Source organism: Postia placenta (genome assembly GCF_002117355.1).
Source record: "Postia placenta MAD-698-R-SB12 unplaced genomic scaffold POSPLAscaffold_1, whole genome shotgun sequence".
NCBI lineage: Eukaryota > Fungi > Basidiomycota > Agaricomycetes > Polyporales > Adustoporiaceae > Rhodonia > Rhodonia placenta.
In genome coordinates this window covers 704,413-833,893 of record NW_020169832.1, presented here as the reverse complement: position 1 = coordinate 833,893, position 129,481 = coordinate 704,413, and the positions used below count along the sequence as shown (strand labels likewise).

Here is a 129,481-nt window from a genome sequence, read left to right as displayed (position 1 = left end):
TACCCACTCGCGTTCACAATGTGAGTCGTCACACGCTATCATGTCCCCGAAGCTCTGGCGATTGCAGAAACAGTACGTTCTCCCATCATCATTCTCTGCGTCGCCCTCAATAGGAGGGTTACCCGCTCCTTCCTCGCCGTTCTCGGCAGGCGCATGCGCGAAGTCGCGAACCGGTGGGATCCCCGGACCTGGAAGGAGGCCAGCGGCCCATTCACCTCCACTGTCCATGATATGCGCTCCATTCACAAAGGGAGCAGGAAGCGAAGGATGTGTAGCTGATGAGGGTGGATGTACATCGAAAATATGTGGTGAAGGATCCATGGTGTTATGGCCAGGAGTATTAGCGTTGTGTGCTGCGCGCGAGCGCTTGATGCTGGCGCGAGAGTTAGGAGGATTGCCCGTTGCTTGCGGTGCAGGGGGCATATGAGAAGCAACTGATACTAAGGACTCGGCCGGTGAGGTAGCGCGCTCAGGTCTGGGATATGCGAAAGTCACGATTAGAACGAGTGTAACAGGATGTATGCGACAAAACGGACCTTCTGTTCCTTGCAGTAACGCGCTGCCTAGACGGTTCACCTTGTCTATCCTTCCGGGGTGTTTTGGCGACGACCTCCGCCTCGTCATCTCTGCCTGTAACCCTCTTCCTCTTGTTCGGACTGGCATCGACTGCTGAGCTGGTCAACAAGCTGCTGTGTGCCGCTCGTCGTTGCCGCCGTCCACCTTCGCCTGAGCCTCCTAGCGGCATGTACGAGCGCGTCGCCACATGTGGGAATATGGTCCTCCTGCCAAGGGGTTCGATGTTGTCGAAGTCCCTGTCTGGAATCGCGTTCATGAGCTCCTTCATATGCGAGTTGTGTGCGCGGAGGGTATCTGCCGCGTGGCATGCCACCCGAATCTTGTCGTCCCCGCCGACCTTCAGGCGGGTAGCCTCCTCGGCAATCTGGGCGAGCAGCCATAGGCATTTCTCTTTGGATTCGGTCTTGTTCTCTAGCATGACGGTTAATTCGGTGATCTTGGCGGCGAGCAGAGTCATGGAGGATGAGAGGACGGCGTCGAGCTCTCGCAGGTCGGCAAAGCTACGGGAGAGATCGAGGGGCACAGAGTCGAGGGTGTGGGTATGCTCCCCAAGGATGGCGAGTGAGTGTGCAGTGACTTGGGTGGACTGGCCGACATTGTGTGCGCGTCGAGACATGGTGGGCGAGTGGGGGAAGAGAGACAAAGGTTACGCTAGCCTCCAGGGCCTCCGGCGGGGGATGCATAGGCGCTCAACTATCATATTAAAGTTTCAAGCACGTGCGTAATGGCTTGGCTTGTGTTCGGCGTTACCCGTGTTCCAGGAATAGTAGATACCATACCTAATTAGGACGGAGGGCCTGCGGTCGACGTCTGCCCCACCCAGTATCTGAATGTTTCCTCTTCTCGACCATCGCTTTATCGTGTCCAAGATGCCATAGTGTGCGCCTAGTTCATAGACTAGACAGCATTGCACAAAGTACCGGATATCCCTTTAGTCTATAAGCTATCATTTAAAATGGACTCCGCACTTATCAGAGCTGCTCATTCATATCTTGGTGCCAAGGTAGCATACTCTACCGCAGGTGATTGAGTTCAACTTTTATGACACTTGCAGCAAGCCAAGTGCTACTGGCACTGCGCTTCCGGCGCCCCGTATGGGCACGTGCGCTGCCCGTGAAATCGCCATGAGCGCTTCGGCATTCATCGAGCATCGAGCCTCAAGACTTAGAGTCCCCGACGGTCGTGTTTGCGGTCGCTCGCGACAACAATTGCATCTGTATCCCGTGCGCAACGGTAGAGCACAGATTGTGTGAGATCGAGGGGGTAACAATTGATTGTGTTTGCGCTGTAGCGAGCACCGCCTGGCCGACCCGCGCTAAACCCCGCTCTCGAAGAGCCATTTCAGGTCATTTCACACTCTCATACTTTGTCCTCCTTTTTCTCCCTTCACGCTCTTTATGGACCCTCCGTCGCTTCTCGTGATTCCCGTCGACACCCACCCCTCCATCTCACCGCAATCGTCGGCCGCAACGACACCCACCAACACGCCCGAACTCACCGCCGACGAACGCGAACGCAGCTCGTCGGAGACTACGATAGTATCTATCTATTCGATGTACGAAGAAGATGCAGGCAGCTGGTCTGCCCCGCAGTCAGTAGCAGGACACCGACATCGTCCATCAAAGGATGCAGACGTCGATGTCACCGTCATGGGTGTCGACCACCGGGTCTCATCTTCCAAGTGGAGCTCTAGGCAGGTCGAGGATAGCGCCTACTTTGAAACGGCCGAATGGTCGCGTACGAGTATTCTGGAGAAGACAAGGGAGTCTGTTGCATCGAATGGTTCTGCGCAGCTTGCGTACGCAGATAGTCGTCCGCCGTCTAGTCAAGCCCGGACGTCCGCCACCTCGCGCTCTGACAGTCAGGGCTACCTAACGCCCCGGGTTCTCTCCAATGGCTCATCGCTATCTGTGCTACCGGAGGGTCAGGCGTCGTCGAGCTTTGTGCGTGCGTCGCACAGCAGTCGCGCCGACTCCATTCCGCGTGCTATATCCAATGGTTCTCTCCTCTCAGCTGCGCCGACCAGCCGGCCATCGTCCAGCCATGCCCGGGACTCCAGCGGAGGCTCTGGAAATGCACCTGTGGGGGTACCGAAATCACCGCGTCCACAGGACCGCGACAGCACAGCCGAGCGCGACACGAAAGCACTGCTCACATCACCACCCGTCATACCTCCTTCCGAGTCCACGTCCACAAGTCATGATCCACAAAGCTCTTCACAATCGCAGCTGCAGCCCGTGTTGACGCCGCCATCCTCCCCGCCGCGCGTGTCATCCGTGGTCGGTTCACCTCCGAGCGTGCTCTCACTGGCACCATCCCCCGACGAGGACCCGGACGGGTTCCACGTAAGGTCGACGTATGCGCAGCTGGAGATGTGTGGGGTGCGGGGCGACGGAATCGAAGAGGGTGTGGAGCGGACACGGGCGCGTGTGGGTGGGAGCCGGGCAAGCGAATTGCGCGCGCAAGAGGCACTTGGCGATGGCTACGAGAAGACGCGCGACCTCACGCCACAGGAGCTGAGCATGCTGTCGAGTCTAGACAGGTGAGTGCACGCGTCATGGATGCGCAGGAGATGGTGGCTCATCGTGGCGTTTGCGTTTGATAGGTATGGTTTCTACGTGATGCCCTCACATGATCGTATCATTATGCTGCCCGTGGGTCCACTCTTGAAGCCCCTTGCGCACATCACGACAGCTCCGACGAATGCGCCCGCGAGCGCGCCCCTGCTGCCCTCGTTACCGGCCCCACCGCCACCCTCGAAGGAAACGTCACGTGTTGCGAAGTGGGGGAGGATGCTGGAGCCGCGTGCGCGGGACGAGGGGCAGAATATCGACTCGTGGGGGATCAAGTCGTCAAAGGAGCGCAAGTTGCGCGAGCGCACCTTCAAAGGCATACCAGACCGATGGCGCCGTGCAGCATGGGATACGCTGATGTGCCGGTTCTCGAAGCATGGCCAGGCAGAGACGCGTCGTCTCGCGCACGCATATCGGGAAGCACTCGATCGCTCGTCGACGTACGACGTGCAAATCGACCTCGATGTCCCTAGGACGATAAGTGGGCATGTCACGTTCCGGACGCGGTACGGCCAAGGGTGAGTTCTCTCGGGTGTTCTCGTGTGACCACCCAGTGATCGGACTACTTTCAAGGCAACGGTCGCTCTTTCATGTTCTCCATTGCCTTTCACTGCACTGTGAGTCGTGTGGGTACTGCCAGGGCATGGGCCCCATTGCGGCAACATTCCTGTGCTACTTCGAGCCGGAGCGCGCATACGCCTCGCTCGTCCGGTTGCACGACTCATATCAGATGCATACGATCTTCAGTCCAGGTTTCCCAGGGCTGCTGGAAGCGATCTACGTTCAGGAGCGGATCACGGAGCAGATGATGCCGGCGGTATACGCTGCCTTCAAGAAACACATGATTTCAACGACCTCGTATGCCACGAAATGGTATATCACGCTGTTCGCCAATTCAGTACCGTTCCAGACCCAGCTGCGGCTCTGGGACGGGTTCCTGCTCGAGGGGCACGATATATTCGTCGTGGTCGCCGTAGCAATCGTGTGGGTCTACAGAGGTGCGTCTCGTTAGCCGGTGTCATGTCCGCGCCAATTTAATTGTATCCCTTGCAGACCACATCACATCGAGCGCAGCGAGCTTCGAGACAGTGCTGTCCCTGCTGTCATCATTTTTCGTCCCGGAGGATGAGAATGCGCTGCTCGCCTGGATCGAGAAAGTGATCTCCGACCAGAAGCTGCGCACGAGCATGCGCCAGTGGCGGGCGGACTGGCAGCGGCTTGTGGCAGCAGGACAGCACAACCAGGCCCTTCTCTGAGCGATTGCATGATGCGGTGTGTCCAGTCCGAGTTGTCACATATCTTTATATCGTCGGATTCTTGAGGATGGGTGTGTTTTCTGGGATGAGTTTATTTGTTCTTTGTGCATACTCACTGCATTGCATCGCGTACCTGTAGTCTGGTGCTAATCATGGACCCCGCGTCACCTAGTATAGATCATCTTATTTTGCATCGTCATCGCAATCCATGTATTCCATGACAATGGTTATGCCATGTTCCAGTCTCACCATGCAGTCGACATGCGTGCGATCGCTTAGATGGAAGTGGACTACAGCGCCCCACAGCATAAAGGTATGTCTACATTCCGAATCACGCGGCGCTGACCCCGTTTAGATTGCTCCCGCGAACAGGCCTTGTGCAGGTTCGAATGATTATTCCGTCAAATTGAAATACTTACAGCGGTCGCCGTGATGGTCGTGTTCTGCAGCCGACATCCTCGTATTTGGCGGTGTCGGACGCGCTGACACATTGCGCGTTATCGGCATCAACAGCATGTGCACGTGTGGACCCTCGACTTCGCGTTGTTCTTCGGGACCTTCGTCGCGGGAACTATAACGCGGTTACGAGATCTCGAGGCTGTGATTTCCCCGCCGGCCATTCCATTTTGCTTCTTGCCTTTGATCCCAGAAAGGCAAGTGTGCGAGAGTAGTGCCGCGGAGTTGGCCGCTGCTTTCCGGATTGGGACGTGTCCTTGTACTCTGGGCTCATGCGTATGGCAGGTCTGCCTTCCTTGCTGGCGCTCGTAGCAAGGACGGCAACGCATAAAGCCAGCGCAGTGTGGGCCATCTTTCTCCAAGCCACTACGGTCTTCACCCTCAGCCGCGCCAGCCCATCCACCAGGCCCATCGCCACTGACCTGACCATCCACGCCGCCTCTCCCCTTACGTCGCAAGGCCACACATAACCATGTCCTCGTACAACTACACGTCGCCTCCGTCATCGCCCATCACCAGCTTCTTCCCCAGTGGACCGGCGTCGCCGAACGCATTCTCATCCTTCCACCAATCCCCGCGCGACGGGCACGCCATGTACGCATCATTCGCGCCATCATCCCAGGGCAGCATGCAGCATGGTGGTCAAAGCCAGGGCGGCACCTTGAAGAAGCTTCCGGCAAGGAAGTGATGCACGCGCACACGCGCACTGCGTCTCGGGGCATCGCGCGCAGGCGCTGCGATGGTCCATGGAGGCGCACCGGGGATGTCCCCACGAGCGACGAAGGCATCCCTGCCGGACGCCTGAAACAATAGAGGAGAGCAAAGGCGGGAAGAGGCGCACTCTAGCTGCAGGGCGGCAAGATCCTCGTTCCGCGATCGATGACGACGATCTCATGCATTCATCCATAACCACCCCGCATCCATCATACACACAAACATTTCACACTCACGACTCCAATTCCCATCCCCACTATCACCTCTCGGCATCCTATTCCCCACTGTAGCGATATTCATGTTATTGTGTTCCTGACATTCAGCCGTGACCTCGATACCGGCGTTATTGTGTTCGACATTATATACCCCTTCTCGGACTGTGTTTATAATGGGCATTTGATTTTCATGGGTTCTCCCGCTGTCAATTTGTCAACGATGAACCGGTTGTCATTCGACCCTGCTTGAGTCCTGCTTCTTACGACCACACATCACTAACAACACTAACAATAAGAGAGTATGTCACAAATCGCAATGCAGGCGGCATGAGACAGCAAGGATTCGACAGCGGCACGCAAGTGTGACGAGACGTCATCATATCGAAGTTCTCAATGCCGCTCGGTACCTGGAGACTAGAGATCGATGACAATTGGCCTGTCCTTCGTACCGAGCAGCATGCCGTGCTCGTCGCGCAGTAGATGCAAAACGGCGGGATCGGGATTGGTGTCGCGCCGCGGTACGGAAAGAGGCTGCGATAACCCAAGCGGGGGCAACGGGCTCAGCAAACGATGAGACTGAGTGGGTACGTGGCTGGGTGCCGGCAGGTCTATATCCATGCCAGGCTCACTATCCGGATACTGCAGTGACGGCACAGGAGACGGGCAGCTACTGGGCTCGTCAATGGCCTCATCGTCCGAGGATGGGTACAGGAGAACAAGTGTATCAAAGGGCTCGCTCATGTGGTTGGGGAATCCCGACTCAGATGGCATTGAGATCGTCTCCCCAGCTGCTGCTGCGATGTCAAACGGATGCTGTGAGGAGGAACTCGCTTAAGCACATACATCGATGATAGACTCCGAGTTGCTTGTCGTCGGAAGTAGCATTACCAGGGTCTGCATGATTGAACTGGCGTGCAGAGGCAGTCTGCGAGAGCACACCGTTTGCCAATGACACGGGGGCATATGCGGAGATGTAGCTCGCAGAATCCCAGCCTACGCCCATTGCAGGCCAGTCTCCGGGAGCGCCGTATTGGCAAGCCCCAAGGGAGGGCTGAAGCATATTTGCCCTCGCTTGCAGCACATTGGCAGAAGTGTAATAGCCGACAACGGGGTAGCCAGCGGTGTTCTCCATGTGGTGCACGACGCTCCTGAGTATCAGTCAGATAGATCCACACATACAACTCCCTAACCGGAGATGCCGCAATATGCAAGGTCTAGTACGTACTGAGGTGCAATCATGCCCAGGGCTGGGAAGTCCGCGAGAGACGAATCGACTGCACTGGTCCCTGCGTTATGAGCACCATGGATGTCACGCAGGTGACAGCAAGTCTTCTGCTGCTGGGTCTCGGCAGCTCGCTGGTAACTCGCATAGTGGCGGTCGTGCGGAGGTATGAGCGTTCCGTACATTGGCGCAACGGGCGGCGTGTCGCCTCGCTTCTCGTTTCGCGGGGGCAGCTACATATGTAGACTTGTGGTCGCCATAAATGGCGGGTTTGTGACTCCATCGAACCCTGAGGCCTGAGGACGGATCAGAGAATAGAGGACAGAGCAAATGAGGGGCTTCGCGGACATAATAAGCGGTGAGTTCGACAAGATCAAGAACACATCATGAGCTGCATGTGAAAATATTGATGTTCAGTCGTCGATACGCTTTTCTGTGATTTTATGGAGAATTAAACATTGGTCGGTCGGTGAGGGGTAGTACAAACCGGAGGGCGCGCTGGAGGCGCTCACGCGTGTGAGCGGCAAATGAGCGTACACAAGCGCCTACACGGACTTGTTCCGAGTTGCGATGAGCGCGCCCCGCTACTAGCTTTCGAATTATCGCTCATGATTATCTAGTGTCGCATACCGCAGCTCTATCGATGGAGAGAACGCGTATCTTTTTACTCAGGGGAAGCCGTGCACTCTGAGGGTCACTTCCTTCAGGGTACCGGCGCGCTGGCAGCACCGTATCAAGTTATTCCGGACGTCGTGATAGGTAGGATATCGGTCGTATCGAAAGGTACGCTGACATTTTGTAATAATGATGATCACGATGGTTGTGTCTCAAATGCCACTGCATGAGGACTAAATTTCTGAATGGGCGACACTATTCGGGGAGAGGGTCTGACCTTGACGGCGAGAACTGTCACCGGTGCCATCTGACCTAGTCTTTTGATCATCCACATGTTGGCTTGCCGAGATGAAGAGTCAAAGTACCTTGTGTGCAGCTCTGCAGCTAACTTATGTTTGTCTCACTATCATCTGCTTTCATTGTGACGGAGGTATTAACCGTGTTGAATCATGCTCGTTGAACTAATCACTGCACATCACCGTCTAGGATATGGCCAAGCATACGCCATCTCGAAAGTGGCAAGCGATTGCTGAGGAAACATGCTATCGTTCACGGATCGTGGGACTGACGTGGGGCGCGACTCGAGTTTCCAGCCTCACAGCTTAGTCACTTCGTGATACGAAACTGGCGCGATTGAAGCCATCACATCATTACGGTTCGGCCATGTCCGTGCGAATGCAAGCAAACCCGAACTATGTACTAATGTCGATCCGTCCATTGACATACCATAACAGGCTTTGGTGACTGTTCTGTCGTATTGCCCGACCGGCGGTTCAACGTCCAGCTCAATCCTTCTCGTCTCTCGAGTATGATGAGTAAGTGCTTTTGTCGATTTCCCCAGGGTTTGACAGCTTCATGATCGAAGTCGACAAATGTCTCACCTAGCGATCAGTGGTAGGACCTGTGCAAATGGCTATAAGGAAACCTCTTGTCGCGTAGCCCCATTCTGTTCATCTTCATCCTGTCTTTACCCTTTCGATCCCTTCTTCCGCGACGCAGTTGGACGATTTCCTTTCGGTGGTATACAGCTGTTTCTGCGAGGGCATCTCCATTGATCGTGATCGCACCTTAACCCTCGTATTGCGACACAGGGCCGGTATAACTGATGTCTGCTCTTTCCAGAAAGCTGGCCCTTGTACTTTCTCACGTCGCGTTCTATTTGTTCTGGCACACTTCCGCATTCGGACCAACTACCCGCGCATATCCCATACCTTCATTCTTTCCCATCAGTTCGATCGCCTCGTCTCGAGCCCTGGCAGAATCATCTTCCACACGCACATTCATTTCAGAGGCAACCGATGCTTTCACTAGCACCACAATAATCTCTGATCCCTCTGTCAGCTCAGCGACACTCCCACGTTCAGCAAGCAAAACTTGGCTGTACGCCTCCTCGACTTCCAGTGCCAAGATTTACGATACCACTGTCTCAACGGTGTCAAATACATTCCAGCTCCTTCAGTTACAGTCAGCGACTTCTTCGTCCATCGCGAGAAGTTCAAGCACACAATACTCATTTATAACGTCCTCAGCACTACCGACTACTCATTCAGCCCAGATTCATACTTCTTACTCCACCCAAGCCATCAACAGTTCATCGTCCTCACACGGCCTTAAGCCTGCCACTTCCACTGCAACAGATGCTCAGACAATGACGCAAGTCGAGCTCTCGATGCCATCAATGGTAGCGCTAGTCGTGGGCAGCAGCGTTGGTAGTGCTATACTTGTATGCTTGATCGTACTCTGCTTCATTATGAAGTATCGCCGAGGAAGTTATAAGAAGGTTTCCCACGGAGATGACTCCTTGCCTACCAATGCCGATGGTGAGCCGTGCCTGATTGGTATCAGAGTTGTTCTGATTCCACGAGTTTAGATTCTACTGGCTTGCACCCGCTGTCTAGATTCTCCACATTTGCCATCAGACCATGGAACTTAAGTCGAGAGGGCAGGAATACAAATCGAAACTCGGGTTATCACCCAATAGTAGAATCCGGTACCAGAGGTGAGTACGCGTCGGACATCGAAAGACTATTTGTCCAAACCCTACACACAGAAAGCGATGCGGCTTTGGTCACCATGAAACCATCCTCCTTCGAGTTCCCAGCAGCGAACTCGTCACCTGTGATCACTCTGCACGCCGCGGGTGCATATCCGTGGAACACGGTGCCTCCTCCCCGAGAGGTTGATTCTGGTGTCATTCTTACATCCACTCCAACCGTGCTGCCCCCTGCGTACAACGACCTCTACACTCCGCCAAGCACAATCTCCCAACACCGTGTTAAAGAGGCCCTCTGACAGGCGCTCAGATTCAACTATTCCACAGCATACTTCCAAGTTGCCTTGGATAGGGATGAATTTGACGCTTTGGTTGACATGGGAAGATCAAGTACTATTTATGTGCCACATATGTACGTTATTGCCTTGACATGTCCGCGAGCTTCGCGAGTCCGTACTTATACGCAAGCGCATACTGTGACATCGTATCCCCTGGTTCTACCTTGAAAGAAACTAAGTATCTGCACGAAGCGGGTGGCCAATCCTTTTGCTACCCTCCGGTGTCGTGTTCCTCTGATGTGTCTCCTTTCATAGCCATGGTGGCTACTCTAATAAAAGTTCACAGATGGATTGATATCGATCCTATCATGCACGTTGACAGCAAGTGCTATTTTCAGGTCCTATATGAACTCCTCTCTTGCCCAGTTCAGGTTTTACCGCTCCCTACGACGCATTAATGTGCCCCTATAACACAACGAAGAGACAGGTACGTTGTGCTCAGCTCTTCAGGTGGCCGTTACAGATACTACACTAGGTTGCTTGGTGAACTGAGATACCGCTGAGAAAACGCCCCAGTCACACAATAAATCGCCATGACGTTTCACCAGGAATCGGCATGCTTTGATTCTAGTATAGATCAGGTTGTCCCCTGTTCCACCACCAACGAAACCCCTTCTCCTGCCTCGTCGTAGCGACTGCTGGTGCCAACGCCTCCCCTGTCTTCGTCCGCGATCCCACCCTCTGCAACAGCGTCCCAAGACGGCACGCCTCCTTCGTCCTCACAGTCTTCTACACCGATATCATACACTCCGCCGCCTGTGCAGCCATCTGCGTCTCCATCAGTCTCGACAACGCCAAGTGATTCGCCGGACAGTATCCCCCACAGTAGCCGCAGCTCACCAAGCTCGTCCGAAATCACTCACTTAGTCGCCTTGACTGTCATCTCTAATGGCGGAACTCATACTGTCTATACTATTGATTACTCAACGGAGACGAACACTCTGTCGCCCATAGCTACACCTACCACCATGTCGACATCCTTTGTAAGTTCCTCGAAGGCCACAGTGGACGATCTCCCCTCGGCTGCCCCGAATCCTGAGACTGTGACAAGGTCAGCTAGGCGTCCAGCCCTAATCATCGGTCCAATTGCTGGGTCGATATTCATATTACTGGCTGTCTCAGCCATCGTCTACTGTCTCCGGCGTGCCCGGCGCAGACGCTCACGGCGACCCTTGTCAGAAAGTAGCAGTGGTAAGCAAATCAGTATAGCTGCGGACGTTGCCGTTAGATACCTATATTCCACAGGAGCGCCAGTGCTGTTTCCATGGCCGACAGAAGCATTGCAAAACCCACTGACTGTGAAATCGCAGCAAACACACACGGCAAACGAGGTCGTACCTCAAGTACCTCAAGCTGACGAACAGCCGGAACATCCGTCTCAAGGCGCTGAGCCGTTGCAGCCGTTGCAGCCCCCATCCCGTGAAACACGTACCTTCCTCGACGTGGAGGAAAATAGCATACCGGACACACTACCTCCGCCGTATGAGGAATGATGAAATGCTTGGGCTGTATACCATTCTCGAGCCTTATCCTGTGCGTAGTGTTGTGCCGTGCTGTGCCGTGACACGCTTGTGATTTCTCATATACCTCAAAAGCGTACCTCGCAGAAAGTTCTTATTATTTACCGATACCATGAGCATATACAAAGCCACGCAGTGGTTGCGTGAAAATCCGGAGGACGAGAAAATGATCGGACTCGCAGACGCTCCATGTGGCCGGGCCCAGACTGGAGGAAGGTATTTCCAATGCACCCCTCGCGCTAGAGGTTCCCTGGGCATGGCATGAGAAAATCTTGATCCTGACATTGGCATGGGCTGTTCAAACACTGCCACTAGATGCATATCGACGCATCGCACAGACGGAAGCTACGTAGAAAGGACAGATATCCTAATTCTGCGCCACTTGAGGATCTGCGCTCGACATGATGCGTGTCGCATCCTCAATGACTTTGACACTGCAGATTTGAGGGGGCACGTTCTCGCCTATAACTGTCATGGACCGCCGTTCAATCCACGCCGTCAAACATACTGTTATACATCTCGATGGCGACGTCAAAATCACCACGCCATGGACAGCCACATGCACCAGCTCGAGGTGTCGTGCCTTAATAAACCTGGGATGACCAGAGAGCTTCATTTTTTACCCAGTGCTCGCAGCTCCCTAGGCTTACCAAAGGTCTGTGTTCTGCTGAGATGGACTACTCGTGGTTAACATTGTAATCGGACTACTTGCCAGGCGTTGACGCCTCCATTACATGGCAGGCAGAGCGTTGTACTCAACTTCTCGTAAACCTGGGCGTTTTGGCTGGCTTTACGTTCTGTTTGTTTCCCATGTTCACGCTTCCTTCACAATTTCGCCCGAAGGCGCGACCTTACAGCAATGTTTAGCGACGAATCTCACCTGGACAGAGGAGGTGCGTGGAAGACCACCACTGCGTGTATTAGTGCACGACATATTCAGCATCCAGCCTCCAATTGTATGTAAGACTTCTCTCGTCCCAAGGCTGCAGCATGCTATGCTTGTTATACCAACTCAAAGACCCCATAGCATCTCTGGGCAGCGCCCAATGCTGACGACGAACCGGGTGATGCGACTCTGCATGATTTCGGGATAATCAACAACACTTTTACACTTTGGACAGTGGACCTGCCGGTCGGTACGTAGTGCAAGTCCGTCTCTGCGTGACTCGTCATTAATTGCATCTGCAGGTCAAAACGTCAGTTTCACATACGTGCGGACAGCCAACCCATATAATCTTCTTTCATCTTGTATGTGCAGTTCGCATGGGGGTTCAAATTCCCGTTTGCGTCTTCGTGAGCTGAGATGCTTACAGCTCAGTACATAGTGGTAGCCGGGCACACCGATTCTTGCCTCCCAGGGCATAGCTCATCTGGGACACCGTCCGCTTCCTCCACTGCAGTGTCATCTTCAAGCAGCACCACATTACGCAGCACCAGTTCAGGTTCTTCCGCGTCGGCAACATCTAAGGCTGACGGAAATATATCAACCAAGAACCTGACATGGGTTGCAGGACTGGTAACGGGACTCGCAATTGTGATCATAGGGGCCATTGCTGCCTTTGTCATTGTGCGCTGCAGGCGGCGTCGATTGGGGAAGAGATCCCGTCTGCTTGTAGGCACGTTGTTACATAACGGTATGTTAGCATTCTCGAGCAGCAATACTGTCATTTGATAGCTGTCCGTCATAGAAATAAGCCAATCCAGCGGAGAGGGATTAGCGGAGCTAGAGTCGGCAGAACCCTTGTCCTCGAACGCACAGGCATCAGGAGAACGATTCATCATCACACCCTTTGCGCCGGGCCTCGATAGGGACTTGTCAACCTCTCATGATCGATCCCGTGATATTGCACTGCAGGATCGAGCATTCGAGAGGTATAGACCCAACGGTGAGCCTGTTCTTTTCATTTTGAGCCGTTCTAGGGCGGCTGACAAGTAACGCAACAGAAACGTCCGAGATCAACACGTCCATGGCATTGACCTACTGTGACACCGATGCCGGGATCACATTTGCTGACGATGGAGTTCCAGACATTCTTCCACCTGAATACGAAGATAGAAGACAAACAACATACATATGAGATAGTCAGCAGCGGATTAACTGTCAGTCAGTGCAGTCACTCACAAGGCATGTACGCATAAGTTACCCATCCGATTGACATGTGAGGCACATAAATAGGAAATCCGTCCGTGAGAATCGATCAGAGCAAGGAAATCACCACGGTGCGTTGGCCGGTCAGCACGTTTGTGCAGAGATCCGCATCATGTTCTCTGAGGTGATGTTCGCAGCGTGCGGGATACTCCCGCCCGTTCCCTCTACCATTTCGTTTTTGAAGGCAGACGACGCCTTCAGCGCGTGCCGATATCTCACTAACGAAGCAAGCTCTATCTCCTTGACTTCATCGTACATGTATCGTCGCATCCGCCGAAATGCCACCTTGGAGATTTACAGTGTGTTAGACAGCCTCGTCGTGAACACACAGAACACCTCCGTGAGTAGTGTCTTAGGCGTCAGTCCATCAAGATCGAACTACAGCACTCAGTGGGTAGGTGGACTAATGATGTGCTCGGAGGACAGACCAGGTGTGCGAGGTGGTATACCGAGCGACAGGAGGGAGGCAGTGGACGGTGCGGAATTCCTCTATAGCCCTATCGGGCGAAAAATACATCTTGACCCTTTGAGTTCACAGATGACAGCGGTGCAAAGTCGGTGAATCCCATATATAGGTAATGCACTGCCAGCGTCTCCCAACTGTAGACGACCTGTCAGACGATCGCCAGTGAGGAATATGTGGACTCACAGGCGAGCTGCGCACCGAGGAGGACAATTGTCGTTCCCTCGATTTCAACACGATTATCCGGTCAAACCGATAATAAATGAACAAACAAGAGCGGCACAAACCTGAAGGAGAATACAGATCTACGCCTTCTCTCGAATGGATGATGTCAAAAGAGCCGGTTGACGGTTGCATGGAAGCTAATCTCACGGTCTCAGCAACGGAGGCCGACGCCTCACACGTTGACGGCAGCTGTCGCTTTGGACAACGACAATATCGTCGCTCTCGTCCTCCCCCGGGTCGCATATAAGGCTATAGTCAATCAAGCTGAACCCAACGGATCCACTGAGTCTCATCTTTCCTCCTCGAAAAGCGACAAGTAAGTAAAAACCGCTTCTTTCCAAAGCACACACCTAATCCATCTAACTCTCTATGACATCCCGTCGGTGCATAATAATTGTTCAAACACTAGCTGTGGGCTGTCAGGCTCATCAACCCCTGTATGATGAGTTGCGGAACAGTCGAAGCTATACTTCGGCATAGCTACATATTCAGCCACCAGGAGTATCAGCCGGCGCGCGACTATGCGCAGGCACAGCCGCCCAACGGGCACTGCTAATTGGCTCCACGATCCAAGGGTGCGATAGTTGATCAAGGGACCTGCGCGCGTCATTATCAACATGCAAGGCGGCGTTGAATGTTTCTTGGAATGGAAACTCGGGCCGAGCTCGAACATCAGAGAAGAGACATGCTAACAAATCATCTCAGATGTCAATGTCTTCCTGTTGCATAGCCACGACAACCGTGTGTATGTCCCAATGATTCTAGCAAGAACATAAAGTGTCATGAAGGCTTACTTCTTGCTAATCTCTCTGCTCCTCCCCCCTCAAAGAGGCTTACAACATGTCTGCGAACCAGGTGTGTAGCACCGCTTCGCATGCTTCCTCTCCTCTGACCCAATATAATGATCACTTTCTAGGCATGTGGTAGCAGCAGCAATGCTACCCTATTCCTTCGCGCCTACAGCGTAAACGGGACGGATCATTTCTATACCACTGATCATGTTGAAATGGAGGCTGCAGTCAGCTCAGAAGGCTATACATCCCAGGGCAACGCCGGCTGGGTCTTCACGACCCAGGTGGGAGCGACGATTCCACTATACCGCCTGTTCAACTCGGCGATCACCGACCACTTCTACACAACGAACGAGACGGAGAGGGACAGTGCCATTTCCCAAGACGGATATGTCTTCGAGGAGATCGCTGCATATGTCTATGCCACGCAGGTCTGCAACGGCATCCCCCTGTACCGCCTCTACAGTTCGTCGCTCTCGGACCACTTCTATACCATTAATGCGACCGAGATGAACGTTGCGGCGACCACGGAGGATTATGTGGAGGAGGGAATCCAGTGCTTTGTGTTGCCCAACGCATTGGCCGAGTCCACGCAATCATCCACACAATCACCCACGCAGTCATCCGCGCAATCATCCCTGCAAACATCTACACAAACACCCACGCAGACCCCCACACAGACGTCCACGCAGACTCCGACTCCGACTCCTGTTTCTGCGCCAAAATCAACGGGGCATGTGGCGGCCATCGTCGCTCCGATTGTTGCAGTAGTCTTTGTATCGCTGGTCATTGTCATTTACCTCTGGTTCCAACGGCGCAAACGGGCATTGCGCGCGAAGTCGGAGGCTCGCGGAGGTGGGCGCGTCAATATAGCTACAAATGTAGTTGAATAAGATTTTCTTTTGAAGATGGCGAAGTGCCGTCGGCGTCGCTACTGCCTACGAGCAATTCAGTCGATGCGGTACCTCAAGTGGGGATACCGGTAGTAGACGCAGAAGTGTCCGGGGAGGACGCTCTGGATCTGGACGTCGAACCGAAGCCAGAAGGCGAGAGATACCTATCATTTGCAAATATTTCGTATGCTCATTCGCCCCCGCAGCGCTTTCAGCAGAGACTGAATCGTTCCAGCTAATGTCAGAGGGTGATGATGACATGTATCAGAATTATAGCATGTCGGATCTACAGCCCCCGCCGTATAGTCAGTCGGATGAAGAGGACAACGTACTAGATGGATAAGGCACTTCTAGATCCGTGTTATGTGTCTCGGTAGTAAGGACCTAGTGCGACGTCGAATAGGGACTATATGAAACATCGCTGAGGCAGACCGTGCACCTTGGGCTCATGATCGAAGGAACGCGCCTTTCATGATCGTTTTCGTGTTAGTGAAGTCGTTATCGCGGTATATACACGGAGTCCGGGGAGGCGGAGGATTGCATACATCATGCGTATACCTTTGACTTTGAGCACGGGCGTCGAACGTGAGGTCGAGACCGATTGTTCCGGGGAAAACCCCTTAAATTTTGAACTGAGAGGTGTTATTGACTGGGTCGAGAATTGTGGGTGTTGATAACATGCAACGAAGTCGAAAACTCTCCGGGGCTGTAAGCGGCCTTCCGGGCCTTGTACGATTTCCAGGCCTCGGATTGGATGATGTGGCCGCTATTTGGAGGCTTATGTCAGTTACGTCAAAACTGCTTGATAGCTGTCAATAACTGATAATAACATACCCCGGTGCCTCATGTTCATAACCCTTGAAGAGTTTTCCCGGAAGAGTGTCGAGAACGCTGCGCCCATCGGGTTAAGCAAGCCTCGAACGCGGTCGCTTGAAAGTAAACAATGAATTCAATTACGCCTTTACAGCCAGTAGCAGTTCCGAGACGCGTGGAATGTAGTTGATCCGACTATTGACGCGCTACGTGATCTCCACGGAGAAACATGGAGAAACCGACAAACGATTGGGAGCTGTGGGTGTGCCAGGCACAGCCGGGCCTCGAGAAGCAAGGAGCCGGACAGGTGAAGCATGGCGTATAGGGTTTTGTGCATCGTCATCCCGACTCCGTATCGTCCTACCCCGCAGGGAGATAAAGTTAGATGCCACCCTTGGAGATGCTAGAGCATATGACCCGCATCGCGCGACACGCCTGGATGGGACTGGTCGGGATCAATTCACGCCCTCTGTCCAGATTCCGAGAACGAAACGGCAGATTTGTGAACGATGAAGCGGCCGTTGTCGCAGACTGGCCGCCGCGCCCTGGGGGCCAGTGACGTCCGATCTGCGGGGGAAAAGAGAGCTGATGTTCGCGGAGATTGTAACAGGCAGCTGAGTTATAAATGTGGCCTGGCGGAGAGCAAAGAGGGCCGTGGGAATGACGTCAGGACTGATGCATGGGGGTGGCTGTATAAACGCGATAGGCCCACTCGAACAAGCCTCGCTCTCGACGCCTTTCTGCGTCGCCCGCTGCATGGCTGTTCTCACCCAGTCGCCCCTTCCTATCTCCCCTCATGCTCTTCCCTGTCCGTCTCTAGCTTCCTCGCAACCAGGCGCGACGGCGGCGATAAGCATGCGCAGCTACTTCGACGACAAGCCTCGCGTCGCCGAGACAGCACATATCGAGTAAGTCGCGCTCCCGAATAGCCTATCAGTTTCTCAATATAAGCAGGTGTACGCCGCGTAGGCAGCGTCTTCTCCCAGAGATCCCGCCACCACTCGATCCCTCGGGCTCGTCGTCGTCGGTGTACTCCAACGAGAGCGCAGACTGCCATTCCGTGCTCGAGACCGAGGACGCGCCGACGTCGTTTCTCGACACGGCTCAATACGCAGGCTACGCGCACGCCGAACCTCGTACGTGTCCCGAACCCTCCATGTGTGACGTGTGCCAATCTCGCTGCAGAGATCCTCGCGCCGTCTGCACGGGCTGCTCCCGCTCACTCATCAGGCGACCGCCCACGTTCAAAATACGATGAGCTCGTTGACGCGCTCATGCACGATCCTCCCGTACTGAGCACGCCCCCGCCCGTCCCGCCAAAGTCGGACGTCCGCAAGGCGAAATCTGTGTCCATCGTCGCGCCATCTGACGAGCCGCAGGAAGACGTCTATCCGTACTGCGACCACACTGTGTCCGAACCGGGGCACGACTTGACGTTCACCATCCCGGAGGCATCTTCCTCGGGCCGTGCTCCGCATGGAAGGACGCTGGCGAGCCAGTCGCTGTCTGAGCATACCAATCCGACACACGGCTACACCTCGCGCCTGAGCTGGGCAGATAAGGCCAGTATCCCCACCTACCGAAACTCGTTTCCGTTGGCCGGCCATCAATTGCCCTCGACGCTTACGAGCTTCCCAGCGACTCCTCAACATGGGAGGAGGAAGCTCAAGAAGTCGATCACGCGTCCGAACTCTTTGATGAATCCGTTGCCTAGCCCGTCTTCCAGCTGCACCGGAACTGGCTCGCGCATATGGCGCGCTCTGAGCCTGCATGTCCCATCTGGTCACAAGGACGAGTCTCCGCGGTCACTGAAAGCCAGCAAGTTCTTCCGCACGCGTAGTGCGGTGAGTGAAAGTGGGCACGCCGATCCTTCACGAGCCCCTAGACCCATCCCGCAGTCCCATGGTAGTGGCGGCAGCAGTTCGGGATCACAATCGCATTCCAGTTCCACTTCTCACTCGGCATGCTTGTCTTCATCTCATTTCTCGTCCGACACGACCCCGCTAACGACGCCTGACGACACTTCCCCTATCGTGTCTCCCATCGAGCCCACTATCTCCACGTGCGTTGTAGAAGAAGAGGAAGAGGACCCAAGGGCACTGACGCGTGCGACGAGCAACAGCCGCGCTCATGCGCCCCGTAAACTTAAGAAACGGCGCCCATCGCAGACGTCCGCAAGCGCCCCGGCGAGTCCAGTTGCAGCATGGGGGCTGCGACGATCCAAGACCCAGGCACGCACGCGATGTGATGCTGGTGTCAGCGGAGCAGTCCTGCCACCGATCAACCCCGAGGCGCCCTTCGGTCTCGATATCGTACGTGTGCACGGCTGTCCTTGTGGAGATCCTCGAAACTGACTCTGCTTCCGTGCTTCTATTTACGTGACCTTCTATCTGCTTACGTCAATCAGCCTGATTCCCTTACGCAGTCACCGCGTTCGCCGTCCGCGCCCAACACCCTCTCTGGACGGAAAAAGAGCTCGGCGAACGCACTCGCGCAGCTGGCCTGGACTGGGCTGTCTTCCCCCGAGCTTGCTGCACTCACATCCCGTTTGAACATCCAGAAACGTTCCCCTGAACGCGCTGCACAGCTTGCGAAACAGGAACTAGCCGTCCAGCCTGGGAGCTTCGACCCATACGGCGAGAGCCTGTATGCCAGCGGGGGGAACCCCAACTCGACCCATCTTGACAAGGTGGGAGACTTCCCTGATGGCGACGACGACGGGCACGGGGGCAGCGCGCTCGGTCACGCCATGAGCAGCACCTTTTCCTCGATGCGGAAGAAGATGACGCCAACGCGCGAGAGCATTCCTGTGCCTGCGCCAGCACCCACGCCGGAAGCTCCGGCAACGTTGTTCACATCACAAATGACAAGAGAGCTCCCTTCACATCGAGCATCCCTCGACACTCACGGACACGCCTCGCTCCCGTTTCCACGCCATACGCAACGGCCGCCGCAGACTCACACGAGCTTCCTCGACAGCGATCCCATGGCCATGCGGCGGTGGACGCTCGCGATGGCAGATGTCCCGGACGAAGTGCTCGTGCAGGAGCTTGACAAGCTCTGGAAGGAGGGGCGGTCGCGCGTTAGCACGAGCCGCACGCCCACGAGCAGTCAACAAGGACATGGGAGCGACTGTGATAGCCGTGATTGGCGCCCGTCATTCGTTTATGGCAACTCCTCGGGGTCGCCGTGGAGGGCAAGCACGCGGTTCCAGCTGGGTGGAGAGAGCGACTCGGAGGACGAGGAGGGCCTGGAAGGGACCGTGGAGGAAGCTGAGGAGGATGCGGAGGATGCGGAGGAGTGGCGCACGGCAAGACGCGCGCTGCTATGCTGCCGAGAGCTCGTGCGGACGGAGCGGAACTACCAGGCTCGACTGCGGCAGCTGCTCAACGCCCAGTCGTCGCATCCGATGTTCTCCTTGCTGCTCTCGTACGTACCTGCCCTCCTAGAGGCCTCGGACGCGTTGTTGGTGCGGCTTGTCGACGACCCGTCGGCGTGGGGCGTGAGCGCGGCCTTCATTGGCTGTGAGGAGGACCTCGAGGCCGCATTCGTTGCGTGGTGCGGAACCGTCGGCGAGTTCTTCGCAGACCCCGAGGAGAAGGACAAGCGCGGCCGCAAGCTCGCGCGCAAGGTCAACGACGTGTCGGCGAGCGCACACGGTCATGACGAGTTCGGAGTCCGGCAGAAGGGCGGGAAGGGCGCAGCGCCTGCACCTGCACCTGCACCTGCGCCGCCGCTCTCGACACGGAGTCTGAGCCAGGGCGGGCTCGGGCTCCCGAAGCCCAAGGTGCCGGAGGCACGCCGGATGTCGCTGTTCGGCATGGGCGAGAGCGGCGGTATGTTCACCGCTGCGCTGGGCACTGGGCTTGCGTTTGGTCTGTCGCCTGTGTCGCAGCCGCACGGATACGTCAAACACGGGAGCACGGCGAGCGTCGGGAAGGTGACGGGTCCCGCTGGGTCGCTCTCGCGGACGTTGAGTGCGTGGAAGCGCAAGAGCATGCCGTCGTCGCTGTACCACTTACCGTCCTCGGCTGGCACGCTGCCGTCGCCTGTCGCACCGACCGCGGAGGAGAAGAAGTTGACTGTCAGGGATCTTGCTATCCAGCCGACGCAGCGGGTGATGCGATATGTCTTGCAGTACAAGGGTGGGTTTTACAATGACTTCCCCGCAGAACTGCCATCTAATTCCCGATATCTCCTCAGATCTATTAGCGCACACACCTGTGTCCAGTCCGTCGAGAGGCCTGGTTGAACGTGCTCTCGAAAGCGCCCTTCGCATCGCGAAGAAATGCGACCGCGCCCAAGGAAACTCTGCTTTCCTGCGCCGGCCATGATCATGATTCCCTCATATGTTTAGATCGCTCGTTTTGCATATTTTGCATATCTGCCCTCCTCCCCTCCTTCACATCGTTGTGTTCTCACACTATTAACCCCTCATCCCTCAGCCGCGTTCTGTGCACATCAAAAGCAGACGGCTGAAGTGTACCAATAGGTGTACGATTATTTTGCCTACTTGCATATAAATTAAACTTCATATGGCATGGGACCCCAGATGGTCGTCATCGTCCACAATGCTTTCTTGTACGCATAGTGTTGTAACGCTCACGACCTTTCATGCGCTCTCTGTGTATTCTTATCATTAGAGTAAAATAATAGCATTCTGCATCTTCCAGCGCAGCTTCAGGGGAGCAGTTAGTTTTCGACGAGCACCTACATACTAGTACACAGTGGGTGATACTTGATACAGGTACAATCATACGAGGCAGCAAGAAGATACCTAGACATACAAGGGTGAATACGAAGCGGGTATGGTAGTACAGGTCCCAGGGGCTGACGACAAAATCTGCATCACTGAAGATTGAAGAATGCGGGCAGGCTCCGCCACAGCTCTCGCCGCTTCTTTTCTGCCATGGTTGCGATGTCTGCGACGCATGCCGCGCACGGAATATCGGTGAAGAGGGTATCAAGCCGGGAGCAGTCGTATAGGATGTCGAGGGGGTCGTCCATGGAATTTGGAGCATCCTCCTGGAAGTACTTCCAGCAATCGCCCCGGGCCTTCGCGCACGTTTTTATGCCCCGCTGACAGCGCTTGCCGAAGATGATGGTCCCGATCTCCCGCGTATACGACGCGAGCAGGCGCTGGCCGTGGACGAGGCGCATGAGGTCGCGCTTGTCGAGCAGCCGCCAGCGCGCGGTGCGCGCGCCGAAGCGCAGGTGCTTGCCGGGGTTCGCGCGGTAGGTGTCCCAGTCGGCGTCGGTGCTGAGGAGCGCGAGCTGGTAGAACGCGGCGGGGAGGATGCTGGGGATGTGGTAGTCGGACGCGATGCGGATGGCGGAGGCGGGCTCGGGGAGGCGGTCGTCGAGGTAGAGGCCGTTCACCTTGCCGGTGAACTGCTGGGAGTGCTCGGAGCGCGCGAGGATGCCCTCGGCGCGGCGCGCGTCCCACTGCGCGAGGGTCTGCGGCCAGTCGGCCTCGAGGTTCTCGACGATGCGCGTGCGGAGGGCGTCGCACTCGTACTTTGTTGCGAGCTTGAGGGTGCCCTGCACGAGCACGGGGGTGTCGGGGTTGAACCGCTTGTAGGCGGTCCCCCTGCGTGCTGCATGTGTCAGTGCCGGTGTGTCAGTGGGATGCGCGGGGGGCATGTGACGTACAGGGGGTCGTAGAGGACATGAAGGAAGCTGGCGAGATCTTCTGCGCTGTCCGGCATCTGGACATGCGGCACACCGTCATATACCTCCGCGAGCGTGTCGCGTGAGGCGGATACCCTGAGAGGTGGGATTGAGAACATGTCGGCGAGGATCGGCGAGTGCCTGCATAGGATGGATTGGTGCACGCGAAAGTAGTGGAGTTCGCGGTCCTGCGTCTGGGCGGAGAGCACGACGTTCCCGTCCTCATAATACAGCGTTGGATGATGGACCTCTCGGTGACTACCGCTGCCCATTGTGGCGGAAGGAAGGGGTGGCTGTAGCACTAGCGCAGGGGAGGTGAAGGCAGATATGCACTGAGCTAGTCTCACGACCGTTCTCCAAGGTTAGATGCAGTGGGGAAAGAAGCCTGAGTTGAACGAGATGGAGCTAGCATGGAGTAAGATGCGCGCCCACGAAGAGGCGATGGCCACCCGGTCATGGGGTGGGAGCGTTCCAATTGCAGCGCGGACCGAGTGATTGAGGCGTATGCATAGAGGTGTGAAACTTGCAGCACGGCGTACACGTTGCCATGAATTGCCAAAGTCCTCTACCAACATAGAAAACGACCGCAAGCTCAGAATCTTGAGCCGCGGATTTCAGTCGCGCATTGGTCCTCATCTCCGCTTCTCTCCAAGAGGTGTGCGGCGAGACGCGTACCACGTGACTGATTTATATGTCCCGCGCGCGTCTTGCAGTGCTTAACTGGTGTGGACGTTTCAAAAGTGTACCAAGCCTGACAGTGTTGCTCAGCCATAAGGCGTGAAGATTGTTTTATCCTCATACAAAAGCCTAAAGATGTGGATCAATCCGGTCACGATATGATTTACGGGCCTGGACAATGAGCTCGGAGTATTAGGTTTGTAGGCATGTTCGCACAACCGGTAATCCCTTGTCCCATGATACATACCATGACAGATGCATCGGTGTTAATTGCCAAAGGATACGGAGGTGACACCTGTTCTCTCTTATCTTGACGTTGACTGCAGCAATGTATGATCTTAGGACGGCGGAGACTCATTAAGGAGATACCACAACAGCACAGCACCCGATAGGTCAAAAGCAAAACGAGGGCTATAGGTTCTAGACCATCTTTCAGGTCGATGTCAATACAATCCGACCCCAGCGGCAACCTTCGACCCCATTGAATGTCAGAACGACTTCTTCATCAACCAGATCGCGCTTCGAGAGTTCTCCTTCGCTTGCTTCAACAATGCGTCCCTGTTCGAGCAACCAACGGCGCATTACTCCTGGAAGGCAACCGGTCTCCTTCCTCGGGGTGACCCAACAAGGAGGATTTCGGCGAAGGAAGGCTATATTGCGTATTGAGGTCTCCATGAGCTCATCGTCGAATGTATATAACAGAACGTCCGAATTTGATGGCGCAGGCAGAGGCGGAATTCCCATACGATCGCGAGCCATAGTGTAGTCTGGCCGATGAGTTGTCTTTGTGCGGGTAAAGAGGGACGCGTTAGACGGACAAACGTCGACGCGGATAGTCAATGGTGTCCCAACGGAATAGGAGAGAGACTGCAGTGAGGATAAAGATTCCAGAGACGTCGGGATATGCTGAGATGGTGCAGCAGGGTCAAGGAATAGCAGCGGGCCCGTAGAGGATGCGGTGACCGTAAGTACACCCCGGCGGTCCAGGAGAATGCGAAGCTAGCGGAGAGCTGAGCACTTCTCGTGAAGATAGAACAGCCTGCCTACCTTGAGGGAAGCACCACCAGGTTGACCTGAACATGCTCTGTGAACTGCCTCATCACACTTTGCCTCCAGTTCGTCGTATGTTAGACATTGCGCCTCCGGCCAGCCATGTTCTTGCACGGCCTGCGATAGCCTGTCCCGGTTGTACCTCAGCAATAAATACGGAGATATAATGCCATCATTAGCGTCCGTGTTCCATGTAACGTTACGGAGACCTGGGTCAAATCTTGTCGAGGAGAGCAGCTGGTAGTCGAGAGCCAGGTCCATACACGTGATATATGTCCCGCAGCGCCCAATGACAGCTTGAGCGCTTAGGTACTATAAGTAGATGACGACGCGGCCGCAGACCTCGGCCTCCCCTCTGCTCTGTACTCCCAGTACCCCGAGCAATATGTTCACAGTCAAGGCAACCTACCACAACGAGACGAGGAGGTTCACTTTCGGAGATACGTTTCCTACATACGAGCAGTTGTATAATCAGGTGAATACTTGGAGACATCCTCTTTCCCGCCGACATCAGTCTCACCGACCCGGCGCCTGTACAGTTGTACAAAGTCTTCCCAGTGTCCCATTCCTTTTATCTGTCCAAGTTATTATTCTCGCCTAATTCTTCAGCGGCCGCACGCCGCATCTTGATTGGCATGGAAGCCCACTCCGCGGAGGAATACAATGAGCATATAGCCCCCTATCAAGGTCGTACCTGGCCCGGGGCGATTCTCAAGTTCTCTGTGGTGGACGAGACCCCCCACAAGTCACCCCGCGCAAGCTCGAGCAATCGTACTAGCATGATCTCCACCTCCAGCCTCGACAGTGCCTGCACGGGTACCGAGGGCGCTAGTCAGAGTTCGGCGACCGTCGTCGACTGGACTGCGGCCAGCATCCGCAGAAGGAAAGGCGACGAGCGTCGGTTGATCATTGACCGCCTGCGCGAACGGACGACGACACGTTCTACCGTCGGTCCCCTCTCACCGTCTTCTCCTTCGGGGCCGCCCTCCCCCGGTGCCTCCCCCACAATAACAATATTGCCACCCAGTCCACCTCAATCTCAGCCGACGCCAAGACCATTACCTCCGAGGCCCGACAGGACCGACTCGCCTGCGACCGGGAGTAGCGTCAGGACTGTCAGGCCTTCTCTGTTCGATCTGTTATCTGAGGAGCCCTCGACCGTCGCTAGTGCGTCCACGGACAAGCCGCCGACGCGGTCTATCTTCGACGTATTCCAGACGGAAATGAATGCTACTGATGCCTCGAATTCTTCGACTCTGCCAAACACACAACGCAGTCAGTCCACTCGTGTTCAAGACTTCACAGCGGCACAATCTGGAAATGACAATGAGCCGTTGTTTGTCATTCCCCCTCCGCCTGTGATGTGCCCCGTACACTGGTCCAACGTGCAGTCCGCACGGTCCTCTCTTGTGATTCCGCCGCCGCCTGTGCTTTACCCGACTGCATCAAGCAACACATCTGCTGTGACCCCACTGGTGCCTACGAACAACAGAGACGATATCGTGATGGACTCTCCCTCGAGCGAGTTGGGCCCAGGCACCCTTCAAGCATCTCGGTCTGATGGGGCGCAGCACCCCGAGTCATCGCGGCAGTCCGCGCAGCATCAAGCTTCGGGCCCCGGGGGCACACGCAATCCCGTCGCTACGCTGCAGGCAACTCCTGCCAACGTTTCTTCGCAAGGTCATTCGGTCAATTGCTGTTCGGTGTCGCGGACCAAGGCTGAGATCGAAACGATTATCGATAACGTCATGGTCAATATTGAGCGTACAATGAAGAGGTCCTTTGGAGATGGGTGGGAGTATCGCAGGCCGTCCGCGCACGGACCTGGCTGCGGCCGAGCAAATTCGAGCTCTTGCGGCCCACGGCGCAGCCAGGGAAATGATACGTCTGTTCTGCATGCTCGTACTTCAATAGCCCCCGGCTACCATCGGCATAATGACCTCTCTATGCCCCCCTCACCTGGTAAGACGTGGGCAAGTGGGCAGTCCGACTTTGGTTGGGGCTCACCACAAGTGAGGTCGCCTTTCCCTCAGCCCCCGTGCTCTCTCTTTGTACCTCCGCCGCCTCAATTCCAGATTCCTCCAGAGGGCTTTATGCCCTATATGCCACCTCCGCATTTCGCAGTCCCACCACCGCCTCCCCTGCCGTCGTTTGTGTCTCCCGCGCCCGGTTGGACTACCTCGTGGACTCCCCAGCGTGGTCAGTCGATGGAGAATCACGCCTTTGTGTCTTCTCCCGCAATCATCCACAGGGGTATTACATGTGATGGATGCGAGAAACTTGATTTGACAGGGGTCAGGTTCAAATGTTTGGACTGTCGCGGTTGGTTCTTTCCTATTTGAATATCTGTATACGATCGTCTGACGGGTTTCAACCAGATTTTGATCTGTGCAGCGCTTGCATTGCTCGCCCTGGGGTTTTGGAACAACATTCGACAAATCATTCCTTCCTCCCGATTCTCAGTGGCAATGATTATAAGCAGATGACGCATATGGGTATCACTTGCGACGGTTGTAACAAACGTCGTTTCCCAGGAGTAAGATTCAAGTGTCTTGAGTGTGATGGTACGTGATTGTCATCGCGACGGACGTGGTGGACCTATTCTCAACCTTGGTGTGACAGATTTTGACTACTGTTCGTCATGCATCTGCAAGTCTCGTGCATACGAGGTGCATGATCCTACGCATCACTTCTTCCCTATTTCCAGACCAGGGTCTATCGACGCCTACTACCGTGCCCGCCAGCGCCTGGTGAATGCTCGCTTGTCCGAAACGCAGGCTCAATCCACATCTGCAAGTCCTCCGCGAGAACCTATGTCTCCCATACGCGTTCCCACCGGACAGACAAGCGGGGATCTTCCAGTTCATCGCAACGTATTCTGCGATAACTGTCATGACCAGGTTGTCGGGATTAGACACAAGTGTCTGGATTGTCCCGACTATGACCTGTGCAGTTCGTGCATCGCACAGCCCGGTCTGCTCGCTACGCATGGTCCTCGACACCAATTCTTCGAGATCGACCGCCCGGGTGAAGTGATTGTGCACACCGTCTTTTCTGATAACGACGAGGTCGGCGCCCCTCGTTCCCCGTCTCCTGTAGAGTCTATGGAGCCTGTGGTTATACGGGCTCCCTCGCCAATCATTCACCAAGCCAAATGCAACCTTTGCGACTCGAGGATCCAGGGAGACCGCTACGTATGGCTGAATTAACCAACTACTACCTGCCGTTACTAATCCAACCCTGTCTACAGAAATGCATGAACTGCCCTGACTTCGACACGTGCTCCTCGTGTTTCCAGTGAGTATACATAGCGTATGTGAAGCGTATCTCACATTTTAGTAGAATTACTGCAGAGCAACACCCTGACCACGGCTTTGTGAAGATCGAAAGACCTGACAATCTCATAGTTAGTGTTTATGATGCCTCATATGATCCTGATCTGAGGCCGGTCCCTTTATCATTCCAGGTCCGCAACGCACTGGGTTCGAATGTAATTCATGGCGCTGTTTGCAATGTTTGCCGGAATCAGATCGTTGGCATCCGTTACAAGGTATGTCATCGTCCGACTCCCACAGAACTAAATTATAGTGATCGTTTACGTTATACAGTGCATGCATTCTTCTTGTCTGGACTTCGACCTCTGTCAATCCTGTGAGGCCCTTCCATTCCCCGTGCATCCGCCTGCACATCCGTTCCTGAAGATGAGAAAGCCGGACGCTACAATCCCCGCTGTCCGGAGACCGGAAGCTGCGCAGCCGGCTATGCATGACCTGTTGGACCAGCTCGAGCGTACGATGCCATCCGAGTCGGGGCGAGAATGTAGTTTGGTGGAAGAACTCATGGCGACTGAGGAATGCCGCAGGAATCCCGTAACCATCCAAGCTTACTCGAGCAACAAGCCTGATGTCGCGGATAGTACATGGATGAACACCTCAACCTCACTCATTCCGGAGGACGTCGAAAGCCATGAACGTTCGGAGGGTGTGTCGGACGAGTCGATAACACGTACTTCAAGCCTGGCCCCCACCGCGATAGACTTTCCTACCAGTTTCCCAGATCTCACTCCGTTGGAATCATTGAACAACAACCACTGGGACGAAGGGGTACGGCCTACATCTCTGCTGGGAAATGTGGCCATTGCGGATTCCACGCTTCTTGGACGATTGGTGAACGACGTTATCTCTACTCCTACCGCAGAACCGGAGGTTGTGGCATCATCACCTCTGACCGTTCCTATGGCGCTGGAACAATCGGTGTCTCCCGTCGGGCAGCCGCACGTCACAGAGGCTGAGGAGCGTCTAATTGATTACGGCGAGACGAATACTGAGAAGGATCAACGCATCGAGGGGGAGTCCACGCTTGGAGGACTAACGACACCATCTACTACCTCCTCCACTTCCATTCCCCGGCTTGGACCTGTGAATAACGAATGGCGCGAACTCTGGCCAGAGCTGACGTCTATGCTGAAACATCTCCTCCAGCCGACCACGCCTACTGGAACACCGAATGCCGCTATGACTGTGGAGGAGGAAATGATGCCGGGTGCGATGATTGTTGAGCAGCCCAAGGCCGCCGAGGAGCAAGATATTTCCAAGGCCGTCGAGGAGTCGCCTCTGGTTGGCGAGCCGCTCTTGTGTAGGCCCCTCGGGGCCCGCGTCGGGGAAAGGCCTCTGCACGCTGTGTTCGACGAAACGGTCTATCGTAGCTCGTCCAACACTGTCCCGGTCAGCGAACAGTCCAGGAACTCGATTTTCAGCGTGGTCTCGAGCACGACGCTGCCAGCAAGGGAGCCCTCTCCTGAGCCAGTTCCGCAGCCGCTGCTCGCTAGTTTTGTGTCAGACAACAACATTCCCGACGGCCAGATTTTTCCGCCTGGAGCCGAGTTCGTCAAGGCGTGGAAGATGCTCAACAATGGCAGGACGGAGTGGCCGGAGTCCACGGAACTGGTGTACGTAGCTGGCGATCGGCTGGCGCCGTATGAGGCCGCATCGCGTCGGGCTCATGTGGGCACTGTGAAAGCTGGTGTGGAGGTCGAGATCGTGGCTGGCGAAATGAAGGTATGCGTGCTTAGCCAATGATGAACATAAGTTTGTTGATTGCTTTCCCCAGGCTCCTGAGATTCCGGGACGATATGTGAGCTACTGGCGGCTCAGTGATGGTGAAGGCAACCAGTTTGGACATAGCATTTGGGTTGAGTAAGTCATCTTTATTATTGAGCATTCGTTGTGTTTGCTGATTCTCGGACAGCATAACCGTCGCTGAGATGACGAGGGCAATGTCTGCGCTGTCGAATGACGATCACTCACTGGCGTCCTCGTCTATCATCATGCCGCAGCCTGCGGAGGGTGCGAGCGCCGGACTACCCACCGTAGTTGACGAGCACTTCGCCACTGCTGATTCTGCGCCTACTGTGTCAGCTACCCTGCCCTCCAGCCCGCCGTCGGAGGATGGCTCGTTTGACTCGTCAATCTCTCTAGTGGACGCACCGGATTCACCCTTGTCTGACGACGAGGAGGAAATGTATGAAGACAGCAGATCGCACATGGTGGCCGCGCCCAATGCCCGTGTCCAGGATCCTGATTACGTGCTCCTGTACGACAGCGCCTCGTCCGAAGACGATTGAAGTGAAACGGAATAGCATTCATTGGTGACACTGTATATCATCGAACCTCTCGCTCCTTCACTATTTCTTATCTTGGTCGCAGTAAACGCGCATGCCTGATGTATATTAGAATTGGATGCTCAAATGGATGTGCGTACATTTGTCGGTTACCATATACGGCGTGACGACCTGGTGTAACGCGCGGCCTGGTATATGGCGCGTGACTGCACGCGTCTGCTTGCGATCATGACGCGTCCCAATCCCCACGCGCGCTACCGTTTCCCAGTCGTCTTTCTCTAGTTCTCTTTCCTCCTGTCCTCGTTTTTGTTCAGAAACGTCCCGAGAGGACCTTTTTACTACCGTTTGCTGCAATAGCACGTTCTGATCTACCCATCGAAGGGACGAGGGTTCGGCTCTTTACGTATATCGTGCTGTGTGCACGCCTTGCATGACATAACTTGGACATAACCTTCCGCCTGCTGGACTACTGCTCGCCTCAGATATACCGACGTTCCCTCGCTCGACTACTCCGTAAATCTTCCCCAGAAAACATCTTGCAGGATGGCTTCCATGACAGTCCAGCAAGACGCAGCCGACTTCGACCTCTCCGTGCGGTTCAGAATTGACAACCTGCGGGAACTCTTGACTGACTCTGCCGAGACTGAGGGAGTCGAAGTTGAGCCTCGCATGAGCAACGCCTTCTGGCCAGGCTTCATGTTCAAGGTTTCGCGGGCAATCGAAGGCAAGCAAAGAAAATGTAGACTGTCCTTGTATATGCTCCCTGGAGACTATTCCACACCAACCATCGCAGTCTATGCCTCTGTCTCTGTTCAGTCCCTCTTAGGAAATCACACGTACTCAACAAAAGCACTAAAACGTCAGGCCACATTTGACCACGGTCGGACGACCATCGGCACACTGTTGTCGCAAAAGATGTACGAAGCATCATACACCATGCAGCGTGAGAACGCAGCCATCGTCCTCGTCACCCTACGCTCTTCTAATGCGCCGACTCCCCGCTCGAGCCCAACTCTCAACCTCATACATCGCGTCCTCACGGCACGTCCCATATCCAATACCCGATTCATAGTCTTCCGTAGACGTGATTCTACCGGTCGCTTAAGCTGCCCACGTGCGTTCTATGCGAACATGAAAGACCTCGCGTCCCATTACGAGCGATGTGAGGACCGTGAGTGCACCCACGCGATTCTTTTTTTTTTGTCAGCCGCTAATTACCTCGAGAATAGTACTCAACATAGAAAATAGCATTGAGGGATTTGAACTACCCGTTGGAGCTAGCTTGGATGATTATAGCCTTACATGCGACCAACACGATTATGACAGCGACTTTGAGCGAGACGAGGAGGAAGATGACGAGGACGACGATATTGTCGTTGTCCAAAGCGAGAACTGCCGCCAACGTGCGAGGCGTCCGCTTCCAGGAGGCACTCCTGCCGACTCGATGATAGCAGATGACAGTGTCACCCTCGAGAGCATACAGGCTGAGGTTGAAGGTACTAATCTTCTTTTAGCTGGACTTCCGCTGCTGAGACCGTAAGAATAGCTTCCATGCAATCATCAACCGACTCTTTCGATATCATCAATCCGAGAGAAGGCGTAGATTTGTATTCTCCTTCAGGTTTGTGCTGCCCTCTTTTTTCGTTCATCGGCCTAACCGGACAATGTAGAATTCGAGGGAACGACGATTGTCCTCCTCGGTGCTGCAGCTCGCACGTAAGTCCATACGTTGCTTATTGGTGTTCGTCTGACAGGGTAGCCCATAGCTGGGAGGCGTTGCTGTATTACCTATATACGGGATTCATCGACTTTGCACCGCTGACATCACTGAATCCAAAGGGTCAAGATGAATTCCTTGCCCGATACCGTAGCGGCAATCCTCACCGTCCACTGCCACCCTCGTGCCGCTCGATATACCGCCTCGCACACATGGTCTGTTTTCTAAGTACTTCACTAGTCCGCCTACTCACTGAGTGCTGTAGCTCGAGCTCGACGGATTGAGGAAGCTTGCGCTGGAGTATCTAGAGTCGCAGCTGACGCCTGAGACACTACTCACGGAGGTGTTCAGCGAGTTCACCACGAGGTAGGCAATCTACATGTACATTCCCAAAATGACGTTTTGACGGATGCGACGATACAGGTACGACGAAGTCAAGGAGATGGAGCTCGCTCTGGTAGTTAGATATTGGCACGCGCTGAAGGCGTCGTCTGCCTTCAAGAACAAAATGGTGGAGGTGACAAGCGGGAGTGTCCCGCACGCTGCCGACATCATCTCAGAGATCATGATGCGGGTCTCTGCACAAAAGGCCTGACCGGCCAACGCCCTGCGACATTTTTTCTTGTTCTGCTTGATTCTTACGGATGGATTTCATGTTTATGTGCCTCGCATGTCGTGCTTGCTTTCGATCGGATGAATAACTTATTTGATGCGTGACTACGCCGACAGGCAGTTGATCCGCTGCTGGCTATCTCACTTGGATTGTCGCTGGTCTTCTATCTTCGTAATCAGGTGGAAGAATGTCTGGAACTCCATCGTCAGAGAATGCAATCCCTCCATCAACGTCACGAGAGGTAGATGGGGACGTGGATATGTTGATCTCGGACGCTGCTGTTGCATTGCTCGTCAGCCCCACGAGACCCTTTAAAAAGGACGACAAAGTCTCACCGCTGAGTCCCTCCTTCTCACTTGTTCCGCCGTGCAGTAGAGAATCATGCGACTGATCATGAGAGGTGAATGGGCCCCTGTCAAAGCTCAGCGGAGGGGGTGTGATGGCAGAATGTCCTTCTGGAATCTGCGGGCTGGCCCCAAGCAAATGCGCTGCTACTTCCAATCCTCCTGCTCCCTCTCTTCTGGGTTGGCTCATTTCTATGACGGATAGCTATGAGTTGGCAGTACCCCTGCCACACAAGGCTTACATACCGTTATTCGGCAGCGTGCCCGCATGCAGAAAAGGTCGCGTCTGCAGTCGACGTCGCCGGCAGCGTACGATAAAGAAGGCGGCAATGACACCTATGATCACAGCCGCGAGTCCCACTACGAGTCCCGCAACCCATGCCAAATTCCGGGCTGGTTTGTTTCCGTCAGCATTGGCGACTGCGGGCGTCTTCGATGCAGAAGGATCCGAGCTAGCGCTTGCGCTGCTTGAGATGGCGCTCGCACTGCTTGAGATGGTGTTCGTGCTGCCTGAGGTGATGCTTGTGCTGCTTGGGATGAGGCTCGTGCTACTTGATATAATACTCGCCGAAGATGACACTGAAATGGGCAAGACAGACGAGGTCCCAGTCGAGCTGCTCCCTGTGAGGCAAGAATCATCCTGCCCAGGTACCACCATGTACTCAGCTATAAACACGTCAGCCTACGCAGAAGCATCGATCTGTAAGGCGACCACACGTACCAGATGAATAAATATAATATAGGTTGGCAGTCTGCACGTATGTGAAACTGACGTTTTGACCTGTAGACGCAATTGATATGAGTCACGCAGAGACGAACTTGCGCTACGTACCAACTGGCAGGTTCACTGTCCAAAGTATAAAACTGCTGTTGATTATCCCGAAGTCGTGCAAAGTCGGATCACCCGGTGAGTCCTCAGCATTGGGCGCCGCCCAGAGATGCTACAAGGCCTATTAGTTGGGATAACAAGCATAGCATGCTGCAGCCTTGGGACGAGGGAAGTCGTACATACAATTGGAGGCTACATGCCGGATGTGTCATGCACCAATATATGCAGTGGTGATTTGCCACATACCTCTTCTGTCCAGATGAGGTCCGTCGGCAAACATTGCTGTAGAGTCGTGCCCCCGGGCGAAATTGTGAAGGAAGCGCGAACACGGGGAACGAGCAGAATGGGAAGCCAACCAAGACACAAAAGTCTAGCAGAGGGCGGATGCATGATCATCCTTGGGATGTATTGCAGTCGCCAGCCGAGAGAGAAGACCTGGCAAGTCGTTCAGTGAAATGTAAAGACAGAGGTTCACTTGAGCAGGTCACATACGGTCAATGAAGGAGAGAGCTGCAAGTATTTAATGAGCAACGGTAATCACGGATTGCGATGTGAGAAGTGCCCGTTGCTATCCCATATCTATCATGACACGAGGCATGGGAGGCGAGTAGTGTGATTGATTCGTTAAGAAGAATCAAAATTGGGAATTGAACAGTCCATGTCAATGCCAAACTGAGTTTTGTCTGTCATCCTGAGCGCTCAATTGAGCTTCACCCCGCGGATTCTTCAGCCCGCGGCGGAATCATGAGCGATCCTCTAGCGCGATGCATACGTAATGAACTTGGACATTTGCCTCTGTCTGCGGTCTTATGTCTATTAAAAGCTTCCAGTATTCCTGAACTTGGATGAAGTGCTCTGATGTAAGGAGAATCAGTACGTACAGAGCTGTGAATTTGAGATCATTGTCGTCCTTGCATGTGCCTGTGTATTATTGAGACGGAAATATCACCTTACGTTAAGAATTTGCAATTGAATGACAGCGAATGGAAAACCGATAGGCGCGTCTACACAAAAGTAACCCTTCTTGTGTGGTCATGTTACAACGTGCAGAGACTGGTGCTGTGCGCACGGATTACTCAGGCTAAATATACGACCTAAGGATTTCATTCATCGTACGGCGGAGGTGGTACGTCTGGTATGCTGTACTCCTCTATATGGATAAAAGTGCGTGTTGCCTGCGATGCGTGAGATAGACACTCGAGCTCGTCGGCGGCGGACGTGTCTCCGTCTGCAGTATGTGTTTCCTGCGGTCTGAGGGTGGCCGTGCTATGCGATATCTCCATTGGCTGTCGCGGCGACACTGGTGCTCCTATGGCATACAGGTCACTAACAGTTATGTCTGCAGCTATAGCGGATCGCTTACCATTATAACTCTCTCGATAGGCTTGCCGTGAGCGTCTACGCCAGATGCAGCAGACGACAGCAAAGACAGACAGTAATATGGAGACCAGCCCAATAATTAGACCGATAATCAGCGCTAGACGGCCAGCTGACCTCCCAGGATCGGGACTCGGGGTCGACAGGGGGAGAGGGGTCGCCGCGACCTTCGAGGAACTCGCATTGGGCACATGGTGTGTCGACACGGCAGAGAGTTGAGTCACGGATGAAAATGGAGTAGACATTGGCACCGGCAGCTGCAAAGTCGGGCTGAGAGAGGGGGTTTGGTTGGTAGTAGAACAGGGAACAACGTGATCGATATCATAGTCATAGCATCCCGATACCTGGTAAGAAGTCATGGTGGGACTAAGGTGTTTTATCAGCGTTATCCCCGTTCACCATATGTAATCTAGTGGAGTGTTTGTGGCAGCCACTCGAAGTGATGAGTCCAACGTACCTGTCTTTCTGTATAAGCTATGTCTTGCAAGCGCAAACGCGTCGCAGGGAGTCGTAGAGCCTGAGCTAGAGGGTTATGGTGCTGAGGATATCATTTGTAGTGAACATCCACGACAAGACCAATATCGATCCATCTTCATCTTCGATTAAGAATGATGCCTGTCATAGGCACAGGCTGCCATGTGCGCATGGTACAGGAATTCGTCAATGACACCCATGTTGGGCAGACACATACCGAACATGACGTACCCTTTGTAGTGGCCATTGCTATTTGCAGATTGCTGCTGCTATGGCGTGAGTGTCCGCATCCGCAGCATTCGAGCTCATCTGTGGCTGCATGTCATCCGTGGCGGCAGCGGCGCTGATGCTCAGCCTCCCTAGAAGTTGTTGAACGGCGAGTTGCTGAAACCAGGCTGGTTCAGGTGAGCAGTTGAGCCGTAGCTGTAGTTAGTGAAGGTGCTGCGATTGTTGCTCGATACCATTCGAGGCGACTTGTATGAGTCAAACCAGACACATCTAAGGCAAGACAAGCACCACATACAGCCTCCACACATTCTAGGAGAGACTTGCGTAGACCTCGAAGCCGGATAGCGTGTATGACGACATATTACCCACGGTTGACACCCTTGTGCTACGACTAGGAGTTGATGAGTTATGCAAGTTCCCAACTCTTACTCGCCTCTAACGATCTCAAGACATATCCATTTGCTGTGGTGGGGTGCGGAATCGAGACAAACCCGCCTCGTACCTGCTCTCAAGCGTAAGTGCATGCCTTGTGGGCCAGTCAGATCAGCCGTGTTGCCGACACGATCTGAGGTCTATTCTGTTCTGCGATCGCATCCAGACTCGAAACGACTGTTGCCGTGATTTTATATGCTGAAGAGTCTGGATTGCCATGTTTGCATCTGGAGGAGGGTCCCCCCTCCTCCGGACCAAATCGAGGCGTTGCAGACGTTATTTTCGGGCTCCGCCCTGTTCTCGCTGGCTCAAACATGATCCCTCTGCTTATGTCATCAACTCCAGCCCTCATTATATATTCGTCAATTGCTAAACGGCACGAACCGACATAACGGGTCTGTTTCTGCGAACAGTCCGGAAGGCATTCAGTTGTGGCCCACTTCACAGTCTACAAAATAATTCTTGCTTCTTAGTACTATGTTATATCATGAATCCTGTACACTGTCACAATGCCATATCTGCTGTGATCCTGGCATCTGGCAACAGTCCGTACAATTGGACCTTTTAGGAAATAAATGCTCCGGAGAATTGAATATAGATATTATAGCTCACCTCACTCCTGTGGGGAGACAGGCTAGCCATCGTAGCATGTCACAAGGGCATCTCGAGAGTCAAAATTGACTAGATCGCCGTCTTCTTCCACCGGTCGTTGCCCTGACGTGTCGCCTGCATTACGTCGGTCATTCTTGCAACAGCGATGCTAACACGAACTACCTTTGTGATTCCCCAACCTAGCGAAATGTACATATTCATCCCGCTGGCGCCGGAAACAAGGGATCATCGTTGCGAGAAATAGCATTGTGGAGACCACTGCAGTTACTGGAGTGATGTGCGCAGTTTGTCCTCCTAACTTGTTAGAATTCGCAGAATTAGCGGATGGAATGGCCAAGTACAGGGATGACGTCGCGATGGCCGGAGCACTCGTCTCAGGCCCGGTAACGAGTGATGTGGGTCGTGGGCCGCTGGTCGAGCTCGACGAGCTAGTAGATGTGGCCATGATATCGGGTAACACGTAACATTGGATCCCCTCCTCCACATAATCCTCGATGTATGACATGTTCTGATCCTCGGCCCAAGAGATGGTGTGGAAATGGTCCACTGGCTTGTAGAGGCGGTACAGCGGGATACTGCCGCAAATCTGGGTAGAGTAGACATACCCAGCGATGCCTTGCAACACATAAGTACCGTGGGCTGTGGCAAGTTTCATCTCCGCCTCGTCTGTCGTGTAGAAGTGGTCCGTCTGACTATGCATACGGTATAGTGGGATTGTCACCCCTGTCTGAGTTGGGAAGATCCAGCCTGCGTCACCCTGGGATTCATATCCGAGTCCCGGGACAAAACGGTCCATCTCAAATGGGTCGATGGTATAGAAGTGATCCATTATGCTTGGGTTGTAAGCGCGAAGGAATTTGAGGGCAAGGCTGGGGTCGCTGCACTCGGGTTCCTAAGAAACAATCGTTGAGGGACTAGTCAAACGAAGACAAGTAAGTGAACGGAAAACGTACCTGGCTAGTAGACATATGAGAGTGTCGGTCTGAGAAATAGCTAAGATAAGCGACCCATTGTCTGTACATCTATATAACTCAGTTAGTGCCTTGGGATGTCTGGCCTAACTAGGGCACAGAGGTGCCTGTTGGGACGAAGTGCTCATCATTATGCCGACAAAGACCAATAGATCATGCCTTGGTTTAGAGCATTCTCTAATTATCGAAATTGCATCTCAGCACCGCCGAGTAACTTGAGCTAGAACGGCATCAGCCCTCCGACCTCACATACTGTTTTCGGGAACATGGTCAGGCTCGCACCTCATCTCGGACGTTGCAGTGCTCGGTGACATTGCATATGAAGCCTGCCCCTCACCTCGCTTCGTCGTGTTGATGAGCCTGCCGCCGTCGTAGTACAGCCTTCTGTAGTCCCATTGTAGGTATCTGACAGGTCGGCATTGTCTAAATTATAGTTGACTCCCATCGACGTTCGCGAGATGACAGCACTCAGCCATATATCAAATTAACGCCCATATCATTAGATTTCGCAAAGATACACACCTCCTACTGTCTCTAGGCACGATATGACCATTCGTGTTGTTCAAATACCAAACATAGAAAGCACTCCCCATCAGGAGGAAAGTGACGGAGAAGTGGGAGTGACAATGCATGTTGTATGCCAGTGCTCGCTCAATAGGCCCTCGGTAGCTAGCAGTCAAAACATAGCGGCAGATTCGAATCGCATATATTCGCTTTGAGAAGTGATAGCGCCAGAGATAATCAGCAGGAAGCGGAGGGAGATGGCGCTATTAATACTGAGTAGCTACCCAGTAGAATCGACGGCGGGCCTGCTGTTCAGCTGCACAGTAGAGATACCGTTCGCACAGAACGGTAGAAATACGAGTCACCTATCGGCATGCATAGTCGCAAATTCCTGTATGTCCTAATCAGGCTCTTTTCCTGTTCAAAGTGAGCTCCTTGTCACCTTGTTCTGTAGCATCAAGCTGCGCGAAAGTCAACGTCACATGGGGCTACGTCGAGCTGATCGAGGCCCGGCATCAACGGACACCAAATTCGCCTGCGAAGTGACTCATGCTGCTCATTGCTGTGGCGGATGTACATGAGAATTGTGATGCACTGTCACAACGTCCACTATGATTCTCGCAACCGTGACAGGTTGTCATATCTATTCACAACTTAGAGAACTGGCTGCATAGGGAATGAGCTTTGAGGTAGAGTTCCGACAGAGCGCATTTCTCACCTCATTCATTCGGGGAAACGGCCCAGTTGTCGTGCTCCACAATGAGGGCATCTTGAGACCTAATACCAACCATACTGTGATCGGTCTCTGCTGACCGTCGCGGGGCTGCCAGCATGTTAGACAAATTCTCCACAGCCGCGCTTGGAACAATCACCTTCGTGGGTCCCTTGCGTAGCACGTCGCCTACGTCTGCTTCGCTGACGCCGAATGCAAAAAATCGCCATGACGAGTGCTAGCACTGTGAAAATCGTCGCTACGATAGGAGCAACGATATGTGCCAGATGTCCTCCAGACTCGTGGGATATAGTAGAACCAGCAGTTGGACTGGCTGAATATAGGGATGACGTCGTGCTGGCCGGAGTACTTGTCTCAACCTCGGTCACGAGTGGCGTGGGCGTTGAACTACTGCTACTAGCCGAGCCTGACGAGGTGGTGGACGTGACCACGATGTCGGGCAACACGTAGCACTGGATCCCCTCCTCCACATAGCCCTTGGTGTAAGTCACATTCTGATCCTCGGCCCAAGAGATGGTGTAGAAGTGGTCCACCCAACTAGGTTGATAGAGACGATATAGCGGGATGCTTCCGCAGATCTGCGTGGAATAGACGTAACCGGCGATGCCTTGAGACGTATACCCTAAGCTAGAGATAGCAATCTCCTTCTCCGTCTGGTTGGTCGTGTAGAAATGGTCCGTTTCGCTTCCGCCGACGTACAAGCGGTACAATGGGACTGTCGCTCCCACTTTGGTCGGGAAGATCCAGCCTGCGTCGCCCTGGGATGCATAGCCGCCGTTGGGGACATAACGCTCCATCTCATTATGGTCAATAGTGTAGAAGTGGTCCGTAAGATCTGCATTGTATGCGCGGAGGAATTCGAATGCGTCGCTAGGGCTGCCGCACTGGAGATCCTAGAATGTTTGCGTTGAACGGCCTATCAGAAGAAGGAGAGGCGGACTAATGGTGAAAAGTACCTGGCTTATGGACATGTCGAAATTGAGGCGTCTGAAGAATGCTGACACAAACTACCGACTATCATGCCTCTATAAAGCCCAGGCAGGATGTCCGAACAAATTGGAACGCAAAGGCCATGCAATAAAGTGAACAGAGACGCGGTGATATTTCAGCCGAGGTCTGTCCTCTCATATCAGGAACATAATGCTGGGTTTGGCTATCCGTACAGGTCATTACCATGCGCCATGCACCAAAGGGACTGCCCGACAGTATTGGCAGATTTCCCAAGGTCTTATGGCCCCTTTGTTGAATATCCTTCAGGAAGTCGATGAGGACACAACCTAATCAACGTCGGGTAGCAGCTGAGGTGAAGCGGCATCAGCACACCCTAGCTGTCGGTTTTCAGAATTTGATGATCATCGTACCGATTCCCTATTCGGCATCAGTGGCAATGCCTGCGTCCCGCAAGACGTGACTACCCTATCAGACCAAGCGTGGCGGGTAACAGTATGCGCGGCGTCAAGGCTCGGAATCATTTGCAATCCGTTTTTTTGATCCTATCGCCCACGACTCCTTGAAGCCAAAATCGCGGCGTAGCGGAAGCAATGTATCTGCTATGCTCCTGTGCTCAGAGATACCCTCTGTGCCAGCAAGATGCTGCGGCAATGCGACACCTGCGTGGTTACATTGATGAGAATTATCGACCTTTCAACGTGAAGTCTCACATAGATGTTCCTTTCAGACAGGAAGCTGCTCACCAGCATCCGAGACCTGGAATCGGTTTTGCCGCGGTCTATCTGCATTGACGACAAAATGTACCAGATTGATCTCGTCTGCCAAAACTATCGTTATATTGTCCGTATCCAGGCCTGTATCAAGTCAAGTCACTCACCTCTTCAGTCACCTATATCGACGTGATGCGCAGGTTCGCGCCGGAGGCGACGAGGATACGAATCACTGGCAGTGTAAAGCCCATACAAAGAACAGTGTCATTATCGGGACTAGATGCCCTGCTACTCCGGTCTCGGGGTAGGACTGGACGCGGCCGAAGGATTAATGAGGCATTTGTTCCGAGACTAGATGTGGCCGACACGACGCACAACATCACGGAGACAGAATGCATTACTGCCTCGTCGGAAGAAAAGGTGTTCAAGGGTGGCAATTACCTTGATCAGACGGTGGAACACATGTACGTAAGGCTGTCTTCTGATACGAAACAATTAGTGAATGTGAGAAGTACAATCTGGCCCAACACGGTCGCTACAATGTCTGCGAGTGACAACCCTATTATTCTGAAAATTTCCCGTATGACAATTGCCAGGACAGCTCACATTCATAACCATCAAGGCCTCTATCTCTATACCTTCATTATCTTATGTTCTGGGAAAACGATGACTGGACCTGAGAGCTCGGTAGATTCTACAACTTTCAAAGCGATGACTGCATCTGAGCCGAATACCTCGGTAGAGATATGCTGCAGTTTCGGTAGCTGGGCAAAAGCGCAGATTTATCATATAAGGCGCTGCATACACATTGAGAGCACGCACCTTGTTCCTCACAAGGCTCTGCCCATAGCCTACGCCCGACTCACCGACTAAAGTGGGCGCGACAGTTACTACGACTGTGTCCACTATGTCACTACTTTCTGCTTCCGCGAGGAATGACTGAATGACACGTGCGCCGCCTTCCACCATAACGGACCGGATTCCCATTGAGCTTAGCGACATCATGAGCATAGGAAGGGAGATCAACCCTATAGCGCGTTTAATTGATACATAGACATAAAGTCGCGCAGGTCGCGCACCTTTGCTTCCAGTTTCATCGACAATGCGCGCTCCTGCCTGGCGCAGTGCTTGTTTCGTCTGATTGAACTCCTTCTCCTGCGCCTCAGTCTTTTTCTCATAACCCGTACAGACTACCCATGGACGTCTGCCGGTCCCCGCTCTGTAGTTCTTCAGCAGCTTGCAATCAGGGGATAATCGCAACTGCGAGTCCAGAATGATCGGTCTTGGGCAGTGGTAGCGGCCCCTAGTAAGTGGAGGGAGATGGCGCGCTAGACCAAATGCTGAGCCTTCGCTCAGCAGAGCTGACGACGGGGCGTACTGTTCAACTGCGGGTCGTCATTTAGCGCGGTACCGATGCCTATGAGGATACCGTCGTGCATCGTGCGCATCCTAACATTCGCACCGCACGGCAGACCGGTCGCCCATTAGCGTGTACGAGTAGCAGACGAAATTGGGATACGCACCAATGTGTCATAATAAGGCTCTCCTTCCCACTCAATGCAAGTTGTTTTCCTCCCGGTCCCGCGATCTTGGCATCCAAGGACTGCGCGAACGTTAACGTCAGGTATGGCCGTGTCGAGTCCCCTACGGTCGGCGTCGGCTGTCGATGCCCCGTGTACATGGACACGGGTCGATCTGATTCAGAATGTAGAGCATATAGTCTTGTAAGAAATTCTGGGGGTGAAGGTATCTCTTGTGTAGTGGTGGCAGACATCGCTGAACCAAGTCGAGTGCAGACGCGGGGCCCCGCCAGGGGTGATCGGCGGACACACGTGATACCGACGACATGCCGCGCGCAGCGGCAAACTCAAAATCTGCACTGTGTGCCTCCGATCATCACTCTCGCCTCGCCGCCACCACCCTCTTCAAGCCGCCGCCGCCATGGCCGACGCAGTGAAAGAGAAGGAGGTTCCACCCGCCGTAGTTGAGGCGGAAGAGGAGAACGACGACGCTGAGGAGGACGGGGTGGTCGATACTCCCGCGAATGGTGCGTGATCGCGCAGATCTATGCGCTTTCTTCCTCAAGTAAGCTGGGAAGGCTGGGATTCTAATTAGCATGGAGTGCAGGAGAGGGCAAGAAGAAGAAGAAAAAGAAGAAGCCCAAGAAGAAGAAGGTAGAGCAGACCGAACCGCCGCGTGTTGCCATAACGAAGCTGTTCCCCGATGGGAACTATCCAGAGGGCGAGCTGCAGGAATATAAGAACGAGTGCGTCACTTAACATCCAGCATTTCTGTATGTCTCTTCTGACTTCATATTAAGCAATGCATGGCGCACAACCTCAGAAGAGATGCGCTACAACGAGCGCATGGCTATGGAAGACCCCGAGACAACGTACGCGAGCATTCGCCGTGCCGCGGAGGTGCACAGACAGGTGCGGCAGTATGCGCGCAAAACGATCAAGCCGGGCATGAGCATGACCGAGATCGCAAACATCATTGAGGATGGCACGCGAGCATTGGTAGAGGAGGACGGAATGGAGTCGGGCGTGGGATTCCCTACTGGCCTCAGTCTAAACCACTGCGCAGCGCATTATTCACCAAACTCGGGGGACACAATCGGTGAGTGCTATTAAGCGGACTGCAGAGACGTTATCTTGACAGGGCATAGTCCTCCAGCACGGCGATGTCATGAAGGTCGACTTTGGTGTACATGTGAAGGGCCGTATCGTTGATTCCGCATTTACACTCACGTTTGAGCCAACCTATGACAAGTTGCTCGAAGCCGTGAAGGATGCAACAAATACTGGTATCCGGGTATGTGCTGTTTCGGCATGCTGGCATGATTCCTTATGCTGACCCGCGATCCAGGAAGCTGGCATCGACGTCCGACTGGGCGAACTCGGCGGATACATTCAGGAGACCATGGAGTCATATGAGGTTGAGGCCGACGGCAAGGTGTATCCCGGTCAGTTTAACTCCTAGAAATTTCCCTTTGCTGAATCCCCTGATGTCCGGTATTAGTGAAAGCGATTCAAAACCTGAGCGGACATACCATCATACCGTATTCGATCCACGGAGGGAAGGCCGGAAAGTCCGTACCGCTGATCAGGACGGAAGACCAAACGAAGATGGAGGAAGGGGAGTATTTTGCTATCGAGACGTTTGGATCAACGGGACGCGGCAGGGTCGTTGAGAATGTACGTGCCGCTCGTACATACTACAACTGTGCACTCACGCTTTTTGAAATTCAGGGCGAAGTCTCGCATTATGCGAGGGCATGGGATGCACCACATGTTCCTCTGCGGTGAGCAGTATGCACAAACTGTGTCCGACATCAAGGCGTTGACGGTGTCGCAGGTTGACGTCTGCCAAGTCGCTACTCAAGACTATCAACAAGAACTTTGGCACATTGCCGTTCTGCCGGCGGTACCTCGACCGACTCGGGGAGAGCAAGTACCTGCTTGCCGTAAGTGACCGTTGTCCGTTTCTGCTCGACATCTTGTGACCTGACCCACGTGCAGTTGAACCACCTAGTGGCACAAGGAATTGTGCATGACTATCCCCCGCTATGCGACCAAATAGGGTCGAAGACTGCCCAATTCGTAAGACTCGCCCGACGTGCGGCGTGTATCTATCTCTCATCTGACCTCTACCAACAGGAACACACCATCCTATTGCGTCCGACACGGAAAGAGGTAGTCAGCCGAGGAGAGGACTACTAACGCGCGGCCCTGGCTTATACCGCTGTCTGTTGTCCGCTGTTCTGTATTGGTAGTGTGTCTGTAATATGCCGTTGGATACCTCAGGCTTCCGCTCGGCTGACTGTCATGTGTTCGAAGTGAGCGTGCCACATTCAGCAAATGCACGCCGGGGCGCTGGGTGTAGGCGCTCGTGGCATGTGATAAAGCGGTTGATCATTCCATCATCGACACTCGAACTGGGGCCTTGTGTCATTAAATGCCCGCGTCTTATAATGGACCTCTCTGCTTGTCTTCTGCTCTTTCCATCTCTTGCTTTTAAACTTTAAGCCCGAGGCTGGCATATCTTTTCAGATTATATACCTTCGTAATCCTTGTAGTCTAATTGTCATCTGCCACTTTTGCGCAGTGCTCTCCTGCACTCTGGCACTGGCCCCGTCCCTTCGACAAGACAGAACACCATGGTCTGGCCTCTGTCTCTGCTCTGGTCTAGTAACAGTAATAGCAACAACGACGATGTGCAGACCCGCGGTGAGGCTAGTAATTTCGCCGTGGCACCCGAGGCGAAACGATCCAGCAGTTCGTCGAACCCAATAGACTTGCTACATCACTTCGAGAGCCCGGGCATGTCTCTTCCGCCCTCTGCACGCGTGGGGGACCCAAAGCTCAAGCAGCGTCAAGGCCAGCCCTTGAGCATATGGCAGCTGGGCAAGATGGGCACGTTTGCAGCCATGAAAGGTGCGTTGCAGCGCGTCTTGGTCTTTACGGCAGCCCGGGGTAGTTCCGTCCGGGGCAGTAGTGCATAGGACATAGGCTGCGCAATGTCGCGGTAATCCCCATGTGGCCTGTGCAAGCTCCGAGCTCGGCAATATACTGCCCTGCCGTCTGCGCGTGAATACTCGGTCAGGATGCTGAGCGTCGTCAATAGCGATCGAGATGGCCACGGACGTCGTGTACCACCATGTACGGGGTCCGCGCCGCGTGTCATGGGGTATCGAGATGACTCTTCTGTCAAGCATCATGAGGGATGTCGGCCGGCACTCACATCTAGGCGACATGGTGAGTCTACCTGATCGAACTCTAGCGCATACATGATCCTTACGACGTTGTTACGCGCCCGCAGGCCCTCATACGGATGCTCATGGGTATCGGCGGTTGGATCCCTCTGCCATCTGACGCGCTGGCCACGCCGGTGACTTTTCGCGTGCGCAGGCGCAACCTCCCTGGCATCCTCACGGAATTCGACGCCGCGGAGGACGGCACGCGCGAGCTCTCCGGTGAATGGGTCGTTGGCAAGAGGACTTGGCAGCGACTGCAGAAGGAATGGCGTGCGGCGAAGCAGCAAGCCAACTCTCCAAATGGAGGGTCCGCAGGCGGGACATCGCCGCAGCTGAACATGTCGCAACATCAGGCTAGGGAGCGGGTTATCCTGTATCTTCATGGCGGTGGGTAGCTCTCCCAATAGTGGAAAACCGGGTCTCATGAATGATCTCCAGGTGCATATTATGTCTCGAGTGCTGCTTCACACAGGCTCATCACCATACCATTGGCCAAACATCTGGACGCACGCGTATTTGGTATGTTGAAGCTTCCTTGTTAACTGCTTTTGCATTCTCATCAATGTTGCTTCACACATAGCCATTGACTACCGTTTGGCACCGGAGACACGCTTCCCAGGGCCATTGCATGACGTAGTTTCGGCATACCTTCGACTGGTAGAGGACCTGCATATACCTCCCGAGAACATTATCGTCGCTGGGGACAGTGCCGGGGGCGGCCTATCTCTTGCACTCATTATGTACCTGCGAGACAACGAGTTTCCGTTGCCTTCTGCTGCTATTCTGATGTCTCCCTGGGTTGGTATGTATCATATCTCGTGCAAATTTTGTGTGGAATCAACATCTAATTATCACCCTAGACTTGACAATGAGCTGCGAATCATGGGACAGCAACGCAGAGTTCGATATCGTCCCGCGGCCTATGCCAGGAGACCACCTGAACCCCATCGCCTGTTACCTGGGCGAGCATATGGAAAAGTACCTCACGCATCCATACGCGAGCCCGCTATTTGGCGACTTCAAGGGTCTACCTCCAATGCTCATCCAGGCAGGGGAGTGTGAGGTCCTTCGTGACGAGATTATGCTTCTAGCTCACAAGGCGACTTTGGCGGGCGTAGAAGTACGGCATGAGCAGTACGAGGACGCGGTACGTCCATCGTATGATGCTGTGGTACTGAGATTCTGACATATAGTGACAGGTGCACGTGTTCCAGACGCTTCCGTTCCTCGACACGGCCCAGAAAGCATTCATCTCCTCCCGGGACTTCGTGCAGAACTTCCTCCCACAGTGGCAGCGGCAGTCACCTCAGGCGCTTCAAGGCTCTACCGAGCGCGGGCTCGAGCAGGAGATCGACAACGACTCCGCACGCGTTGTGCGCGGGGATGGCATGGAGACCGGCTCGCGGCGCGAGGATATCGGTAGCGCATCAGACGAGGAGCGCGAGTGTTCCCGACGCAACACGCCCGAGAGCGATCAAAGCGTTTCGGCTTCGTCCAGCACTGAGGGCGACCGTAGCTGGGCCTCGTCCTGGTCGCCGCCACCGAGCTCAGAGGAGGACAACAGCGGCCCATCCACCCCCACGGAGTATGCCACTGTCGCGGTGTCGCCCGTGCACGACCGACCACGGATGCAATCGCGACCTTCGCTGCGGCGGCTCAAGTCGACGTTCTCGTTCATCGCTGACGCATCGTATCGCTCTGCAACGAGCCACCTCGACCGTGCGCCGCTGCACCCCGACATCTCCGGATACGACGTGTCCGATGAGGGCGTGCTGCATATCCCGAGGTGGCGGCGCTCGACACTTAGCACATCCCCGCAGACAGCGCCCCTTATGCCGCCGTCGATACGACGCTCCGAAGCCAGTCATCCCGACATCAGCTCTCTTGTTCAGCAATTTTCTGCTTCAGGGCCTGCTAACCAGACGATCACATACAAACCCGACGACTCGCGACGACGTAGACGTGCACGGACCTTGTCTGGCAAGAACAACAACCACTTGTAACATATCCTGACGCGCGTCTTCCTTCAGGGTCGTAGTTTACTCCGTACTCTATAGCTTTGTCACTTTTGGGATACAATGTAGCATGTCGTATTAGTTCCTTCCAACCTAGTGGCGATGTACAAGAACGCAAAATGTAATAGTTCATGAATACGGTAGTCCATTACTAACCCGCGTGACGATTGGTGCTCAATTCTAATTTTGTCGTTCGAGTAAGCTGTTCCTGTAAAGTTCCAACTCCTCGATGATGTTTGTCAGAGCATTGACTTCCCATCGCCCATATACGAAGCCAACGTATAGGAATGTTGTCGCAAGCCATGCAAGGAAGATTGTAAGGAAGAATACGACCGGGGTAATCCACGATGAGGGAAGCCAAGCAGACCCGATGAGGATGACAAGGAGGAGTAGGATGCAGACAACGAAGACGGTGAGCTGGGAGCGTGCGCGGTAGAGCGAGAAGCGGTAGCACGCCGTGAGTGATTGCAGAATTTCAGTAATCGAGTCCGGTGACAGAGCGCGTGGTGGCGTGGGTGTGGGATTGGGGACAGACGTCAGGACGAACGAAGGGCTGCGAGGCTCGGCAGACGCGGGAATGTAGGTGTTGTCTGGATTCGTCACGTCCCCGCCCTCGGGAAGTGATATTTCGAACGTGGCTTCTAAGCCGAAGTGGTCGGAATACGAGAAGTCTGTTCCGGGCACCGCGTCTGTGAAAGCAACCTTCGTGTTTACACACTTCAATATTGGGGTTTTGTCGCTGGCTGGCGGACTACTTGGCTGGCGGAAGAATATGTAGTCCAGCCGCTTGCCCTGGAACTTGCGGGCAAGGGGCTCGAGGCGCTTGCCCGCCGAGAACGAGTTCAGGGGAGAATCCGCTGTGATACCATATATGTTCACAGCATCGAGAGGAGTCGGTAGAGCGTTGGGGAGAGGGGGTGCATTAGGATGGGACACAACCCAGGCGTCTGTGAGTGAGGCGTGTTCTTGGATGACAGACATGGGCAAGGAAGCGGGCGAGCTATTAAAGTCGCCTGCTGCAATGACATATCTACCCACTTCGGCAGCCTGTCTAGCGAGCTTGGCGAACTCCCATGCGTTGACTAAGCGGTGGGCCTGCAGGTGAAGCGGGCCGGAGTCTCCGCCCGGTGCAAATAACTGGAGACCAGGTACTCAGACGCCTAACTTGTGGAGGAACAAGAATACGGGCTCACATGTGTATTGAAGACCTGCACCTGGCCAAGAATAGGGTGTGCGACCAGTATGCTAGCAGCAGCTTTGCCTACGAACCAGTCGCCTTGAATAACCTCAATGGGTGACCCGTTCAGAGAGTACGGGTGAATGGTTGCGCCAATGATAGGAAAGCGAGACAATATTGCTAGGCCAGCGCCCAAAGCCCCGCTGTAAATGTAATGCATCAGTCTAGCAGCAAGGCGCTGAGGAACGGGCCTGCACACCTATAAAAGAACTTGGAGTACGGCAGACGCGTCGAGACGGCTGCACGCAGGCGATTGTAGTCCCCATACACCCATACTTCTTGTAAGACTACCAGATCGTAGTCCGAACCTGCTAGGACGTCCGCAATTGCGGCAATGCGCGCTGTCCTATGCTTAGAGACATACTTCAAGCCCCTTCCAGAGCGAATCAGAACTTAGAGTATTCTTGAAAGGGAGAGTGGCCGGCTTACCAGCAGTTCAGAGTGAGGACACGAAGACGAGTGTCCGTCATCGCAGTAGGGGCAACGGAGCGTGTGCACAGTGCACGGCGGCCTTGCACGGGGTGGCCTGTGGCCAGTGACGTGCCTGTACGCGGTCACACGTGATATGAGAGACGCGACGCGACGTGTTGGCGTCACGCGTCTGGGGATATCCTTCTTTCTCCATCGGCCATTTTAAGGCAAGTTACGACGTCCGCGAACTTACACTCACAACGTCTCTGAATAGCGTACAATACCCAAAATCAATCATCTGTCTTTTCGAGCTCAAAGTCATAGATCTGCTTCATGGATTCCGACAGGGAACTTGCTCTTCGTGCCCATATTCGCAATCTCTTGCTCGACTATGCTTTGAATCATTTAGCAACCAACTATCTAAACTGGACTCATGATGCTGTGGAAGAAGTAAGATACTGACTTTCAAGCGTCTGGAATACGTCCACTGAAAACACCGGTAGTTGCTTTCAGATAACCTTCTGCCCGTTCCACCTATCGACCCTACTGATCCCGTGCTCCCAAGCGATGTCCACAGTTTACTTATAAACAGACTGACACAAAACGCAACGAAAGAACATAAAGAAAACTGGCAAGCCGATGCCGAAACGGTCAGATACATAACGCAGAGCTTACGGCTTGCTGGGCGGCGTCCAACCAACAAGTGCTGGGATGAGAGCCAAGATGGTAGGCCGGCAGAAAAATGCAAGGGAACAGACCTCATGACCCTTCCTTGTAGCTGGGCTCGCGCGATGGGCCTCCGAGCGGCCTATGTCACCAGCGTTGAGCATGCGTGCGATCCGTGAGACGCCTAAACTCGGTTCTGGTGCATATATGCGCGACATACTTCATTCTGGGCGGCAAATTCCTGGGCACTCTGGAATAGATCTCGTATCCGTGGATGAATATTCGGAAGAGACACCAGTAGTAATTGAGGAGGCAATGTATTGAGCATACAACGTTGTTGTAGGAATGTGTCTGACAAGTGCCTTTACAGGCAGATCAAACTACCCCTTGACGCGCAAACGCATGTTGGCGTATTGCAACTGCTCAAAGGTGTACCTGCGATCTCGAGTTCCTCAGCCAAGGATGATGATGTTAACTCACATCGCGCTGCCTTCCTTCGAGCGGAGTCTCCTCCGTTACAGCCAATACGCCTCTGCTCGCCACCTATTTTCTCTAGATCCCTACAGCCAGGATACCGGCCGTCGACTACCACCACCAGCAAGCATTCTTTAGCTCCCGAAGCGATCGCCGATCTGCCAGAGCTCGTACCAAAGGCGGTCATGAAGCCAGATGACGATGAAGACGACTTGTATAAACAACACATGGTAGTGGTGAATGGCTGGCGTAAGTCTCGCTTATGTTAAATGACTTTCGGAACCCTCATTGCGCATCTACGTCGTAACTCGGGCATGGCTCACTCACGTCTAGAAGCATTCGAAGCACCGTCGTCGCCCACCTCCGCTAGTACTCCGCCGCTGGCTGACAGCTCAAGCGACATAGACGAGCTATTCATGGCTTCGCCTCCGGGTAGCCAGCAGCCGTTATTCGAATCCTTGATGTCCGCACGGATGGGTGAGTGGGTTCCTCTCTTCTCGCGTAGCCCAAAGTAAATGTGGTTACCTCTACAGATGATCACGAGCTACCAAGATCAGAGAGATTCCGTGGCCTAAAACCGAAAGCTAAGGCGATCGGTGCTCTGGGGGAAGGACAGAGGTATCAGTGTGATGTTAGACTCACTGCTGCTCGATCTAATGCTATATCTTTGCTCCAGCCTCGTCTCATTCCTAGAACCACTTGTCTCTTCACGTCCTATGTTAGAAACTGAGGCAAAGATCATCACTACGCCCAAATCACACCCGTCATCCCCGCATACAACGATCACGATGTCGATGTTAGGGCAGCCACCTACCGTAGACGACACCGGCGAAGATAGCGCTGTGACTGGATACCGTATCTCAAGTGAAGATCTAGATCTGGACGTTCTGCTGGAGAAGGTGTGCGGCGAGCGAATGGGAAATCAGAACTTTCGTGACATCATCTTGAGGGAGAAAATCGACGAAAAGGACAGTTTGCTTATGGATGGTGCGATTCTCGACATTGTTCTATGATGATGGCTAATTATTTCTATTTCAGTGCCAGTCATGCGGCCTCCCAACGAACATTCGCTCACTGACATATTCCTGCCCACGCACCTAGCCGGATTGCTCATGTCGCCGACATCCGCTCCCGCCCAACCTGTTGTGGAGAGCTTGAAGCACGAATCTGTGCATCACGGATTCCTCAAAAAGGTCAAGGGCCTCCAGTCGCTTAGTATTGAACTATCATGGAGGTATGTGGATAATAGGCGCTGCGTACTCTGACTTAAATTCCTGAGCAGACCCTTCAAATTTGGGTCGACGGTCCCCACTAACGAGGAGGTGGCTGAAGTCTGTATCGATATGGGCGACAACCTCATCCAAATCCTTCGTACAGACAACGAAGAAGTCGAGGCCAAGTTATCCAATCTCCTCGGCGGAACATTGCATTTCGATCCGGAAGCGCAGGGTGGTGATTCTATGTGCCCCTCAACACGCATTACGTGGGACGATGGCTTACCGCCATGCAATCCTGCCGCGTTTGGCCTTTTTCAAGGTGACGACGATATTATTTACACTAGAGCTCATCGCAGGAGAATTTACGGAACGACCGATGGCGATGAGGACTTCGGATCAAGTGACAAAGAAAACGAATGCAACCCAGATCAGGGCACGCCACTGTACGTCTCTCATGACGACCCGGAGAGACCCGCGAAACGCTTCAAAATGGATTTACTTGAAGATGTCGAGGAGGCAGAAAGCATTTCTCAACAACTTGTGTCAAACGACTCCGGTGTCTTCTTGCTGTCGCCTCCTGCCGATACACGTCGAGGCCACTTCACACAGCTGGCATATGGCGCTGAAGGCTTCGTCGGATCTGACATGGACGGCGATCTGTTTCCTGACATGGATCCGGTTCACGAGATCGAACTTCACACTACCTCGCAAACTGGCGGTTCCCGATATTTGGCTTGGTCTGCTGAGCTCGGGAGGTCCAGTGCTGAAAATACCCTTCTGGACCGGTACTTTTCTAGCGCTATGTGTGCTCTTGGCGATAGTACTGCGGATGACTTCGCTTACCTCGGCGAGCTTGGCGATATCGAAATGCCTCAAAACCAAGTACTGACCAAAACGGAGGCAATCGCTGGCACGGGTTCTGAGCCCTGCCGTAATCGTGCTCACAATCTGGAGACTGCTCGAAATGTCTGCCCCTCGTCTCTTCACCTGGAGGGTCTGCTAGCGAGGAAGGATGCTGATCAGGTCTCCAATCAGCAAACAAAACTTAGCTCGCCAAATATGAGTAGAGGAGCGATGCCCGCTGCTTCCGCGGAACAGTCTCTAACTCGCTTCCTGAGACTTGTGGGCAGATCAGCCACTGACGCGAGTGAGGATGCTGCTACTAGTCAACTCGAGGTGCTAGCTCCTGGACATGATTGGGTTCCCGCTCATACCGATCTTCAAGCTGTACAAACAACCTTGCCGCCCGTACCTGAAGAATTGATTGATCAGTTGACCTTGTGCATCGATCCAGAGTCAATACCATCACCAGGCGCAGTGCACCGTTACATGGCATCCGTCGACCTGATCCAGAAGAGAGCACTTATTCGCCACTTGAACTCGCGCCGATGTGCAGTTGATCTTGTGGAGCGCGATTACTTGGATGCTGCCGACCTTGTCGTAGATCCTGATTCTGCTGTCCTGTTTACGTCTCTGGCAGGTCTTCCATCTGCTATCGATGCGCTCACCACGTCTCTTTCTTCGCTCTCTTGGCGGTTCCGGCGTCTTCTGGTTGTCTTTGAGGCCTTTCCTGTCTCCCAGGCCTTCAGAGAGGGCTCGCCCAAGCCTATGCCAAATCCTTTCTCGCCAGCCGTGATCAAGTCAGTGAAGAAGCTGCGACGCGACCTGAGCATCGCAGAGGCTTGCGAGGCTAAGCATAGCAAGACGGTCATATACTTTGGGTTTGCCACCTCGGTGCAAGACGCAGCCCTGTGCGTGAGGCAATTTGGTGGCCTGATCGAACGCTCGGACGTCTCAGGCGGGGTCCTGTGGGGTGAACGCAGTTGGCTAGACATCGAGGAACAGGAAGTAGGTGACAATCATAAACTCATGTTATCGTGAACTTAAGAGCAGTGACAGGGAGAGTATGATCTTGCCAATGTCCCGGGCATGAACACATTCGCCGCTACTGTGGTCCTCTCCCAGATGACCCTCGATGACTTCTTGAATCTGACCGCCGACGAGAGAACACAAATGTTTACCCCCTTGCTTGGATATGAGCGAGTCGTGAGTAATATTATTTGCTCTACCTTGTTCGAATGCTCATCCATCATATAATACCCAATTACAGCTGCAATTTAACAAGGAGCTATGGAGACGTACACAGGCTGCGCAGATAGAATATTAACCTCCACCGCAAGCTAGATGATCTACCATAGTAGTACAATGTAAGTGCTGGGCTTATCCCCACCGTCATGCATCATACAATATACTTGACCGGCCTATTCTATCTGCAATTCCCATAGCTCATCGCTTCTTTCATTAGATGATAGTAAGCCGCCGTGCATGAAAACGCTAGTAGTACCATTCTCCTGCCACCCGGCGTGTGCGAACCAGCCCCTACCTTCCGGCATACCCGACTCACCTTCGCCCTGTTCATCTGCAGGCTTGACGTCCAATTTCCTCCAGGCCCACTGCACCACATGATTGCTTTCTGTCTTCTTCAGCGCCCAGACATCGTCCCAGAATGTTCCAGCGCCTGCATGGCCCAAGGTACTCGCGTCTCTCTCCCCATGGAATAAGACGCCAACAATGCTCGACAACACCGGTGACTTGGATTCGAAATGAGCGAATCCACAAACGGAACGTGCACCTGGATATCCATGGATGGGATCCGGCGACGGCTGCAAGGTGTACCATCTATCGTGCTTGGGGTCAAACAGGTCGAGTGTGCCTGGTACGGATGGTAGCTCGTAGCCGCTGAAACCTGGTCGCAAGAATGTGTCGGTGCCGTGATTGACAAGGGCTGATGATCACATACCTCCGAATCTAAGAACGACGCGACCCCACGACATCAGATTCTTAGAAACAATACCTGTACCGCCGCGAGGAGGAGCCGGCGCCGATGAAAGTTCTTCCCATTGTCTGCTACGAATGTTGAACTTGTGTAACTGCGCCAAACGCCCTGACGTTGGACATCCTGCGTGGATGAAGAAGTCATTCTGTCGACTTGATTGGTCAGCAACGACCTTTCATATAATCGGCGGACTCTCGTACATCCGTAGCAGCTGCAGCGTGGTAGCTACGAGGTTCCGGACCGTCTGTGTAAGACAACCTCTCCCAGATTACACCATCAGGCTCCGCCGTGTCACTGCCAGTCTTCAGTTCGGCGCGCCATACACCAACCTGTTCATCATCCAAGGGTGCCATGTCGACCCCACCTCGTCCACCCCAGACGTACAAACAATCGTCCATGCACACCATGGTTGCACCTACTCTGGGTTTTGGGACCGCTGGACCTGAGGACTGCGGGCTTCCGTCCACCGGACGGAGCGTGCGCCACCCCTCGGTCAACCCGCTAGTTTGCGATCGACGTTTGAGATCGAAGAGGTGGACCGATCCTTCCACCACACCCTCTTGATCGGCGGAATCAACAGGTTGACGAGGCTTCAATTCGCCCCCATAGACAATCAGCTGCCCGGCTGTAGTTACACACATGCACTGTGAAGAGCGGGCGATCCACGATGCTTTCGACACGAGTCGCCAACGAGCGGTGGACATGATAGCCTAAGAGCATCGTGGTCCGGCATTAACGTAGCCTATGCCTATAAAGTTGATCTAGTACTTACTTCCAATGGGGGCGTGAGCAACTATGGGGTGACGATTCCCGACGCGGGGATACGGTGGTGAGGATTGCACTATCGCAGTCGCCCAAGCACTTCAGATGAGCTGATTAGTGGTCTTGCCCAACTCTATCACTGGCACCATTCTTAGCCGGCACCTCAGATCTGAGATGCACTAGCAAATCAAATTGGTCTATACTTAATACTTATTATACAGCACGATCTTGTCAGAACTTGTTTTGGCTTACGGTCGCGCTCGCAGGGAGAAATTCCATTGTATATGCGACTGCGCGCCGTGGTTTGTTTCCTTACGACTAGTCCCTGTGTTGGATCTTCGTACATTCCACCCGGCGCCCGCATGCATCGTCTGCCGCCCGGTCGTTCTCACATAAGTATTCCTCTATTCTTAAGGCGGACGGATCTATCATCGTGATTAAACTCGAGAGTGCTATTGTCCGGCGTCGAGTGCGCCCACGGGGGGGTGCTCATTTCGAATGAGAGCTTACCGAGTTCTGTCATGTCAGTCCATAACACTACGAGGCTCGTGACAGGTTGTCAGTGAGCTTGCTGTCGGGGGGCGTGGATTGCTCCGTTCAATGTGTGGTAATATGTCTTTGTGAGACTCCCAGACGTGATACACTTGCGGTAGCCGTACTGCTCATAGCCAAAGACGAAAGCTTCCTCATTGTTAAGGCATGGCAGGCGGGGGCATTCAAGGGCATGTGGAATTGATAAGCAAGACAAAGTAATACAGACAGTGAACAAGTGATTTGTTGTGGTGCGTGTTCTAACCCCTGCCCGGGCGCACGTCTCGCTGAGCGCTCGATGTGCTCACATGATGTCATCACTATTAACGTCGAACTTCTTGTAGATGCCATTCTCAGACATCTCCTTCCCCTTGGCTTCATCTACGCACTTGACGTGAGCGTAGGTGACTTCTACGAAACGCCCGGGAACTGTGGGCGGCAAAAACCAGAATCCTATCAGCCATTGTTCGAAGTGTTTAATATTGGGTACTGACTCTCGTCTTCAATGGCTAGCACAGGCTTAACCGCAGTCATGATGACGTTCAGTCGTTCGTCGATAGAGGACACAAATTGCTGGCAGGCATGCCAGAGTCAACGAGACGATGCCAGTAGCCACTTGAATGCACACCTTCTGCTCGTTGGCGACCAGCTGCAATATCTCTTTGCTAGATTGAATAGCTTGCTGACCAACTTTATCTTTCACCCTAGTAAGCTTGCCTATGGCAAGTGTCGGACTTAGTGCCGATGTCAAGATTAGTGGAGGCATAACGCCATACCAATGTATGCTCTCCTCTCTTCCTTCGAGACCCCTGCGCTTGAGCTCTGGATCTGCCCAACCTCCCTGAAAAGATGACCACTGTCTTAGCAGCATGACAGCAGAGTCTGGAGGGGCCTTGTACCTGAGACTAGGCATGATATATTTGGTGGACACCGTCATGTATGTCGCTGATATCTTCTCCGCAAGCATAGAAATTTTGAGAGGCATCATCATCTGAGTATAAATCAATTGACGAGTGAAATCTGCCGTAAGAGGCATGTAAGTATCTCTTCCCGTGCCACGCAAGTGAAGTAACATCAATCACCAGAGATAGAAACGCCGCCTAGAGAGCGGGCATCTTCCATAGTTTTCACCCAGCGGGCCACTGACGGGACTAGGACGACATTTATGAGCGACGTGATGCTGTTGAAGAATTGGGTGATCTGAGAGAATTGGGTCCGAAGCGCTGTAGCAGAATGGCGGTTTGTTTCCTGACATCTATGTAGAAGATTGTGCAACGCATACTCTTGAATGACTGAACAGCCTTGACGAGGATCGGAATCATCTCTGGTTTTCAGCAGCGTGAGTGATGTACGGGGACAGCCACACATGGAGAAAGGCCCACGTTCGAGAGTCATCGACTCGAGCTTGAGCGTAGTCATGGAAACGACTGTCCTCCCGACCTCCTTTTGGCCTTCTTCAAGCCGAATGGAGCTCCTCTCGAATGCTTCGCGCGATCCCACGAGATGCGCACGGGTTTCGTCAACTTTGATGCGAGCGGCCTCGAGGGACCGAGACTGTGGGGAAATGAACTTCAGCATGGATATATTCGATACCAAAGGGTTATGGCATACAGCAGCAGCGTCCGACATTCTTTGGCCAGGGACAGGCGTCGCGGGGCCGTGCGCAGAGATGCTACTCTGCTGTAATATGAGGTTGCGCTCCGCCTTCAGCTTCTCCAGATCCTGTTCCACCTGGAGTGCTCGCGAAAGGTACGTCTTCTTCAGTTCCTCCGAGCTGGCGCTGTGTCCCTGCAAGCTTCCCGCAGCTTTTCGCATGTTGACGATGATATCGAGGCTCTCAGTGACGATGGGGTGAATTCGGCTCGTCCAGGGGTGGTTCGTGCGTGAGGAGATGCTCTTGATCTGGACATTGAGGCCTGCTTCCACCCAAGCCCCGCCATTAGCCTGGTAAGGTGAAGTGAGCGTATGAATGGAATTGCAGGTTTCGCATGCGCTGAATACATACGACTTGGTCAGAGCGGATTCGCTCAAACTCCGGCTTTCCATCCTCGCCTCCATCAAGGAGGCCTTTGATGGTTGCGATATAAGCGCTGATTGTCGACAGACTAGCTAGGGATTCGTCATCCGACGTGGACGCCGCGCTCATCGCGGTACTGTTAGCAGTAGCACCTGAGCGCGCCGCCGTGACACTAGGGGAGGCACCAGAGCTTCGTGTTTCTATCTTGGCTCCGCCCTGCACCATACCCATTACGTGAAGTGGCACGTTTACGGCGCAGTTTGCGGCTACGCTTGTGGCAGTCTTGGCCATGTCCACATAGGCTTCAACGACTTGCATGCCTACCGCACCCCACCTGCCATACTGATCAGCCAGTGTTCCGTTGCGTTGTAGGCACAAAAACCAATACCCTGTAGGGATAGAGTCCGCCGCACGCTTGAAACCCTCTTCAGCCTCAACGAACGCCTGTGGATAAGCCATCAGTTCATATCTCCTCATTAGCTTATGATCGGTCAGAACGGGCCTTTTGCATTGTTTCGTGAGTCCGCTCGGTGTTCTCGAGTCTCTGCTTTTGATGTTTGAGCTGTGTCTTAAGAACTTGCAGTTCCAACTTCATCTTCCCTTTCTTTTGCTCGGAGTCGCCCCGCTATATGAAAGCAAAGGTCATCATGATTGGGTTGATAGTACTGTAGAGAAACGACGACAATACTTTGTTAGAACATGCCAGGATCAACTCCTGGAGGAACCAATCTAGTGTAAGCAGAATTATTCTGGATATTGAGTGTGAATCATTGACCTGAAGTAGCCCCGTGAGGTTGTTGAAACCGGTCTCGCATCGCAATGCAGATTTGGAGCAGATTTCCGCTAAAGTGCGGACACCTTCAAGCTGACCCGGCAGGTATACTTCGACTTCCTTGGGTGATGCCTTCAGGATGGTCATGACAGCGGTCCTAATCTCGCCTGGCATCTGAGCAGACGCATTCTGTATGTTCTCCATCTCCGCATGAGCAGTTGAGAACGCCTCAAAGCTGTCGCCAACCTGATAGAAGAGATGTGTGTGAACGAAGGACGGAGAATTCTTGCGAAGGCAAAGACGTAATCGAATACGTACAACCTGTTCCAGGGAGGTCTTGAATGACTCAGGATATTTGGCAAACTTCCAATCATCTACCCTGCGTTCGGTTACGAGGGAAAAGTCGTCGGTTGAGGCGGCGAGGACAAGAATGCTACCAATGACGGATATTGAGAGGGGCGCGGGCTGAAGCAGCTCACCCCAGTTCGTGTTGGCCCACATGCTATAAGACCATTGTGCATAATAGACAACGGAAGATATATATTTGAGAACTTACTGCACGAACTCGTCATTGTTGATAGCCTTGCCGCTCGAAATGCTATTGAGTGCATTCTGAGCTTTGACAACTTCTGTAGACATGATTGCAATGAGTGCGATATTGTACAAGGTGCTTATATGGCAAAGCGATCTTGCTTAGTGTGCAGTTATACCAATGATGCAGAGGCGGTCATAGGGCTGCCCACCGAGACGGCGTTCGTGGCTAGTGCCCGTGGTGAACTCGGGGAAGGTGTCATGCATGGGAAATCGGATGCACACCTTGTGCACGTGCAATAGACCACATAGACCACTGAAAGAACGACAATCAAACGCCAATCGCGAGCATGTCGTAGTAAGCATCGAGTTTGCCGAGTACCACATTATGTATCAGTGATGGAACAGATACCATGTGAGGCCGTGTGTGGTCTAACCAAATTGGATGACATGCATCGTCTTCTAAGATGTGCACCACTCCCTTCGAGCCTTTAGTCGCGCACTGTACAACCCGTTGAATTTAGACACGTGTTTATCGTAGTTTGACCGAGACTTACAAGGTTTCGAACAGCAATGGGCATGTCAAGACCCCAAGGACTGAACTTTCCCCCATCTCCCGCGAGCCCTCCATGTGAAGAGCGCCCAATCATCGAAACTTCATATACGTACCTCGTAACTCTCTACTTGTACAAATAGACCATGTCAAGCGAGAACGGCCAGCAGAATTACAATATCACGCTTGTGTAGACTCTTAGCTGTCAACAGTAACTAAGGTCATGGCGACACGGCCAATTGCAAGCGAACGTGACTGCTTAAGCACGCAGGCACTTCCAACCAGCACGGAGCGCGGGCAGCGCGGTTCCTTATGGATCACTAGTCACTAGTTCACTTCTCGAGCGGCGCATATCGCGCTCGATCTAACAATCCGGGCCCCAGAACCGCTGGTGCGGCAGTAGCGTGGAATCGCGGCAGCGCCACGAACAGGATGGCTGGTCTACGGTTGCGGGTGGGAGCTTCGTGCCTCAGCCACTGATCGGCCCTTAGCTCCCACTCGCCAATCGTACGTAAAAAGGTACCGGAGTTCGCAAAGCTCCGAAATCGGCAAAATCCCAGTTGAATTGCGCGGCCAGATCTAGAATCTATGAAGCTGGATATATATTTTGCGACCAAAGATCCTAGGTATGGCCGTGCAACCTCACGGGGGATTACCTAGTGATATCTAACTTTAGAATTGCTCACCAGACCATTGCAATCGGCTTCCACCCTGTAAAGTTCACCGCAATTTGTTACAATAATGGTTTGGAATTATCTGTTATCCTGCCTTTTGCTGATTCGGACTTTGCGGGCTTCACTGACTGGTGCGACGTGGAGGCACGCGCCAAGGACCTCCTCATATCAGTCGCACGAGCGTGGTGTTAATAATAGTGCCGCGCCGTCCCCAACCCATCCCGGTGTCTGACGCCGCTTCCGCTTCCCGGAGCCGCGGGGAGAGCCATTCGACGCCCCCGGGATTCTCCTCCCTCACCTCGCTGTCGGGAAACCGACACGGCTCGCCGCGCGAGGACCGGCCGCACAGTGCTCACCCGAGCAGTAGCATGTAGTCCGCCTGAAACCCGTAGGGTCAAGATATCGAGAGAGCCGCACTTCATTGTGCCATTCCGTACGAGGGCGTGGAGCCCGCTTGTAAGAGCCGCTATGTACCTATGTTGTATGGAGAAATACATTAATAATAAGGTAAATAAGGTTTGATCTACTAAAGTCCGACGCGTGGGCGCCACAACTCCCAACTTGTGTTTTCAAAATGACTAGTATGGGACTAATTCTTTACATTTGTCGATGCCCGTCAAGCCGCGTGGAACAACACAGAAAACACGTATGCTCCAGAACTGGCGGTGAGAAGCGGAAAGTGTGTGTGGTATCCTACAGCAAGGCGTCGTAGCGTTCGACGTGCCGCGACGCGCATGCGGCACATATCATGGCCTTCCTAATTGTAGCCAGGGACCACCTTCCATGTCCTGCCATGATGTGATGACTATCGGCTCCCCAAACTGGTGTGGTCAGAGCTTTCAGAACCTTGCTTGAACAGTAGCCCTATGTGTCAAGATCCGGCGATATCGTCCGCCGCTTATATCAGCGACGACTAGGTCTCCATCTGAACCTTGCTGTCAGACATATATGTGTGAGGAAACACGCCCGATTGGCGTATCTACCGCGCCGGACGTCGGTTCCTATCTTGAAATTCCGTGATATACGTGATAGCGAATCCAATAGGTTATAACGACGCTGTAGGTTCAAGACTGGGACTATAAAGACATGACTGGAATCTATCAGTGAGTATCTTTTCACGTCACGTATGCACATTATATTGAGATAATATTTCCGTCGATGTCTTGGTGGGTCAACAGCATGGACGACCTCAAGCATCGAGTGGAGCAAGTAGAACGGGAGGCGACACGGATTTCTCAAGTCATCCCGCCCCTCGTTTCTAATGCTCAATCCTTAAAGGAGAGGGTGGATGAGTATCTACGATTTGACACGCACTTCCTCAGTGCCTGGAGGAACTTGCAGACGATGATGACATCGGTCGAGGAGCTCTATTTAGCAGAGCAGGCATCATCCGACACGTCGTCGTTGGTCGCTAAGTGCAAGCAACAAAGCTTGACTACTGCGCGAGGGTTCAGAATGGTGCATGAGACCATGAAAAACCTTCTGCATGATACAAATACCGTAAGCGTGCTACATACCGCGATGGTGTTTGCTTACAGATCGATTCAGGTGTCTGTGGAAGCTGTGAAAATATCCGCCGATGGTGAACGCGCCCTGAAGTCCATCGACAGTGCTATGAGTATCGCACATGTTATACGCCGTAATGTAACCGACCTTAAACAAATTCAGGAGTACGTTAGCCATCTCGGTGAATATGCGCTGAATGATCGCTAATATTCAGTCTTTGATTGTACAGGCAGAAACTCTCCGTCGCGCACAAAGCTGTGGAGGACGCGAACGATGCCGTTGCCAAACTGAAGGAGGTACAAAGCGATGCAGAGTTGAGGAAGGTGACTATATAACTTCACAACAAACTTCACACAGATTTGACCTAGTTTTCAGGACGTTCGTGGTGCCATACGCTGGACTCCCTTCTTCTTAGGTCCTGGTCCTCTAATCGTCAGCGAGATCGTTTTTGCCAACGCAAAAAGAGATCTCGCCAAGGCCAATGACCAGCTTCGATCAGCTCAAAGCGATCGGGATGAAAACTGTGACATGTTAGGCGCAGCCCAGTATCAGCTTGATCTTATTCATGAGCAGCTCTCCAACATCGACGGCTTGCGAGGACGGGTACAAAAACAAATATCCCATCTTAGCAACTCGAGAAAGCTCAGCATTCGCCTAAAGAGCGAGGTCTCTTCGGTTAGAAACGCGGCTCTCGATCTGTCTTTGATCTTGTCCACCTTCGCGGCCAAGAGCGAGACATTGGGAGCTAAGTATTCCGCTAGAGGGTTTGCGGACAATATTCGAAACATCGCCAAATTTGTTTCCGGAGGAGACATGAGCATCAGAGGTGTGCTTATGGACGATCCTGAGAGGATGGATGAAACCCTTCAGAGGATTATTGCGAACTCGGGTAGTAAAAGTCTAACGGCCAATTCTTATGACGATGTGATGTAATTAGCGTGTGACATGTGTAGGCACTCCAGGCGAGCCCCCCTCCTAATCCACATTTTTATAACGGCTCGGCCTTGTTGTGCGGGTACGACCATGTTGCGAACATTACATCCCATCTCATGTGGTGGTTAATATCTTTTGGTTTGTTCGAGGCGGAGCAACCATTTACAGTCTTTCCTAAACTAATGTTCTGTGCATTCCCATTCGGCGCAACATACCAAACGAGCTTGAAACTCAAACCTACAAATCTATGGGTGTCGCACTCGCCTCGTATTCGAACACCCTACGCAACAGCCTCGTCAACCACAATTTCTTGAGCGCATCGATCATCGCATGGCAATCCTTGAACAGTCCTACTCGAGCTGATGCTTGGAAGACACAGCGATCAAGGTCGAGGCAAGGAAATGGGCGGTCGACGAAGCCGGGAAACAGCGGCACGTATTCTGTACCCTCCGACTTCAGACCATAGAAGTTGTCGCTGAACTGGAGCTGACGCAAGCCGTGCGATAAGAAAGATTGTCTCGGGGTCTTTGAGACACTCGATGTCGACTGAAGGAAGAGAAAGTGTGCGCAAATTCAGGCACTGGTTGGCGAGGTAGAGGACGCTGGCGGGGGATACGAACGAGCTGGGATGGGGCACCTCCAGTCGAAGATCTGTCAGCATAGGCCACGCTTCCGCCATCCTGTGGAGCTCTTCGTCTGACAAGACGAGTGTCCACTTACGATGTGCCCTTAGATGTACTCTCTCGAGATCGTGCATGTCCAGTAGAGGTTCGAATGCGGTGAGAAAAGGACCTTCCGGTAGGGAATCCCCGTTTGAATGCGAACCCCTGGGTGTGCCCATCTTGATCTCACGCAAAGATGCGCTGTAATTGGCACAAATTGCGGTCGCGCAGCGGTGGCACAGCTCCGGGGTGCGACCTATGTACCATTCAATTTTGAACTCGAGAAAATGAAGATGTGGAGCAGAGACCGCCTTGGCCTCGAGGAATTGTGCCAACTGCGTTGCTGAGCCATACAACCGTAATTTGCGCAATGACTGGAACGGTTGGTGAGCACGGAGGTAATCCGACATCTCGTCTTTACGATGAAGGGAGAGGGATAGGTCAATGAGATTTGGCAAAGACGCTAAACCGCGAAGCAGATTGAAGTCCACAAGAGGCTCCCAGCTGTCGAATACGGCGCGCGTCAGGTTGTTGCACTGATTACGCGGAAGAAGGTCTGAGGGCAGACCAAACAGAAGGGGTACATCTGTGAGTGAGACATCGCGATCCTCCAAAGCACCACTGGAGCGGCGCAAGACTAAATTGAGGGCTAAATTTGTCCTTTTATGTTGTGGATTGCGAGCGACGGTGTTGCGCCAGATATTTACGCGCAGGACACGAAGCGATGGTGCTACGAGAAAGAGGATGGACGGATCGAAGGCATGCCACTCCTGGTATTCGATCTCTTCGATATTCGGAAGCAGCGGTTTACCCTCAGTGAGTCGGAAGAGTTGTACGAGAGCTGCAGGCTCCAGTTTGGAAGGTCCGAGCCTGGTCAGAATGCGGACGCGACGTGCATATTGTTTGAAACGCGTCCACTCTTCTGGTAAAATCTCCTCCCCCAACAGCTTGTATGGGTTGTCAACGACCGTACTATATGGCGAAAGAAGAAATAAGGCTCACCCAAAGCGGCTTGAACGTAATCTCAGTATCTGTATCGATGGCCACTCTGTCTTCGGCTTTTACGAAGTCGAAGAACATGAACGCGGATAGCAACGCGAGGAGGTTCCCAATGTCATCCAGCTTCCGCCACAAGACGTCCAGTGCAATACCAGACAATGCTCTGCAAGAGCGAGCCGTGCGCGCTAACGCTCTGAGTTTGACCGCATCGGGTCGCCCAGACCTGGAAGTGTCATTCCACGGATCGAGGGAGCGGACTACGTCCAGGAGAACGTCGTAATTGAGTGTAGGCGTGTTTGGGTCTTGCATGACTGCCTATCGGAGTCAGAGGCAAAGGATGTCCTGGACAGAGGTATGTCTTGGCTACCGTGTCCCTTGCTGTTCGGATCAGTGCTGTCAATAAATAAGTTGTTGCTCTACCACACTGGACCGAATTCAGCTCCTACGAGGCACAAATGACAGGTCGCTACCCAGGCAACCACGTTGCGCTTATGAACTCACATGCATCCATATAGGCCGTCACACGTTGTATTGTACATCCCAGACGTTAAGCGACATCCCCCGTTCCCGAGACCCTATCGTGTCGTCCATTCGTCGGCTTGTCCCCATGTCCCCGGGCACTCGTCAGCAGAGACGCCTCAGTTAAAGACCTTCCCTTTTGGGAAACAATCGCCGGTGTGGTCTCTATCACGGCTTCCTACGAATCGTGGCGGAGCAAACATTTACAGTCTTTCCCGGATACAAGGTAGTCCACCCAGTTGTCGCCTGGCCCTCGCCTTGTAGAAGAGTCTACTGTATCCACATGACCTTCTGGAATGACTTAAGCAATAATATACCTACGCGCAAGACGTTTCACAATATCTTTTGTCGACCAGAATCCTTTGATATCGTGTCAGGTTCGAGTTCAAAAACAATGTTCTGCGCATTTGCATCCAGCGTGACATGTCAAATAAGCTTGAAGCTCAAAGATATCAATATATGGTCGTCGCACTCAGCTCGTGTTCGAACACCCTACGCAACACGCCTCGTAAACCGCAATTTCTTGAGCGCATCGATCACCGCATGGCAATCCTTGAACAGTCCTACTCGAGCTGATGCTCGGAAGACACAACGATCAAGGTCAAGGCAAGGAAATAGGCGATCGACAAATCCAGCCAACAGCGGCACAAATTCTGCCATACGTTGCGACTTAAGCCCATAGAAGTCGTCGCCGACCTCGAGCTGACGCAAGCCGTGCGATAGGAAAGGATATGTCTCGGGGTCTTCGAGACACTCGATGTCGACGGTAGGAAGAGCGAGTGTGCGCAGATTCGGGCACTGGCTGGCGAGGTAGAGGACGCTGGCGGGGGATAAGGACGAGTTGGCCGAAGGCACCTCCAGCCGAAGATCTGTCAGCATCGGCCACGCGTCGGCCATCCTGTGGAGCTCTTCGTCTGACAAGACGAGTGACCATTTACGATGTGCCCTTAGATGTATTCTCTCGAGATCGTGCATGCCCAGTAGAGGTTCGAATGCGGCGAGAAAAGGACTTTCCGGTAGGGTATTACCATTTGAATGCGACCCCCTGGGTGTGCCCATCTTGATCTCACGCAAAGACGCGCTGTAATTGGCACAAATTGCAGCCGCGGAGCGGTGGCACAGCTCCGGGGCACGATCTATGTACCATTCGATTTCGACCTCGAGTGAATGAAGATGCGGAGCAGAGACCGCCTCTGCCTCGAGGAACGGAGCTAACTGCGTTGCTGCGCCATTCAAGCGTAGGTTGCGCAACGACTGGAACGACTGGTGAGCACGGAAGTAATCCGATAGCTGGTCTTCACGATGAAGGGAGATGGATAGGTCAGTGAGATTTGGCAAAGACGCTAAACCGCGAAGTAGATTGAAGTCCATCAGGGGCTCCCAGCCGACGAACGCGGCGTGCGTCAGGTTGCTGCACTGATTACGCGGAAGTAGGTCTGCGGCCAAACCAAATAGAAGGGGTACGTCTGTGAGTGAGACATCGCGATCCTCCAAAGCACCACTGGAGCGGCGCAAGACCAAATCGAGGGCTACATTTGTCCTTTTGTGTTGTGGGTCGCGAGCGACGGTGTTGCGCGAGACGTTCACGCGCAGGATACGAAGTGATGGGGTCACGAGAAAGAGGATCGATGGATCGAAGGCATGCCACTCCTCGTATTCGATCTCTTCGATATTCGGAAGCAGCGGTTTACCGTTAGTAAGTCGGAAGAGTTGTACGAGCGCTGCAGGCTCCAGTTTGGAAGGTCCGAGCCTGGTCAGAATGCGGACGCGACGCGCATATTGTTCGAAACGCGTCCACTCTCCTGGTAGGATCTCCTCCCGCAACAGCTTGTGCGGGTGTTCAGCGACCGTACAATATGGCGAAAGAAGAACTAAGACTCACCCAAAGCGGCTCGTACGCAATCTCAGTATCAGTATCGATGGTGACCCTTTCTTCAGCTTCTATGCAGTCGAAGAACTTGAACGCGGATAGCAACACGAGGAGACTCCCAATGTCGTCCAACTTGCGCCACAAGATATCCAGTGCAATATCAGACAATGCTCTGCAAGAACGAGCCGTGCGCGCCAATGCTCTGAGTTTGACCACATCGGGCCGCCCAGGCCAAGACGTGTCGGTCCACGGATCGAGGAAGCGAAATACGTCCAGAAGAATGTCGTAATTGAGTGTAGGCGTAGGCGTGTTTGGGTCTTGCATGACTGCCTGTCGGAGTTTCTTGAGGTAGAGGCAAACGATGTCCTGGACAGAGGTAAAGTCTTGGCTACCGTGTGCTATTCTGATCAGGGTTGTCAATAGCTAAGTTGTTGCTCTTCCGCACTGGACCTAAGTCAGCTCCCGCGAGTCACAAATGGCCTTGACAGGTCGCTACCGAGGCAATCACGTTGCGCGTATGAACTCACCGTATAGGTCATCACACGCTGTAGACGCTTGATCTGGCCTTCGTCAACACGTGTGTACGTTGTTTGAGGTATATATATGATACTGTGCCCTCGTCGGCAGACCCCCCAAGTCGGCAATTGCATGGTATCTCCCTCCATAGTACTCGATTACCTTCATGGGTTTCGTATGCCTGCTTTCATTCCCCAGCTTGAACGAAACCGAACGGTGCAGTGCTTCTGGAGCCCCTTCCTCAAGACCAGCTCAAGCTGTTGTCACGCTGGTGTGCGCCTCGACTGCAATGGCTTGTGTCGGAGTTTGATGTTTCGACCAGTAAGACGCCACGCTGGCGACGTCATTGTAATCTTCGAGTTATCTTCCCGTAGAGTCCTCGAACGTTAGCCTAGAGGACTTCGAAATTGTCATGCGTGATGGATCGTGATGGATGTGTTACTTTTACGTGACTGCCGACTTGTGGGGGTCTGCCGACTACCCGGGACGGCACAGTACTGGAAATCAAATAGCAACCTCAAGTCGTGCTTCAGCTTCATAGGTCATGGTCCCGTCAGGATAGATTTTGAAAACACGTAACTTGCTCACCTACCTTTCAAATAGGTGCATCTCATATCATGGTATGATGTACAAGCAGCCGCGGCTGTCCGTGGAGTCCAACCGCCGCAGCAATGCCACCACCGTGAAAAGTGTCTTTCGCTGCCCTGGAGTGCACAGTGTTCGCCTCCCAGCAACGCTTTCCGGGGGGCCTTGCTGTAGCGAGCTCGTGTATCACAGCACAACGACACGAGGTTACGGAAATGGTTTTAATGTGGGTCAAACCGGTGCGTACACTGTGCTTTACCAGGCAGTCGCGAGCCGGAGTTCTCGGCATGCTGGCCTTTCGAACCAATAACGAAGGGTTTGTCGACTCGGGGTGTCTGCGTGGTAGAGCGCAGTGATATCTTTGGGACACTGGCAACCTCGTCTCGTACTCATCTGCATCGATGTACCACCCTGCCCACTCCCTTCACGCGATGTTGTGGGAGGTAAGGAGGCCTCAACCGAGCATCTCATGACATATGTCAAACAGACTAACCTGCCACAGTCGCAATGGGCACCCTTGCCCTGAAGCATCGCCGCGGCTATACGCACAATCGTGATGTGAACTATCGACAAGTAGAGCGGTGGCGGAGGTCTGGACTAACTTGCAATAAAAGGACTCGTGAGCCAGAAGTATCCATCGTGTTGTCCGCAACGTCTTTGCATTCTGCCAATTCACGTCGATTTCTCTGCTCTATCTTTATACCTGCACAGATATTTCCCTGCAGTATGGCGCCTGTTCTTCTGGACGTTCGTGCTTCCTCTAGCTGCGCATCCAGTTCACAAACCCGCCCAGCAGGTTTCAGGTCCCAGTCTGGCGTATATCGTCCTGGGAGGATTCGTTGTAGTGGTAAGCGTGATTTTGCGAAAGCGGAGCATATATCGACAGGGACACTGTCAATGTCCTCGCAAAGGGCCGTCAGTCGAACTCTACCGAGTCGACGCCACGGCGAATTTCGCGCTTTGGATGCAGGAACATCTACTTTGCTCATTTTTTCCCTTAGTTCAGTATGGTTTCATTGCTCGTAAAAGAAAAGGTGTGGTTCTCGATTCCTCTGCCCTGGCTCTTTTAACGAATAGCGGCGTCGTGCAGTTGTATATCAACGAGGTTGTTCTGGGAACCGCCTTTGGCGTGATTATTGGTCCTCATTGTGCCGGTGGATTCGACCCCAGGTCTTGGGGAAGTCAAACGCAGAGGATTACACTCGAAGTCATGCGGATCGTGCTCGCCACCGGTCTGTTCGCTATTGGTGTAGAACTGCCGCGCGCGTACATGGCAAAACATGCGAAAGGCTTGCTAGTCATGGTCGTACCCACGATGGCATTCGGCTGGGTGATCGTTGCAGGTCGGTTTGTCCCACCGAGAATTTGACTTTATTACTCACGCATTATTAGCGGCCATATACGGTTTATTCCCCGGCTACGACTACATTTCTGCCCTCGTAGTGGCTGCTTGCTTGACGCCAACCGATCCCATCATCAGCGCAGCTATTGTTGGTGGGTGTACGCTGTCACTACTACTTGCGTCTGATCTCAATTCGGGACAATCAGGTGGCAAGTTCGCGGTCAAGCATATTCCCGTCAACTTGCACCATATCATATCCGCTGAGTCGGCAGCTAACGACGGCTTTGCCTACCCCTTCTTGAGCATATCAATTTATCTCACCGTCGATAGTTCCCGTCGGCAGGCAATCGGTGACTGGTTCCTGGTGGGCTGGTTATGTATGTCTTCACTGAATGTCCTTTTATTATTCTAACACACCCATAGATCAAGTCATTTTGGGCACGGTACTTGGGGCGGTACTAGGCGAGCCGCGGACCTCTGCCGCTGTACATATGCTAACTGCAGCGTGACGGCAGGTCTCCTGTTTCGTCACCTCATGAAGTTCTCGTATCGCAAAGGCTTCATAGACCGCGAGTCATACGTGGCCCAGTACCTTGCCTTGGCACTTCTCACTATCGGGATCTGCAGTACCATTGGCAGTGATGACCTCCTCGGTGCATTTGCAGCTGGTATGACCATCCACACAGGCGTGTCCTTGCTGTTGATTTTATCGCAGGTACTGCCATCAACTGGGATGGCCGTTTCCACGACCAGACCGAGAAAGAAGTCTTCTCGTCTGTGATCGACTTTCTGCTCAATTGCGGTTGTTTCATCTATATTGGTGCTTGGCTGCCATTCGAGCAGTTCAACTCGCCGGAATTGGGCATCACGCCTTGGCGTCTCGTTCTCCTGTTTATTGCCATTGTCTTCCTTCGTCGCATCCCTCCATTGCTGCTGTTGTACAAATGGGTACCAGAGATTGCCAACTGGCGTGAAGCTCTCTTCTCGGGACATTTTGGTAGGTATTTCTCGGATGTCGCAAGATAAGTGTACTGACCTTTATTGCAGGCCCTGTGAGCAGAAGACAGAGCTTATGATATGCTGTACTGAAAGTCTCTTAGATGGGCGTCGGAGCCATTTTTGTGTCCACTCTCGCTCTGACCAGGCTCCCGACGCCACAGTCTCCGCCGAAAGATCAAGCTGAGCATCTTGCTGCAACTCTGCAAATTATCGTATCTTTCGTCGTCTTGGGGTCTATCATCATTCGTGAGTATTATGTTGTATTCCATGATTCCGACTCAGTTTCCGTTCCAGATGGCCTCTCTATACCGTTCTTCACCCTCGGGGAGAATGTCAAGACACGCACGCTATCCATCACTCGCACCTGGACGTCCCGTGGAGCCACTACTCCCGAATGGTTGTTATCAGTCCGCAGCGCGCCTGCGCACGGAGTCACGCACCGGGATGCGCATACGATACCCGAGGGTGGGCGAGCGAAGATGACAGACCATGTGGCAACGAACATCGCCGAGGGGCAGGATGAAGAGGGACAGCATACACTACTCCACAACGGCGGTGCGTCTTCTATCAAGTCGTTTTCGGGAGATTCGGGGAGCTTTGGCTGCCCGCACCACGAGGCCCTCGACAGCCTGGTATCTTCAAGAAATGCTAGCCGCGTAGGTAATTCCACCCGCATTTCGGATGACTCTCACTCATCACCCACCAGGTCAAAATCATCGACGAAAAGGCAGCCAGTATTGGTAGGGCAAATCAGGGGCAACTCGCTGAAAGCGGAGTCCGCACCCCGCGGAGCGTCCATTTCCCGCGCGACAGGCAAGATCCGATTCGCAACTTGGAGATGTCTGAAGATGAGATTCTCAACTTCCCATCTGGAAGCGCATCGAAGAGGTCGATGCTCTTCTCTGCCCACCATGAGTCCTCTCAGGATGGGATCTTCGTCGACGCCACAGGTGCTCGTGGCCACGAGGGGGGAAGCAGACCGGCGGTCGAGGCTCAGCAGAAGACGGATTACGTTCCCGCAGCGCAATAAGACTAGCTGGAGGCTCCATCGGAGTCACGGTTAATTGGTCAATACTCTGATTAGGAACTGGTCCTGAACTGTCATTACTTCCGCGCACTTGTGTCACAACCCATGAACAGAGATTTTGTTGGTTCCGTGTTGGCTCTACTCGTCGCCGTTGTAGTGAGACTCATAGAAGATAGGGTTCTCAGTGGACGAGATGTTCCGTGTACGTGCCCACTAAGCAGAAGGAAATTCCTTCGGACATTGGTGTGAGTTCAGTCGAACGGACGTATCACCAATGTACCGGAGATAGTGAATAGGCGGACGCGTTCTGTACTTATATTCCTTGGAAAGAGTCGATCAGTACGACAATGGAACATACCAGTGGATACAATACTCCATTATGTCTACGCAAAATACAACAGCCACCCTCTACTGAGATCGAGATATATCGAGATAAATAGTACGCATTCCAGTCATGCTAGTGCTATCTGCCCGTAAGTCGGATCTCAAGCCAGCGTAATGGTGGGAACATAAATGCGGCAAATGCGGCAGAAAGCTAGCAGCAAAGAAATAAAACGTCGTCAACTAAACAAGCAGAAGTATAAACATCGTCGGTATACGTACCTCGAAGCCAAGATCTGCGCCGTAACCATCCGCACCTGCGTCCATACCGAGTGGCCCTGTATACCAGACCTGCAACGAAGAGATGAGTGACTGTATGCGTATCAATATGGTACTACATACTTGAGACATGCCAACAACAGCGCCCGCAACGCCGAAGCAGCCCGCAAGAATTCCAGCGAAACCTATCGGTAGTCTTCGCCCTATGTCAGATAGGCACCAACTTCCAGCTGGAACGACTCACTTGCTAGGCGTATCGTAGTCATCCAGGTTATACCCGCCGAGCGGACCATTCTTCCTGCGGAAGATAAAGTGTTCCTCTGCGACAATAACGATGAAGAACGCAGTCCAGTAGCTCAGGATGCTCAGGAAGTTCGACAGGATCTCGGAGAAATGCTCGCGCCCAGCAACACCCGCGACAGTGTACGTGACGAATGCGAGGAAAACCCACACGAACCGCGGCACAATCGCGAACGGGCGCCCGAGCGCTTGTACGGAGATGCCAGCGGAGTAGGTATTCGGGATGTTATTCGCGCTGAAGGGCAACGTCAAAGGACAGCAGGAAGAAAGGAGGAAAGATGGCACGTACACCACAGAGAACGCGAGCAAGACAAGAACGAACTTTCCTCCACCCTTCCATGGCGAAAGGACCTGTGAGAGCAGACCTCCCGTATCGCCGGCCGCGATGACATCCGTAAAGGCAGGGTCACTGATGGTCATGAGTGTAGCACCGAGGATCTCGACGAAGCAAACCGGGACCATAAGGCCAAAGAAGGTGAGGAAGAAGACCTTGAGAGGCGGCGTGTCCGCAGGTAATCTGCAGTTGTAATCCGCGGCTACCGGCGCCCACTGTAGAAGACATGGTCAGAGCTGGCTATATGCGCTACTAAGGGAGGAAGATACATACACCAGAGAAGGACCCGAATACGATGCCGCCGAAGGTCAGGATGTCGCCGGAAAGTGCCCGGCCGGTCGCCTCAAGCGGCTTTTGCGTATTGATGTCGAAGCCGGCGCGGCCTCCAAGACCCCATAGGAACAACATCACGATGCTCATGATCATCCACGCGTATCGTTCGTATATATGCACCATCTCATACCCGATGAAGCATGGCACGAGACTGCATATACCGACAATGATGATGCCTACGACGAGCGGAAGCGTCCCAGGGTTGATGGAGGCAAGCGTCTCACCACCGAGGATGACAGCTGTGACGGAGAAGCCAAGCCTGTTGAAGGCACGGTTCGAACACAAATCACGGTGATGCCGCGATGCGAATACTCACTGAGTAAGAATATTGAGGATGGAGTAAATGATGCCGCCAGCATAGCCAGAGCTATAGCGAGTGATGATCATCGTGCGCAAGCCAGTCTTCGGACCAAGCGTGCTGATGAATGCCACAGAGAGGGCACCCAGTGCACCGAAGCACAAGATGGTGGCAATGGCATGTCTGCGAGCATGGTGTCAGGCAAGTGAAGAATATATTGCATCATGAGGACTCACGGGAGAGTCAGCGAATAATACTCTTGCGCCAATACTCCAATTGGAATTGTCGTGAGTACGCAGTTGACCGAACTGATGCCACGTTCATCATGACGTTCGAGCTGCATGCCAGAAAAGGTTTACTGACCACCACATCAAAAAGCTTTGTGGGGGATCAGCACACGACCAAGAGGTTTCGCCGACAATACGCACTTGTTGTACATGTTCTTCGTCGATCGCTCATCCTCTGGCACACGCTCTACTCCCCTCGCCTCGACGCCGCTCGCGAAAATACGCTCAAGGATTGGTCCAAAGCGACCATAGCGCTTGACGATGGCAGTCTCGGGAGACCGCTCAGGGAGGGCGTCGACAGCAGCCGAATCGACAAGGACATTCTCCTTGTCGTCTTCGAAGGAGGCGCTCTGGCGGGGGGACATGAGGGAGAGAGGCGTGGAGGGGAAACCCGCCGACGCAGGGGACGGCGGAGTAGATATGGCGGGGCGTCGATAACAGTACCGAAGCGAATATCTTAGCGCGCTCCCCCCGCAAGGCACGCTCGATCGGATCACTCGATCACTCAAATTTTGCCTGCGTTTGGTGCGGGCGGCCCTCGCCCACGTGCTACTGCACAGCAAGCACCATATTACACACAACTCACCGGTCATTCACCCGCCTTGCATACTTCTAATTCGCACCGTTGCAAACGTTGTGTCCAGGGTTATCTACCAGCCATAAATACATCGAGCTCAGGCACACAGAGGGCGCACCCCTACGCTGGCGGCTTGTTGTCTTTTTGAGCTGCCAAACGCTCCAGGTCAGACGCGCGACCCCGCAGCACATGGCACGCGACGTACCCATCGTTATCCGGTCTCCCAGGGACAGCGCGATGCCCTGGGTCTTGCTTCTGATCCGCACATGTCCAATGATAGTCCCTGCCTCCGTTCGTTCCACACTCAGATTCGCCAGAGCGTCCTCGCCTGTGCCTAGATTGAGTGCATCGCCTACAATCACGGAACAAAGTACTCACCGAAGAGACTTCGCGCGTACATGTTCGCTGACAGGAAGTCGCAGTCGCCGGACACAGCGCCCTCGGGCGTCAAACATGACATATTGGTCGACTTCATGACATGTTGCAGGTACTCCCGTGGGTCGCTGTGTTCCACTAACATCAGCGCGGGGCGCGGAAATGTGACATTTGGCACATACGAAATAGACGTTGACACATTAACCCTGTTCTCCCATTCGAACTCTGTCCACATGCTCCGGAACTAAAGATGGATTTCAGTTAAGCGGGACTAGACCACTGAGCGGCGGCGCGTCACTCGCCTGCGCCTCGGTGCAGTATGCAGGCTTGATGTAGTCCATGATGTCGATGTGGATATCGTTCAAGATGACGCATTGTTCTGACATGCCTGGGCCTTCCCAGAGAATGCTGCCAAAGATAACACCAGTTTCTGTTGAGGATACCTGCACGCCACTGTCAGTGCTTCCAATACAGTCCCGGCGAAGACGGTAATACCTTTATCGTTGCCTTGATGCTCTGGAAGCTATGCGGAGCAACGGTGTAGACAGAAGGTCGCTCCACCAGCTTCAGGTCGCCCAATGTCGCAAAGTCCAGGCACAGGTTTTGCAATGTGTCAGCGGTCTGGTTGACCAATAGTACGTCTGGCGAAAAGGACATTAGTTGCGAAGCTTAAAACGTGGTGGTGGTCATACCGAGAAGGATATCGAATCCATGGACCTTGACATATGCCTCCGCATATATGGGGTCCGAGAAGCCTATGCATCAGATCTCAGGTAAATCCTTTCTGAAAGTAATGAAAACCTTACCAGTGAGCTGTGTGATGCGGCTGAGGTTAGAGATGAAGTCCTCCTGCACTTCGCTTGAGCCTGTCGCACGACCGACATCTTCGGCATCCTACATGTTAATATTAGGCACAGATTTGCGTGAACGAAATGAGCAGACCCCACGTCGATCATATCGTCCGCTGGCTTCTTTGAGAACTGACGGAAGGTCAGAAGATCGTCGACCTGCACGATCTTCACCTTCGCAGACTCCTGCTCCTTCTTCTCTGCGGCCTTTTTCTGCAAGCACGAACATCGCATGACGTCAGGACACAAAGGGAAAAACAACCGAATGACAAACCTCCTGTGCTTGCAGCATCTTGGAGTACGCAGACCGGGTATCATTCAAGAAGATGTCATGTACAATAGGCTTCTCCTGCAGCTCACTGAGCGTCTGAATGCAGTTCATGATCCGCTCGTTTGAATCCTCGTCAATCGGGACGGAGACGAACTTGGATTGCCCAACGCGAATGACGGAAGCCATGATCAGCATAGCCTACAACAACCAAGCACATCTACGTCAGTACGACATTCCTGAGCCAGACAGACAAACGGTTACCTCCGCCTTTATCATATTGGCTTTCTTCAGGTCATTGCTAACTTCTATGTACCTCAGCACAAGCTTGGTCAAAGACGAGGCCAGCACCGCGCCAGTGAAGAAGTCGCCGCCAAGAATCAGAGCTATACAACTATGTGTTAGGGAAGGATGGGACTCAATAGCATATATAACCTACTTCGGAGAGGCGGCTTCGCAGCAGCCTTCACAGCCTCTAACCGCGCGTTCGACACACTTGTGAACGCCGTTTCCGTCGCATACGTCCCGTCGGCGAGCACGCGCGGCTTCGTAGACTCGGCTTTCGGCTGGCTTTCTTCCTCCTCCTTCTTCTCCTCTTCACCGCCTGCCTCTTCCAGGAGCCGCTGCTCGGACGCTACAATGGGAATCTCGCCAAGCACCTTGCGCAGCTCGCGGAAGACTTCCTGGATTCCGGACGCGCCCTCTGTGTACTCGCCGAGGATCCAAAGCACCCCGCGGTACACCTTCCCAGACTTGATGTCCCCGAGGGTCTGCGTGAGCTTCTCGCAGATGGCAGTACGCAAGGGCGGGAATTTCTCGACCACCTCTCTGCATGACCCATCGTCACGCGATTGTACGAGGATGTGCGTACGCGTATACGCACCTGACAAAGGCGACAACATCGAGGGCAGAAGGATTGTTAGAGTCTCCGAGGAAATCCATGAGGGCATGGACCACGCTCGCAGCTACCTCTGAGAATTTGACAGCGCAAACGTGGATGGACTGAATGAGGAGCTGTCGGTACTCTGGTGCCTAGGGAGAGGTCAGCGTAATCTTTGAGATGTTGCAAGCTCCCTTACCTTGTCAAAGTCCTGCTCTTGCGTTTTCTGCAGCTGCTTTTTGAAGAAGAGAACAACCTCCTCGACATTCCTGCTCGTGACCATGTTGAGCACAATGTTGATCGCCTTCCGGCGAACATCGAGGTCGGCGCTATAAACTGAGATCAGCCACGACAATGGCGGTGTATTGTACACAACGCGTACCTGGACAGAATTTGCAGGATGTCCATAGTAAGTGGGTCCAAGACATGACCGTGTTTCGCGCGCAGCGTGTCCAGGCGGTCGAGGACAATGAGTTTCGCATTGTTGTCCGACTCCTTCAGAACGAGTTGAATGTAGCAGTGTGCGGCGGCTGCGTCACCGTCAGGCGAAGGTACAGTATGTGCGAAGATAACAACGTACCTTTGATAGCAGCAGGATTCTGAGTGAGATTAGTCAAGGTTGTCGCAGCTTCGTATTTGACAGCATGCGAGGACGCGTTCAGCAGCTCAGATATCAGCAAGATGTACCGAGACTGTAGAACGCATTTGAGCTAGGTCGCCGCGTGTTATATTTCCTTCACTTACCCTGTAATGGCTCTCTTTCTTGCAGTCGAGCCGGATGACCTCAATGATACTCATCTGCAACAGCTCGTCCATGGCTGGGATTTGATCGAACACCTGGACGATATACTCCACGGCCTTTGGCATTGCACAGTTTGCGAGGAACACGAACGCGTTCCGCTTGCACGTCGCGTCCGACTCCGCAGCGAGGAAAGTCTGTATGAGCTCCGGGGCATCGGGTATCAGGTGCTCGAATTGGCGGTAGATGGAGTAGATAGCAAAGACGGCGTTCTTGCGGACGTAAGAGTGCCTGTGCTCGAGGCATGCGCGGCATGTGGGGATCAGCGGCTCGAGGAGTTCTGCCTCCTTGGAGATTTTCTGAAGGAAGCGAAGTGTCGCGCCTCGGATGTACTCGTTCGGGTGTTGCTGCACGAATAGTCACTCGACTGCCTAAAGGATGCCATACTCACATGAACTCACAAGGTCATTCCGGATCGCGTTACTTCACGCATAGTAAGAATGTGAAGTAGAAAGCAGAGAGAGCAAGGACGTACACGACAAGAATCATCTCCTGCTTCAGCTTACCGTTGTCGTCATACTTCGGGCACACTTCCCAGTAGAAGTGTAGCAACTTCTTGAGCTGCTTATTCCGCGACGGCATGACATATTGGATGATGGGCATGAGCAGTTGCGGCTGTGTTTATTCCCGCGTTCAGTGCACAAAACCCACTACCCTAGACAGTTGAATATACCTGATGGTTCCCATTAATTGTCGAGACGATGATCTTGCGTAGCGTGTCTAGCTTGACCTCGTCAGAACCCTTCTGAAGGGCGGTCCTGAGGTCCTGAGTAGACGGCGTCTCGGAGCTGTCCTCATAGATGATAGTGTAGCAGGAAGCCTCAGCCGACGCCATTATGAAGGGATTAGAGTGTGTTGACTGAACAGGTACGGCGGTGTATGCTACGCAGCCCACGTGGAGATCGGTGCACACGAGCGCCTACACGCTCATACGTGACCGTCCACCGTTGAGTCCCTCCTTGGACGGCCAGACGCTGGTGTGGCATTTCTGTGAACATGCGGCCGGTATGCCGAATTGAATTTCGGTTGCACACTACTCCTGCAAGCCACCTCCCACGTGTGGTAGCTGGTTGGCTCTTTCGAAGGACCTACGCTGTCCTACTGTCCATATGATACGAAAGTTCTGTCCGAGAAATCGCACCATTGGTCACCGTAGCTCTTCTAGAAATGATACTTTCCTCCAAAAGGTGACGGTCTTACTCAACCTATGATTGGGTTTGATGTGCTTCCAGCTAATTCCATATCATTAGACCTGTTTAACTCCGTGTGTGCTAAGCGGACCCCTGACGCGAATGGGCGAGCCCTAGAAACAAAGGGCTACTGAGGTAATTTGTGGCTGTGATGATGTCCAGCCAGGTCGACCGTTGCGTCCGAATCCCGCATCAGCCACTTGCGCACAAATATTCTCAGGTAGGTCTAGCGATATGGAACCAGCTGTCACACGGGTTCGACTAAATACACCCGATCTGATCCCTTGCTCGCATCGAGCCGCCGCACCGAGCGTGCGTGTATAAAGCCTCGTGCGAGGTCCCCTGTCTTTTGTCCTCAAACCACTACGTTCGCAAACCCGCCCACCACCCTACCACTTCGTTGAATATCCAACATGAAGTTCACAGCTGCCGCCGCCTTCGCTGCCCTCGCGCTCATGACAGCCTCCCCTGTGGGTGCCGGGCCCATCGCTTACGGTGTCTGCCAGACCGGTAAGCACTGTCCCTGCGCTGCAGTTCAATTACACTGACCTTTACACCACAGGCTGTAACGCAGTCGCTGTCGCCTGCTACGCCGCCGCTGGTTTCCAGTTCGGCACGGTCGTGGCGGCTGTTGCGGCCCCGGCAACGATCCTCGCATGCAACGCTGCACTCGGGACCTGCTCTACGATGTGCGCCACTGTGGCTCTCTTTGCCCCTACTCCGTGAGGAATGGTAGGTGAACAATGTTCGTAGCATGGCATTATATTGATATACTGCACTTTTCAGCTCTTAGTGTCGGCGTCGAGTCCGCCATTGCCTGGTTGCACAACATGACTAGCCTGTGCATCGTAATCGTCTTATTCGTGCAAGTGATTTGCTATCGTCCTGTAATATATTGTTGCACTCCACTGGCTCACGGCATGCGCAGTCGTGCCGTCGTCAGTCGTCAGTACAGATAGTCAGCAATTTGTGTACAATATGTCCCATGGCTATCAGCGGACGCTGTTGATGTAGTCACAACTCCCGCTGATAGGCAGAGATCGCTTCTGAGCCATGCGGTGCACGTCCTTCGGTTGAGCGGAGGGCGTACGGAGTTCTTGTGAAATATGAACGCACCGTACTGCATACGTGGAGATAACTGGCCCGACTTGCGCCATCGTCACAGGATGGGGGCATGCCAGGTATCGAAATGACTATTTAAGACTCGTTCCGCTTCATGGCGCCTGCATCGTGTGCTTCTGGTCAAACCTTGGTCGATGACCGTGACCCTTTTACCTATCTTAGTTTGTCGGAGATAGGGCGAACGTTTCTAGCCATTGAACCCCGTCATCTATGTGGGGGTTTGATGGTCGAAGGCGCTGCCGAAAGCAGTTGTGTAGGGCCGTAGACTTCCGGCCTCTTCATCTAGCGTACGTGGTGCCAGGTGCTCATCTCGTAGTCATAAATAGTCTGCCTCCGTGGCTGCATTCACAAATATATCTTTTACTAAATCACAGTCAAGCCTGACTTGGGACCTGTATGCCAATTCTCCTTCAACAGCAAACCTTCGACAGCGAGCTACTGGAAGGAAATGCTGTCTCGTCTCAGTATTTTTGTGTAAGTGTCCGCTGGTCTTAAAATAGACACGGACTCCTCCCACCAAATTCCCCTTATGTTTGCAACCCTAGTGTAGCCCTCTATTGATGTATCAATACAAATGCGTCATTGATGCTAAATGAACCTACGCACCAGCTTTATGATATTCTCTCTCTCGGCATACGGTAGCTGGTATATCTCCTCGCGAGTCATGGATATCACCCGCAATATCAGCGCCTGACAACGCACACCATGATGAACTAACGCAGCACATGACGAACGGATAGCAAACCTTCTGGTCGTCTGGAATGTTGGCCAGCGCCGGCGCAAGCGCAGATGGTATCATGCCAGCAGGTGCTTGAGGCGGTTGTGAATATGAGGCAGGTCCTGACGGGCCTGTCGGAGCATTGAACTGAGGGGCAGAAGGTGCAGGTGCAGGTGCAGGGTAGCCACCAGAAGGATAAGAGGGTGGTTGAGAGGGGTATGTTGGTGTGGCCCCGCGGTGTGGTGGCTGGGACACAAGGTGGGGAGGAATGGCAGAGGCAGGAGGTGCACTGACTGGGGCTGCCGGCGGTGGTGCTTGAGCAGTAGAAGAGGCTGCTGGAAGTGCACCGTATGATGCTAGTGTTTTCTACATGCCAGTGCGAGCAGATGAGCACAAAGGGACCCGATAAGAACGTCTCCAAGGACCGGGTTTGTGAGCATACCTGGATGACGTCCATATTGACGGCGTTGACGTTGACCATTACGGCCATTAACGCATAGGCAATTTGTGGCTGGCTGTTCAATATGACGCGAGCTTGCTCTGGTGTTGTCTTCTGCATGGCGACCGGACATTAGGTTCCTAGAGTGGGGTGCAAGCTGAAAACCAACCTTGAGCTGCAGAAGGAGCTCGAGAAGCTGGTCTTCTTGTAGTGCTGCTTGAGATGACATGTTCGCAAAACTCCTCGTTGGTTGTATATGTGGCTCGTTTCCCGTTATCGCAGCGAGCGTGTTTTCCGAGCCGAGCCCAGTCACTGCACAATGAACGTTCTTAGCCAGTCTTAGGCGCTGACAAGCACCCTCATCTCGATCGTGATCGGCGCAAGTGATCGTGTACGCGTTGGTTCTCCGCACTCTGCGCTGCAGCTTTCAGCTCGACGGGCAGGAACTCCGTTCTACATGTATTTTGTGTTCTCACGACAGCCAAAAGGTCTCGCTGAACACTAATTTATTCGGTTAGCTGACAGATGTCTCATCGTCTGCTAACCAACGACCTAGTATAGTTGCGATGCAGCCATTCTATTCAGGCCGTGCGTGCACAAGCGGAAATACCTGCCCATGAGAATTCAGAATCTCGGCAGCGGAATGCAGTAGCGCTGAGCAACGATTGTCCCCATCTGACTACAAGACGATCTTCCGATATATTCTTTGTATTATTCTTACAACCGCGACGACGAAACAGGTCTGCCAGTCAGGAATTCGCGTTTACAATTCCATAATGTACGGACGGCGGCGAAGGACGCTCACGCTCCAACAAGCCCCGCGAGCTTGCCTTGGGAGTCCAAGCCCACAACGCTGTCGCAGCCACCAACGTGCTGCTGGCCTGGGGGAATCGGTACATGAGTGACTGCAGGGCAGATGCAATCGCAAATTGCGTACTGATGAAGATGTTGGGCACAGTCCTCTGGCCGGTCTTCTCTTGAAGGTAGGCCTGAATCGCGTCACCCTCGTCCAGCTCGTCAAGCCTGATAGAACGCCATGAGCCCCACAGCTAGTATGAGTATTCTAGGACATACTCGTAGATCTTGGTGGGGACGTCAGGGAACTTGGTGGTGAGAAGCTGCTTGGCGCGCTTGCAGTACGGGCACCAGCTCTTGGAGAAAATAGCAATCTTGTTGCTGGAGATAGTGGACTGACGGGGGACACGATAGCAATCAACGATGGATCGCCCGCACGCGTCTAGGGACTCACCTCGACAAGGTCTTTAGCAGCCATGACTTTACGCTGGTAAGGAGAAGGGTTGGAAGAAGATGGGGCAGCCGTTGCGACTGACGATGCGGTTGGTGCTTACAGGATCGGGGGTCTGTGAGAAGAAGAGAGTTGTGAAACCGGAACTGAAGCCTCTATATAGTCGGGGGAGCATCCGAGTCGTCTGTCAGCCCGGGCCTGGCGCGGGCTTGAAGCCTGCAGCGATGACACACTCTCGCGTTATCCGCGTCACGTGTGCGTCATTGCATGGTGCCTTGCCTTTTTGAGCGCGTGCCAAACATAACCATGTCCATCGTGAAGACTGTCTGCAGCGTGCTCGAGCGCATCGCACCCCTCCGCCTCGCGGAGAAATGGGACAACGTGAGTAACGGCGGCATAAAAAGTGTTGCTGAAGTTGAGTTTCATCCAGGTTGGCCTCATCATCGGTATTTTGGGTCTCAGTCATTCCAGGAAACATGCCTGAGCGACCTTCTCGTCCACTTCAGAGGCTCCCCAACAGCGCGCAAATGCCAACCGCGTACTACTTACCATTGAGTACGACTTTGAATCATATCCCTCCCTGCACCGGGCCTAATACTGTTCAAGTTTGACACCAGCCGTATGCGCTGAAGCCCTCAATTCACCCACCGCCATGATTGTGTCATACCACCCGCCAATCTTCAAGCCTCTCTCCGCGTTGACGTTATCCAACCCACTGCAGGGATCGCTGTTGCGCTGTGCTGCCGCGGGAATCTCCATATATACTCCACACACTGCTCTTGATTCCGTCATAGGCGGGATCAACGACTGGCTCTGTCTCGGTGTCAACAACCAGCTCGTCCCAACACGGGATGCATGGCGATACATCGGCGAACCCAACAGCGAAGGCTTGGGCGGCTCAGGCCGCATGATCAAGCTCAGCGAGCCCGTCAGTATGCAGGAATTGCAGCGCAGGATCAAGAGTCATTTAAAATTGGATCACAGTATGCGGCTCCCATTGTCTGCTATTAACGATTTCACCTAACACGACCTATAGTCCAAGTCGCATATACCTCCGCCCGCGATTTGACGAACGTCCAATCTGTCGCAGTGTGCGCAGGATCTGGAGGTTCAGTGCTCCTCGGAGTAGACGCCGATGTCTACTTCACAGGCGAGATGGCCCACCACGAGGTGCTTGCGGCCGTGGCTAGCGGCCACAATGTTATCCTATGTATGTCTCTTTCCATGGGATGCTTTCTACCGGATCTCACCTAGCGTCGCAGGCGGCCACACGAATACAGAGCGCGGGTATCTACCTGTACTTGCTGAAAAATTAGTGCGCGAGCTATCCTTCGACGCGCGTTCTGGAACATCCGAGCCACCAACACTTGATGTACAAGTAAGCAAGGAGGATTGCCACCCTCTTGTCATTGTATAAGATCCTTGCCATACCGAGCTGTACAAAGAAGCACCGGTGCATTTATAGGAGTTGGTCCATGTTGCAGCGTATCTGCACCCGACTGCCCTGCCCACCTTGTTCGTCTGCACAAGATATCTCTCCGCGCCAGTCAGTGCATCATATACAATTGATCTATTGCCATATTTCGGAGGAATGCACACATCGTGAAATGGAAACGCGCAGCGATATATTAGGTTACCGATCAACCTCCCTACGGTACACAGGAAGAGTTAGTATAGAAAGCCTTACCGACAGCTTGGAGGGGCGGGGAAACGTACCCAAATACGAGATCCTGGAAGGAGTGTCGGTCAGCATGCCTGAGAATGCACGCGGCTAAAAGCACTTACCATGGTTCCAATAATGGCCACAACGTCGGCGATGAAGTGCTGTTGGAAAGTGTAAAGCCCCATACATCGATTACCATCGGCGCCGAAGCACTTACATCTGTAAATGAGTAACCATTAGCAAAAAAAAAGAATGACGCTGGGAGAACACGGGGCACGTACGTCTCATCATCATGTCTGCACCTGCCAAATGCGCGAAACCAGGCGCGCGGATCTTGCATCGGTATGGACGATTCGAGCCATCCGACACGAGGTACACGCCCATCTCGCCCTTAGGCGCCTCAATGGCGCTATATGTCTCGCCTGGAGGAACAGAGTAACCCTCACTGAAAAGCTAGGGGCAAATAGAAACTAAGTAGACGCCCTCCCCATGTCATATATCGTGGCAAACCTTGAAGTGGTGGATGAGGGATTCCATGCTCTCCTTCATAGAAGCGCGTGGTGGGGGGACAAGTTTGTAGTCATCCACCTTGTAGGCACCGGTGGGCATCTTGTTCAAACACTGGGGAGGGGAAAGTAAGGAGATTATACCACCGTGAGGTGCGTAGATAGCTCACTTGGTCAATGATACGCAATGACTCTCGGAATTCCTGCACACGACAGAGGTATCGGTCATAGCAATCACCGTTCTTACCGACCGGGACATCGAACTCAACCTAGAATAAATACCATCGTAAGCCCTCCAGTCTAAACCCAGAATGGCACATCATCGTCCAAGTTGAGACGCACCTCGTCGTACTTGTCGTACGGCGCAATCTTCCGAATGTCCCATGGCACACCGCTGCCTCGCAGCATGACACCACTGAAGCTGTAGTCCAATGCTTCCTTCGCCGAGACGCGCCCAATGCCTATTGTACGTTCCTTCCAGATACGGTTACCAGTGACGACCTCCTCGATCTCATCTACACGAGAACCGAACTGCGACGCCCACTGGTAGATGTCCTCCAGCAGTCCATGCGGCAAGTCGAACGCAACGCCGCCTGGACGCACATACGCAGAGTGAAGACGAGCACCTGAGACGCGCTCATAGAACTCCATGAGCTTCTCGCGTTCCTCGAAACCCCACAGGAACGGCGTGAGGGCACCGACATCCATGGCGTGCGTAAGGACAGCCATAAGGTCTGTTATCATGAAATGAGCTTCAAAAGAGATTTATCGTCGAGAAACTTACGGTTCAGGACTCTGGTGATCTCTCCGAAAAGGGTTCTGATCCACTTCGCGCGTTCAGGAACCTCAATGTTAAGTAACTTCTCGACAGCCAGTGAGTAGCACAGCTCGTTCGTCACTATACCGCGCATGAGGTCTGGATGCAACAACAGAATATGTAGAGCATACTCATGGAGACATAGTCGAGTCGATCAAAATATGGCAATGCCTGAGTGTAGGTCTTGTACTCTATGAGTTTCTCGGTTCCTCTGTGGAGAAGACCGACGTGCTATTCGTTGAGCGTAAGTCAAAGAACAAGGACCAGCCCGCACAGATAGTACTGACGGGATCCGCGCGCAACACTTCCTCGCCATTCAGCTCCAAGATCAAACGAAGCACACCGTGGGCAGCAGGGTGCTGTGGACTGTAAAATCACATGTATAAGAGGCATACAAGTTAACTCATGATACACGCATACCCAAAGTTCACTATTTCGCGACAAAATTCAGCAATGTGAATAGGAGTATGCCGCCAACAACTCACCAGTGAAATGCCTCATCTGCGCATCCTTCCTCGTACCTGTCTCCGCAAGAATATCCGACGCGTGAATCCCCTGCAGATCTTCTACCGTATGCGTGTTCAATAGATTTTTCACACCCGCCGTCTGCGCGGTAGCTTTGGGATCCACCACGGGCTCGGCCTGCAGTGCAGCCGGGGTACTCGAAAGGTGACGGCGGTTGGCGAGAAGCGAAGAAGACGGCGAGGACGCCGTGGACAGACGCGGCGCCCGCGCGAGCTGGCGACGGAGGAGCGTCGAGGCCATCGTCGCCGGACTCTAGGTGTATGCTCAAGATATCGTCGTCGACGTTGTCGGTGCCAAACGGAACAGTTGTCATTCGGCGCTGCCGTTGCGTCTCAATATGGTGATGTGCGCTCACGGTCACGTGGGTAAGCGTCATTGCTTCAATCGCGACGCGAGCGCTCGTGAACGTTGGCGAAGTCAAGGTCACTGGTTGGCGCAGCACGCCTTGCACAACTTATACGCAGACAACCTGCATCCAACATTGTTACGAGGGTACTGAGGCCACAACGGGAACATGAAGTATAGCCCAAGCATGCGCGCAATTCTCTTATCGGCAGTCGCCCTGCTCGCCGTCGTGCGCGCGGAGGAGGCGCCATGTACCGCCCATGACGGCGATGACTACTACGACCTGAGTCCCCTCAAGTCGAAGTGCGTAGATGCAGCTCGTATGACATTCATGGAGGAAATTGACACACGCCAGCTCTCCAGTAAAGACTACGAGTTCAAGTCGCCCGACGGCAAGGATTTCGTCCTGAATGTCTGCAAGCCTGTGAACCATGATGTATGGGCCCCGAAGGTCGACAATCCCGAGAATGTCGCTGGATTCACCCGTCATGATCGTGGCGACTTCTCTATTGGGTGAGCATAGGCAGTACGTGCCGCGCCACGCGCAGGAATGACTTAATAGTGTCATAGAGAAACAAACACGACGCTGACAGTCCAGAATGGGCACCCCATGCTAGTCATGACCAATGGGTCTCCTTGCCCCGGCGCAGAGTCGACGCGAGGCTCTACGGCTATCCGATTCATATGCGATACTTCGGTGTTTGAAGCAGGTCAGTCCATGCTCATCGGGAGGTCGGGTCGAAAAAGGAGTGGCTTAGTGCTGGATAGGCAAGCCTGATATTGTGGCGCAATTGCCACCGGACGACGACTCTGCATGCGCATTCTTCATGGAGTGGCGGACCCATGTAGGGCGATCGTCTACTAGGATTTGAATCTGTTGTACTGATATGACGCGATTTCACAGGTCGCCTGTCCTACGCATGAGAAAACAGGCCGCATAGGATTTCTGACCGTCCTCGCAGCTATGTGAGTTGCATTTATTCGGTATCATCAGCGAAACTCGAGTCTGATCAAAAATAGATTGACGACTGCGTTCATGCTTTACATCATTGTGGGAACCTTCTACAAACGTTACGTACTGGAGTTGCGAGGGTTCGACCAAATTCCGCGGCTCTCGATCATCTCGTTTAGCGGGACCATGACATGGGTGCGCGATCGCATCGACCACATCAGGGATCGGTCAAGCGGCGGGGGACGTAGCGGCGGAAGCGGCTATAGGGGATTAGGTGGGGAAGATGAGCCGATGATGCATGGCCCGCCAGGGTACCTGGACGAGCAGGACGAAGATGAAGCGCATGATCTGGAGGCGCAGACGGGCAGTGAGGGCGCACGACCTGCGGGTACGGGCGAGAACGATGTGATTCAATCGTAACGGTAGCTCCGCTGTGTGTCCACGGAATGCTAACAGCTATGCGACGGATTCGCCTATCGAGATAGAAACTGAGAGTAACTAGCACTCTGCCACTTCACGATGGCATCTGGTGACCCGGGTGAGATACACTGCGATGAGCCGGAGAGGCTGAGAGATCGTCGGGTATCGGAACACCGGGACGCCTGGGTATCGATGCGGACTCTGTGTGTGCCCTGGGCAAGGGCGTGTTGGGGGGGTCCTCGAGGCTCGCGCTGCGGGGGTGGGGTCATCTTCGCGCCTGTGATGGAGCACGATAAGGACGGTGCGATGACTGTGTTGTGTCCTGGGCACAGAGGGCGACGAAGACACAATTATTTGTACGCTCTCTTTGGAGGCGGATTGTTTGGAGGCAGCCGGGGCAGTTGGCAGGGTCGAGGGGACAATAGGCTGCCATGGCTGCAGCGACGTCGGGGCGGAGGCAATCGCGGGCGCCTGTGTGCGTGGGAAAGTCGAAACGGGCGCTGAGGGCGGCGAGGACGGGTCTGTCCTGGACGTAATTGAGGATCCGCCACCGGGGGGACTTGGGCATTGTCTTTCTGTTCTCCTCGCCTCCCTGCCCGTCTTTTTTTTCTTTTCTTTTCCTCCGTCTTTTATTCCTCCTCTTCCCTCACGACACATTGCACGACACGACCCACCATGGACCACCACCACCACCACCATCACCAGTCCATGGACGATCCCAATCCAAATTTCCTTCCCCAGACCTATCCGATGTACGCGAATGAAGATGACGGCGCATACCTCATGTACCCTCAGCAGATGCCTCCCTATCAGGTCGTGCATCCCGGCCCTCCTCCGCGTGGGTGCTTTCTGTCATTCTTCATCTCAGCGGACAATGTAGATCTGATGCACCCGCCCCTCGCGTTGCCTTCCTCTGGCCGGCACGCCTACAGGCCAAATGAGCGAGTCGGACCTACACCAGGCCATGCAGTACCAAAGGTCGCTCAACATGATGCCCCAGCAGTATCCCGCACCCGTGTACACCGCGTCGCCGCCTCATGGCGTGATGCCTCTCTCCGCGTCCCCTCCCCCTCAATCACCCAATATGTATGACCCGCTCTCGCCCCCCGTCTCCGGATCGGAGACATCCGCGTCCGGCCCCTACCATCCTTCAAGGAACAGCTCTGCCACGGGCTCCCCCTCCTCGTCCCGTGCTAATTCGCTTGTCCACCGGCACCCGTTGCGGTACAACCCGACCCCTTCCCCCACCAGCTCCTCCGCCGGTCGCCGAAGTCGCGGCCGCTCCCTTTCAGACGACGAAGACATGGGTGGCATACACTCCGCAGAGAACCTCGCTAATACAAGGAAAGAGGCCACGCGCAGACAGCGAATTGAGGCAGAGCAGCGGCGTCGGGACGAGCTCCGGGACGGGTACGCTAGACTAAAGGATGTTCTTCCGGTCTCCAATCAGAAGAGCAGCAAGGTCTCTCTCCTAGAGCGAGGTGAGTCGCAGTCACTATCCTTTGGGGATTCCTCGCTGATCGTCGTTCATCTTCCCCAAGCGTGCAATCATATCACTGCCCTCGAAAAGTCTAACAGACAAATGCAAGCGCGCCTTGCCCAGGTAGAGTCGGAAGTTGGACGACTTCGCTCGCTCAACGAGAAGATCTCTCTCGGCGTCGGTAACACGCCGTCCCCCGGGCAGGTCAATATGGACTCTCGACCGCTGTCGCCCCCGCCTGAGGAAACCAAGGTTCCGGCGCCGCAGCAGCAACATCAGCTCACCTCTGTTGCCGGACAAGAGCCGCTACGGGAAGATTCAGACAGTCCGGCCGCCTCGGAGGCAGACTTCTGATGCACGATGGGCCGTCAACCCGCACTTCCACCGAGTCCCGGACATTTATTCCTATCTCTTCTATCTTGCTGCAATTACAAGTTGTCTCAATTCCAATGTCTATCCATCCTCTCACTACAATGCCACTGCTTCTCGTCTCCCCTTTCTTCACCACAGGGTCTCCGACACCACTCCGGGACGCGCGTTGTACTATTGGCACAGAAGGTGCAGGAAGGCGGGTCCTCTTCCGTAATGAGGCCCGAGTCCACTGGCCGAGCTCGAGGCGCTGGCAATCGCGTAGAGCGCCTGGTGCGCTCACCGTCACACGCGCTCACCCACCCACACGCCACCTTCGACTCGCGCCCTGGCCTCGGCAAGATCCTGCAGCTGGACGCTGCAGGCTGGAGCATTACAAGGAGCCCGTTGCTGGACACCTTCGCGGCTTCGATCCGAGGCAGTCGGTCTCAGACCCACTGACGCTCGTTGATTGACGACCTCAAAGGACGTCGAGCTCCTGCGTATACTCTTGCCACGGCCCGAGCGACTTGAGGGAGGTAAAAGGGTTCCGCGAACCTCGCTGCTGCTGTGCGTCCGTCAGACCCTTGTTTTCCGCTGCGTCACCCTTTCCACCACGCTTGATCTCTTGTTACCCGTAACGAACATTTTTGTAGAACACGAAAGAAACCGTCTACGTTATCTTGGTTTCGCTCACACCATGTCCTGCCTGCGCATTCACGTTCTCACTTTCTGTCATCTTTTTTCTCCCACAACAACACATTTGTAACAGCACTGAGTAATGGATCGCGACGACCATACTGCACAATAGGACATCCGAAGCGAAATCGACGACGTAGCATAATCCCCTTGGCAGCCGTTTCTAGTCAGGAAGTGACCTTCGGAGGCCAAGCCTCCGACCCTCGCCCTGCCTGCAGCCTATGCCGTAAGTGAGGTTTTACGTAGACGTGCCGCTATGCTATTGTAGACGCCTTCTAGTGACATGGCAGGGCATCACCGAGCTACGGCCAAAGGCGGATATTAACGTCTAGCGCAGTGCTGCTGGCAGGGCCGCATTTGCTGACCTGAGGTGTAGACGTAGACATGTCTGATCGCGGAAGTCCGCAGCCTGCGAGCGCATCACCGCGCCCACCAGGCTGATAGACGGGAGATCATCGCAGACGGCGAGGCCGTTATGCCGCTTTGGGCGACCTCTCCTGCGTCGCCGCGCCGATAAGTATCAGTGGCTGTGGAGGTCCCCGGTATACGCTGAACGTGGATCAGCACCAGAGGGCGTAGCCCCCGACCCTTGACTCATACCACCTGTACTCGAGGCACAGTGTGGGCTGTGTATTTGGGTGTGCACCAGTTACGCCCCGCTGACGGAAGTGAGTAAGGTCGTATGTGGTAAGCGCTAGCGTGTGACCCGGCGATCAGCTACAGCGTTTACCTTAGTAGGAGGAGCGGTAGGAAAAAAATAGCAGCGCGGATTCGCAAGGTAGCCGAGCCAGCCGCTGAAGACACTCAGGACATGTATACGTACGCGACGCGCTCGCTCTCCAGGCTGATCTCCAGGAACAAGAGTCAGCCGTGGGCGTCCTGCGCATTAAGCCTGGCGCCCTGCTCCTAGCATGCGTCGACGTTTCCGGGGTGGGTTGCTCGACGGTCGAGATCACGACTGCCTCCGAGGGAACATTGATTGACTCACCAGGTCCATGGGAGAAATCGGTGCCACTCTGCGTTAGACCCTTCGACGCCAGATCTGCAGATGAGACCTGCCCCTTTCATTGTGGGTATACTAAACTCTATCCCGCTCGGACGGCGGCGGCCCGCACCATCTTCGGTCTCAAGGTGGCTAGGAAGTGGTGACCACAGGGTCGGAATGAAAGGGAGACCATTTGGACTCTCACAGCTCGACGGTACATGTGTTGCCGACGTTCTGGTGCGGCGGCTAGTCGCATGAGATAGGGATAGAAATGAACTCACTCAAGTCAATCACTTGTGGATCATGTCCTTCAGCACCAGCGGAGCCGCACACTTTTCATGTGCACGGAGGGGCAGAAGACAGAGCCCGAAGGAGAATGCAGCGCCATTTGCAACATGAAATGAAGTTCCCCGGGATTCATGTCGCCAACATCCCAGCTCATCGAGTCAAAACTCCACAGTAGGGGCGGAAAGAAGTCAGGGGACGGAAGAAGGCCAGGAAGCGAGCTTCTCCCCGTTGCGCATCTGGAGAAAGCACATGTAGCCCAGTGCAGCGTGCCCAGATGACGAACCCACAGCTATCTGGACAAACCTTCCCGGAGATACGGACGCCCCCGGGGCAGCCTCGAAAGGATAGCAGGTTCCGGCCTGGGTGCAAGGGCGTGTCATAACTTCGGCGATCGCAGCCTGGACAGGGCTGCAATGCCAGTCTCCGCGCTTGAGCGCTCGCGCAAGAGGTAGATGTGCATGCTTTCTGGGGCCAATCAACCTCTCTAGGCTGTAGCTTACGGCAGCGGGATCACCACGCGGATACCAACCGGCGGGCTCCCATTGAGTCCGTAGCCGACGACGTGCGCTGTGGCGTAAGCTCTGAGCCCAATGGCGGAGCACTACTGGCGTTTCCGATCATGGGCGTGAGTGGCGTCCCCTGGGTCCCCGTATGAGCGCCCGTCAGAAGTAGCTGCGTGGGCACTTGACTAGAAAAAAGCTTCGTTTCGTAAGGGAAGGCGCACCAGACTGTGAAGCCCTTCATCAGGTGACGGGACGGGAATGGAAACGCTTCCCATGGGACCTCGTGTACTCTCGGAGTCGTGCACATCTCGTATGGACGCCTGAAACAGGGAGGCGCATATGTATCGACATGAAGTATCTTGTCAGAAATAGCCCAGGCAGAGCGCAGATCAATGAATTCAGTTGGTGGCCAAAAGACAAAGCAACTAGTACCGGGGGGAAATAGCAGGCTAGCGGTCCGGCCTAGATTGCGATGCGAAGGCCGTTATCTGCGAGAAGGCAATATAGACGGTAGAGGATCTCCGCTGCGATGGGGACACAATACAGGAAGGTCGGGACGTCTGTCAGTGGAACACCAATCGCAGCCGCGGGGTAGGAACTGATACCGGAGATGAACGCCAAAACGAACGCGCGAGCGGCGACGCCATGGAACGCTAGAACACCGATCCGAAACCACGAGGGCTGAATCGAAGGAAGCAGATTCAGCGTTGTGGCGGTCTTCCAGAGCGTTCAACGTGCATACGAAACTACCTCGGACCCACTGGATATGAGAGGGACCGGTCAGCGGGTCCTGTGGACGGATCATGTTCAATAAGGGTGCCCCGTTCAATTGCATCAACTTGAACAAGCAGCGCCAAGCAAAGAGTGGGCCACCACGGTGTTTGCACGGGCACACTGTTTGGCATGGACATGAATGCCTTCGCGTACATTGCGCCTAGAATTGCGGGATGCGGATGCACAGCGTGAGCGAGCGGATCTTGCAGTCGTCGTCTCAATCTCTCCGACATGTGAAGCGGTTGTGGCGCCCTGCTATGAAGTCATCTGCTAGTATTGTAAGTCTCGAACATGCCCACATTCAGTTCTGCCCAGCACTTACGGCAGGCGCCTCCCCTAGAAATAGGCTGGATATCATTGGATTACTCACCCCAGTCCATGTCGAGCGCGGCAATGAGCTCATGACAGAGGCTACAGCAGCAGCCCATCCGCGCGAGGCGAATTGTCGCCTGTACGTCGGCACGGTGTGTCTTTCGCGGATGCCAACACCAAGATGATATCTTTCCGAATCCAAGAAGCCGCGCTTCACAAGGTTGGTTAACGCCCAAGCGTGACGGCGGTCACTCAGGATCACTTCTCTGAATTTCGTTGGAAATGCGAATGTGACGTCGGGGTCGGGTGTCACGCAGGTCACGTTCGAAGGAGCGAACGTGCCCTGGATCGTCTCATCCAGCGACGGCGGGCTCCCAGGCTACCCTTGCTCCTTCGTTCCCTGCTCCCAGCAGTCCCAGGATCCCTTCACGACCCAGTCGCTCGCAACCAAGTCTCTGGACGTCAAGACAACTGCTGGGCAACGCTCTGGACAAATTGGTCGTCAAATTCGCTCGTTCTAGCACATAGCCGATACACTGATCCTTCACGATGTGGTAAGCATCTCTGCGCGCACCTCCCGCCAAGACCCCTTCCGGTTTCATATCAGTCCATCGCTCTAGGTGCGACAACTGTCTTCTGGTTCTGCCTCTGGTATGCACCGCGCTTTCATGATCGTCGCGAGCCGCAGAATCCTAACCGTATCGTTCGCGCAGCGCCATGGAGCTATGGCTTGGGCAATCGTCATGGCTGTATGCATCCATCAAATCCATGGCGAGTTGTTTCTGAAACTGTTTGCTTTGTAGCTGTACAGTATAGCCGGAGGCGTTTTCCTGCTCATATATGGCGAATACATCTTCTTCACCTCTCCTGAATGGTCCGTACATCGTGAGATTTGCCGTGCTTGCGCTGCTCACGGCACATCGCGCCGACAGGTCGATCTACGGTGGAATTGGCCTCGGCGTTGGCGCCGTAGCAGTCATCAATATGCTCGCTCTTGCCAACGCGAGTCCCTTCATTTTTCACCTCCTTGAACGGTGGCTAATGTCGATGCATCTTGACTTCACCAGCGAAGCTACATATGGACCCGCGCATGCAAATTCCTATGGCCATTCGTCATCGTAATTTCTGCAGTTCGAGCCATCATCATGATCGTCGAGCTTCAACGCGGGTGCGTAGATCTCCTGAATTTCACGCCTTTGGCTTGCTCCTCTCATTTACCGATGCGTTCGCTATTCTGATTCCGCGAGCTGCTCGTTTGATGCGTGCTGATCACCGCCAGCTGCGTATTCATTTTTGTCTGCGGTGCGTGTAAGAATTGGTACCCTTCAGTCGGTGTCCCATCACACCGGGATGTCGACGCACTTGCCGGCATTCCTGAATGGGCACATCCGTACCCCCAGTGTGTATTTATCGATGTTATCCCCGATGACGTTTGATGAGTGCTCGGCCCTTCCCCGGCGCCCCCCGACCGCTCAGGAAGTTTTGTATCATTTTCATGTCCACACTTCGACGCGTTATGGATATTCACTGTGCCTGGCCATACTTACTCCGCTTCTCTTCGAACATTTGTGGTTTTCATTCCCACACCGTGACCCGCATCTACGGCCCATCTGACGCGCGCATATCGCGTTATCGATTTCATTTTACAGAAAGGCAAAGTTCATTTGGGAATGCGAGAACGGGAAGCAGCTATGGCCTGCGTCGGCGGCCTTGGGCTACGGCGGAACGACGAGTATGCCATCCGTGCTCTGCACCGCAGGGTTCCCGAGCCTCTACATCATCTTCATCGTCGCGCTACTGGTGGACCTTGTATTCCAGGTAAGCGGCGCTTGAATTCGAATCACCCAGGTCCCCGTCCCCCGGGCGCGGGCCGCGTGATATGGGACGGCACTGTTTTCTGAACTCCGGGTGACAGATGTACATGTTCTTCATGACATGGCGGTACCAGAAACTTTTGGAGCATTACACGAGCATGAAGCCCTCGATCGGCGGTGAGTGCCCTCCCCATAAGCACGTTCCATGCGCGGTGATTGAGCACACACAACTTGCACAGGTTATTACAACGCTTGAACAACAGAACACCTACGTCCGGCTCGGGGACATTTCATCTGCCCATTGAACATTGTTTCGCTTTTGGCCTGTCTTTGCGCTGCCCTCATTTTCCCGCCCTGTTTTGGGCACGTCACGACCACGCTACGACTTACGACCCCTTAATGACTGACTTATTGCGCTAACTCGACGACATCTCACGACTGTTCTTACCTCGCCTTCCTGATACCTGCTATTGTTTTTACCGCGCGCTACACTGTGTCTTTCCGTGTCGTAACTGCGAGCGCTTGCAGGGCGCTCGCGGGAACAATTACATTGCTACTTTGAATGCATTGAAGCGCCAAATAACGCAAAGTTACGACAGGTAATGAGAGATGCACATGGATAGAGTTCCGTCCGGCGCAGGCCGAATTTGCAGGGCCGCCCATGGCAAAGATGTCGCGACTTCTGTCGTGGGCGGACGAGAGCTGTCGCGAGCCGCTGTGAGGGATATGACGGATTGATCGGAACAGGACAAAGTAGGGCGAGAGCATCCGGACGGAGCGGTCCACCTGCGCGAAAGGGCAAACCGAGGGACATAGAGGACAGACGGCGGCGCGGCGAGGTCCGGCAGGGGGAGATGAAAACAACGCTGCAGGCGCTGAGTTGATGCGGGGCCATGAGGCGTCGCTAAAGGCGTGAAGGGGTGGGTCGGGGTGGGTGACGGGCCGGAGGGCGAGAGTGAGACGGGAAGGTGCTCGGGGGGTGGCGCTGACTGGGCGAGCTGATGGTGGGGAAAGCGAGGATATGCGTTTGGGGGCCTTGGGAGGGGGTGATACGCAGATAAGCTAGCTAGGAGCGATCGATGGAGACAGTACGCGGGACTGGACACGTAAAATGAATCGTCCGCCTGTGCATATGCTCGCTAGGGGAGGGCGCACACCCAGGCGAGCGAGGAGCTGGGTCGACCCGCCCCGTCATTTCCCGGATCCTAGCTCCAGGAGGGGGGGGATCAAGCCAAGATGGTGGTGCATGGGCGTGTGCCGGGGAGGAGCCGCGTGAAGTGAATGGGTGAACAGAGCCCCACAGGACAAAATTTCTCGCCGAATGGACTAGGAAGCAGGGCAGCCGGGCAGGGATGATACGGTTTGCGCGGTCGGGGATGGGTGGTTCATAGAACGGGGGCTAGCGCGCGAGGGCAGAGACGATGGAAGCGAAAGCGGACAGAGGGAAGTGGGAATGGAGAGTGGTCAGCAGCTGCGGAGGAGGGCCTCGGACGATGGGGAGGAGTCCGATGAGCCCTGGCACCGGACGGAGGGCCAGCAGATGAGAAGCAGCCCGAACCATCCTGCCGCGGATGCATTTCATCACACTCTTCCAGTCACGCGCGGACCCATTTCTTTGCCTTTGCGTTCTGTGAAGGCATAACACCAGTAACGCCGTCACGTCACGCCACACGAGGCAGCGTCTGATTGACCTTAGCCCGTCCGTCTCGGGTTATATAGGACTCGCCCTCGTCCCTCCTCCTTATCCCCTCCTCCCCGCTCATCTCTCCCGCCCCCCTCCGCCGGTTTCTTCTTCTCTTATTGTCCCATTGTTTTCTCGCGTCCAAGTCGCAACCGCGAAATTTTGTTGTGCTTTTATCGTGAGTCCTTGCCCTTCGCAACTTCCCTCTCGACACCATCTAACCAATGCTCGCGCGTTTTGTCCCCTTCAGGCATCTGGCTTTTCTGGGTCTCACTTATTAGCATCTGCATCTGTACACTCCCCACATCCTTCTGTACTTTCATCTCATCGGCATCGCACAATGGAGACCGCGCACCTCGAACACGTCCTCGACCACACCAAGAACTCTGACTTCATGGACGCCGCCGCCTTCGGCAACTACGACCCGCTCAACAGCCTCGACTACCTGCAGTACCCGCACTCTCCCTTTGGCGTCTCCTCCATGGGTCGTACGTCATTCTTTGATGCTCATCATGCATCATCTAACAGACCGTCCGCAGTGCCAGTGACGGGATCCCCGCGCATTGGGTTCAACTCGCTCAACCTCTCCAACAGCTTGAACGAGTACACCTACGGCTCCAGCCAGTCGTACAGCACAGGCTCCCCCGCCGCCATCTACCCCGGCGCGCTCTCCAACCTCAGTGCCGGTGAGCTGTCGTCCGACAGCCTCGCGTCTGGCCGGAGTCGCCGCGGTAGCGGCACCCAGTCGCCCGGTCCCTCTGTGCCCCCAGGCTCCCTCGCTGCGGTCCCCCGCTCACATCGCTTCAACCCGCTCGCTGCCGCCGCCGTCACGCGTTCCTCCGCGCGCCAGCAGAAGAAGCGGTCGAAGGCCTCCGACGAGTTTGCGAGCGATGACGAGGACGTCGACTTTAACCCCGGCAATGTCGCGAACAACGAGATGCGTCGGGAGGAGATCCGCCGCCAGCGCATCGAGTCGGAGCAGCGGAGACGGGACGAGCTCCGCGACGGGTACCGCCGGCTCAAGGATGCCCTGCCGGTGTCCAACCAGAAGTCCAGCAAAGTGTCGCTCTTGGACCGAGGCGAGTGTTCCTACTTTTGATGGCCGATCATGCATTGATCGCGATCAACAGCCACCACGCACATCCGCTATCTCGAGATGACCCAGCAGCAGCTCCAGACGAGACTCCAGCAGGCAGAGGCCGAGACCGCACGTCTCCGGCACGTCAACGAGGCTCTCATGCTCGGCACCGCCGAGCAGCGTCACGCTGCCGCCGCCGCCGCGACTGCTGCCGCACAGCAGGCCGCTCCCCAAGCGCAAAACTTCTGAGCGGCGGCGGTTTCCTGCAAAAGCTAGTCGTGCGCGTCCGGACGCGTGAGTAAGCTCGCAATGGACTCTTACGTGGATACGACCTGCATGAGACCCGAAGCATTCTTGCCAGGATCGCAGGATGCTCCGGTTAACGATGGACAATTTACGCATACATTGATCCCCATTTACGCATTTTTTATTCTTTTTATTACCGGCATTCTTCATAACCGCGCACCCCATCATCTGCATTCCCCGCCACCCCCTTGCAATCATCGCATTTTTATGACTCCCCGCTCTGCTCCTCTTCCCCAGGTGGCGCTCACGACGGGACAAACCAGCTTGACACAGCTCTGCGTCCGCGACGCAGGCTGCACCCTCCTCGATCTGCTATCGAATGCCTTTTGGCCGTGCCATTAGAGGAAGACACCGACTGCCCACGAAGACCGCGCCCACGGTTGGCTGATGCGGAGGCGCGACACGACACCGACGCAAGACCACAGTGGAGAGCTTGAGGCGCATTGGTCGCGTCCCCTTGCGGTGATGTGCAGTGCCTCGCCTCCCTGTGTGCGCTTTCTTGTTTCTCGCACCGTCGCTTGTCCCCTCTTGCTCGCCTTCCCGAGTCCCGCCCTGCGTACGTCTGGCTGATGGCGACGACCACTTTGTTGTGGTTCCGTACCTCGCCAGCTGCGCGCCGACACACTGGCTCGTGGATCCCCTCGTTTCCCTCGGCATTCACATATAGCATCTGGATATCAGTCGCGCTGGCCTCCACCACCGTCCCTCCTCACGAGCCGCTCACCCTATGCCAACTATGCCAACTCTCATCCGCTGCTCACCGAGCCGCGGCGCTTGATCGCCGCCACCTCTCGCGCTGAGCACCCCAGCTTTCCCCTTTCCCCGCCTGTTTCCCCTGGCTATTGGCAACCTCGACAAGACATCCGGCGCGTCTGCTCTCGCGCGTCCGGTGAGATTCGCTGCAACGCCGCACATCCGACCCGCACCCAGCCAAGCCTGCCAGCCAGGGAAGACATGGTGAGGACAGGGGCCATCCTGACGACGACACCGGCTCCCGCCTGTCCACGCATTCGACTCCTTCGCTCTGCGCCGCCGCCTGCTCATGCCGATCCTCGCGCCTCGCGCCTCCCAACCGCGCGTGCTAGTCACGCCCACCGGTGAGGTCGAGCGCGGCGAGGTCCGCTGTTGAGCTCCGGCACCGCGCTGCTTGCCGAAGTCGAAGCCGTCTCGCGTGTTCGTTCGTTGACGTCGCCCGCCGGTCGCCTGCTTGCAGGCCCGCGCGCTCTGACCGCCGACGGACGCGACTTGCTCGGAAGCCACCGTCATCGTCTCCATGCCCTGCCCTATGCCCCGGAACTGTCCGCTCCACGCCCGTGCTTTACCAGTGCTGTAGATAGTCGTAGTACTACGCCGCGCCGTCGTCGCATGTACGCATCTGGCCCGCAGCTCGAGTCGTCCTTGTCGGTCCTTCTCCTTTCTCTTTCTCTCTCTCCCTCTCTCGCGCATCGCTATAGCTCGCTCGCTCGTTGGAGGGTCTGCGCAGTGTACATCGCTACTTGTCAGGTTCTTGCACACAGACGACGCGGCACGGGTATCTATTAGCACTGACGACAATGATACGAGCTCATGTTGTCTACGAAACCTCCTTGCATGCGGCAAAGTGTGACTGACGAAGGAGCTGCGTAGCTCGACGCACCCACCAAAACATTCATCCAGTGATTTAGATGGACGTTCCTGCACCATCGTGCTACCTTTGTGAGCCAGGACGCGGGTTTCATCATCTGCAGTGTTCGCTCGCTGAGCTGCGGAACCCGCAAGCTACCTTGGGACTGACCACTGAGTAGATACTTCCCTCAGTCCAAAGATGATGCAATAGATATGGCAGACTACAGTTGTTATACATCGGCACTGTGTGTAGTACATAATGTTGTGGTAGATTACTCGCGCAGTGGGTGAACGGGAAGGTTGGGTGGATGTTACAGGGCCTCGGAGGGGGCGTTATATACATGTATCAAAGCGTCCGTAGGTAAAAGCATTCGTAAGACAAACATACGTATGTGGCGCGCGAGTGTGGTCAAAGCGATCGTGCCAAAGCGGTGGCGTAGTTTGTGTACGCGCTCGAAGCGTGTACTACAACACATACACTAGTGCACCACGAGTCTGCCTCCACCCGTCTAGACGCTGAGAGCCGGCTGCTATGAGTCGTCTTGTGGCACGACCTGCACCTCTGCCTCTGGAGTCCCTCCTTCACTGGCGCCCAGTCGAACGATTTCTGTATGGTAAGGGACAATCTCGTCGTCTATATAATAATTTCATGAGTAAGCTAAATCCTATCTTGAGCTAGCGCAGCCAAACATACCATCTATCAGTTCCATTTGAACTACGCGACGGTTGACTAGATTCGGGAGCCGCTGTGCGATCTCAGAGCGTATTTCGCTACCCGACAATTCCCTACCGCCAGCCCGAACCACCAAGCGAACCTTCTCAAGCGAGGGGTAACGCGATTCTTCCAACATGCTGTCCAGGTAGGAGCAATGAACGTCACTAAACGCAACACTGGTCACCCAGGGATCGCAGTACTCGATGGTGAGCACACGTATCCGGCTCGACATGAGCTTGTATAGCAGGGTCACCGGCCATATCTCGTTCGCCGACTGCAAGGTCAGGCTAATGGTCAGCTCTTCCATGGAAGGCAAAGATGGGAATTTTGCGAGTGCATTGTCCATATCTGCGTTGAAGCCTTTCATGACTGAGAAGTAGGGACAGTTGAAATTGCAACGCACCGATCGACGTATAGACGTGTTCTGGAGCGTAATCGAGATGCAACGTCTGGAGATTTCGACCTTTGCCGGATAGTAATCGATCCAATTCCGTTATTTCCATGCCTTCCACCTATCGATAAGACGCAATAATAGAGGACGGAGGGCGGATGATCAGCGAGAGAACGCATGGCAAGAAGGCGAAGACATACGACTAAAGACCTCAATGACATAGGCTCATCTCGTCTCCGGAACCGGAAAGGATCAGCACCCAAGTGTTTCCATTGCAAGCGGTAACATTCAAGAGACGTGATCGTAGGAAGCGCCAACAGAAGTCTTCCAAAGTTGCTGAAGGATTGGAATACAATCGTGCTGAGCACAAGCGTGGTCATGCTCCTGAACTCTCCGATATACAGAAAAAAGTGTGGCCCATAGAAGGAGAGGGGGGATGCCGATAATGTGGAGAAGATTTCCAACTGTCTGAGGTTCGGTAGTCTGCATGCGAGCTGGTCCGGAAAGCTTATCAAACACTGAAAAGTACTCTTCTGCCAGCCTCTCTTCCAGAGTACGATGAACTCCTTGACTAGAGGGGAGAGGAGAGGGCGGTACACAAGAGTTCGGGAGAACTGGATCAACTGGAACTGCTGTCTAATCACCACAGCGGAGTAGAGACGTGCTCGGCTTCGAGGTAGCCATGCCTTGCATGTCAGTGCACATGCCATCAATGTGCGGTAAGCTTGGTGACCCGAGCCGACGTAATCAATGACGTGGTCCACTATTTCAAGGGGAAAGGTCGAGGGCGGGAAAATCGGGGGAGTGTCGGACATTGTCTCGGCACGTCGAGTTAACTGATGTTTGTTTGAAAGTATCTAGAGGAGGAATTCATTCGCCTGTGCGCCGAAAGGTGAAACTACTCACAGACTGTAGGATGTACCACGCGCCGTTAATGGATTGCAGGAGGTAGTGAGTTGACGGTCGACAGTGTTGAGCATGTCTGCAGATGCTAATATTTATGCTCGGACTAAAAGGTGATGTATGCGTATATTTACCTAGACACAGTCCTCGGTGGATATTGTGCTCCATGATGCATGAGATGGCTCGAAGGATATCGACCGGATACTACTACCCACTTGATACCTGACTATGCATATAAATAGATATCCGAGACCAACGACACGAAGCCGTTCGTCTATTTGGATATCAGGATGGTCTAAACTTGCATAATGTACCACAGGTACGATTGTCATCTGCGCGAGACTTGCCCTGATTATACAAGCGGAAAGTAAGTGGTGCATGAGAAACAGGTCTTTTTGCTGAAATGCTGTGTCAGCGCCCTCATTCAGAACCAGCAACGTCTTGCACTGCTTACCCGATTTAGTTTTCGCGTTCTCGTTCCAATGTGGATGAGCAGTCTGATATATGATGTGGTGTCTTTGGAAATATGCCTGCATTCTGCCTGTACGGAATGCCTCTCAGCGCTTCAGTATTTGGAGGCATCATCGTTTTCTGGACAATGCGGCGAGACTGACTGGAACTATTGAAAGATCAGACACCGTCGGCCCATGGACTTGAGACTATAGACCATTGAGATGTACTCATGTCGCGTCACCGATAAGAAGACATAGCACGGTAATGCTAGTTAGATAGGCTGACGAGCACATCCTGCGGGTGTAGACCACATCAGTACACTTGTCAGACTAGATACTGGGACACTCACAGCATGCTTAAGACGAACACAAGCCAAGCACGTCGCAGACCTCCTCCTTGGCCCAAGGAGCCATGGCCCGGATGATGAGGAAACGTACGTGTCTTGGCCTTTAATGTATGACAGCAACATCTGGGCATCGGCGCAGGGGTTCATGTCGTCGAATGACGATACTGAATCCAGAGGTGCGGAAGGCCAAGCGCTCGGGCATGAACTCTTATAATACAACGTCTAACAACGGCGCGACTCCGCAAGCGCCAACGTAAGTACTGTTCTGCTTGGGATACCCCACGAGATACTGAGGATACTTGCCGCAAAGGTTGTTAAGATCACAACTGAATGATTTCCTGCGAAAGACCTTGGGCCGTAGAGCATTGAGATGGGAGACGCGACAAGTGATGTCCGAGGACCCACCTAATTGGGAGGCAATAGCATATAGTAGGTCGCATTCTAGCTCGACTTGACTACTGAGCATGACGGTTTCCCTATTTATCCAGTTCACGATACCGACTTTGGACGAGGTACAGGAATAAGTTTGCCCGCTGCGAAAGACATCGCTGCAGAAAGGGCTCTTAAAGAATTAAAACACGCGTTTTCACTGGAAGAACAAGTATAGTCTGCATAAACAGGTGCTGTGCTGCCAGATGGGTGTTAGTAGACGAACAATTGACGCCTCTTGCAGGACCAAACCGCGATGTCGAGACGTTACACTCGGCCGTTAGATCTTGTTATCACAAACATATGTTAGGCAGGCGGGCGCACCAGCACGTTGTTGTATGATATTTGATATCTGTCGTGGTGTGTTGATTTTCCGTATTTAGGAATCGACGACCCCTACGCACAGATATTGCACGGCGTGACTGAGCACGGACACCAGTACTGCCGTCACGGCCGGTGACCCACAAATACTCTGGACGTTGTAAGCTGGCAACTTCCATGCTGGAAGTCCGGCAAAGTATTTATAAGAATTGTCCATATCGTCCGTCCGTCGGGACTTGTATGGCTGAAGTCCGGATAGCCGACTGCCCACGGTGGGGAGTACATATTGTGTTCAAAAACAATGTGCCGACGGAACCACACGACGCACGAAAGTGTTCGTCCAAACTGAAAGGATAGGACTATGCAACCTTTGGCAGCGGGCAGGCTTGCTTTCCATGTCCCAGGGCGATCTAAAGGTTACTTTCCTTGCTGCCAATCAGAGAGCAGGGTTCCCCGGAGTCTCCCGGGATGTTCGCAATCCGATCAATAATTTCAGTTACAGGATCAATCAGGCAAGTTCTCGTTAAACGACCTCCAACTGAGAACGCAAATGGCTCGGCAACCACTGAGCGTATCGTTCTGCTTTTTGCTGCGCTGGACTCGTCTCGCAAGTCCGTAGGTCCTGGTACTAGAAGCGTCGTGGATTTCCAACATTGAAATTTCATCAACTTCGGTAGCTTCTGAAGTGGAATTGTTCTTACTCGTGAACACGACATCCGAGTCCGCGGGATGTCCCATGCGGAGAGGGTCTTGTTACTTGTACCCAAGTGGCTTATCGGGCTGGCCACACGCCGCGGCAGCTACTGGTACATACACTAGCTCGACAGATACAAGCAAACAGAGTCTGTTCAATAGTCTACCTGTACGTGGAGATATCCCATCGTCTACTAAACATCCATTGGAGCCTGGCCAGTGGATTCCAATGTGTGATATGGAACGATCTCATCATCTGCAACACATCCTCTCTCACTTATCAACTCGCATAAGTTTACATAAGTTGGGCACGTACCCTCTATCGGCTCAACTTGCACGACTTTGCGCTCCTCTCATAGCTTTGGCAGCCGCTTCTTGACCTCATCGCACAAGGTACCATGGGACACCCCCAGACGACCTGTCCTGAAGATGACGCGCACAAGAGTGAGAGACTCATAATAAGAACTCCCCAGCAGCTCGTCGACTCGGGTGGTAGGCGGACTCTTGAAGTCGACGTACTTGATGTGGGGATCGCAGAATTCGATGGTGAGTGACTGCAACTGATAGGGTTTGGTCTCGCAAAGTAGTGTATCGAGCCATGGCGTATTTGCGAATCGCAGCCTTAGGCTGAGCGTCAGATCCTTTAGGTGTGGCAGCTCCGGGAGGGTAGGAGAAGAGCGTGGTGAATCGCACCACACGCCCTCCCCGTACTCAGGGGCATAATCCAAGGAGAGATGTTGAAGCGCGTTGTTTGTTCCGGACAGCAAGCTCGCCAAACCAATCGGCTCCATTCCTTCGACCTATAGAAGTATATGTCGAAGTGTGAGTACCCATGACACCAGCGGCAAGATACTTACAGCTAATGACACCAAGTTCAAAGAGGTGGACTCAAAAGACGAAAACGTGTCAATGTCTTGGTTCTTCCAATGCACACGCAGACATTCAAGGGAGGACAACGTTGGTAATGCCAACAAGGGGCGAGCGAACTCGCGGAAGGAGCAGAATGTGATCGTGCTCAGGACGAGCGAGACAACAGACCTAAATTCGCCAATGGATAGGTAAAAGCAGGGATGGCGTATCGACGGCGGAGTCAAAGCCAGGTCAGAAAGTATCTTGATCTTCTCGAGATTCGGGAGTCTGCGTGCAAACATGGCCGGGAAAACTAATAGACTGGACAAAGTGGTCTCGTTCCATTCCTGATTCCAGACAATGACCAGCTCCTTGACAAAACAGGACAGGTGTCGCTCGCGTTTGATGGATTCCGAGAAGGAGTACAGTTGGGACTCCGTTGTGATCGTCACAATGGTGTACAGGACGAACCGACTCCTGGGAACCCAGGCTTTACATGTCAAGGAGCAGGCCAGGAGTGTCTTGTAGTTCTGATGGCCGGGTCCGACATCGGTGATGATATGTTCGGCGATTTCGAGAGGTACAATGCTTCGCCGTTGCAGAATGCCTGGAATGCATATGTGATATGAGATGGGCTTAGTTTATGCTCCCGGATGTACATTCTGCCGACTACTCACACATAGTATAATGATGTTGCATTGGGGGCGAAGAGCAAGGGCCTATCCCATCCGTTATATATGTTAGAATGTGAGAGGGCCTTGGAGAATAGATGATAGTCATGCATAGCTGTGATATCCATATATCCGGATATGGGCACCAAGATAGTATGATCAGCGGTCATAGACCGCGCATGGATCCAATTCACATCCACCCAGATAACTGGAATCGTGCGGTCTGCACGGGATATCGACCGGTCAGCCCGTCATGAAATCCGATGGATATCTCCTCTTAACGTATATCCACATCTGCAGCAGTGACTGTTGTAATTAACGACTAACGTAGATACTTACGATACATACAATCGAACGTACGACGCTCACTTACTATAGCTATTTCCTAATACGGTAATGACCCGCTACGTACATAGCGCTCGCTACGTATCGCGCTTTCCCTCAGTCCCCTACATCGTAGGCAACGGACTGAGGGTAAGTCAATCTACTATACTTCACTATCTAATACTTACTCATGTATCTATGACAGCTCGCTATCCTTAGGTACGGAATATTAGTCCCCTACATCGTAGGCAACGGACTGAGGCTCGCTATCCTTAGCCTTCAACAGTGACGTGTCGGATGCGCGACAATCAACGAGATGGAGGTGCTTACTATTTCTATCAACACATTAATTCGCTCTTAGCGCCGTTACAAGCGTACAAAAAGATCGATATGGCACAAAAGCGCGCCGGTAGAAATGCGCTGTACCATGACATACACCGAGAATCCCGACGTACCGATTGAAACGGTACAGTACCTGGGCAATTTGTCACTGGGACAAAGATTGCCTGTGACGGCGCAAAACCTTGGTTAGAATCAGTCAAAGCATAAACATTGCAATGTGTGCTCTGTAGACAGATTCCTTGCCGAGTTCTTCCGATATTTCCAGTATTGGTCGGATGTTGTGAAATAAATTGTGTCTCGGCGCGTGCTGCCAGAGCAAACCTTAGTCAATGTGGCGAGTACGATATGACCTTGTCGCCGGCGGTGAACAGTGGTGCCTGTAGTATCTCTGTAGACATCCGTACTTGCCTTCCTAACCTCATGTCGGATATAAAAAGGGGATGCAGCCAAGTGGGAAGTGGAGGTTTCCTCCGAATCAATCCAGACATGCCTCCAGTGAGGGCCGGTACGTATGCTGCAATATGATTTGCCGTCCATTCTGATCAGCTTGCACAGGCAGAATAAGCTCCGCATTGTGCAAATGCAACGCACAGCAGAGTGCACTCTGGAACCAGTGTGATGTGATAACACACGAACCCCCGGATGCATCATGTGCAACAGAAATTCATAGTACCATCGGGACTACGTCGCGGAGCAGGAACAGAGGACGTAGCCGTGAGCCTGCTGCAGCACGAGAGTCTCCGTACGTATTCGGTAGCGTAAGATGCGGCTGGAAGAAATAATACAGTCGGACACAGATCTATCAGATCAGAGTTATACGCTTGCCTCCGCATAAGCTTAGGTCATGGAGCATTGAGATGGGAGGTATGCCGCAATCAAGTAAGCGCAGAAGACGCATCGGTCACTGAATGGGAGACGATCGCATACAGTATGTCGTATCTTTATACGAAGCAGTGAGACAAGAACACTAATTGTGCATACACAGTTCACGACATGGAATACGGTCGAGGCACAGGGTCCGATGCGCTGGCAGCGAAAGACGCTGCAGCCCAGAAGGCTCTCGAGGAGTTGAAGAAAGCGTTCTCTAGCAGGAAAAAACTGAGACCCTGCGCTGGACGCACTGTGGTCTCGGTAAAGGGCCTGCGCGCAAAAGAGATTTGAGCACGAGTTTAGACATGATAGAGTCGAGGAGAGAATGTCGTTGCACAAACTGCCGAAAATGCTGTAATAAGCCCTAGTTCAGTTCGAACTGTAGCACGCTGGTTCTGCCTTTGCGTCCAGGATTTGACTGTGGTATACGCTGCTGAGTACGCTTTCAAGAGAGAGGTTGAATAGAGAAAGCGGGTGTATACAAATGTGGGAGTTGTAGAACTTGTGATAGCTGTTTGAGATTCTGGAGGCGATCGCGCACTCGGCAGCAATTGACGTTGTTCAGCGATCGATCAAACTCGCTCCGCAAGTCAGAGAACAGCCGCCTCAGTACATCCATCGGTCTCCCCACGCGCACTCTCGAACAACAATGAGTGACACAGCAACAGTCCGCCGCCAGCTCAAAATAAAGGCTGGTGTATGCAAACGGTACGTCGTCCCAGCCGAGAGCCCGCACCCAATATAACTCCGACTCCAGCCTGTACAAGGAGCACAAGTTGTACCAGAAGGAGGAAGAAGACCAGAAGCGCAAGCTCGATAAGTTCATCGCTGACGCGGCGGAGGACTGGGATATCAAGAACGCGGTACGCCTTTCATCTGCTGAGGGGTGTCGCGCGCTGTGCACTCACAGGGCACCACAGAGACGCATGCTTGAAGAGTCGCAGAAGATGATCACAGACACGGCGAATCGTCTTGGAGGCGCCGTACAAGATCTGCGTGAACTTCTCGTGCGCTCACACTTTACCGACTCATCTCTATGTTCTGACACGCTATATAGGTCGCTGGAGAAAAAGACCCGGCCCTCAAGAATGACGAGGTGCTTATGCAGGCGCAAGAGACCTTCGAGGAAGTTAGTGTCTAGAAATATACCAGTGGAAGTATTGTTGAGAAGATTACTACTGTACTGTAACATACCTATGCGTACAATATGCTTTGCATTCATGATTGTGTTGGTGTCATCTCAGAATCGCCCTGTGTCTCGTCTCGCTCCCTCGCCTCCTTCAACCGCGTCAAGGCGTCCAGAATCGCCCTCCAAGCATCTCGTTCCACCCGTTCCTCTTGCAGCCCCCTTCCGTCTTTGCTATACTCGCCGTTCGCGGATGGCATCCCTACTCCGAGAGACGGAGGCACAAATCCTGGTGGTGGCGCGTTGATCGCGGAGGGCGCTATTCGTGACTGACGGATGTGGGCGAGAGACGAGCGAATCGCGATGTGAATGTTCTGCGGAGGGAGAGTGAGACGTCGATGCGAGAAGCAGCAAGCAGGGACGCACGTCCAGTCGCTCAAAGTACTCGCTCACTTCCAGCACGAACTGCTCGGACCTCTCCCCGCCTTGTGGCAGCTCGTCCTCTGGTGCATCCGTCTGCGGCAATGTGAGCAGAGAGATGGAAGACGCTGCAAGCGAGAGCAGGCGGCTTATGTCCTGCATTGCTTGCTTAGCGGTGGCCTGACGTTCGATTCGCGGACACACCTTCTCGACTTCCCCCAGAGCGTATATTTGTCGTGACGTACGACTTGACATCCATATTGGATCAATATTCACTGGGGACTCATTTTGGGCCTCTCCCATTACGGTGTCAGAGCTGTCGGCGTCCATTAAGATGTTGTGGAAAGCAAACAAGGCAGACAAGCAACGAGGTCGCCGCTAAACGCCTCCAGTGCCGCCGAAAGCGCTCGAAATACATCTTATCTAATCTTGTGTGGCTGCTCGCCGGAACAGAGAGTAGCGGTATCCACGCCCAGAATTCCCCTTGTTCAGGGTCTTATCAATGCGGGAAGGATTTACTTGGAGGGCCTCGGATTTCCCTGAGTGCCTACTTGGGGGTTACTGTGCTGCGTCTTCTCCCTAGATAGTGAGGTAACCCTATATATGGTAATTCGTTACCGCACAACTCCGATGATGTCATACGGGCTGGTGTCTTGTCGTATCCTCTTATTTTCTTGTAACCTCCTTCGCCCACATACCGGCGCGCACAATGCGGCTGTTTTACTCAAAGATATTCTTTGATACTTCCCTTCTTTCTGGACTAATGACAGATAGATCTATCAGGCTGATTCATTAGATATCTCAGACTGATCATCCACCGTAAGTGGACGACAAATCTGAATACGAGCCTTGAAAGGAGAATACCCACTACCATCCTGTTAGAGGGTGGAATAAGAAGGCGCCAATGGGCAAGCGTTCCTTACTTATTAGACCTAATACGCATTACGTAAAGGGACGCGCCCATAATCGCGGAGACTCGATCGGTGGGTTTCGAGCTTGTGTGCGATGAACACTTCAGAGGGCTGTCCTCCAGCGCCCCCCCTCTCCTCCGTCTTAATGTGTTGAGCTCACTCTCAGCGCGATCTCCTGTCAGAATGGAGTCACCCCAGCTAAGTTCGTCGAGCAGCCATCTCAGCAGCGAGCATACCTCTTCTCGATCACGCAGCAGCACCAAGATATTCGACGATGTCACGAGCCTCACGTCCACGAACCCCTTCGCCGAGGAGGATGAACACGACCAATCGTCTTATGCTATCGTCACGTCTCTCTTCTCAAAGGTGAGAAGCACGCTCGTCGCCCCATTATCTTCCGCCGTCGCCTCTAGCGGCACAGGGAACCAGAGCAACACGCAGGGTGGACAGTCCACCGAGCAGCGGCGCCCGTCCATCCTGAATGGCCACTCGAACCACTCGAGCAAGTCCTCGGTCGAGCGTCATGCCCTCATGAAAATCGCGGCGTCGAATCCGGCGCCGCCGTTGGTCTCGCTCACGCCGGTGGTGTCGGAGACACCGTCTTACGTTGCGGACTACGACAGACCGCCCTCTCGCGGAGGCTCATTTTATGCGCCAGATACCCCAGACGGAGGCGTGTACGGGACCGCTATCCCAGGCTTCCCTATCCAGGACAGTGATGCGCGGAGCATCAGGACAACCACCGGTAGCATCCGAAGGTCTGCATCTGTCTCGAAAGTGATCAGGCGGATCAGAGGCGAAGGTGTGTTCAGTACAGCTAACATATATGCTATCGATTTTGAGCGTATGTAGGTTTGTCGCGCGACTATTGGATGGACGACGAGCTCTGCAAAGAGTGCTATGACTGCAAGAGTGTCTTCACCGCCTGGCGCCGGAAACACCACTGTCGTATATGCGGGCAGGTCTTCTGCTCCCGCTGTGCATCCAACATCATCAAGGGTGCGCGGTTCGGCCATGACGGCATGGTGCGAGTCTGCAACTTGTGTCTCGAGAAGCTGGCCAATGTGGATGACGGCGACGACGATGACAGGCATTCCATTTCTTCGAATATGACCTCGCCCTTTGCCGCGCACCAACTCGGGATGGAGTCACTGCTCGCCCTATCCCAGCACCCACAGTCCCCATTCGCCGCATCCCAGCTGTTTGGGCGTACAGACGAGCCGTTCAACCTGTTCTCTATAGCTGAAACCAAGCGGTATGCCGGCTCGGACGACAGCGCCCTCGCGTCCAGGCCTGTCACCCCGCTCGAGGACATGCGCGGAGACCGATTCGTGCGCGACAACCCAGTTCCATTCCGCAGGGCACTCACCGAGGAGGAGGAGAAAGATCCGGTCTCTCTCGAAGACAAGTTCAGCAACGACGAGTCACCTGCAGTGCCGGGACGCAAGACGCCGATCGACTTTCCAGTCACGGTACCCGTCTCGGTGGATGGCTCGACGAGCTCGGTGCAGTTCCCGATGAGCTCGCCGGACCAGGCGTACCCATTCGAAAGTCCGGGCATGTTGAGGTCGCGGTTTAATTCCTACGCCGATTTCGATATGGCGACGCCATTTATTCGAAGTCGTGTGCAAAGCCGCCTGGACGGTTTCGGTACTGGCGAGCCTGGCTGGCGCACAAGACGAGAAAGCACTGCGTGAGTCACACTGCTATGCAATTGGAAAGCATATATTGACGTTCCCGTGGTAGCTATGCCCAGGAGTTGAACCTGATCTCCATGTTTCATTTGCGGATCATGCTCAGACAGATGCTAGAGGCAGAGCAGATTCCAAATGTTGGAGAGTGGGAAGAGACACTGCTCAAAATTAGCCTCCGAATAGCACGCGAGTTAACCTTTACCGCTCATCCTCAGAGGCAGGGCGCGGACATGGATGTGCGGCGGTACGTCAAGATCAAGAAGATTCCCGGTGGCGCACCCAAGGACTCGGAGTATGTGGACGGGGCTGTCATCACGAAGAATGTCGCACACAAGCAGATGCTGCGTATCCAGCGTAACCCACGAGTCATGCTTGTGACATTTCCACTCGAGTTTCACCGGGTCGAGGGGCAATACATGCATTTCGGCCAGATTTTGCGGCAGGAAAAGGATTATCTGGGCAACCTTGCCAGTCGGATAGCGGCCCTGCGCCCCCATGTTGTCCTCGCGGAGAAGTCTGTTTCGCGATTGGCGCTGGACGCTCTTGCGAAACACAAAATTACAGTCGCGCGGACGGTGAAGCCATCAGCTATCCAGTTCGTATCGCGCATGACACAAGGGGATGTGTTCTCGTCCATGGACAAGCTCGCACTGGAGCCACGGCTCGGACATTGTGCGCGTTTCCGGATCCAGACGTTCGACCACCCGTTGATTCCTGGGCGGCGCAAGACGTACATGCGCTTCGAGGGCTGTAACAGCGAGATGGGCTGTACGATTGTGCTGCGCGGGGGAGACATTGACACGCTGAGGCGGATCAAGAAGGTCACGCGTTTCCTTGCGTTCATCGTGCGCAACTTGAGGCTCGAGACGCATCTGTGGAAGGACTCCATCATTACCTTGCCAGCCCTGACGGAGGAAGCAACTCCTTCAAACTACTCTTCAGCATCCGCTGTTCCGTTGTTAGGCTTGAGCACATCGGCTCCCTTGCGGTCCATGGATGCCACCCCGGTGCCCGATGCTCCTATCCACCGGATGAGCGATGTGAGTGGCATTGCATCCGAGAGCTCAGTGCCAAACACGAACGTAGAGGACCTTCCGGATGAAGATGCAGAGCAGATACGTCTTTCTCGCCGGATCCAGGAATCGCTTGAGCCCTATCGGAAGACGTTCATTTCTGTCTCTGCGACCTTGCGTTTCCCGCCTCCACATCCTATCCGTCGGATGAAAGAGCTGGACGATGAACTAACGCGTGTTAAGCGAGAATGGGAGGACGAGGTCATCCGCAGGGAAGAGAAGAGCCATGCCCATCATCAGCAAGAGGTAACTGTGACGCAGGCTAGCATCAGTGCTCCTTCGCCCGACCCGGACGATATTGCAGCGCAAATTGAATCCTTGCCTCTTCCCGATATACCAAGTACGCCTGTGATTGGGAACAACGATGCTACCCCTGCAGAGGGACCCGGGTTCTTCGATTATATATCGACATCCTCGGGTACAATAGCCGCATCTCCGATGCCATGTACGCCCTCCGACGAACCTCCGGTGGAGAAGACGACCGTGGAGGACATCGTTCTTGAGAGCCGATTGAGCTACATGAAGTGGCAGCACGCGGAACAACGCCGCATCTGGGAGTGGTACTTGCGCAAGAACCGGGACGACTTCGACGTCGAAAAGTATCAATGCATCAGCTTATGGGAGGCCACTCTCCCGATGACCGAGCCGGGTCTCCATCGTGCATGTTCCCCTCCTCAGCTGAAGTACATCACATTCTACGGCGAGAATGACTGCACGCTGGGTCAGTTCATCGACAAGGCTGTCATGGATACACTCGTGAGGTTCCTGGATCCCAAGGCGATCTGTGAGAACAAGAGCTGCAACCAGCCTCTCGCGCGTCACTGCAAAGTGTATGTTCACAACGAGACCCGCCTGGTCATTGCCGTGGAGCAGTGGGATGGGCATATCAATCGCGCGAATTACCTTTCGAACGCGCCGGATACAATTATCACCTGGAGTGCGTGTCGAGTCTGTGGCTCGGCTACCCCGTTCATCCCGATTTCGCCTGAGATGCAAAGGTACTCCTTCGCCAAATTCCTCGAGCTTCATTTCTATCCCGCCGATGTCCAGCTCGTTCAGGGTGCAGGATGTCTCCACAACATATACCAGCACCACGTCCGATACTTCGCTATCAGGGGCATGACCGTTCGATTCCAGGCGGATCCCGTAATCTTGCACGAGATCGTGTATCCCTCGATGCGCATCAGGGTTCGTCCGGAGATGCAACTAGAAATCAGGAACACCGATTTCGACCGACTGCATCGTAGGAACGAAACTTGGTACACCGCGCTCATAGATGATCTCAAGTTGATCAACATAGACGCAGCAACGGGCGACGAGGAGTCTGACGCCCGACTAACTGCGGAAATCAACCAGCTCATCGTGAAGGCCGAATGGGAGAAGCAGGACATTGCGAAACTCATCAACACCATCTACAAGGAAACACCATCTACGGACACTCTTGCTTTAAACCAAGTTCGAGCGTATCGCCAGGACAGGATTGTTGCGTGGCAGCAGGATTTCGACAAATTGCCGAAACCCCGAGTCACTCAACTCTTTGACCGTTCCAGCCGTAGGACCTCGGCATTTGACTCAGTCCGAGCAATTTTCCCTAGGCGATCGGATTACTATGGTTCATTGGATGCGCAGCAAGGGATGTCCGAGCCCGAAGACAATGGCCCCCTCCTTATGAGGCGTGTAACCGGTGACTCGTTCACATCCACGGCTTCCGATGTGTCCGAGACCGAATCCGTGACTGACAATAGTGAAGAGAAGATATCAGCTCCTGATGTGGTTTCGTCACCAACTGAGGTCACACTCCTACCGCCCAGCATCGTTGACATCGCCGCGGCGAAGTCAGACGAAGAGAGTGACTCTACAATCGGTGCGATTCGCAGGGAGTCTGTCACTAATCCCATCCTGTCAAGCGAGGTAATGTTCATCATACTATATTCGTTTTCGCCTGTCCTTCATGCTTTATACAGGGCGAGCCGGGAACCGAGCGTACGAGCCATCATGTGTCCAGACTTCCTAGACGGGCGTCCAATCACCCTACCGTCGCAGAGCTTGTCAAGAAGTACCAGGACTTTCTACCAGCGCAGGGTGTGGAAGAATTGACAAAAACTGCATTTGCTCCTACTGCTCCTGTTGATGAGAGTGAGCAGGAAATGCCTAGCGAGATGCCACCTCGGGTCAGGAGCAAGTCGCGCCGCCGTGTAGTCAACCGCAAGTCCTCTATATCCGATTTTGAGTCAGGTTACGCAGCCAATGTTGCCCCACGATATCTGACACACAGAAGACCTCTCGGTGTAACGCCCTACAACAGCCGAATTCCAGGGCCTACCGTGTCTTCCTTCGACTCACGCGATATCTCGCGGCGTGCTTCTCCGGACAAGCGACCGACAACAACGGTTGCCAATTCTGATGTTACTCTCAAGGCAGGAAGACCTTCACCTCCGCTCACGAGGTCGAATTCTGTTGCTGTAGGTGCCAAGAAGAAAGGGAAGGCAACTGCGCGCAATCTGCCTGCTGAGAAAATTACAGGCCCTCGTCCCACCAGCAGTTCTGGGCCGAAATCGACGCTCAGGCGACAACCAGGTGGTGGCGGAAAGGTCTCGAATATTGCCAAGCATTTCGAGCGAATTACTAAAGACAATGAGCGTGCAAACCGACGCTACGCTGTCATCCGTGGCAGACGTCCCCGACCAGTAGCTTCCGCTCGCGCAAAGGTTGAAGTTCTTGACAGCATAAAAGATGCTATCAGGGACGAAACTGAGAGCTCTGATTCCAGCGAGGCTGACGACGAGGGCGATGGTGATGAAGAGACTGAGCCACAAGTCGAGAAGAAACGTTTGGAGGCTTCGGCTCCCGCTCAGGCTCCCAGCGAGCCTGAAGAGAGCGCTGCATCCGCCGAAGCACCCCTTGAACCGCCCACAGAATCTCAAGGTGCAGAACTTCCTGTAGCAGAAACGACTCTAGAACCTGAAATTACGGTTCAAGAGGCTTCCCTGTCCGTGAGCAACTCACCTATCCTGACTGCTATGACACATGAGCCTGCGCCGTTAGCCTCTCCCGCTCCTGAATTTGAGGGAAGTGCGACCGGAACCGAGCGACATTCTATCTTGAAGGCCCTCTCCGGTTTCTGGCCGCAGACGTCCCAGCCTCGTCAGCGTGCAGATCTAGATGGTGACGATCCCATGGCGGACCCGGAACATATCTTCCGCAATTCGTCTATGGTTGTTCGCACAGATGAACCGACATCCATTATTGCGCTAGCCTTGAAGTGAGCTCAACAACCATAATCTAGTGTTTCTATTCAGTTACTCATTATTGGTGACAGCTCTCCCCAGTATCGGGAACTCCTATTAGCTTCACGCGCTGAAAAGCGTCAGAGCAAGGAGCCAAAGCTGTCAGACGGCGGGGAGGTCTTTATGCCGGACGATCGTTCTATCGCGGAGTCTACATCGACTTGGGGTGTAGTCAACGTGGAGAGCTCTGGAGGGGTGGACCCGACGGAAGAACTACGTGTTCCGTCCTCCAAGCAACCCTGGGCGATTTGTAAGTACACTGTGCTCACAAGAACCTCCCAATTTATTGACGTCCTTGCCAGCCTTCGAGAGTGGTGGGTTGACCATCAGTTGTACCGTTTTGTATCCAGAGCAATTTGATGCTCTGCGTCGAACCTACGACTGCGAGAGAAGTATGATCGAGTCACTGGCTAGATGTGTCAAATGGGATGCAAGCGGAGGAAAATCTGGTTCGGCCTTCCTGAAAACACTTGGTAGGTATGGCTCCTCGTTATGCTGGATCCTGTCTAAATGTCGGCACAGATGATCGCTTCATAGCGAAAGAATTATCGAGAGCTGAATTACAAGCAATGGAAACCTTCGCACCTGCCTACTTTGACTACATGTCCTCTGCCGTTATCGCTAATGTTGGTTCCTCCTTCACGAGTGTAGACGCCGACTGACCCATACACAGCGTCCCACTCTGCTCGCCAAGATCTTTGGCTGTTTCAAGATAACATTCAGGAAAACACAGAAGCAGCAAGGGTCCGGAAGGTCTAAGCCTACCCAGATGAATCTTCTTGTCATGGAAAATCTGTTTTACGACCGACGCTTCTCAAAGGTTTGTTGCTGTGATTCAACATTAAACCACCTTACTCATGCGATGTAAGCAGATATACGACCTCAAAGGCTCCACCCGTAATCGTCATGTCCAGTCTACTGGCAGGGAGAATGAGGTGCTGCTAGATGAGAACTTGGTCGAGAGTCAGTGATTGCTGCAGTTTTTGTTAGCGTGTATCCTCTAACAATGTCTCTCATAGCTGCCCATTTGACCCCGTTTTACCTCCGTGAACATTCCAAGCGGATCCTCAGGGGCGCACTGTTCAATGACAGCAAATTCCTTGCCGACATCAACGTAATGGACTACTCGCTGGTCGTCGGCGTTGACAGCGTCAAAAATGAGCTTGTCGTTGGTATAGTGGGTCAGTCGTCGACCAGTTGTGTACAATCAAAGATGTCGAGCTTATCACCGCGCAGACTACATTCGGACATATACTTGGGATAAGAAGCTAGAGAGTTGGGTTAAGGATTCGACCTTCCTGGGCGGTGCACATAAAGGCGAACCAACGATCATTGGCCCTCGGCAATATAGACAACGTTTCCTGAGTGCCATGGAACGGTACTTCCCATTGGTGAGATTTCTCTGCGCGAATCCTTTCGAGATTCTAAATTCCTTGTACAGGTGCCTGATAGATGGATGAAGCAACATGACGCTCCTGAGGAAGAAGGGAATGCTCTATTGGATTTGTGGCCTGATTGGTAACGCTTCGACCACCTCGTTATCGTATTATTTATTCTTGCATCGTTGCTGCTCTTCACTTGATATCCTCCGTTTGTCATCCGCTACTCACATGTTCGTCACTGTACATTATGCAATCGCAACGCATCATTTGGAAGGACCTTCTACGAGTTTGTTACGAACATCGAGCATACCCATATACTTGCGAGACTAAAGTTGTACTATACTTTTGTTGTTTACATGAGCGACTTCTCAATACATAGCATCCACAGCACGACAGCAAGTACTCTACATATATCCTGAAATGATATTCAAAGCTGCTTCGCCTTACTCTTCTCCTTGTTGGCAAGCGTTCTGTTCTGCCGTTTCGCCTCTACGGAGAACTGTTCCTTCGTCGCTTTCTTGTCTGCACGCCTCACCTGCCGCTCAACTTTGATGGCCTGCTTGCGTGCCTTTTTATCCTCCTTGGACTCGTTTTTAGGCCGGGTAACGGTCACGCGTTGGACTGCGTTGACATAAGCACCATTGTGGCGCAGAGTTTACAAGAGACTTACCTCGTGAGCCATCTTCAGTATCGGAGCCCGATGAAGACGTAGCATCATCTTCCCTTCGCGAGGCAGGTTGCTTCCCCAGCACAACGGGCAGACCAGTCTTGGGATCCAGCCTGATTTTGGGCACTGGTTTGTCTTGACGAGACTTGATCAGTCGCGGGTGGTTCTCCAGGTTACTGTACGTCGCTATATTGACGAACGTTAATCAGGACTGTAACGAGAGCTTTTCAAGTAGGTCCAACTGACTGAGAATGGTCTCGCAGTCCCATGTGTCCTTCTTCTCATCAATATCAAGAGGCATAAGGATATCGTCCTCTTCGCTGTCCTCATCATGTTCACGCAAGTGCACCTGCCCGAGGGCTTTCCGGAAGGTGTCGAGCTTGTCCGCCGCGGTCTCACCTGCAAGGACAGGGCGCATCTTCCCGCCGAGAATTTCGTAGTTGTCCAAGAATTCGTTCATAATAGCATCGAAGTCCTCTCGTGAGGTAATCAGTTCTGGGGCTTCGCCTGAGGCATCTGACATATCATCCGCCTCTTCGTCCTCATCTGAGTCGTACTCCTTTTGGATCTGCAGACATGATCACGATGAGTTGCGCTTCAATATGAGAAAATCATCCTCACTTCATCGAATCGCTCATCCAACATGGTCAGCCCCTCATTGCGGAACATCGAGGAGCTGCTCATGCTGTAGCCGGATGCATCAGACGCCCCTCTCCGTCGTCGCTTGCCGCCAATCACAGACATCTGAGGTAGCGAGCCGACAGTGTCCCCACCTTCCGAGAAATCATCGATGTCTGAGCCTTCGCTACGGGGCTGCGCCTTTTGCGCCTTCTTGAATTTGGAAAAACGGGCTTCCCAGCTCTCCTCCTCGCCGTCCTCAACAACCTCTTCTGCTGATGCAGCGGACACCTCTGCGCGCTCATCCCCCTCTATACCCTCCTCTTGAAATTCGAACTCGAGGTTTTCTCCGGCAGCAAGCTCACCCTCCGCGACAAGCTCTCCAAAGAAGTCTTCGTCCAGCCCTTCATCCACGAATGCATCGTCTTCCAGTGCCTCCAGGACCTGGCGCAAATGCGGATCGAGATCTGGCTGGAAGCCTGCTATTGATGACGGGATGTTCTCCTGCGACTCAAAATTCCGAGGAGCCTCGGCGGTAGAGGGGAGTGCTTCTGGGGGCAAGTCGAGGAGGGTGATCGGCTCCTTCCCCTTGCCCTTCGGCTTAGGCTTCGAGGGAGCTTCAATGAGAATACTATCCACGCCGTCCTCCTGTAGTCCAACCGGGCGCAGATGCTTCATGTAGTCATAATCTGTGTCATCGTAGTATACGCCGTATACGGCCGCTTCACCGATGTTTGCACGCTCAGTGTCGTGTGCGAGGTCGGCGGAAGGTAGTATGCGCTCTAGGTCGGCCCTTGACTTTCCCTACCAGATAAAAATGTATGTGAATGCAGATGCAGCACATGTTGTACTTTGACACACCTTCACGACATTCCCCCGCTCGAATGCCTTTAGGACATGCTGACTGGCCTCTGGGTCATGAATGAGGGGGTCGCGCTGTGAGCGGTGGACAAGCTGAAAATGCTGTGTGCCTGGCTGGCGAAAAACAGACTTTGGAGGCATCGTGTGTTGTTATGAACGTAGTACAGAGGCAACAGGAGACTGTTAGTCAGAGATTTTGAGATTTGGCAGATTCAAGATGAGATTTCGATCCGTGCCATCGCTAAGCGCCCATGACCGCTCGGGCGCTTATGATTGCCTTACCCTGTCTGTTACGTAAGCGACTTCTCCCTGTCGTCGAGCATGAGCTGCTCGACTCCGCCGTTCTTCCCATCCTCACTCCGGACCTCCCTCTACCTGTTCACTCTCGCCCGGACACTCGAAATCTTTGCTCTGTGACCCTCTCTGACATCTATCCTGAGTCTCAGCTCTGGTTATAAGACACAACGTTCACTATGCAGCGGGAACACGCCCGTCGTGGTTTCTCTATATACGTGTTCTTCTCTTCATTTTCGCGCCACTCGAGTACTGACACTTCTTGGCGTATCTACTAGTCACCAAAAGGTTGTTCTAGAGATTGATTTCTCTGGAAGCCTATGGGTAGGCTCTCATTTATGCTTTGATATGTCTGAGTGGCTCACGCCCGTGCCAGGGTTACACGGAGATCACGATAGTCCCGAGTAGCAAAGACCTCAAGACTCTTCATCTGCATTCAAGACAATGCAGTACGTATCAGTGTCGCTCTCGCTCGATTGAACTGCATGACTTAGCAAGCTTTCCTAGCCATTCATTCTGTTAGAGTGGGATCACACGCCGCCGACTTTGTCTTCCACGATCCTCTGGCGAACCTCAGTATTTCCAGTCCTCAAGACTGTCACACTCATCCTGAACTCAAACGCAGAGTATACTCCGCTCTGGCTGAAAGCGATGAGGGAGAGTTGTCGATTGCCATACCCAAAGAGGTCTCGCTGAGGCAAGCGGGCCATGCTGTTACTGGCATCGTCAGTGAAGGTGAATCCATTTTCACTGACTTCTTCCTTATTTTCTCATCTCACCGACGCTTTAGCTGCAACCCCGGAGCCCCAGACTCCTGGTCCCATGGCGGCACCTGCCCTTCCTGTGCCAGAATTTGCGCCGATTACTGTCACCATCGAGTACAGCATCCGGAACCCTGCAGATGGAATTCAGTTCATTCTGCCCTCGGATGCGTATCCATATGTGAGCGTCATCATACGGATACCGAGTACTGTAGCGCTTAACGTTCATCAGCGCGTGCCACACGTGTATACCACTCCTTCATCCCCGGATGCAGCCCGATGCTGGGTACCGTGCCTTGATAACCTATGGGAGAAGTGTATGTGGGATTTCGAGTTCATTGTCCCCCGGCATCTCGAACAGCGGGATGCGCCGCTCGACGAGGATGACGAACTTCCGGAGGGAGAAAACCCCACGGTAGTTGTATGCAGCGGCGAGTTCATGGAACAGGTCGCACATCCGTACAATTCGGGCAAGACGATCTTCCTTTACTCCCAAAGGCAGCTTACGTCCGTGCAGCATATCGCTTTCGCCGCTGGACCTTTCCATGTCCACCCCATTCCTGCTGACTTGAGCTCAGCGGAAGACGCGTCGGGCACGTCACAGCCGGTCATGCATGCGTTCTGTCTTCCTGGACACGAAGCTCTACTAGCCTCGTCCGTCTCATTCATGCGCTCCGCTATGAGCTTCTACTCTACAGAGTTTGGCTCTTATCCGTTCATGTCCCACAAGCTCGTATTCGTGGACGAGATGCCAACCCAGCGGTTCGACAGTGCAACACTCTCCCTGGTCACAGTGGATCTTCTCCACGGAGAGGACGCCATTGACCAGGTATTTGAGACTCGCCACTGTCTCAGCCATGCGCTCGCGTGTCAATGGATGGGCATTGATATTCAGCAGAAGACATGGTCGGATACATGGCTCGTTAACGGCCTTGGACTATACATCACAGGGCTGTTCATCCGGAAATTGCTGGGAAACAACGAGTACCGCTTCCGGCTGAAGAAGGATATGGAACGCGTGCTAGAATCGGACAATGGGTCGATGCCGCCTATATGCCAGCCTCAGGTGCTGGACCCTCCGGACTCTGCGACTTTGCCGTTCATCAACTTGAAGGCGCCACTTGTCTTGCACATCCTGGATCGCCGGCTGGGCAAGTCGGGCACATCTCTTGGCCTCTCACGTGTGCTCCCTAAAGTCTTCTTGTCCGCGATCAGCGGTGAGATGCTGAACAATGCCATCTCGACGCACTCGTTCCTGCGGACATGCAGGAAGGTGAGTGGGATCGACCCGCGCTCGTTCGCAGAGCAGTGGATCTACGGCAGCGGGTGCCCGACATTTGGCTTCTCGGCGTCATTCAACCGGAAGAAGATGGCGGTGGAGATTTCGATGCGGCAGGAGGCCCCGGCGTTCAAGGCGCATGAGAATAACGAGATCTCCAAGGCACTCATGAAGCCGGTCCCGTTCTTCGAGGTATGTAAACATATCTGCAGGTTCTAGAAAGCTAACGGCTGACTTCGTTACTTGGTCTCACAGGGTCAAATGACGATCCGGATCCATGAGGCAGACGGAACACCATATGAGCATGTCCTCGATATCAGAAGTCCATTCAAGCGTTATGAAGTACCATTCAACACAAAGTACAAGCGCGTACGGCGGAACACGAAACGATACCTTGCTCGTCAGGCGGCGGCGCAAGCAGCTGCGGAAGGTGACGCAGAGGCCGCTGCTGCTATGGACATGGTAGATATGGGGTTTGGCCTGGAGATATGGGAGAACGAAAAAGAACGCGAGAACTGGAAGGTCGCGGACTGGACGGAGGAGGATGAGCAGAACATGGCGGGGCAGACGTACGAGTGGATACGCATAGACGCTGATTTCGAGTGGATCGCGGCAATCGCGTTCGACCAGAAGGACTACATGTGGGTATCGCAACTACAGCGAGATCGGGATGTTGTAGCGCAATATGAGGTACGTGTTGTCGTCAATTCTTGGCGTACATCGTCGTCTCACGATTCCTCAGGCAATCCTTGTACTATCAAAGGTACCGAACCCCATCATTTCGAGTACGTTGACGAAGACGGTGCTGGTATCGAACTACTATTTCCGGATCCGCTGTGAGGCAGCACAAGCCCTGGTGACTGTAGGCCAATCTCGTTGTGTTGCGTCTCAATCGCTATTGACTTTGTTGTTCCCTTCCTCCAGTGTGCAATCCAACGGCTGGAATGGCTAGGGCTATTTCACCTATTCAAGCTGTTCCTCCGTTACTGTTATGAACCCGAAGATCCGCGTCAAGACTTGTTCAGCCACACATATGTACCAAGACCAAACGAGTTCAGCGACCTTGCGGAGTACTTCGTTCGCAAGGTATGATGTGCTAGTACTGCACCGCTGACAAGTAATAAACGTCCGCCACTGCAGAGTCTACTCCGTGCGATCGCTCGCGTTCGCTTCGACAATGGCAAGACCCCGTCTGTCATCCGACAGTTCCTAGTGGATCAGCTCCGCTATAACGACAACACCACTAATCCTGTGAGTCCTATCTTCATTTAAGGGCATCTCTCACTCAATCGCTCGTTGCAGTATTCGGACGCATTCTATATTTGCTCTATAATCTCTGCGCTCGCATGCGCGACCATCTCCACTGTTCCGCCTGAGCGCGGCGAATTCACCGCGACAGATTCACAGCCTGTTCAAGATGTCCAAGATGCCGATCTTCTCAAACAAGCATTGGCCGAAGTCGACAGATACCGCAGTATGGACAGGCTGATCCCAACGTATCACAATGTCGTGACCGTGGCGGTTATCGAGGTTAGTAATTCATAGACTCGCGTGGTTCAGTGGGGCTTATGCATGCCTTCAGTTTCACCTTATGCTTAGCGTTGCTAACCTCGTTCCTCACGACCCTCGGCTGTTCTTCCCGCTCACTCGGTATGTGCCTCCTATGAAAATAGCTGTGCGTCATTATTAACTTCTGCACAACAGAGAGGGCAACTACACTCAAGTTCGTATGGCCGCCTTTGACTACCTCTTCTTCACCAAGTGGTACACACCGAAGATCATGCGTTACGTCCTCGCTGTCATGTCAGGTGATCCGTCACGTACGATCCGCAGACATGTGGCACGGAACGCATGTCTCAGTCTCGCTCTCCTGGTAACGATGGGAGAGATGAGGACACTCAAAGAGAACGACTCCGTACTCATTGAGGAGGATGGCACGATAGCCGATAAGACGAAGGAGAACAAGAAGAGCGATATGGACATGATGATCAAGGCACTCAGGAAGGACAGAGAGCTCGGTAAGAACGAGATTATACGCGAGTTCCTGATGCCCATCGCTCTGTGAGTATTTGTCACCGATTTCTCGCAGTTCAAATCTTACCAAATCTTTCAGTGCACCAGAGACGGACTATGAAGTGCGCTGGTCCCTCTTGAAATTGGCCGACCTTTTGATTCGTGGAACGGAAGAAGCTCCTCCCAAAGTCACAATACATCTTCCTCCGACACCCGTGGTTGAGGCTCCTCCCCCTCTTCCATCTGTTAAGGTTCCACTTAAGAGCAGACCCTCATTCAAGAGTGGCGTCCCCCCTACTCGGACACCTTCTACCCCCTTTCCACCTAAGCTCAAGTTGCCTCCCAGTAGCTCTCAGACGGATGTCTCCGTCAGGACACCAAGCGCTTTGACACCCGCAGCTGACAAGCTCGATGTGTTCGTGGTTCCTAAACCGCCGGTACCTAAGCGTCCGATCCCGGAGAAAGAGAGGGAGAAGGAAAAGGAAAAGGAGAAGAAGCAGCAAAAGAATGTTCCAAAGGCACAATCCAGTGGGATGAGCTTAAACGATCTTCGAGCAAGTCGAAATGCGCTGAAGAAGCTTCAGACCCACAAGCATGCGGCAATCTTCTTGCAACCTGTTGATCCAGTACGGGATCGAGCACCCAAGTACGTTTTTCAACGTTTGCGTGATCTTTTATCTCATGAGCACCCAGCTACTTCGACGTCATCAAGCACCCGATGGATCTCAGTACCATGAGTGCCAAGTTAGAACAGGGCAAGTACAAGGATCGCTTCGACTTCGAGGGCGACTTCCGCCTCATGGTGAGCAACGCGAAGTCGTACAATCCACCCGGTAGCTTCGCACACAATGAGACGCTAGCGCTAGAAACGTTCTTCGAGAAACGTGAGTACCGTTCTGACAAGGTCTCCTTGCTATGGCGCTCACCATGGGCTTTAGAATGGGTACGCATCAACAAGACACTCGAAGCCGCCGACAGAACTGTACAGTCTCGAGCCCCTCCGCCACCGTCCGCACCGCCTGCGAGAGCGGCGCCAGTCCGGCCAACGCCGCTTCCTCCTGCGCCGGCCCCTATCCCGAGCACTCCCATGCCTTCAGCTGTGGCTGCTCGGCCTTCTATCAAGTTGAAGGTCGGCGGAGCGTCACAGGATATCTCTGCTGCTCCTGCTAAACAGGCCCCCAAACCTAAGGGGAAGAAGGTCCAGGAACGAGCTCCCTCCAGAGTTCTGTCTCCTGTAACTGCTCCCGAGTACATTGATGATGGCTCAGCCGACTTACTGGAAGAGGTGATTGCTATCGAGCGAGAGAAAGACGAGGAACGTAAGCAGAAGATTACCCCGACGAACTCCGAGAAAGGCAAGGACAAGGAGAAACACGTACCGAAATTGGTCATCGGCAAGCGGAAGAAGATTGCAGATGAGCCTGAGGAGGACGAGATTCTGGCTCTAGCAAAACCTCCGAAGAGAGAAAAGCCTACGCCGTCCCCTCCTGCAGCAGGACCTTCTGCTGCGGCTCCTACTGCCCCTCAGAATGGTGTCGGTGGACCGTCAACACTTCGGAATGGAACTGTGTCCTCCAAGAGCAAGCAGAAGGCTCCTAAGCCTACCCCGGTTCCGGAGCCCCCATCCGAACCATCTCGTCCGTCAGCCAAGGGAAAGGAGAAAGAGGTATCCCCTCCTACTGCTACACCGTCCAAGGCGAAAAAGGCGCCTGCAGAGGTTACACCTATCAATGAAAAGAAATGTAGGGAAATTCTCAAGACTCTGACAAAACTTTCCGATGCCCGCATTTTCTTGAAGCCTGTGGATCCTATTTTGGACGGTTGCCCGACGTAAGTTCTCACTCATGTCGGATGCGTCTGATTTGGCCTCTGAATGTCTACGCTCCAGATATTACGACGAGATAAAAGAGCCGATGGACTTCCAGACGCTATCAACGAAACTAAGTGAGGGGCAGTATGCGACGATGGAGGAATTCGCCAAAGACGTCGAATTGATCTTCAAAAACTGCCGTATTTTCAATCCTCCCACAACGTATCCTGATCAGTGTTGTAACGCGCTCGAGCGCGCATGGAAGAAGGAATGGGCGAAGGCGATGGAGAAGCGACTGGCTTGGAATGAGAAACGCAGCTTGCAAAGTATCATGAACAGGTTGGTTGCTGATCCCGTGTAAGTTGTGCCTGCTTCCTTCGGATGACGAAGAGATTGATCACCATTCTACAGATCATTCGTCTTCCGAGAACCTGTCGACCCGATTGTGCTCGGAGTGCCGACTTATTTCGATGTGATCCCTCGCAGGGATGCTCGGGACCTGCGCACCATACGACAGAAACTCGACGCCGACAAGTACGACACGATCGAGGCATGGGAGGCCGATATGGAACTCATGATCCATAACGCCAAACTCTTCAACGGTGCAGATTCCGAAGTCGGCCAGGTAGCCGTCGTCGTGAGGAGCAAGTACAGGGAGATGCTATCGGGCATCAGGTCATCAACGACTAAACGGAAGGGGAGCGAGAAAGCTACCCCACAACCTGCCAAGAAGGCGAAGTTAGGTTAAGGGTCATACGTTGCTGTGTATATTTGGTTGTTGCTCGTTGTATTGCTGTCCCTGTATTCCACCTTACAATATGCTTGCGATATTAGTCTGGACGCCCTCTGAACATTTTATGGTCCGTTGTCCCTTTCCGATTTCAGACGGCCTGATATCTAGCGATAGTACCTACTTCTACTGATTGTCTCGGATTCCCAGAACTTAGTGCGCTAACTTGTCAAAAGTTGATCGTTGGCTGCAGCGAACAGGTAGTGAAATTTGGATAACTTAGCCGACCCCGACGCTCATCTCAGCATCTTACCGCCGATGCCCATGTAGCTCGTCGATAGATCGACCATCTGCGGGTCTATATTCGTGGCATGACCGTACCACCATGAGACGAGACCGATATATATGATCCTGGGGGCTCGAGTTTTCTCGCTGAGTTCTACGAGTGTGTCATGCACACAGCCTGTTCCTTACTGTCACTACCGTAGGTTCTGAGATCCTTATGTCATTGGTAGTATAATATACTTGCAACAGGGCTTGCAGTCCGGCGCAGTCAGCAGCTCGCCGTTTTATACATTATCACATGTGCACACACAAATGCTCTCGGGATGTCCAGGAATTTCGTTGACGTGGCCACACAAAGCATCTCGGACATCTAGGGGGTTCGTGGTCGCTGCGGCGATGCCCAGTGGTGCGTTACCTCCCAGCTCTTTCGGCGCACGACGGCGACGGGTGGCGTGCACGTTCGTCATCATGATGGTCGCCGTCCACTACTTGCTCGCGACATATGTGCCTCCATGTCAGCCCATATGCCGCTAATCATGTTCTCTACGAACGACACCTTTGGAGTCTGGAGATCTGACGCGCCGCGGTCGGTGTCTCCGTGCGGAGTATGCTATGCACACGTCTGCCGTTGAGTGTTTGTGACAACCCACCCCCATACCCGGAACATCTGTACATACAAGTGCCATCCTCAAGTACTTGTGGATTCTATTGTTGGGCCACCTATCAGACTGTTCCCGAGATACAAGTGAGCGAGAGACGAAGGGCGCAACGCAACGCAAAGGCGGGATGGAAATGCTGAATAAAGCAAGTAGTCGGTCGGACGTACATGGCTTTGTGCTTATATAAGTTGGGTATATGTCTTTGTCGTCCTGCTCGTGTTCACGATATCTCCATATTTGTTTTGCAATCAAAGATTGTGTCGACAAGCTGGCGTTTCCGAATGAACACCTGGCCGAATCACTTGCGCAAGGGTCAAAGTACCAAGAAATGAGATTGCCTCTCAATCCACTAAATCCATGGGCTCTTCTCTTGAAGTCGGAGGCTCGGCAGTATTGGAGGACATGGTGAACTCCGAAGGGCAGGGTGAAGATGGAGGCGAAGTCGAGTTGCGTAGATCCGCCACGACTTCGGGAGGCAACGTCGACAAGAACAATGCGTTGTTGTGCTTTACCGAGTTCTAAGTGTTGGAGACCGAATGTCAGGGGCACACGCCTAGCAAGGTGAAAAGGTCACTCGCTTTGAGTTGCTCGACCCACTGCACGCGCACATTCTCCTGCTCTTCTGGCAGCGCGCGGCTGTAAATAAGGAAATACGGTCCTGCGCCAAGATGCAGGCCGGCTGTGTCGTTAAGAACGGTTTCTTCTGGGACCTTCGTGCAGCAGAATATACACATCAATATAGGTCCATGATCCACGCCGGAGCGACCTACTTCGTTCACGACATGATCGACGGTCTTCCACCAGACGTCCCCCTGTCTCACGTATGAGTAGATATGGTTACGGCCGTATAGTCCGTCATGAACGAGGACGACACGTAGGTCATACTAAGGGAAATGCATCACGAAAAATGGACGAAGAACGTCGGAGCGTAACCACTTACTCGTTGTTGCTGCAATTCAGGACACTCGAGGGCCTTCGCGGCCTGCTTTCTGAGGTCTGTGATCGAGGCCTCAATAGCTATGGGGTCGTAAGATCGATCTCAAAAGAAAATCCGAATCGGAGCCTACTTTGCAACTCGTTCTGTATGCGCGTCAGAATCTTGCGCAGCCTGAGCGAAGTCTCATGCAGGGCCGACTTGCGCTCCGGATCGTCACCATGCTCGGCGATTTCCTCATAGTAATGCAGCGAGGATTGGAGGTCAGCGAGGATATCCCTGTCCTATACGCAGGGCGCATGAGCGTACGTCAGGCATTGGGCCTCAGACACCGACCTTAAACCGCGTCAACGATTGCTTCTTCGCGACGAGCGCGTCCACCTCCGCATACAGGGAGCGCTGCCTCTCGCGCTTCTGGTTCGCCAGCGAAAGGTTCTCTTTCATGAACTGGTCCAAATACACGTGCTTCGGGTACCTGAATGGCGTGCGCTCGACGCGCCCGGCCCCGCTTGCAGCGCTGTACGTGGGCGGTGCCGCGTTGTCGCGCACGAGCTGGAATGCGACGACCTCGGACATCGCATGGATCGCTTGCTGGCGCGCAGGGTCCCCCGCGGGGTCCGCTAGCCCGAGCTCGGTCGCGAGGCACGAGACGAGGTCGTTCGTGTCCTCAGTCCCGCGGATGTCGACCCTGACGACGGCGAGGTCTACCCTTCGGTCAAAGGGCATGGCGCTGAGGTCGTCCTGGCTGTTTCCATAACGGAAGTGAAAAAGTCTAGACGAGGTGTAAGTGAGTGGGCGGTGTGAGATATGGACGTATGCAGACCTGGCCAAATGAGACGGGGATATGTCGTCGGGGTCGAGCGCAGGCTCCACGACGTACGCCAGTTCCTTATAGAAGTCTGCAATATAGTGTGAGTGCATTGAATCGAAACTGGGAGAGAGGATATCGCAACGCACGGAACGAGACATCTCCTGGACGCTCGACGGGTGTGCTCCAGTGCTCGGCTGCGAATGCTGTTATTGCATTGTCCGCATTGAGCTCGTTCATTTGCGCGAGGTCCATGTTTACAAATATTTCCATGAGGGACCAGATTGTAAGCTCTGTACCAAAAATAGGACCGTCGCACCTATGCAAATGCGTATGATGACGCACCTGGGCCACTGGATGGTAGGCCAATTTTTTCAGACGTTTCTGCGTCTTGGGATGCGTCGCTGTAGGGGCGCCAGGGAGCAAGGGCATGCTTGACTTGCGGGATGAAGAATAGACCGTGAAGAATAAGTGCGGCGTAGGCTAAGGAACCTTGCGTGGGACGTAGAGCAACGGGCCTTCAAAGTCTTTTTGAGAACCTTTGGAGATGACAATGAACACGCGCACTAACCGGTCGCCCTTGCGTATTCTCTCTTCCATAGGCACTTCCTCAAAGACATCATTCCCATGGTCATACTTCAGGCTGGCTTCGATTGCCTTGCTCAAAGACTGGTCGTCCTGGGACATGCCAACGGCGGTCTCAACCTGGGGTATGATGCGTTTTATTTAAGGTATCACCAAAGTGTACATGGACAGTAGTTACATTGGAAGGGACCATTGCCCAGTTTGGATCAGGAGCTCTGTTGCTGGGACCAAAGACGGGCGCTTGGTCCTGGAGAGAGGCTCGCAGTGCGCGCGTGAGTTCGTTCTCTTCGTCTTCCCTGGTGAGGTCAATGACATTCTTGTCCGGTTCTGGAATGTGAGGCGGCCTTCATCAACCCCGAGCACGGCGTGCAACACAAAGGTAAACTCACGAAGTGGCGTGCCTTGTCTGAGAGGCGGGCGAGAAGCGGGCGATGGCGACACGGCCATAGCGTCGCTGGACGATCCTCTGTCCCCTTCTAGCAACGCAGACGCGGCTTTCTCAATACTGCCATTGTGCTTGCGGAGAAGGTTGAGCGCGACTTGGGGCGAGAGGTCCCCGCCCATCATGGATATCATCATTTCTACGTCGCCTTGTTCCTGGGGTGTAAGCGATTCCATGTCGTTGATTCTCTAGCTCTAGCTACGGAGCGGCAGGTATGTACCAGGTTGCAAGGATCTAGGAGGAGAGAAAGCAATAATAACGGCCAATCTTATGATCGAGCGCTGAGGCGAGACAGGACCCCGGCGAATCCCCCAAGAGCTCTGATCCCGAAAACCCCGAAAAGGGGGCCTCTGGAGCCAAAATCTTACATCTCAAACCCCCGAAACGGGGCCCGGACGGCGGTCAGGTTATGTGCCAGGTGCCCCCGAAACCAGGCGTCCGGGGCGAGGTATGATCCTCGACCCCCGAACATAAGGTCCATCCGGCCTCGGAACGGGTGCCGAAATGTGCCGGAAAGGTACGATGATACCGGTGACGTCTCACTCGATTGCTTCTTGATACCGCTTCGTCGCTATGTTACTTTACTTATCGGTTCTCGATACCAAACTTCATGTAAGTAGGAATTTATAGGTCTAATGATCTTGTGCAAATACAAAGATCCGAAGTAGAGAGATTAGTACCACGTCAATCAGTGGCCTCAGTGTAGTAGTCGGTACTTCTAAATCTATGTACGGCCTTGTGACAATGGTACAATCGCGCGCGCGATTTTTTGCAATTTCTCGCCTTTTTTGCAATTTTTAGACGTTAGATCCCATTTACCCCCGAAACTGACCGGAATCAGGCGAGGTTATGTGAAGTTCCCCCGAAATCGACCATGGGCTGACCCCCGGAGGGGGGTCCGCGCGGGATCAGAGCTCTTGGGGGATTCGCCGGGGTCCTGGCGAGACGCGTAAATCACGCGCACGTGACACTGTGGTTCCGAAGAGTCAAGACACATATTCTAGTGTGGTATGTTACAGTAAATGCTATGCCATACTAATGCTCCTTTTGCGAAAAGTCACTGTGTCGCTTTCTCCCGGATCACA

At 53.7% G+C, this 129,481-nt stretch overlaps 45 protein-coding genes across 45 annotated transcripts in view; 21 read left to right on the top strand and 24 right to left on the bottom strand.

Moving 5' to 3' along the window:
* POSPLADRAFT_1063913 (hypothetical protein) overlaps nt 1-1,224 on the bottom strand; it is a gene marked incomplete at its 3' end in the record, with an annotated part of 2,723 nt that extends 1,499 nt beyond the window's left edge. Inside the window, exons 1-2 of the mRNA XM_024481741.1 lie at nt 537-1,224; nt 295-475 (exon numbers count right to left, since the gene is read on the bottom strand). Coding sequence (XP_024343859.1) covers nt 295-475; nt 537-1,192 — 837 coding nt within the window. The 5' untranslated portion in view covers nt 1,193-1,224. The remainder of the gene's footprint in view (nt 1-294; nt 476-536) is intronic.
* Nucleotides 1,225-2,072: 848 nt separating this feature from the next.
* Nucleotides 2,073-4,659, top strand: POSPLADRAFT_1164335 (hypothetical protein). Its single transcript, XM_024487814.1, has 4 exons — nt 2,073-3,118; nt 3,182-3,667; nt 3,723-4,147; nt 4,203-4,659. The coding sequence occupies exons 1-4, from the start codon at nt 2,130-2,132 to the stop codon at nt 4,403-4,405; spliced, it is 2,103 nt and encodes a 700-aa protein (XP_024343858.1). The 5' UTR covers nt 2,073-2,129; the 3' UTR covers nt 4,406-4,659.
* Nucleotides 4,660-5,226: 567 nt separating this feature from the next.
* POSPLADRAFT_1063910 (hypothetical protein) lies at nt 5,227-7,362 on the bottom strand (the record flags this gene model as incomplete). The annotated part of the gene is made up of 7 exons (XM_024481740.1): nt 5,227-5,422; nt 5,563-5,651; nt 5,812-5,952; nt 6,240-6,578; nt 6,634-6,938; nt 7,016-7,146; nt 7,291-7,362. 7 exons carry the CDS (start codon nt 7,360-7,362, stop codon nt 5,348-5,350), a joined length of 1,152 nt encoding a protein of 383 aa, XP_024343857.1. The 3' UTR covers nt 5,227-5,347.
* Nucleotides 7,363-8,732: 1,370 nt separating this feature from the next.
* On the top strand, nt 8,733-10,107 carry POSPLADRAFT_1068338 (hypothetical protein; the record flags this gene model as incomplete). The annotated part of the gene is made up of 4 exons (XM_024482294.1): nt 8,733-9,350; nt 9,384-9,447; nt 9,498-9,626; nt 9,678-10,107. 4 exons carry the CDS (start codon nt 8,733-8,735, stop codon nt 9,917-9,919), a joined length of 1,053 nt encoding a protein of 350 aa, XP_024343856.1. The 3' UTR covers nt 9,920-10,107.
* A 428-nt stretch (nt 10,108-10,535) lies between these two features.
* POSPLADRAFT_1127426 (hypothetical protein) lies at nt 10,536-11,084 on the bottom strand (the record flags this gene model as incomplete). Its single annotated transcript, XM_024483623.1, has 2 exons — nt 10,536-10,714; nt 10,919-11,084. 2 exons carry the CDS (start codon nt 11,082-11,084, stop codon nt 10,536-10,538), a joined length of 345 nt encoding a protein of 114 aa, XP_024343855.1.
* Nucleotides 11,085-12,490: 1,406 nt separating this feature from the next.
* Nucleotides 12,491-13,885, bottom strand: POSPLADRAFT_1042338 (hypothetical protein; the record flags this gene model as incomplete). The annotated part of the gene is made up of 5 exons (XM_024478085.1): nt 12,491-12,553; nt 12,589-12,660; nt 12,820-13,224; nt 13,461-13,518; nt 13,719-13,885. 5 exons carry the CDS (start codon nt 13,883-13,885, stop codon nt 12,491-12,493), a joined length of 765 nt encoding a protein of 254 aa, XP_024343854.1.
* A 1,270-nt stretch (nt 13,886-15,155) lies between these two features.
* On the top strand, nt 15,156-16,238 carry POSPLADRAFT_1051214 (hypothetical protein; the record flags this gene model as incomplete). The annotated part of the gene is made up of 3 exons (XM_024480135.1): nt 15,156-15,170; nt 15,232-15,961; nt 16,015-16,238. The coding sequence occupies 3 exons, from the start codon at nt 15,156-15,158 to the stop codon at nt 16,236-16,238; spliced, it is 969 nt and encodes a 322-aa protein (XP_024343853.1).
* Nucleotides 16,239-17,568: 1,330 nt separating this feature from the next.
* Nucleotides 17,569-21,146, top strand: POSPLADRAFT_1127000 (hypothetical protein; the record flags this gene model as incomplete). The annotated part of the gene is made up of 5 exons (XM_024483577.1): nt 17,569-17,720; nt 17,767-17,948; nt 17,998-18,656; nt 19,769-20,957; nt 21,016-21,146. The coding sequence occupies 5 exons, from the start codon at nt 17,569-17,571 to the stop codon at nt 21,144-21,146; spliced, it is 2,313 nt and encodes a 770-aa protein (XP_024343852.1).
* A 347-nt stretch (nt 21,147-21,493) lies between these two features.
* On the bottom strand, nt 21,494-22,754 carry POSPLADRAFT_1175792 (hypothetical protein; the record flags this gene model as incomplete). Its single annotated transcript, XM_024488379.1, has 2 exons — nt 21,494-22,402; nt 22,465-22,754. 2 exons carry the CDS (start codon nt 22,752-22,754, stop codon nt 21,661-21,663), a joined length of 1,032 nt encoding a protein of 343 aa, XP_024343851.1. The 3' UTR covers nt 21,494-21,660.
* Nucleotides 22,755-23,592: 838 nt separating this feature from the next.
* POSPLADRAFT_1127868 (hypothetical protein) lies at nt 23,593-23,976 on the bottom strand (the record flags this gene model as incomplete). The annotated part of the gene is made up of 1 exon (XM_024483673.1): nt 23,593-23,976. A coding segment is annotated over one exon (384 nt), but the record flags the coding sequence as incomplete, so codon positions are not given.
* An 869-nt stretch (nt 23,977-24,845) lies between these two features.
* Nucleotides 24,846-29,985, top strand: POSPLADRAFT_1072163 (hypothetical protein; the record flags this gene model as incomplete). The annotated part of the gene is made up of 8 exons (XM_024482494.1): nt 24,846-26,409; nt 26,833-27,404; nt 27,461-27,507; nt 27,553-27,616; nt 27,677-27,760; nt 27,819-29,267; nt 29,320-29,405; nt 29,458-29,985. 8 exons carry the CDS (start codon nt 24,846-24,848, stop codon nt 29,831-29,833), a joined length of 4,242 nt encoding a protein of 1,413 aa, XP_024343849.1. The 3' UTR covers nt 29,834-29,985.
* Nucleotides 29,986-30,373: 388 nt separating this feature from the next.
* POSPLADRAFT_1051210 (hypothetical protein) lies at nt 30,374-32,142 on the top strand (the record flags this gene model as incomplete). The annotated part of the gene is made up of 7 exons (XM_024480134.1): nt 30,374-31,001; nt 31,060-31,326; nt 31,377-31,451; nt 31,501-31,546; nt 31,597-31,762; nt 31,813-31,913; nt 31,971-32,142. 7 exons carry the CDS (start codon nt 30,374-30,376, stop codon nt 32,140-32,142), a joined length of 1,455 nt encoding a protein of 484 aa, XP_024343848.1.
* A 153-nt stretch (nt 32,143-32,295) lies between these two features.
* POSPLADRAFT_1063905 (hypothetical protein) lies at nt 32,296-33,729 on the bottom strand (the record flags this gene model as incomplete). The annotated part of the gene is made up of 7 exons (XM_024481739.1): nt 32,296-32,696; nt 32,751-32,790; nt 32,818-33,170; nt 33,226-33,285; nt 33,337-33,445; nt 33,517-33,525; nt 33,580-33,729. 7 exons carry the CDS (start codon nt 33,727-33,729, stop codon nt 32,296-32,298), a joined length of 1,122 nt encoding a protein of 373 aa, XP_024343847.1.
* Nucleotides 33,730-34,436: 707 nt separating this feature from the next.
* On the bottom strand, nt 34,437-35,431 carry POSPLADRAFT_1042332 (hypothetical protein; the record flags this gene model as incomplete). Its single annotated transcript, XM_024478084.1, has 5 exons — nt 34,437-34,642; nt 34,697-34,731; nt 34,828-35,054; nt 35,168-35,232; nt 35,416-35,431. The coding sequence occupies 5 exons, from the start codon at nt 35,429-35,431 to the stop codon at nt 34,437-34,439; spliced, it is 549 nt and encodes a 182-aa protein (XP_024343846.1).
* A 1,173-nt stretch (nt 35,432-36,604) lies between these two features.
* Nucleotides 36,605-41,764, bottom strand: POSPLADRAFT_1129992 (hypothetical protein; the record flags this gene model as incomplete). Its single annotated transcript, XM_024483903.1, has 11 exons — nt 36,605-37,339; nt 37,694-37,811; nt 37,950-38,096; nt 38,745-38,881; nt 38,907-39,557; nt 39,838-39,941; nt 40,359-40,469; nt 41,002-41,089; nt 41,148-41,353; nt 41,405-41,686; nt 41,737-41,764. 11 exons carry the CDS (start codon nt 41,762-41,764, stop codon nt 36,605-36,607), a joined length of 2,607 nt encoding a protein of 868 aa, XP_024343845.1.
* A 502-nt stretch (nt 41,765-42,266) lies between these two features.
* Nucleotides 42,267-44,197, top strand: POSPLADRAFT_1063904 (hypothetical protein; the record flags this gene model as incomplete). Its single annotated transcript, XM_024481738.1, has 10 exons — nt 42,267-42,372; nt 42,453-42,591; nt 42,646-42,944; nt 42,994-43,139; nt 43,194-43,290; nt 43,347-43,522; nt 43,577-43,629; nt 43,683-43,791; nt 43,847-43,927; nt 43,985-44,197. The coding sequence occupies 10 exons, from the start codon at nt 42,267-42,269 to the stop codon at nt 44,045-44,047; spliced, it is 1,269 nt and encodes a 422-aa protein (XP_024343844.1). The 3' UTR covers nt 44,048-44,197.
* Nucleotides 44,198-44,375: 178 nt separating this feature from the next.
* On the top strand, nt 44,376-47,187 carry POSPLADRAFT_1175785 (hypothetical protein). Its single transcript, XM_024488378.1, has 7 exons — nt 44,376-44,761; nt 44,952-45,082; nt 45,147-45,468; nt 45,520-45,600; nt 45,662-45,883; nt 45,942-46,228; nt 46,281-47,187. The coding sequence occupies exons 1-7, from the start codon at nt 44,485-44,487 to the stop codon at nt 47,082-47,084; spliced, it is 2,124 nt and encodes a 707-aa protein (XP_024343843.1). The 5' UTR covers nt 44,376-44,484; the 3' UTR covers nt 47,085-47,187.
* An 89-nt stretch (nt 47,188-47,276) lies between these two features.
* On the bottom strand, nt 47,277-48,803 carry POSPLADRAFT_1130003 (hypothetical protein; the record flags this gene model as incomplete). The annotated part of the gene is made up of 4 exons (XM_024483904.1): nt 47,277-48,233; nt 48,290-48,476; nt 48,533-48,706; nt 48,763-48,803. The coding sequence occupies 4 exons, from the start codon at nt 48,801-48,803 to the stop codon at nt 47,277-47,279; spliced, it is 1,359 nt and encodes a 452-aa protein (XP_024343842.1).
* Nucleotides 48,804-49,077: 274 nt separating this feature from the next.
* POSPLADRAFT_1042327 (hypothetical protein) lies at nt 49,078-53,268 on the top strand (the record flags this gene model as incomplete). The annotated part of the gene is made up of 11 exons (XM_024478083.1): nt 49,078-49,105; nt 49,360-49,470; nt 49,523-49,727; nt 49,967-50,133; nt 50,218-50,361; nt 50,418-50,502; nt 50,561-50,871; nt 50,923-51,118; nt 51,167-52,949; nt 53,001-53,147; nt 53,212-53,268. The coding sequence occupies 11 exons, from the start codon at nt 49,078-49,080 to the stop codon at nt 53,266-53,268; spliced, it is 3,234 nt and encodes a 1,077-aa protein (XP_024343841.1).
* Nucleotides 53,196-54,641, bottom strand: POSPLADRAFT_1164320 (hypothetical protein; the record flags this gene model as incomplete). Its single annotated transcript, XM_024487813.1, has 4 exons — nt 53,196-53,847; nt 53,902-54,082; nt 54,138-54,379; nt 54,494-54,641. The coding sequence occupies 4 exons, from the start codon at nt 54,639-54,641 to the stop codon at nt 53,363-53,365; spliced, it is 1,056 nt and encodes a 351-aa protein (XP_024343840.1). The 3' UTR covers nt 53,196-53,362.
* A 773-nt stretch (nt 54,642-55,414) lies between these two features.
* Nucleotides 55,415-58,658, bottom strand: POSPLADRAFT_1072158 (hypothetical protein; the record flags this gene model as incomplete). The annotated part of the gene is made up of 16 exons (XM_024482493.1): nt 55,415-55,659; nt 55,725-55,803; nt 55,859-55,947; nt 56,007-56,071; nt 56,130-56,250; nt 56,313-56,453; nt 56,513-56,554; nt 56,613-56,784; nt 56,842-57,174; nt 57,236-57,581; nt 57,636-57,691; nt 57,750-57,872; nt 57,936-57,962; nt 58,023-58,265; nt 58,338-58,521; nt 58,576-58,658. The coding sequence occupies 16 exons, from the start codon at nt 58,656-58,658 to the stop codon at nt 55,535-55,537; spliced, it is 2,229 nt and encodes a 742-aa protein (XP_024343839.1). The 3' UTR covers nt 55,415-55,534.
* Nucleotides 58,659-60,956: 2,298 nt separating this feature from the next.
* POSPLADRAFT_1042325 (hypothetical protein) lies at nt 60,957-62,262 on the top strand (the record flags this gene model as incomplete). The annotated part of the gene is made up of 5 exons (XM_024478082.1): nt 60,957-61,277; nt 61,326-61,447; nt 61,513-61,606; nt 61,659-62,109; nt 62,237-62,262. 5 exons carry the CDS (start codon nt 60,957-60,959, stop codon nt 62,260-62,262), a joined length of 1,014 nt encoding a protein of 337 aa, XP_024343838.1.
* Nucleotides 62,263-62,453: 191 nt separating this feature from the next.
* On the bottom strand, nt 62,454-64,186 carry POSPLADRAFT_1042324 (hypothetical protein; the record flags this gene model as incomplete). Its single annotated transcript, XM_024478081.1, has 4 exons — nt 62,454-62,696; nt 62,764-62,912; nt 62,937-63,825; nt 63,881-64,186. 4 exons carry the CDS (start codon nt 64,184-64,186, stop codon nt 62,454-62,456), a joined length of 1,587 nt encoding a protein of 528 aa, XP_024343837.1.
* A 702-nt stretch (nt 64,187-64,888) lies between these two features.
* Nucleotides 64,889-66,805, bottom strand: POSPLADRAFT_1042323 (hypothetical protein; the record flags this gene model as incomplete). The annotated part of the gene is made up of 3 exons (XM_024478080.1): nt 64,889-66,223; nt 66,279-66,632; nt 66,794-66,805. The coding sequence occupies 3 exons, from the start codon at nt 66,803-66,805 to the stop codon at nt 64,889-64,891; spliced, it is 1,701 nt and encodes a 566-aa protein (XP_024343836.1).
* Nucleotides 66,806-68,331: 1,526 nt separating this feature from the next.
* On the top strand, nt 68,332-70,043 carry POSPLADRAFT_1129781 (hypothetical protein; the record flags this gene model as incomplete). The annotated part of the gene is made up of 7 exons (XM_024483879.1): nt 68,332-68,710; nt 68,760-68,861; nt 68,916-69,090; nt 69,214-69,377; nt 69,425-69,723; nt 69,810-69,954; nt 70,003-70,043. Coding segments are annotated over 7 exons (1,305 nt in total), but the record flags the coding sequence as incomplete, so codon positions are not given.
* Nucleotides 70,044-71,067: 1,024 nt separating this feature from the next.
* On the bottom strand, nt 71,068-73,272 carry POSPLADRAFT_1072157 (hypothetical protein). Its single transcript, XM_024482492.1, has 10 exons — nt 73,029-73,272; nt 72,964-72,978; nt 72,837-72,908; nt 72,619-72,783; nt 72,243-72,561; nt 71,925-72,184; nt 71,580-71,870; nt 71,459-71,531; nt 71,339-71,407; nt 71,068-71,270 (listed from the first exon to the last, which is right to left on the bottom strand). The coding sequence occupies exons 1-10, from the start codon at nt 73,250-73,252 to the stop codon at nt 71,199-71,201; spliced, it is 1,560 nt and encodes a 519-aa protein (XP_024343834.1). The 5' UTR covers nt 73,253-73,272; the 3' UTR covers nt 71,068-71,198.
* A 244-nt stretch (nt 73,273-73,516) lies between these two features.
* POSPLADRAFT_1063900 (hypothetical protein) lies at nt 73,517-77,469 on the bottom strand (the record flags this gene model as incomplete). The annotated part of the gene is made up of 20 exons (XM_024481737.1): nt 73,517-73,613; nt 73,670-73,792; nt 73,843-73,967; nt 74,022-74,083; nt 74,142-74,282; nt 74,335-74,480; nt 74,532-74,594; nt 74,646-74,733; nt 74,787-74,900; nt 74,962-75,156; nt 75,220-75,341; nt 75,395-75,783; nt 75,839-75,987; nt 76,035-76,164; nt 76,218-76,365; nt 76,416-76,527; nt 76,580-76,981; nt 77,036-77,057; nt 77,110-77,249; nt 77,308-77,469. 20 exons carry the CDS (start codon nt 77,467-77,469, stop codon nt 73,585-73,587), a joined length of 2,862 nt encoding a protein of 953 aa, XP_024343833.1. The 3' UTR covers nt 73,517-73,584.
* Nucleotides 77,470-78,202: 733 nt separating this feature from the next.
* On the top strand, nt 78,203-78,735 carry POSPLADRAFT_1037841 (hypothetical protein). Its single transcript, XM_024477281.1, has 3 exons — nt 78,203-78,334; nt 78,387-78,556; nt 78,611-78,735. Exons 1-2 carry the CDS (start codon nt 78,238-78,240, stop codon nt 78,548-78,550), a joined length of 261 nt encoding a protein of 86 aa, XP_024343832.1. The 5' UTR covers nt 78,203-78,237; the 3' UTR covers nt 78,551-78,556; nt 78,611-78,735.
* A 738-nt stretch (nt 78,736-79,473) lies between these two features.
* Nucleotides 79,474-80,332, bottom strand: POSPLADRAFT_1051194 (hypothetical protein; the record flags this gene model as incomplete). Its single annotated transcript, XM_024480133.1, has 5 exons — nt 79,474-79,500; nt 79,553-79,636; nt 79,692-80,030; nt 80,107-80,217; nt 80,273-80,332. 5 exons carry the CDS (start codon nt 80,330-80,332, stop codon nt 79,474-79,476), a joined length of 621 nt encoding a protein of 206 aa, XP_024343831.1.
* Nucleotides 80,333-80,783: 451 nt separating this feature from the next.
* On the bottom strand, nt 80,784-81,469 carry POSPLADRAFT_1037839 (hypothetical protein). Its single transcript, XM_024477280.1, has 4 exons — nt 81,353-81,469; nt 81,178-81,293; nt 81,041-81,126; nt 80,784-80,984 (listed from the first exon to the last, which is right to left on the bottom strand). The coding sequence occupies exons 1-4, from the start codon at nt 81,374-81,376 to the stop codon at nt 80,905-80,907; spliced, it is 306 nt and encodes a 101-aa protein (XP_024343830.1). The 5' UTR covers nt 81,377-81,469; the 3' UTR covers nt 80,784-80,904.
* Nucleotides 81,470-81,854: 385 nt separating this feature from the next.
* On the top strand, nt 81,855-82,766 carry POSPLADRAFT_1127477 (hypothetical protein; the record flags this gene model as incomplete). The annotated part of the gene is made up of 4 exons (XM_024483632.1): nt 81,855-81,904; nt 81,956-82,332; nt 82,386-82,559; nt 82,612-82,766. Coding segments are annotated over 4 exons (756 nt in total), but the record flags the coding sequence as incomplete, so codon positions are not given.
* A 131-nt stretch (nt 82,767-82,897) lies between these two features.
* On the bottom strand, nt 82,898-85,123 carry POSPLADRAFT_1037838 (hypothetical protein). Its single transcript, XM_024477279.1, has 12 exons — nt 84,821-85,123; nt 84,757-84,765; nt 84,623-84,702; nt 84,467-84,566; nt 84,303-84,416; nt 83,861-84,252; nt 83,689-83,787; nt 83,523-83,633; nt 83,292-83,465; nt 83,135-83,173; nt 83,066-83,079; nt 82,898-82,998 (listed from the first exon to the last, which is right to left on the bottom strand). The coding sequence occupies exons 1-12, from the start codon at nt 85,098-85,100 to the stop codon at nt 82,983-82,985; spliced, it is 1,428 nt and encodes a 475-aa protein (XP_024343828.1). The 5' UTR covers nt 85,101-85,123; the 3' UTR covers nt 82,898-82,982.
* Nucleotides 85,124-85,319: 196 nt separating this feature from the next.
* On the top strand, nt 85,320-88,411 carry POSPLADRAFT_1175767 (hypothetical protein; the record flags this gene model as incomplete). The annotated part of the gene is made up of 9 exons (XM_024488377.1): nt 85,320-85,508; nt 85,569-85,718; nt 85,776-85,915; nt 85,974-86,050; nt 86,110-86,171; nt 86,226-86,545; nt 86,660-87,052; nt 87,870-88,058; nt 88,119-88,411. The coding sequence occupies exons 1-9, from the start codon at nt 85,375-85,377 to the stop codon at nt 88,409-88,411; spliced, it is 1,758 nt and encodes a 585-aa protein (XP_024343827.1). The 5' UTR covers nt 85,320-85,374.
* A 40-nt stretch (nt 88,412-88,451) lies between these two features.
* Nucleotides 88,452-89,195, top strand: POSPLADRAFT_1037835 (hypothetical protein; the record flags this gene model as incomplete). Its single annotated transcript, XM_024477278.1, has 1 exon — nt 88,452-89,195. A coding segment is annotated over exon 1 (347 nt), but the record flags the coding sequence as incomplete, so codon positions are not given.
* A 994-nt stretch (nt 89,196-90,189) lies between these two features.
* POSPLADRAFT_1030222 (hypothetical protein) lies at nt 90,190-92,568 on the bottom strand (the record flags this gene model as incomplete). The annotated part of the gene is made up of 10 exons (XM_024476719.1): nt 90,190-90,335; nt 90,423-90,613; nt 90,681-90,866; nt 90,907-91,065; nt 91,102-91,200; nt 91,425-91,561; nt 91,642-91,906; nt 91,977-91,990; nt 92,025-92,309; nt 92,350-92,568. The coding sequence occupies 10 exons, from the start codon at nt 92,566-92,568 to the stop codon at nt 90,190-90,192; spliced, it is 1,701 nt and encodes a 566-aa protein (XP_024343825.1).
* Nucleotides 92,334-94,346, top strand: POSPLADRAFT_1037834 (hypothetical protein). Its single transcript, XM_024477277.1, has 9 exons — nt 92,334-92,520; nt 92,587-92,617; nt 92,680-92,715; nt 92,770-92,840; nt 92,899-92,968; nt 93,034-93,134; nt 93,616-93,784; nt 93,882-93,957; nt 94,020-94,346. The coding sequence occupies exons 1-9, from the start codon at nt 92,516-92,518 to the stop codon at nt 94,034-94,036; spliced, it is 576 nt and encodes a 191-aa protein (XP_024343824.1). The 5' UTR covers nt 92,334-92,515; the 3' UTR covers nt 94,037-94,346.
* Nucleotides 94,347-95,801: 1,455 nt separating this feature from the next.
* On the top strand, nt 95,802-96,788 carry POSPLADRAFT_1051187 (hypothetical protein; the record flags this gene model as incomplete). Its single annotated transcript, XM_024480132.1, has 3 exons — nt 95,802-95,949; nt 96,001-96,546; nt 96,592-96,788. The coding sequence occupies 3 exons, from the start codon at nt 95,802-95,804 to the stop codon at nt 96,786-96,788; spliced, it is 891 nt and encodes a 296-aa protein (XP_024343823.1).
* Nucleotides 96,789-98,980: 2,192 nt separating this feature from the next.
* On the bottom strand, nt 98,981-99,532 carry POSPLADRAFT_1051186 (hypothetical protein; the record flags this gene model as incomplete). The annotated part of the gene is made up of 2 exons (XM_024480131.1): nt 98,981-99,084; nt 99,145-99,532. The coding sequence occupies 2 exons, from the start codon at nt 99,530-99,532 to the stop codon at nt 98,981-98,983; spliced, it is 492 nt and encodes a 163-aa protein (XP_024343822.1).
* Nucleotides 99,533-100,798: 1,266 nt separating this feature from the next.
* Nucleotides 100,799-101,865, top strand: POSPLADRAFT_1130432 (hypothetical protein; the record flags this gene model as incomplete). The annotated part of the gene is made up of 5 exons (XM_024483954.1): nt 100,799-100,826; nt 101,219-101,345; nt 101,398-101,511; nt 101,620-101,687; nt 101,747-101,865. Coding segments are annotated over 5 exons (456 nt in total), but the record flags the coding sequence as incomplete, so codon positions are not given.
* A 1,189-nt stretch (nt 101,866-103,054) lies between these two features.
* On the bottom strand, nt 103,055-104,231 carry POSPLADRAFT_1030219 (hypothetical protein; the record flags this gene model as incomplete). Its single annotated transcript, XM_024476718.1, has 3 exons — nt 103,055-103,501; nt 103,559-104,157; nt 104,228-104,231. 3 exons carry the CDS (start codon nt 104,229-104,231, stop codon nt 103,055-103,057), a joined length of 1,050 nt encoding a protein of 349 aa, XP_024343820.1.
* A 1,142-nt stretch (nt 104,232-105,373) lies between these two features.
* Nucleotides 105,374-107,216, top strand: POSPLADRAFT_1042311 (hypothetical protein; the record flags this gene model as incomplete). The annotated part of the gene is made up of 9 exons (XM_024478079.1): nt 105,374-105,392; nt 105,443-105,629; nt 105,729-105,751; nt 105,873-106,018; nt 106,269-106,465; nt 106,515-106,620; nt 106,678-106,764; nt 106,815-106,886; nt 107,052-107,216. The coding sequence occupies 9 exons, from the start codon at nt 105,374-105,376 to the stop codon at nt 107,214-107,216; spliced, it is 1,002 nt and encodes a 333-aa protein (XP_024343819.1).
* A 3,723-nt stretch (nt 107,217-110,939) lies between these two features.
* On the top strand, nt 110,940-115,532 carry POSPLADRAFT_1128048 (hypothetical protein; the record flags this gene model as incomplete). The annotated part of the gene is made up of 8 exons (XM_024483696.1): nt 110,940-112,892; nt 112,946-114,243; nt 114,301-114,522; nt 114,683-114,741; nt 114,791-114,894; nt 114,942-115,088; nt 115,141-115,231; nt 115,288-115,532. 8 exons carry the CDS (start codon nt 110,940-110,942, stop codon nt 115,530-115,532), a joined length of 4,119 nt encoding a protein of 1,372 aa, XP_024343818.1.
* Nucleotides 115,533-116,077: 545 nt separating this feature from the next.
* POSPLADRAFT_1129065 (hypothetical protein) lies at nt 116,078-117,937 on the bottom strand (the record flags this gene model as incomplete). The annotated part of the gene is made up of 5 exons (XM_024483803.1): nt 116,078-116,271; nt 116,321-116,503; nt 116,564-116,885; nt 116,939-117,739; nt 117,797-117,937. The coding sequence occupies 5 exons, from the start codon at nt 117,935-117,937 to the stop codon at nt 116,078-116,080; spliced, it is 1,641 nt and encodes a 546-aa protein (XP_024343817.1).
* A 332-nt stretch (nt 117,938-118,269) lies between these two features.
* POSPLADRAFT_1126979 (hypothetical protein) lies at nt 118,270-124,701 on the top strand (the record flags this gene model as incomplete). Its single annotated transcript, XM_024483573.1, has 19 exons — nt 118,270-118,310; nt 118,369-118,414; nt 118,467-118,539; nt 118,598-118,825; nt 118,881-119,032; nt 119,084-120,322; nt 120,386-120,820; nt 120,873-120,992; nt 121,055-121,216; nt 121,271-121,381; nt 121,433-121,660; nt 121,713-121,780; nt 121,835-121,933; nt 121,991-122,191; nt 122,244-122,789; nt 122,837-123,027; nt 123,082-123,973; nt 124,032-124,310; nt 124,365-124,701. The coding sequence occupies 19 exons, from the start codon at nt 118,270-118,272 to the stop codon at nt 124,699-124,701; spliced, it is 5,448 nt and encodes a 1,815-aa protein (XP_024343816.1).
* Nucleotides 124,702-125,968: 1,267 nt separating this feature from the next.
* On the bottom strand, nt 125,969-128,572 carry POSPLADRAFT_1042305 (hypothetical protein; the record flags this gene model as incomplete). Its single annotated transcript, XM_024478078.1, has 11 exons — nt 125,969-126,145; nt 126,236-126,511; nt 126,568-126,644; nt 126,695-126,845; nt 126,898-127,333; nt 127,385-127,460; nt 127,519-127,662; nt 127,715-127,887; nt 127,941-128,074; nt 128,133-128,281; nt 128,344-128,572. The coding sequence occupies 11 exons, from the start codon at nt 128,570-128,572 to the stop codon at nt 125,969-125,971; spliced, it is 2,022 nt and encodes a 673-aa protein (XP_024343815.1).
* Between the last annotated feature and the right edge of the window lie 909 nt (nt 128,573-129,481).

Coding starts and splice junctions, on each gene's coding strand:
- POSPLADRAFT_1037838 (XM_024477279.1), bottom strand. CDS start 85,100: ATGGCCTCGACGCTCCTCCGTCGCCAGCTCGCGCGGGCGCCGCGTCTG. Junction 84,567..84,622: donor AAGTGTTGCGCGCGGATCCC/GTCAGTACTATC, acceptor CTCAACGAATAG/CACGTCGGTCTTCTCCACAG. Junction 84,253..84,302: donor GATCACCAGAGTCCTGAACC/GTAAGTTTCTCG, acceptor TCATGATAACAG/ACCTTATGGCTGTCCTTACG.
- POSPLADRAFT_1037834 (XM_024477277.1), top strand. Junction 92,841..92,898: donor TTCTTCACCTCTCCTGAATG/GTCCGTACATCG, acceptor TCGCGCCGACAG/GTCGATCTACGGTGGAATTG. Junction 93,785..93,881: donor TGGTGGACCTTGTATTCCAG/GTAAGCGGCGCT, acceptor TCCGGGTGACAG/ATGTACATGTTCTTCATGAC.
- POSPLADRAFT_1037841 (XM_024477281.1), top strand. CDS start 78,238: ATGAAGTTCACAGCTGCCGCCGCCTTCGCTGCCCTCGCGCTCATGACA. Junction 78,335..78,386: donor TTACGGTGTCTGCCAGACCG/GTAAGCACTGTC, acceptor TTTACACCACAG/GCTGTAACGCAGTCGCTGTC.
- POSPLADRAFT_1072157 (XM_024482492.1), bottom strand. CDS start 73,252: ATGTCCCCCCGCCAGAGCGCCTCCTTCGAAGACGACAAGGAGAATGTC. Junction 71,408..71,458: donor CTGTTGTTGGCATGTCTCAA/GTATGTAGTACC, acceptor TCTTCGTTGCAG/GTCTGGTATACAGGGCCACT. Junction 71,271..71,338: donor GCGCAGATCTTGGCTTCGAG/GTACGTATACCG, acceptor CTTTGCTGCTAG/CTTTCTGCCGCATTTGCCGC.
- POSPLADRAFT_1175785 (XM_024488378.1), top strand. CDS start 44,485: ATGGTCTGGCCTCTGTCTCTGCTCTGGTCTAGTAACAGTAATAGCAAC. Junction 45,469..45,519: donor TATCCTGTATCTTCATGGCG/GTGGGTAGCTCT, acceptor AATGATCTCCAG/GTGCATATTATGTCTCGAGT. Junction 45,884..45,941: donor TCTGATGTCTCCCTGGGTTG/GTATGTATCATA, acceptor TTATCACCCTAG/ACTTGACAATGAGCTGCGAA.
- POSPLADRAFT_1037839 (XM_024477280.1), bottom strand. CDS start 81,376: ATGGCTGCTAAAGACCTTGTCGAG. Junction 81,294..81,352: donor CTGCTAAAGACCTTGTCGAG/GTGAGTCCCTAG, acceptor GTCCCCCGTCAG/TCCACTATCTCCAGCAACAA. Junction 80,985..81,040: donor TGTGCCCAACATCTTCATCA/GTACGCAATTTG, acceptor CGATTCCCCCAG/GCCAGCAGCACGTTGGTGGC.
- POSPLADRAFT_1164335 (XM_024487814.1), top strand. CDS start 2,130: ATGTACGAAGAAGATGCAGGCAGCTGGTCTGCCCCGCAGTCAGTAGCA. Junction 3,119..3,181: donor ATGCTGTCGAGTCTAGACAG/GTGAGTGCACGC, acceptor TGCGTTTGATAG/GTATGGTTTCTACGTGATGC. Junction 4,148..4,202: donor AATCGTGTGGGTCTACAGAG/GTGCGTCTCGTT, acceptor TATCCCTTGCAG/ACCACATCACATCGAGCGCA.